Source organism: Bufo bufo, chromosome 6, assembly GCF_905171765.1.
Source record: "Bufo bufo chromosome 6, aBufBuf1.1, whole genome shotgun sequence".
NCBI lineage: Eukaryota > Metazoa > Chordata > Amphibia > Anura > Bufonidae > Bufo > Bufo bufo.
The window spans coordinates 283,258,244-283,402,422 of NC_053394.1; the positions used below are offsets into that span (position 1 = coordinate 283,258,244).

At 44.8% G+C, this 144,179-nt stretch overlaps 1 protein-coding gene across 1 annotated transcript; it reads left to right on the forward strand.

The window, feature by feature from the left end:
- The first annotated feature begins 38,701 nt into the window (after nucleotides 1-38,701).
- Nucleotides 38,702-107,811, forward strand: MARCHF10 (membrane associated ring-CH-type finger 10). Its single transcript, XM_040436512.1, has 11 exons — nucleotides 38,702-38,729; nucleotides 44,647-44,752; nucleotides 52,875-53,027; nucleotides 58,039-58,198; nucleotides 61,220-61,369; nucleotides 66,441-67,455; nucleotides 68,542-68,711; nucleotides 71,073-71,182; nucleotides 82,694-82,801; nucleotides 107,531-107,573; nucleotides 107,664-107,811. The coding sequence occupies exons 2-11, from the start codon at nucleotides 44,666-44,668 to the stop codon at nucleotides 107,690-107,692; spliced, it is 2,025 nt and encodes a 674-aa protein (XP_040292446.1). The 5' UTR covers nucleotides 38,702-38,729; nucleotides 44,647-44,665; the 3' UTR covers nucleotides 107,693-107,811.
- The last annotated feature ends 36,368 nt before the right edge of the window (nucleotides 107,812-144,179 follow it).

The following is a 144,179-nucleotide window of genomic DNA, read 5'->3' on the forward strand; positions in this document are numbered from 1 at the left end:
TAATGGAGGGCCTCATTCACATTGTGGTACAATTGTTCAGGTAGTGGGACTCCTACACTCATAAAGCCTATGCACTTTATTACACATAAAGGAGGGCATCATACACCCTTGAAAAATTATGATTGATGGCCTGCTGGTGACCCTCAAAAACATTAGGAGCAAGGGCCTGCTGGTGACCCTCTAAAACATTACAGGCGAGGGCCTGCTGCTGAGCTGACCATCTAAAACATTAGGGGTGAGGATCTGCTGCAGAGCTGACTCTCTAAAACATTATGGGCGAGTGCCTGCTGCTTAGCTAACCATTGAAAAAATTAAGAGCAAGGGCCTGCTGGTGAACTGACCCTGTAAAACTTTATGGGTGAGGTCCAGCTGGTGAGCTGACCCTCAAAAACATTATATGCGAGGGCCTGCAGGTGAGCTGACCCTCTAAAAGATTATAGGTGAGGGCCTGCAGGTAAGCTGACCCTCTAAAAGATTGTAGATGAGGGCCTGCTGGTGAGCTGACCCTCTAAAACATTATATGCGAGGGCCTGCAGGTGAGCTGACCCTCTACAACATTAGGAGCAGGGGCAGGCTAATAATCATGTTGATATGATGGAAGAGGAGGAGGACAAGAAAAGGAAGATTGAACCATATACCCTTTTTTCTGGTGGGAGGAGTGCATGGGAATACAGTGTATTCAGTACATTATAAAAAAAACACATTTAAAGTGCCTTTATGTTCAGCCACTTTCCTCTGATGGAGTAGAGAAGTCAGGAGCAATCCAGGCCTTGTTCATTTTTATAAGAGTCAACCTGTCAGTATTTTCGGTTGACGGGCGGATGCGCTTATTAGTTATAATGCCCCCAGCAGCACTAAATACCCACTCTGACAAAATGCTGGTGGCAGTGCAGGCCAGCATCTCCAAGGCGTAGAGCGCCAGTTCGTGCCACGTGTCCAGCTTGGACACCCAGTAATTGTAAGGCACAGAGGGATCATTGAGGACGCTGACACTGCTATGTACTTCTTCACCATCTTCCAAAATGTTTCCCTCCTTGTGGCACTAGGCGCATCAGGGTGAAACTGTCCCAGGCTTTGGAGAGTGTTGCCCTGCCTCTGTTGGAACTGCTGTGTGTTCCTCTCGTCTCCCCTCCTCGGTTGCCCAAGGAACTATGTACTCTGCCGCCAGCATTGTCAGCTGGAAATATTTGGAGCAATTTTTCCACAAGGACCTTTTGGTATTGCACCATTTTGCTCGTCCTCTCCACCACAGAAATGAGAGATGAGAAGTTCTCTTTGTAGCGGGGGTCAAGAAGGGTGAACAACCAGTAATCGGTGTTGTCCAAAATGCGTAAAACGCATTGGTCACGGGAAAGGCAGCCTAACATAAAGTCAGCCATGTGTGCCAGAGTCCCAACAGGCAAGACTTCGCTGTCGGCATCAGGAGGATGACTCTCAATCTCCTCATCCTCTTCCTCCTCTTCTGCCCATCCACGCTGAACAGATGGAATTAAACTTCCATGAGTACTACCCTCTGTAGCGGAGGCAACCATCTCCTGCTCCTCCTTCTCCTCCTCATCATCATCCAATTTGCGCTGAGAAGACGAACTGAGGGTGGTCTGGCTATCACCCTGCGTAATGTCTTCCCCCATTTCCACCTCCATATGCAAAGCCTTAATTATGAGCAGCGAGCGTAGACACAGAAGTGGGATGGTGATGCTGATAATAGCGTTATCGCCGCTCACCATCTGTGTTGATTCCTCAAAGTTTCTTCACAGAGGTCAGACATCCATGCCCACTCCTCGCTTGTGAAGAGCGGAAGCTGACTGGAAAGGTGACGACCATGTTGCAGATGGAATTCCACTACTGCCCTCTGCTGATCACAAAGCCTGGCCAACATGTGGAACGTGGAGTTCCAGCGCATGCTCACGTTGCACAACAGTCAGTGAGATAGCAATTGTAAGCGCTGCCGCAGCATTAACAGACCGGCGAAAGCTGTCGACTTGCGGAAATGGGCGCACACGCGGTGCACCTTCACTAGTAGCTCAGGCAAATTGGGGTAGGTTTTGAGAAACCGCTGAACCACTAAGTTGAAGACATGGGCTAGGCATGGGATGTGTGTGAATTTTCCAAGCTCCAAAGCCGCCACCAAGTTAAGGCCATTATCAGATACAACCATGCCTGGTTCTAGGTTGAGTGGCGAGAGCCACAGCTCAGTCTGATCTCTTATCCCCTGCCACAGCTCTGCGGTGGTGTGCTGTTTGTCACCTAAGCAGATCAGCTTAAGCATGGCCTGTTGACGCTTCCCCACTGCAGTGCTGCACTGCTTCCAGCTACCAACTGATGGCTGACTGGTGCTGCAAGAGAATAATTCTGAGGTGGTGAGATGGAAGTGGAGGAGGAGGCAGAGGAGGAGAAGTGGTGGATGGAGCCACTAACGTAGGTGGTGGCGGAAACCCTGATGGAAGTAGGGTCCGCAATCCTTGGCATGGGTAGCACCTGTGCCATCTCAGGGTACGACTCGCTCCCGGCCTCCACAATGTTCACCCAGTGTGCCGTTGTCCATGTGTCAGAGGTTAAGTGGACCTTCCCAGTAACTGCGTTGGTCAGGGCATGGGTGATGTTACGGCTGTAACATCAGGCTGCGGAAGGCCTCAGTGTCCACAAGCCTAAATGGCAACATTTCCAGGGCCAGTAATTTGGAAAGTTGCCCATTTAGTGCTATGGCCTGTGGGTCGGTGGCTGGGTATTTGCACTTGCATTCAAATGCCTGGGGTAAGGACATTTGTACGCTGCGCTGGGACACGGAAGTAGATGTGGTCGCTGATGGTGCCTGCAAAGGTCCAGGTGCAGGGCGTGAGGCATCTGGGCCTGCGCCTTCTACAGGGCATTGGCCAGCAAGTAACACAGGGGAAGAGGAGGCAGTGGTGTGACCTGCAGACACAGATTGTGGACCCAGGCGTTCGGCCCACCTATTACGGTGCTTTGATGCCATGTGACGGATCATGCTGGTGGTGGTGAGGTTGATAGTGTTCACGCCTGCTTATTTTTGTAAGGCACAGGTTGCAAATTACAATTCTTTTGTTGTCCGCACTTTCCTCAAAAAAGTGCCCGACTGCAGAACACGTACCCCTTGGCAAAGGAGATTTCTGCAAGGGTGTGCTTCAGGGAACAGTTGCGAGCCTGTTTGGTGTGGCCCGCCTTCTCCCTTTTGCCACCCCACTGCCTCTTCTAGCCTGTTGCGGTGCTGCGGATCCCTCGCCCTCTGTACTGCTGTCCTCACTCGGCTTGCCACCTTCCCAGGTTGGGTCAGTGACTTCATAGTCCACCACCTCCTCTTCCACTTCCTCACTCTGCTCATCCTCCTGACTTGTTGACCTAACAACAACCTCAGTTATTGACTACTGTGTCTCATCCTCATCATCAACCTCGAGACACTAATTGCCGTTGACTTATTGGTAACTATGTCTGATCATTATCATCCACCTCATGAAACACTAATCGCCGTTCCCCACAGTCATCTTCTTGTGACTGTGGATGCTCAAAAGTTTGGGAATCAGGGCACAAGATCTCATGTCCCTCTTCAAGCGGACTTGTGGAGAGGCCCAAATGAAGGAATGGGGCTGAAAAGAGCTCCTCGGAATATCAGAGTGTGGGATCCCTTGTTTGGCAGACTCTCCATGGTGGGAGGAAGGAGGATCAGGGTGAGGATTGTGTTGACCAGACTCTTGGCTACGGAGACTGAACTTGGTGGAAGACATGGTGGTGCTTAACCGACTGGAAGCATTATCTGCTGCAATCCAACCGACCACCTGGTCGCACTGGTCTGACTTCAAGAGCGTTGTCCTGTGCCGCCCTGCAAACTGGGACATGAAGCTAGGTATCGTGGATGATTGTTTTTCTTGTGGTCTGGCAGCAGGCCCAGTTTCAACGCGCCCAGGGCCACAGCCTCTGCGTGTACCATCAGCATCACTGCCACTTCCCTGTCCCTTACTGCTCGCCTTCTTCATATTAAATGTTATATATGCTTGAAAGTATGTCACACGAACAGTAGCGTAGGATTTGTAAGTGTATGCGCAAAAACATTAAAAAAAGGTATTTGGGATGTGGAAACATCACATAGGAGATGTACCCCAGGTAATGTCACGGTCCACAGCGGACGCAGTCTATGGAAAAAGTACACTGGATGTCACTGATATTTTTTGGATGTGCACACGTTACACAGGAGATGTAGCACAGATAATGTCGCTGTCTGCAGTGGCCTAACTATTGCACGCTATTTAGCGCAGGATGCGCTCAAAATAGATATTGCTGCCACACACAACAGTCCTTTTAGAAATTTAGTGCAGGTTGCGGTAAAAAATATATATTGCTGCTGCCACACACAACAATAGTCCTTAAAAGGACTTTTGGGTCTCTGACAAGTTTTTCTAATGAAAAAAAAGAAAATTTCACTCTCTACTCTATCTTTCCCTTCTTCAGCACAGCTCTCCCTGACTAACACTGAGCCGAACACGTGTCATCGGGTGCTATATAGCAAAAAAAAATATAAAAAGTCCCGATAAATATGACAATATAATCGCAGCGGTTCCCAATTGTGACGTGGGTACAGATCACAGTTCAGACCATGCGTTTTTGAGGAACCGCCCATTCCCTATCCGGAAGGTTGCACCTCTTCAATCTTGAGGCATCCAAGATTTCTGACACAGGCAAATAAATCAGGTCCCCACTGCCAACACTCTAAGGCACCTGTGGGATATCAGAAAGTTTGCATATAGTGAAGCACTGCAGATCACCAAACAATTCCTTGTGTGATTGTACTCACAAGTGCAGCTTGACATATACAGTGCTGCCCATAATTATTCATACCCCAGGCAAATTTTGACTTAAAGTTACTTTTATTCAAGCAGCAAGTAATTTTTTGACGGGAAATGACATAGGTGTCTCCCAAAAGATAATAAGACGATGTACAAGAGGCATTATTGTGGAAAAAAAAAACATTTCTCAGCTTTTAATTACATTTGAGCCAAAAATACAAGATGTTCCGCACTGTGGAAAATCTCAGAGGATGTGGTCGGAAGCCAAAAGTGACACCTGTGCTGGCCAGGAGGATAGTTAGAGAGGTGAAAAAGAATCCAAGGATCACTATCAAGGCCATCCTGGTGAATCTGGGCTCTGCTGGTGGCAATGTCTCAAGGCAGACAATCCAACGGACACTGCACAATGCAGACCAAGGAGGACTCCACTACTCCAGATAAGGCACACAAAAGCTCGCTTGGCCTTTGCAAAAGCTCATCTGGACAAAGAAGAAGACTTCTGTTCTTCTGTGTTATGGTCAGATGAAACAAAAATTGAATTGTTTGGTCACAATGAGGTTTCCTTCATTTGGCGTAAAAAAGGAGAAGCCTTCAACCCAAAGAACACCATCCCCACTGTCAAACATGGTGGTGGGAACCTAATGCTTTTGGGGTGTTTTTCAGCCAATGGACCAGGGAAGCTAATCACAGTTAACAGCACCATGAAAAAAGAGCACTACATGAGGCTTCTCAACGACAACATCCGGCAGTCTGCAGAGAAACTTGGCCTTGGGCACCAGTGGACATTTCAGCATGACAATGACCCAAAACACACAGCAAAAGTGGTGAAGAAATGGTTAAAAGACAATATTAAGGTTTTAGAGTGGCCCAGGCAGAGTCCAAACTTGAATCCAATTGAGAATCTGTGGAGGGAGCTAAAGCTCAGGGTGATGGCAAGAAGACCCTCCAACCTGAAAGATTTGGAGGCAATTGCTAAAGATGAATGGGCAAAAAGACCTGTGGAGACATGCAAAAAGCTGGTCTGCAATTATAAGAAGCGTTTGATTGCTGTAATAGCCAATAAAGGCTTTTCTATTGATTATTGAGAAGGGTATGAATAGTTTTGGACTGGACACTTTTTGCTCAAATGTAAATAAAAGCTGAGAATTTTTTCCCCCCACAATAATGCCTCTTGTACATAGTCTTATTATCTTTTGGGAGACACCTATGTCATTTCCCATAAAAAAATTACTTGCTGCTTGAATAAAAAGTAACTTTAAGTCAAAATTTGCCAGGGGTATGAATAATTATGGGCAGCACTGTAGGCATATAATATAGCTCCACGGCTCTCCTTTGTCCACGTCTCTTTACCACCACTAAAACAAGGATTACTCCAATAGTGAAGCACCACTAGCAAGTAGTTGTATAAAATATTTATTATACTCACAAGCATAAGATAAAACAAAGCAGTCAAGGCTGTCTTTTTCAAATTTGCCCGACCCGGATTCGCTCCACGCTTCGTCAGGGGCGTCACCATAATCTTACTTCCACATGTTATATACCCTCCCCCCCTCCCCCATATATGAATCATAAAATTATATACCATAAAATTCGTAAAACACTTATAACCAGTTAAAAACTTTTTCCATCAGCACCTATAGTCACATCCTTGGTATAATACACACCTCCCTATTTTGATTGGTCTAGATTGTCATACCTTCTTTCAATGACACACCTCCCTCACCTAATTGGTTAGCGGCGATCGATCTTTTACTTTTTAAAAATCGGGTACTTTATTCCACCAGGCATGATTTTAAATTCAATTCGACATTAAGTCCCTGTGGCTGGATAGTATCCAGCTCATAGATCCAGCTGACCTCCCGCCGATCTATCCTTTTAACTGCATCTCCTCCCCGCCATTCATTTTACACCACTTCTAATCAAGTGAATGCAAGCCCTTTAGGATTTTTTTGGTGGATTTTTTTTTAAAATGCATGGATACCCCATGAGTCTCCAGTCCCTTTTTGATATTATAAATATGTTCCTGTATCCAAATCTTTAGTTTTCTCATTGTGCGACCTACATACTGGAGACCACAAGGGCACTCCAGCATGTATACGACTCCTACACTGTCACACGTAATTTTCCCTTTGACTCTATATAGCACCCGATGACACGTTCCGGCCAGCCAATCACTGTAATGTCAGTAACCAACATGGCTACGGCATTACAGTGAAGGGCAGTACTTACCTGCACGTTTATTGGCTGCGTAGCAGCCAACAAACATGTGGGGAGTAGACTCGAGCATTGCGCTCGAGCACATGCAGTATTCGGCCTAATACCGCCATGTGCGAGCATCGAGATGCTCGAACCGAACTGGTGTTCGGCCGAGCATGCTCAGTCAACACTAATGGTCGGCATTCACAGTTGCAATACACTTCACTTTCAGTGGATTATGCCAGTTACTAGGAGGTCCAAAAATTTGGGTGAACCCAGGTTCTCATAAACACAAGCCCAGGTACTAGACACCCATTAAATGCCTAAAATGTGATGACCAAAATACTTCTTTAGTGGCGTAGCTATAGGGCAGGGGTACTCAACTGGCGGACCGCGGTCCAAATACGGACCGCGGCCGCCAGTTGTCCGGACCCCAGCCATCCTTCAGAGCGCTCCTCCAATCGATTCAGTTCAGTGATCCGATCCGTTTGAACCGGCTCGGCTCAGCTCAGTCACAGCACACAGCAATGCTGACAGAGAGGCTCACCTCACGCTGGCAGCAGGAGCCTGAGGGAGGGACTCGGGAGGAGCGTAATATGATCTTAGAGTGGAAGAGCTGCTTCTGCCAGCCCCACCCCTCCCCGCCCACCAACCAATCACCGACCAGAGCTGAGGGGGCGAGGCCAGCACAGCACACTAGCAGCTCTGACTCGAGTCCTCGGAGTAGTGCAGGGTCAGGGAGTCTAAATGAATGGAATGAGTCAAAAGAACCTAAAGATCCGACTCAGTCAGTGACTCATTCGATTCATTGAGTTAAAAGAGCCGAGAGTCAGACTGTAGAACAGGTTACACTGAGGCTGTCGGCTCTTGTTGCAGCAGTGATAAGATTAAGGGACAGGAGCAGAGAGATAAGAGAAGGGACAGATGACACAGTTCAGCACATAGTTTCCCCTGTGCATTCACATTTCACTTCACTTGGTTGGTAGTACTACTGTCAGTGTCAGACTGTTGTCACTGTGGGGAACAATGCACAACAGACAACAATTCACATTGCACACCACAGTGACAGCTTCCTCCTGTCCGCCTGTCCAACGTCAGCCTCAGCTTCCCTTTACTATAAAAAAATCACTCTTCCTGACTCACTCAATACTAATCAGAGACGAGTTCAACTTCAGAGAGCTGAAGAGCCGACTCACTGCAGTGTCACTGACTGAGTCAGCAGCTGCGCATGCGCACCGGCACCTAGAGTCTTCAGTTCACTTGCGAGTCAGCTCAGCAGTCTGACTCGCCAAGTGAACCGAAGATCCGATTCTGATCCGAATGAGCTGATTCAAATGAACCGATTCACCTAAAAGATCCGAACTTCCCATCACTATCTCCTGCACACTGTGCCGTGCAGGAGGAGGAGCTTACCGGCGCACTTCCTCCTGTCCCAGAGCGCAGTGAGACAGGCTGGCTCCCTCCACATATAGCGCTCCTCCTCCTGCACACTCTGGTACGTGCAAGAGGCGGAGCTTACCGGCGCACTTCCTCCTGCCCCAGGGGCGCAGTGAGAGACGGCTCCCTCCACATGCAGGCACCAGCGCTTTCTCCCTCAGTGCGCTCACAGGTCCCTCCTCCCCTGCAGCAGTGGCAGCACATAAGGGAGCTTCAAGCTCCAAAGGACACTTACGTGCTGCTGGAGAGGGGAGGGACATCACCACTGCCACCAATGAAATAAATGTCACATTTGGAAAGTAAGGGGTGCGTGGAGAGGGCTACAGAGAGGCGGGAACACGTCACTGACTCCAGTGTCATGTTCCCATCTCCCCTGGGCCATCTTCTTTAGGTAACCTGATTAAATAAAGTGATTAAGCCCCATCAAACCATGATAGTTTTGTTCCGCATCCAATTCCCATTATTGGGGCATTGGATAAGGACCCCTTAGTTTCAATGGAGCGGAAAAAGATGCAGACAGCACACAGTGTGCTGTCTGCATCTCTTGGGGCCCAATTGTAATTAGGGGGCCGCATCCAATCCCCCAATAATGGGAATTGGATGCGGAACAAAACTATCATATGTCTGTTCTGTGGCTTGGGTTGCCACCCGGCCAGTAGTTCACCAGCAAGGCTGGTATTTTAGTTCCCTTGCCGGTGCCAGAATTTTCCTGTAAGGACTGTTTAGGTACTTTCACACTTGCGGCAGGACGGATCCGACAGGCTGTTCACCCTGTCAGATCCGTCCTGCCGCTATTTCGCCGGACTGCCACTCCCCATTGACTATAGCGGGAGTGGAGCTACGGTGCAGCATGGCAGTGCACGGCGTGAGGCCGCCAGACGAAAAAGTCGGACATGTAGTACTTTTAGTCTGGCGGCCTCTCACCGTGCAGCGCCGTAGCTCTGCCCCCATCCCCATTATAGTCGATGGGCACAGAGCAGCGGCACGGCGAAGTAGTGGCAAGATGGATCTGACAGGGTGAGCAGCCTGTCGGATCCGTCCTTCTGCAAGTGTGAAAGTACCCTTACTAATGAGCGCTTCCATCATGGAACGCCCATTAGTACAGCATTTACCTCCACCGCAACTTGTGCTAGTAAAAAAATTAATAAAATTACGGTACCTCCACCTCCATTTGCTCACGCTGTGGAGAGCACTCCCTGCTGACTAGAAGCTCAAGACAGGACCTACAAGACGTCATCACGTTAGAGCACCGGTCCTGAGCTTGCAGTCAGCAGCGAATGTTCACCGCAGCCAGGTGAATGCAAATTTTATTTAATTTTTTTGCAAAAGCAGAGAAGGGGGGCACTAATGGGGGCATTACTCTTACTGGGGGCACTAATGGGGACATTATTCTTACTGGGGGCATTATTCTTACTAGGGCACTAATGTGGCCATTACTAATTCTGGGACTTACCCGGGGCGCTCCACTATAACGTCAGAGCGCCCCACGCGCATGGATCACATGATCGCATGGCATCTTTACTGTTGGCGTTCAGCTCGGACCTTCACCTGACTGCAGACCCAGGTATGTGGACCTTTAATAAAACTAGTTGAGTACCCCTGCTATAGGGGGTGCAGAGGTAGGCAAGGGGTTAGATCAAGAATTTGGCATAAGGGGGGGTGCAGTTTCACTTTTTGCCTCAGACAGCACGAAGGCTATGTGCTTCCCTGCCCCTGGCCACAAAGCACTGAGGAAAGGGGAGCCCAAGCTGAACTCTTGTACTATGGCCCATAGGCTTAGTTACGCCCCTGCCTGTGTTTCTACTTTTCCAAACAATCTGTGAAATGTTTGTGTAATGGTGCAGAACCCCAAACAACCAGACAGAGTTTAAACAATGGTGGATTTATTAAATGACGGCAGTACAGTCCAGACCAGTTTATGCAGGTAATCAATCTAAATAATAACTTGTGCAGGAAAACTCACAAGGGATAGCCAGACCAGGCCAAAGATCATATGCACAGAAATAGTCAGTGTAACGTAGGCCCTAGGGACGAGACATTTCCAGGGTCCGATCCGAGGTCCAACGCGAGACAAACTGTTCCGCATAAAAGTTTCCCACAAGCAGTCTCTAGAGATGGATTGAGGAAGTCAGAGGTCATGCACAGGTAGTCTGGAAGAATGTGAACAGCAACATACACCCGGGTTGTCAAAACAACAGTGGGCACTGACCAGCCAGGGGGATCACCTCTTAACCACTTAAGGACCACAGGTTTATACCCCCCTAAAGACCAGGCCCTTTTTTACAAATCGGCACTACACTACTTTCACCGTTTATTGCTCGGTCATGCAACTTACCACCCAAATGAATTTTACCTCCTTTTCTTCTCACTAATAGAGCTTTCATTTGGTGGTATTTCATTGCTGCTGACATTTTTACTTTTTTTGTTATTAATCGAAATTTAACGATTTTTTTGCAAAAAAATGACATTTTTCACTTTCAGTTGTAAAATTTTGCAAAAAAAACAAGATCCATATAGAAATTTTGCTCTAAATTTATAGTTCTACATGTCTTTGATAAAAAAAAAATGTTTAGGTAAAAAAAAAAAATGGTTTGGGTAAAAGTTATAGCGTTTACAAACTATGGTACAAAAATGTGAATTTCCGCTTTTTGAAGCAGCTCTGACTTTCTGAGCATCTGTCATGTTTCCTGAGGTTCTACAATGGCCAGACAGTACAAACACCCCACAAATGACCCCATTTCGGAAAGTACACACCCTAAGGTATTCGCTGATGGGCATAGTGAGTTCATAGAACTTTTTATTTTTTGTCACAAGTTAGCGGAAAATGATGATTTTTTTTTATTTTTATTTTTTTCTTACAAAGTCTCATATTCCACTAACTTGTGACAAAAAATAAAAACTTCTATGAACTCACTATGCCCATCACGAAATACCTTGGGGTCTCTTCTTTCCAAAATGGGGTCACTTGTGGGGTAGTTATACTGCCCTGGCATTCTAGCTGCCCGAATGTGTGGTAAGGAGTTTGAAATCAAATTCTGTAAAAAATGACCTGTGAAATCCGAAAGGTGCTCTTTGGAATATGGGCCCCTTTGCCCACCTAGGCTGCAAAAAAGTGTCACACATCTGGTATCTCTGTATTCAGGAGAAGTTGAGGAATGTGTTTTGTGGTGTCATTTTACATATACCCATGCTGGGTGAGATAAATATCTTGGTCAAATGCCAACTTTGTATAAAAAAATGGGAAAAGTTGTCTTTTGCCAAGATATTTCTCTCACCCAGCATGGGTATATGTAAAATGACACCCCAAAACACATTCCCCACCTTCTCCTGAGTACGGGGATACCAGATGTGTGACACTTTTTTGCAGCCTAGGTGGGCAAAGGGGCCCATATTCCAAAGAGCACCTTTCGGATTTCACAGGTCATTTTTTACAGAATTTGATTTCAAACTCCTTACCACACATTTGGGCCCCTAGAATGCCAGGGCAGTATAACTACCCCACAAGTGACCCCATTTTGGAAAGAAGAGACCCCAAGGTATTCGCTGATGGGCATAGTGAGTTCATGGAAGTTTTTATTTTTTGTCACAAGTTAGTGGAATATGACACTTTGTATGAAAAAAAAAAAAAAAAAAAATCAGCATTTTCCACTAACTTGTGACAAAAAATAAAAAATTCTAGGAACTCGCCATGCCCCTCACGGAATACCTTGGGGTGTCTTCTTTCCAAAATGGGGTCACTTGTGGGGTAGTTATACTGCCCTGGCATTTTCCAGGGGCCCTAATGTGTGGTAAGTAGGTAAATGACCTGTGAAATCCTAAAGGTGCTCTTTGGAATATGGGCCCCTTTGCCCACCTAGGCTGCAAAAAAGTGTCACACATGTGGTATCGCCGTATTCTGGAGAAGTTGGGGAATGTGTTTTGGGGTGTCATTTTACATATACCCTTGCTGGGTGAGAGAAATATCTTGGCAAAAGACAACTTTTCCCATTTTTTTATACAAAGTTGGCATTTGACCAAGATATTTCTCTCACCCAGCATGGGTATATGTAAAATGACACCCCAAAACACATTCCCCAACTTCTCCTGAGTACGGCGATACCAGATGTGTGACACTTTTTTGCAGCCTAGATGCGCAAAGGTGCCCAAATTCCTTTTAGGAGGGCATTTTTAGACATTTGGATACCAGACTTCTTCTCACGCTTTGGGGCCCCTAGAATGCCAGGGCAGTATAAATACCCCACATGTGACCCCATTTTGGAAAGAAGACACCCCAAGGTATTCAATGAGGGGCATGGCGAGTTCATAGAAATTTTTTTTTTTTGGCACAAGTTAGCGGAAATTGATATTTTTAATTTTTTTCTCACAAAGTCTCCCGTTCCGCTAACTTGGGACAAAAATTTCAATCTTTCATGGACTCAATATGCCCCTCACAGAATACCTGGGGGTGTCTTCTTTCCGAAATGGGGTCACATGTGGGGTATTTATACTGCCCTGGCATTCTAGGGGCCCTAAAGCGTGAGAAGAAGTCTGGAATATAAATGTCTAAAAAATTTTACGCATTTGGATTCCGTGAGGGGTATGGTGAGTTCATGTGAGATTTTATTTTTTGACACAAGTTAGTGGAATATGAGACTTTGTAAGAAAAAAATAATAATAATTCCGCTAACTTGGGCCAAAAAAATGTCTGAATGGAGCCTTACAGAGGGGTGATCAATGACAGGGGGGTGATCAATGACAGGGGGGTGATCAATGACAGGGGGGTGATCAGGGAGTCTATATGGGGTGATCACCACAGTCATTGATCATGCCCCTGTAAGGCTTCATTCAGACGTCCGGATGCGTTTTGCGGATCCGATCCATCTATCAGTGGATCCGTAAAAATCATGCGGACGTCTGAATGGAGCTTTACAGGGGGGTAATCAATGACAGGGGGGTAATCAATGACAGGGGGGTAATCAGGGAGTCTATATGGGGTGATCACCACAGTCATTGATCACGCCCCTGTAAGGCTTCATTCAGACGTCCGGATGCGTTTTGCGGATCCGATCCATCTATTAGTGGATCCGTAAAAATCATGCGGACGTCTGAATGGAGCTTTACAGGGGGGTAATCAATGACAGGGGGGTGATCAGGGAGTCTATATGGGGTGATCACCACAGTCATTGATCACGCCCCTGTAAGCCTTCATTCAGACGTCCGGATGCGTTTTGCGGATCCGATCCATCTATCAGTGCATCCGTAAAAATCATGCGGACATCTGAATGGAGCTTTACAGGGGGGTGATCAGGGAGTCTATATGGGGTGATCACCACAGTCATTGATCATGCCCCTGTAAGGCTTCATTCAGACGTCCGGATGCGTTTTGCGGATCCGATCCATCTATCAGTGCATCCGTAAAAATCATGCGGACGTCTGAATGGAGCTTTACAGGGGGGTAATCAATGACAGGGGGGTGATCAGGGAGTCTATATGGGGTGATCACCACAGTCATTGATCACGCCCCTGTAAGGCTTCATTCAGACGTCCGGATGCGTTTTGCGGATCCGATCCATCTATCAGTGGATCCGTAAAAATCATGCGGACGTCTGAATGGAGCTTTACAGGGGGGTAATCAATGACAGGGGGGTAATCAATGACAGGGGGGTGATCAGGGAGTCTATATGGGGTGATCACCACAGTCATTGATCATGCCCCTGTAAGGCTTCATTCAGACGTCCGGATGCGTTTTGCGGATCCGATCCATCTATCAGTGGATCCGTAAAAATCATGCGGACGTCTGAATGGAGCTTTACAGGGGGGTGATCAATGACAGGGGGGTGATCAATGACAGGGGGGTGATCAGGGAGTCTATATGGGGTGATCAGGGGCTAATAAGGGGTTAATAAGTGACGGGGGGGGGGGTGTAGTGTAGTGTAGTGGTGCTTGGTGCTACTTTACTGAGCTACCTGTGTCCTCTGGTGGTCGATCCAAACAAAGGGGGCCACCAGAGGACCAGGTAGCAGGTATATTAGACGCTGTTATCAAAACAGCGTCTAATATACCTGTTAGGGGTTAAAAAAAAAACATCTCCAGCCTGCCAGCGAACGATCGCCGCTGGCAGGCTGGAGATCAACTCTCTTACCTTCCGTTCCTGTGAGCGCGCGCGCCTGTGTGCGCGCGTTCACAGGAAATCTCGGCTCACGCGAGATGACGCCTATTGGCGTTAGCGTAGCCTGGGGGAGCCGCCGCAATGACGCCTTTCGGCGTTACAGTTGCGGGAAGTGGTTAAACACCTGCTAGCCAGTCACATAGTGCCATGTGTCTATTCCTCATAGGCCATATGATTATCCTAATCCATGACACTTGTTCGGCCTTGGCTGGTCATTAATCACTTAACCCATGCCTGCCCTCTAATCTACTAGAGTTTATGTACAGGTATATTCCCAGTCAGTGGCCGGCATAGCGAATAAGATGCGCGTCCGTTCGACCGAGTAACCCTTTGAAAACCTCCTCTCAAGCGTGCACACGGACACTCAAGCGACCCAGCATGGATACGCGATAGCGTCGGCAGGGGCACCGGAACCGCGTCCGCCCGCAAAGGAGTCAGAACCGAAGATTCCGCAGGCACATGCGTGACCTGTCCTGCTACTCTAATGGGGTCCCCTGCAGGCCGAGCCCCAGGAGAATTCCTGGGGGTCCCAGTGGACACTCGAAACAGAAGAGTGTCTTACATTACCCCCCTCTAGAAGGCAGCTCAGAAGACTCCAGGGAGCTGACTCGGCTGCCGATTTGAGCAGTGAAACATTTAAGGTGTTCACTCCTCGAATCGATGGAGGAAGAGCAACCTTGTAAGTCACCCGATTGATCTTCTGTGTCACCGGATATGAACCAATGAATCTATGCCCCAGTTTGGCAGATGGTTGGCACAAGGGAATGTTCTGGGTGGAGACCCACACTGGATCTCCTACCTTAAACTCTTGCTCCGCAGTGCGATGACGATCAGCAAATCTTTTCTGTTGCGCCACCGCACTACGAAGATTCCGCTGCGCCAACAACCAAATGGGTTGCCTATCCTTGAACCATTGGTCCGCCACCGGTGAGTCAGTGGAGGCCTCTACCAGAGAGGAGAGTCTTGGATTCCTGCCTCCCACGCACCTGAACGGAGACATCTTGGTAGAGGCATGTTCAGAGTTGTTTTAAGCCACCTCCGCAAAGGGGAGGTGAGCTGCCCATTCCTCCTGGCAGTCTTACATGGAACACTGGAGATATTGTTCTATAGTCTGGTTCGTTCTCTCTGTCTGCCCGTTTGTCTCTGGGTGAAAACCAGATGAAAATAACAGCCTAATCCCCAACCGAGAGCAGAAAACGCCAAAACCGGGAGATAAACTGGACTCCTCTATCTGAAACAATATCCTCCGGCGCCCCATGTAATCTGAAGACATGTTTGACAAACAGATCTGCCAGCTCTGCAGCCGATGGCAATCCGGGGAATGGTATAAAATAGGCCATCTTACTAAAACGGTCCACCACTACCCAAATTACCGTACAACCAGAAGACCTAAGCCAGGGGTCTGCAACCTTTAAGACATAAAGAGCCGCAAAACCATTGCGACATTTAAAACAAATATAACACTGCATATATTGTTTCTTACCTTAATGCTATATACAGGATCGTGCAGTCAGCTGTCAATCTGAAGAAAAAAAGGACTTTTTCACTTAACAATGTAAAATATATTTTTGCAAATTAATAGCTAATTAAAATATTTAATTTACCTTTACCAAACCCCCCCAATCATGTGCCAGTAATACCAGACCCCACAATCATGTGCCAGTAATACCAGACCCCCCTCCAATCATGTGCCAGTAATACCAGACCCTCCCCAATCATGTGCCAGTAGTAATACCAGACCCCCCCAATCATGTGCCAGTAGTAATACCAGACCCCCCCAATCATGTGCCAGTAGTAATACCAGACCCCCCCCAATCATGTGCCAGTAGTAATACCAGACCCCACCAATCATGTGCCAGTAGTAATACTAGACCCCCCAATCATGTGCCAGTAGTAATACCAGACCCCCCAATCATGTGCCAGTAGTAATACCAGACCCCCCCAATCATGTGCCAGTAGTAATACCAGACCCCCCCCCCCAATCATGTGCCAGTAATTCCAGGGCCCCCCCAAATTCCCCAATCATATGCCAGTATAATACCAGGGCCCCCCCATTATGTGCCAGACTGCCAGTTAAAAAATAAATAAAATTAACACTTATACTTACCTCTTTGGAGCGATGCGATGCAGGCCTCTTCCGGCCTGTGTCCCGACTCCAGCGTTGTACGGCTCAGGCGGCGCGATGACGTCATCGCGGCGCCTACGCCGGCCTCTGATAGGCTGCCGGCCTAGTAGTGCCGGCAGCCTATCAGAGGAACAGGAAAGGGACACACCTCCCTGCCCTGCTCCTCCGCACAGTCTTCTGTTTATATCGCTGTCCTGAGGACGGCGATACAAACAGATCACTATGGAGATGAGCGCTTCGCTTCCACAATGGAAGCGCTCATCTCAGTGCCTGCCCCGCCGCCGCCGCACACACACTGCCGCTGGCCTGGGGGGGATTTGATACCCCGCTTCCTACGCCCATGCCGGAGCTGCGGCAAAGGTTCAAAAGAGCCGCATGCGGCTCCGGAGCCGAGGGTTGCCGACACCTGACCTAGGCAGATCTGTTATGAAGTCCATGGACACATGGGTCCATGGGGCCGAAAAAATAGGCAGCTGAAGCAAAGTACCAGAGGGAGCGGACCAAGCCGGTTTATATCGAGCACAAATACTACATGCCTGAATGTAGGCTTTGATATAAAAAAACATCTTAGGGCACCAGACATGATGTTTACAAAGGGACATGGTCTTTTTTATCCCCAGATGCCCGGCCGACTTAGAATCGTGTAACTGTTGTATGACTCTGAGCCTGAAGTTTACAGGCACAAACAGCCGACCTTCAGGTTTGTTAGGAGGGCTCTCTGCCTGCAAAGGCAGAAAAAGAGAAGACAAATCCTCCATTATATCTGGGGTGCTCAAAGCGGCTACGAAGCACCTCACAGGAATAATAGGCTCGGGTTCAGAGTCACATACCAAAATGACCTCTGGGAAACAACGGGAGAGGGCATCTGCTTTGACATTTTTGGGTCCCGGTTTGTAAGTTAACTGGAAACTAAAACAAGTAAAAAATAATGCCCTACGAGCTTCACGAGAATTTAACCTCTTGGCACCTTCAATGTATTTGAGGTTTTTGTGGTCAGTGTAAACCGTAATGGGATGTTCCGCACCCTCTAGCCAATATCTCCACTCTTGAAAGGCCAACTTAACTCCCAGAAGCTCTCTATTGCCGATGTCATAATTGCATTCGGCTGGTGAGAGTTTCCGGGAGAAAAAGGCACAAGGATAAAGCCTCTCAGGATTTCCATAATACTTGGAGATAACTGCCCCCACACCAACCTCAGAGGCGTCAACCTCGAGGAAAAAAGGTCTAGAAGTGTCTTGATGAATGAGAATTGGAGCGGAGCAGAAGGCCTGCTTCAGCGTATCAAAGGCTTCCCCAGCCTCTCACGTCCACTTAGAGGGGTACACCCCCTTCGTAAAGTTCATGAGGGGCACTACCACCGCAGAAAAGTTCTTAATAAATTTGTGGTAGAAGTTGGCGAAACCTAAGAAACGCTGTAATCCCTTTAGGTCCTTAGGTGGAGGCCAATCCAGAACAGCTGAGAGCTTGGAAGGATCCATCGCCAAACCTCGTTCAGAGACAATATTCCCTAGGAAGGGCAATTCTCTCGCCTCAAACAGGCACTCCTCGAGTTTGCCGTATAGGCGATTCTCCCTCAGCTTCTGGAAAACCTGATACACATGATCCCGGTGAGTCTGCAGGTCCGATGAGTAGATTAGTATATCGTCTAAATAGACGACCACGAATCTACCCAAGAAATCTCGGAGGACATCATTAATGAACTCCTGGAAGACCGCAGGGGCATTACAGAGACCGAAAGGCATCACGAGATACTCGTAATGTCCTTCCATGGTGTTAAATGCGGTCTTCTATTCATCACCCTTACGAATGCGTACCAAATTATATGCACCCCGCAAATAGAGTTTGGTGAAGACTAGGGCCCCTGCCACCTGAGAGACTAAGTCTCCAATAAATGGAAGTGGGTACCGATTCTTCACCGTAATTCGATTGAGGCTGCGAAAATCGATACAGGGTCTCAATCCGCCGTCTTTCCTCCCCCACGAATAAAAATCCCGCTCATGCGGGAGAAGTAGACGGTCAAATAAAACCCTTATCGAGGTTCTCTTTTATATAATCCCGCTGGGCCTAAATCTCAGACCCAGTGAGATTTTACAGATGTCCTCTGGGTGGCATGGTACCTGGCAACAAATCAATAGGACAATCATATGGCCTATGAGGAGGTAACACATCAGCCCCCTGTGGGCTGAACACGTCCTGGAAGTGATGATAATGTTTAGGTAACACACTCAGAACTTCCGTGGATGCCAGTGGCAACTCCGAACAAATGCACCTAGTGAGGCAATCAGAACTCCACTGGCAAATTTGTCCGGAGCGCCAGTCCACTACTGGATTATGAAGTCTCAACCAGGGGAGACCCAAAATTACAGGAGTGGATGGCATGTCCAGGGTTAAAAGGTTTAAGACCTCCCGGTGACTAGTCCCCAATGTTACCTGCAACCCGGGTGTCATCCACAACGACCAGCCTTCTTGAAGTGGAAACCCATCCACAGCGATGATGGAAATGGCTGCGTCCAACTTAACGACTGGAATCTGTAACTCTCGAACCAGGGAAGAGTCGATAAAATTTCCGGCAGCTCCCGAGTCAAGTAAGGCAGAAAAATGATGGTCCTTCTCTTACCAATCAATAATAATGGGTATGAGAAGCCGACTTCTTTTAGATGGAGGTAGCAGAGCACCTAGTGGGTTCTCCTCGATTCCCACTAGGCTTTGTCGTTTCCCGGCAGAAGTAATGGGTATCCCTATAGCTGGTGACCAACTCCTCCACAATATAGTCAAAGACCCTCGTTTTGGTGACGAGCCCTCTCAGTAAGGGGTAAAACGAGAGGACCCCAGTTCCATGGGTTCCTCAGCCGGTTTACTGGGTTTTGGAGATGGACTGGATGAGGTTGGACGAGAAGCCCGCTCCAGATGACGCTCCCGAATTCGACGATCAGCGTCGATTGCCTGCTGGATTGCCACATCTAGTGATGGTAGAGATAATAACAAGTCTCTGACAGGGTCAGATAGTCCCAACCAGGACCGGAGCCGGAGAGAGGCATCCCCCCTAGTTGGTAAAAGTTGCCCAGCGACGGAACTCTGCAGCAAATTCCTCCGCTGGGCGTCGTCCTTGTTGGAGATGTTCCAGCTGGGTCTCAGCAGAACGAGAGCGGTCCGGATCATCATATCAGGGCCGGCCTTAGGTGTTCAGGCGCCCTGTGCGAGCTAACCTTGTGGCGCCCCCCCCCCCCCCCCCCCCCCCCTTACACCTGGTCGCATAAACACACACAAAGAGGAAATAAATCTTTGTAACAAATATACTACAGATAACACAGTGATAACTCTCTGAGTACAGTCTACAGATAATGTAGTACATGTCACCTGTAGTCCTATGTAACACCACAAATAACACTTAGCTCTCTGAATACAGATAACACAGACAGTGATGGCTCTCTGATTTCTGAAAATGTAGCAGTGTTACCTGCAATCCTATGTAAAACCACAGATAACACTAGTGTAGATCATGTGGCAGTGTTACCTGCAGTCCTATGTAAAACCACAGATAACACTAGTGCTGATAATGTGGTAGTGTTACCTGCAGTCCTATGTAAAACCACAGATAACACTAGTGTAGATCATGTGGTAGTGTTACCTGCAGTCCTATGTAAAACCACAGATAACACTAGTGTAGATCATGTGGTAGTGTTACCTTAGTCCTTAGTGTGCCTTCCTGTGTCTATCGCACGGACTCCCTGCTGGCGGTGCTGCCTCCTCTTCCTTCTTCCTCCGCACAGAACGTCCTGATGCAGCTGCGTCAAGACATAGGAACAGTGGGCATGGTGATGGTGACAGACAGGAAGAGACACACACACACATACATATGATAAATATGATCACATCACAGTTCCTACCTGTCTGCTTTGGTAAAGCTGGGCATAGCTGGGCTATGCCAGGCTTTAGCAGAGTGGGCACAGGACAGTGGACACAATATGTATGCAAGCACAGCTGAGCGAGTGCAGGGCAAAGGACCGCATACACATTACTCCTCCTGCCTGTCATACCCCCCCCCCCCCCCCACACCGGGCATTTTGGGGGGCATTAGGGGTTGGATGATGCGGATTGTGCACATAGCCACCAATCATATCCCCCCCCTTCCCTCCTAAAGGTAACTGATGTGCTGGGGGAGAGGAATATGATTGGTGGCTATGTGCACACTCAACATCAGCAGAAAGGAGTTAAAGTCCAACCCTTAATGGCCCCCAAAATCCGGGGGGGGGGGGGGGGGGGGGTTGATGTAGTAGCAAGAAAGCACACTGTCCCCCTGTCCTCTATGAGCCCCCCCCGAGTCCTCTCTGAGACCCCCCCCCTCACCCATTGCACACTTTTCCCACTCCAGCACCCTCCCCCCCAGTCACCATGGCATTGGTACATTTCTCCCTGTCCCCTCCAGATGGGCAGCATCAGCACATCTCTGCCCCCCCCCCCTAGTCACCATGGCATTGGTTACCAATGCCATGGTGACTGGGGGGGACGGGACAGAGATGTGCTGATGCTGCCCATCTGGGAGAAATGATTGGTACATTTCTCCCTGTCCCCTCCAGATGGGCAGCATCAGCACATCTCTGTCCCGTCCCCCCATCCCCCATGGCACACTGTTGGCACATTTCTCCCTGTCCCCTCCAGATGCTGCATCTCTGTCCCGTCCCCCCATCCCCCATGGCACTGTTGGCACACACATTTCTCATTTTCCAAATAAATACATACTTGTTCTTGTAGATAGACCATAGACGACTAGCTCTAGCCTCCTCTAGCTGTAGTGCTGCCACCGTCTGCCGCGTGGGCCTTGCTGTGTCTGCTGGGCGCGCTCCGTCTTCTCTCTGGGGGCGGAGCTCAGTGGCACTGGCAACGTCAAAAGGAAAGACGTGCCTGTGCAGTGCGGGCCGCGGCAGCTACGCTCCGTCTCCAGCAGCCACTGGTCTGCCGTCTGCTCTCTTAAAGAGACAGGCAGGTGCAGGCCAGCCAAGCAGCAGAGAGAGCGGAGCTCAGAGCGGCGGCGAGCCCCGCCCCCTCCTCACTCCTTCAGTCTGGACCGGAGCGCTACCTGTGTCACACTGTGACTGTGTAAGTCCGCCGCCCGCAGGCCCTGCAGAATAAAGATTTGCGTCACGGCAGGCTGTCGGCCGACCGGCGCCCCTGTTGCTATGGCGCCCTGTGCGGCCGCACAGCCCGCACACCCCAAAGGCCGGCCCTGCATCATATAATATACTCATGGCATGAAAGAAGGTCTCTACTGAGCCAAAAGCGGGATCTCCCACCGGGAGATTAAAGGCCCAACGATGCGGATCCTTCCTTAATAGGGACATAACAATGCCGATTTTCTGTTTGGTATTCCCTGAAGATGCAGGACGTAATTCAAAATATAAATAGCAGGAATCACGGAAGTTGAGAAACTTCTGCCTATTTCCCGAAAAAAACTCAGGTAGCGATATCTTGGGTTCCACTCAGGGTTCTGCTGGAGTCGGGCCTGGCAAACCCTGAACTCCCTGAAGGAGGAGTTTAAGCTCATCTCTGACTGTTGCCAATTGTGCATGGATCTTGATGATATTTACAGCAGAGATGTTCATCCTCTGTTGGACCAAGAGATTGGCTGCTGCGGTCAATTCCACTAATTGCAGCTGGATACGATCCATGATAACTGGAGGTTGGGGCCCACTGTAAGAAAGAAGACAAAAGAGAAGCCGGGCTGCGCGAACAAGTGGATTAAGGTGAGTTAAAAAAAAAAAAAAATTTTTTTTTTTTTTAACCCCTCCAGCCCTATTGTACTATGCATTCTGTATTAAGAATGCTATTATTTTCCCTTATAACCATGTTATAATGAAAAATAATAATGATCGGGTATCCTAGCAACCGTGCGTGAAAATCGCACCGCATCTGCACTTGCTTGCAGATGCTTGCGATTTTCACGTAGCCCCATTCACTTCAACGCATCACCGCTCATGTGCACAGCCCCATAGAAATGAATGGGTCCGGATTCAGTGCGGGTGCAATGCGTTCACTTCACGCATTGCACCCGTGCGGAAAACTCGCCCGTGTGAAAGGGCCTTAAAGTCTTTGAAAACCCTTTTAAAGAGCACCTGTCAGCATGATACTACTGATTAAAACTATACCTTGATGCAAAATATCTATTTTGCAGTGGAAAAATGATATTAACTCCTTCTACCCCGGGCCAGTTTTCGCCCTCCTGCCCAGGCCATTTTCTGCAAATCTGGCAAATTTGAGTCAATATATTTTACCTTTATTTATGAAAAAATCCCAAATTTATAAAAAATATATAAATTTGCAATTTTTAAAATTTTTAACTTCTCTGCTTTTAAAACAGAAAGTGATACCTCATAAAATATTTATTACTTAACATTCCCCATATTTCTACTTTATGATGGCATCATTTTGGAAATGTCAATTTATTTTTTTAGGACGTTAGAAGGCTTTCCAAGCTATTCTAAGTAAAATAATATTTAAGTATTTTAATTTTTTTAATTCCTGGAGGACCCCTTTAAGGACCAGTTCAGGTCTGAAGTTACTTTATGGGGCTTACATAGTGGAAACCCCCCATAAATGACCCCATTGTAGAAACTACACCCCTCAAGTTTCTCAGAACAAATTTTACAAACTTTGTTAACCCTTTAGATTTTCCACAAGAATTAAAGGAAAATAGAGATGAAATTTCTAAATTTCACTTTTTTGGCAGATTTTCCATTTTAATCCATTTTTTTCTTTAACACATCAAGGGTTAACAGCCAAACAAAACTCAATATTTATTATTATGATTCTGCAGTTTACAGAAACACCCCACATGTGGTCGTAAACTGATGTACGGGCACACAGCACGGCGCAGAAGAAAAGTTTTTAGAAGGCAGATTTTGCTGGACTGGTTTTTAGATGCCATGTCCCATTTAAAGCCTGATGCAGCCTTAGTCTGGTTTCACACAGGCGTTGCGGAAAAAGATGCGGGTGCGTTGCGGGAACATGCACGATTTTTCCACGCGAGTGCAAAACATTGTAATGCGTTTTGCACGCGCGTGAGAAAGATCGGCATGTTTGGTACCCAGACCCGAACCTGGACTTCTTCACAGAAGTTCGGGTTTGGGATCGGTGTTGTGTAGATTGTATTATTTTCCCTTATAACATGGTTATAAGGGAAAATAATAGCATTCTTAATACAGAATGCATAGTACAATAGGGCTGGAGGGGTTAAAAATAATAAAAAATAATTTAACTCACCTTAATCCACTTGTTTGCGCAGCCCGGATTCTCTTCTTTCTTCTTCTTTGCTGTGCAGTAGGAAAAGGACCTGTGGTGACGTCACTACGCTCATCACATGGTCCATCACATGATCTATCACCATGGTAAAAGATCATGTGATGGACCATGTGATGAGCGCAGTGGCGTCATCAAAGGTCCTATTCCTCAAAGAAGAAGACAGAAGAGAAGCCGGGCTGCGCGAACAAGTGGATTAAGGTGAGTAAAATTTTATTTTATTTTTTTTAACCCCTCCAGCCCTAATGTACTATGCATTCTGTATTAAGAATGCTATTATTTTATAACAGTGTTATAAGGGAAAATAATAATGATCGGGTCTCTATCCCATTCGTCTCCTAGCAACCGTGTGTGAAAATCGCACTGCATCCGCACTTGCTTGCGGATGCTTGCGATTTTTGCGCAGCCCCATTCATTTTTATGGGGCCTACGTTGCGTGAAAAACGCACAATATAGAATATGCTGCGATTTTCACTTAACATTTATCTGACAAGGTAGATCATTTGCTTTTTTTTTATAGAGAGGTTGTTACGGACGCAATGATATCAAATATGTCTACTTTGTTTGTTTGTTACAGTTTTACATAATAAAGTATTTTTGAAAAAAAAAATTATGTATTTGTGTCTCCATTTTCTGAACGCCATTTTTTTTTTCTTTCTGTCGATCGTCTTGTGCAGGAGCTCGTTTTTTGCAGGAAGAGTTTTTATTGGTACCATTTTTGGGTACATATGATTTTTTGATCTTTCATTATTACACTTTATGGAGCAAGGTGACAAAAAAATTTATTGTTTTTGCACAGTTTTTATTTATTTTTACTAGGGATTGACCGATTATCGGTTTTACCGGTATTATCGGCCGATATTCAGGATTTTCAAAGTTATCGGTATCGGCATCTATTTTGCTGATATGCCGATAACGAATCGGGAACAAGGATCGCACTACCAATGATGTTAACTCACTCATTCACTTAAATTCAACAGGAGGCAGGAGCTGGCTGCAGAATCATATAGCCGCACCCGACCTCTATGACAAGTAGCTGCGATCCGTGGCAGTTAACCCCTGCCGCACCTGAGGGTTTAACTGCCGCGGATCACAGCTACCACTCATAGAGGTCGGGTGCGGCTATATGAGTCTGCAGCCCGCACCCGCCTCCTGTATTTGAATTAATGGGCGAGTTATCTTCATTGGTGGCGCAGTGCGCCCTCCCAAACCCCAGTATTAAAAACATTGGTGGCGCAGTGCGTCCCCCCACCCAAGCCCCCCCAGTATTAATCATTGGTGGCAGTGGCCACAGGGTCCCCTCCTCCTCATTGGTGGTGCAGTGGCAGCTTCTGATCGGAGCCCCTGCAGTGTAAGCCTGGGGCTCCGATCGGTTACCATGGCAGCCAGGACGCTATTGAAGCCCTGGCTGCCATAGTCAGCTCCCTGCTGCCGTGTGCACTATGCACAGGGCAGCAGGGAGAGTGTGAAGTCCTATTCACCCTAATATAGATCTATTAGGGGGAATAGGTCAAGGGTTCTAGCCCCGAAGGGGGCTAAAAGTTAGTAAAAATAAAAAAAAGTAAAAAAAACCCACAAACATCAAAATATTAAGTATAAATGAAAAAGAAAGATTTACAACACAAAAAGCTACACATTAACAATAAACATGTTTATGTTCAGCAGATTTCTGTAGGAATTTTTAGTTTTTTTAAAAATGAAAATGCACAGAATATCGGTATAAATTATCGGCTATCGGCCTGAAAGTTCGCAGATTATCGGTATCGGTATAGGCTCTAAAAAATCTATATCGGTCGATCCCTAATTTTTCACCTGAGAGTGACATTTTTATAGAGCAGGTCGTTAGGGACGTGGCAATACCTAATATGTATACTTTTTCTTATTTATTTGTTTTACACAATAATAGCAATTTTGAAGCAAAAGAAATCATATTTTAGTGTCTCCATTGTCTGAGAGTCATAGTTTTTTTTATTTTTTGACCGATTGTCTTAGGTAGGATCTCATTTTTTGCGGGATGAGGTGACGGTTTGATTGATACTATTTTGGGGGGCATACGCCTTTTTGATCGCTTGGTGTAGCAATTTTTGTGGTGTAAGGTGACAAAAAATGGCTTTTTTTGGCACTGTTTTAATATTTTTTTTTTTTACGGTGTTCAGATGAGGGGTTGGGTCATGTGATATTTTTATAGAGCTGGTTGTTACGGACGCTGTGATAAATAAAAAAAAAAGTATACATATTAGTTATTTCACTTTAACACAATAATAGTATTTTTGAACCAAAAAAATTATATTTTAGTGTCTCCATGTTCTGAGACCTATAGTTTTTATTAATTTTTTGAGCGATTTTTTTATGTAGGGGCAAATTTTTTGCGGGATGAGGTGACAGTTTTATTGGTACCATTTTGTGGGGCATACGCCTTTTTGATCACTTGGTGTTGCACTTTTTGTGAAATAAGGTGACAAAAATGGCTATTTTTGACAGTTTTTTTATGGTGTTTATCAGACGTGGTGGACCATGTGATATATTTATAGAGCCGGTCGTTATGGATGCGGTGATAGCTAAAATGTGTGTTTTTCCCTCTTTTTTTAAATTTTTTTTATTATACAATCAGGGGAAAGGGGCGTTTTTTTCTCTTTTTACTTTAAACTTTATTTTTTTATTAACCACCTCAGCTCCCCTAGCTTAAACACCCTTAATGACCAGGCCACTTTTTACACTTCTGCACTAGACTACTTTCACCGTTTATTGCTCGGTCATGCAACTTACCACCCAAATGAATTTTACCTCCTTTTCTTCTCACTAATAGAGCTTTCATTTGGTGGTATTTCATTGCTGCTGACATTTTTACTTTTTTGTTATTAATCGAAATTTAACGAAATTTTTGCAAAAAAATGACATTTTTCACTTTCAGTTGTAAAATTTTTCAAAAAAAAACGACATCCATATATACATTTTTCTCTAAATTTATTGTTCTACATGTCATTGATAAAAAAAAAATGTTTGGGTAAAAAAAAATGGTTTGGGTAAAAGCTATAGCGTTTACAAACTATGGTACAAAAATGTGAATTTCCGCTTTTTGAAGCAGCTCTGACCTTCTGAGCACCTGTCATGTTTCCTGAGGTTCTACAATGCCCAGACAGTAGAAAAACCCCACAAATGACCCAATTTCGGAAAGTAGACACCCTAAGGTATTCGCTGATGGGCATAGTGAGTTCATAGAACTTTTTATTTTTTGTCACAAGTTAGCGGAAAATGATGATTTTTATTTTGTTTCTTACAAAGTCTCATATTCCACTAACTTATGACAAAAAATAAAAACTTCCATGAACTCACCATGCCCCTCACGGAATACCTTGGGGTGTCTTCTTTCCAAAATGGGGTCACTTGTGGGGTAGTTATACCGCCCTGGCAATTTAGGGGCCCTAATGTGTGGGAAGTAGTTTGAAATCAAAATGTGTAAAAAATAACCTGTGAAATCCTAAAGGTGCTCTTTGGAATGTGGGCCCTTTTGCCCACCTAGGCTGCAAAAAAGTGTCACACATCTGGTATCGCCGTACTCAGGAGAAGTTGGGCAATGTGTTTTGGGGTGTCATTTTACATATACCCATGCTGGGTGAGAGAAATATCTCGGTCAAATGCCAACTTTGTATAAAAAAAATGGGAAAAGTTGTCTTTTGCCGAGATATTTATCTCACCCAGCATGGGTATATGTAAAATGACACCCCAAAACACATTGCCCAACTTCTCCTGAGTACGGCGATACCAGATGTGTCACTTTTTTGCAGCCTAGGTGGGCAAAGGGGCCCACATTCCAAAGAGCACCTTTAGGATTTCACAGGTCATTTTTTACACATTTTGATTTCAAACTACTTCCCACACATTAGGGCCCCTAAATTGCCAGGGCAGTATAACTACCCCACAAGTGACCCCATTTTGGAAAGAAGACACCCCAAGGTATTTCGTGATAGGCATAGTGAGTTCATGGAAGTTTTTATTTTTGTCACAAGTTAGTGGAATATGAGACTTTGTAAGAAGAAAAAAATAAATAAAAAATCATCATATTCTGCTTACCTGTAACAAAAAATAAAAAATTCTAGGAACTCGCCATGCCCCTCACGAAATACCTTGGGGTGTCTTTTTTCCAAAATGGGGTCACTTGTGGGGTAGTTATACTGCCTTGGCAATTTAGGGGCCCTAATGTGTGGGAAGTAGTTTGAAATCAAAATGTGTAAAAAATGACCTGTGAAATCCTAAAGGTGCTCTTTGGAATGTGGGCCACTTTGCCCACCTAAGCTGCAAAAAAGTGTCACACATCTGGTATCACCGTACTCAGGAGAAGTTGGGCAATGTGTTTTGGGGTGTCATTTTACATATACCCATGCTGGGTGAGATAAATATCTCGGCAAAAGACAACTTTTCCCATTTTTTTATACAAAGTTGGCATTTGACCGAGATATTCATCTCACCCAACATGGATATATGTAAAATGACACCCCAAAACACATTCCCCAACTTCTCCTGAGTACGGCGATACCAGATGTGTGACACTTTTTTGCAGCCTAGATGCGCAAAGGGGCCCAAATTCCTTTTAGGAGGGCATTTTTAGACATTTGGATCCCAGACTTCTTCTCACGCTTTAGGACCCCTAAAATGCCAGGGCAGTATAAATACCCCACATGTGACCCCATTTTGGAAAGAAGACACCCCAAGGTATTCAAAGAGTGGCATGGCGAGTTCATAGAATCTTCTTTTTTTTTTGCCACAAGTTAGCGGAAATTGATTTTTTTTTTGTTTTTTCTCACAAAGTCTCCCTTTCCGCTAACTTGGGACAAAAATTTCCCGGGATTTTTTATATACTAAGTATTTGCCAAAGTATATGAACACCGCCGCCTCCTCAGCTCATATGCCTCGGCAAACGTATCTTTTACTGCAGAGGAGAAATCTCGTCTTGCAGCGCCGCATACACCGACTTTTGTGTAATCTGACAGCAGCGCAATGCTTCTGTCAGAATGCACATCAGTGCTGCAGCTAGTCGATCGGTTGGTCCACCTGGAAGGTAAAAAAAACAAAACAAAAAAGAAAAAACCAGGCCGCAACGCAATAAATTTATTAACTTTATAATAACATTTGAACGGAACATATAAACTTTATTTAACTTTTTGAACAGAACGTTAACTTTTTTGCTCACCGGTGTGTTTTTTTTTTTTTTTACCTTTATAGGACAAACCTCTCCTTCCTCATGGGACAATGTGCAAAGCGCAAATCGCCCAAACATGTGGCGAAGTACATTATGCACTTTATCCCAGGTGAAAGGAGAGGTTTGCAGCAGCTGTGAGTGAAAGGGCCCTAATAGCCCTGTGTGCCTGTCCTGTGAGATGCAATCCCTATGCTAAGTGTACCTGTGTGTGGTACTTCCGGAAAGCATAGGGCAGGGTGGTGAGGGCAGTCAGGACAGAAATAGTGGGTGTCACGCCTTATTCCACTCCTGCTACAGACACAACATCTTTTTCGGGGTGACGGTTGGGTTGAGGTACCAGCAACGACATTGGGGAAATGTCGCTCGTGTAGACGGCTCACTACACTGGTGGTTGGGGCCACGGAACCTCCTGGATACAGGAGGTTCGCGATGATCTCCTCCTGAAATTTGAGGAAGGATCCTGTTCTCCCAGCCTTACTCTAGAGAACAAAACTATTGTACATCGCCAATTGAATCAAATATACAGACACCTTCTTATACCAACGTCTGGTGCGTCGGGAAACTAAATAGGGAGCCAACATCTGGTCATTGAAGTCCACCCCTCCCATGAGCGCATTATAGTCGTGGACTGAGAGGGGCTTTTCAATGACACTGGTTGCCCGTTCAATTTGTATTGTCGTGTCTGCGTGAATGGAGGAGAGCATGTAAACGTCACGCTTGTCTCTCCATTTCACCGCGAGCAGTTCTTCGTTACACAAGGCAGCCCTCTCCCCCCTTGCAAGACGGGTGGTAACGAGCCGTTGGGGGAAGCCCCGGCGACTAGGTCGCACGGTGCCACAGCAGCCAATCTGTTCTAGGAACAAATGCCTGAAGAGGGGCACACTTGTGTAAAAATTGTCCACATAAAGATGGTACCCCTTGCCAAATAAGGGTGACACCAAGTCCCAGACTGTCTTCCCACTGCTCCCCAGGTAGTCAGGGCAACCGACCGGCTCCAGGGTCTGATCTTTACCCTCATAGATCCGAAATTTGTGGGTATAGCCTGTGGCCCTTTCACAGAGCTTATACAATTTGACCCCATACCGGGCGCGCTTGCTTGGGATGTATTGTTTGAAGCCAAGGCGCCCGGTAAAATGTATAAGGGACTCGTCTACGCAGATGTTTTGCTCAGGGGTATACAAATATGCAAATTTGTTGTTGAAGTGGTCTATGAGGGGCCGAATTTTGTGGAGCCGGTCAAAAGCTGGATGGCCTCTGGGACGGGAGGTGGTGTTGTCGCTAAAGTGCAGGAAACGCAGGATGGCCTCAAATCGTGCCCTGGACATAGCAGCAGAGAACATGGGCATGTGATGAATTGGGTTCGTGGACCAATATGACCGCAATTCATGCTTTTTGGTTAGACCCATGTTGAGGAGAAGGCCCAGAACATTTTTTAATTCGGAAACTTGGACTGGTTTCCACCGGAAAGGCTGGGCATAATAGCTTCCCGGGTTGGCGGCTATAAATTGAGTGGCATACCGATTTGTTTCTGCCACGACTAAGTCCAAGAGCTCCGCAGTCAAGAACAGCTCAAAAAATCCCAGTGCCGAACCGATCTGAGCTGTCTCAACCCGAACTCCAGACTGGGCGGTGAAAGGGGGAACTACAGGTGCGGCTGAAGTTGGGGACTGCCAATCAGGGTTTACCAGCACCTCAGGGACTCTAGGGGCTCTACGGGCCTGTCTGTGCGGTGGCTGCGACGGGGTAACTATTGCACGTGCCACCGTACCAGCTTCAACTGCCCTTCTGGTGCTCGCCACTTCACCATGTTGTACGGCAGTGCTGGTACTAGGTCCAGGGAGGGCTGCGCTGCTGGTGTATGCCTCACCACGTAATCCGACAGCGCCAGCCCCACTCTGCTGCCCTTGAAGCGGATCCTGCGCAACCTGTGGTCTAGCAACAAGGGGCCGGGTACGCCTGGTGCTATCAGGGACCTCAACCTCCTCGTCCGAACTTTGGGTCAGACTGCCACTGCTTTCTACAGGTTCATATTCTGACCCGCTAGATTCGTCAGATGAGGGTTCCCATTCCTCATCCGACTGGGTCAGAAGCCTGTAGGCCTCTTCAGAAGAATACCCCGTTTGACATTTGGACTACTAAATTTAGGGGTATTCCCTGAGACTACCCAAGAAAAAAAGCAAGCCTGTCTTACAAATGGGAGGCTAGCGAAGTACCGGAGGCCGCTGCGATTGATAAAAAAATATCAAAACTGATCGCCGCAGCGCTTGTAAAGTGATTGTGCAGTGATAAAAAAATAATAATTTTTTTGTCACTGCGGCGGGGCGGGCGTGGGTGAACGCACGTGTGGGCGACCGATCAGGCCTGATCGGGCAAAAACTGCGTTTTGGGTGGAGGGCGAACTAAGGTGACACTAATACTATTATAGATCTGACTGTGATCAGTTTTGATCACTTACTGATACTATAAAAGTACAAATCAGCGAATAAGTGACTGCGGTGCGGTGGGCTGGGTGCTAAACGATCTGGCTCTGCCTGCAGCTGCCGCCGCCTCCGGAACGCGATCCTGCGTTAGGCGGTCCGGAGGCGGTTAAAAACACTTTTTTTGCATTATTTTTAAACTTTATTCAACGTTTAAGGGGCTGATCCCCTCTGCAATGCATTACAATACATTTACGGGTCCCCGCCACAGCAGCGCGGGGACCTGATGGGCTGCCTCACCTGCCGCATGCACCTTCTATGCCGCTGTCAGCGCTGACAATAAAGCAGGGGCCAGGCTGTCAGGGACTGCCAGGGCCCAGCATTGATCGGGAGCGCACCGCTCTGGTGCCCGCCCGATCACCAAAACGTAATAGTACGTTAAAATGCAGCAAGTCACTTGCCACTATGACGTACTACTACGTCATATGTCCGGAAGGGGTTAAATAGTAAATATCTTGATATGTAAATTAGGGCTTTAGTACACTGAGGGGTGGGCTCTAGACCTTTGGTACACCTCAGCACCTCTATTTTCTATGCACCCTCCCCAGGCATCAGCGACCTCTCGCCTAGCTCTGTAGTAGTGTGCTGGTGCCACGCACAAAATTTCAGCAAAAGCAGATATACTATGCAGGGGCGTAGCTATAGGGGAAGCAGGGGAAGCGGCTGCTTTGAGGTCCGAACTCAGAAGTGACCTATCCAGGAGGAGGACTAAAAGATTTTATTGTCAGACCCCCACCAACAGTATTTTACAATGACATTATATACAGAGACAATGTAGGATGGAGCAACTGTCAGGCCTCGTCTGAGAGAATGATCTTGACTAGCCACAGGGGTGTGGGTTGTATGGGAGGAGGGGGTTGCGAAGAAGTTGCTGGGGGGGGGAGCAGTTAAAAAATTTGCTGTGGTACCCAGTCATTTCTAGTTATACCACTGGTACTATGCATGCACCAAAACTAAAACTGTGGTGCACAGGGCTTGGCGTGCTAATACAGGACCAGGTGAAAGGACAGTGATGCTTGGCACTGTCAATCAGTGATGGCCAGTTCGCAGTGTTCGCCCACGAACACATACAGGCTGCCATCTTAACTCACAAGTCCGGAGAGGCACAGGTAAGCCCTTATCTATGCCTGCGCCACGAGCAGGTCTGAAACAAATTCGGTCAACGGGAGCAGGCAGTTCCGAGAACAGCCGCCGGGGGCCTTCATCGGGCTGTTCTCGGAACTGCCTGCTCCCGGTGACCGCATTTGTTTCAGACCGGCTCACGGCGCAGGTAAGGGCTTACCTGTGCATCGCCGGACTTGTGAGTTAAGATGGCAGCCCGCATGTGTTCGTGGGCGAACACGGCAAACTGGCCATTACTGCTGTCAATCAAGGAGGGGCTTGGAAAATGGAGTAGCTGAGGTGCACCATGGGATTAGGGGCAGTGCACTGAAGCCCTATAGATAGAGGTATTGTTTTAATTATCAGGAAACAACCCTACCAGACAGTATGCCTAGTTTACTAGGGTTGATCCTGCTGGCAGGTCCTCTTTAAGTTAGGCCTCATGCACACGACCGTTGTTTTATTCCGTGTCCGTTGTTCCGTTTTTCGTGATTTTCTGCGGACCCATTCACTTTCAATGGGTCCGTTGAAAACTCTGCTAATGCACCGTTTGTCATCCGCGTCCGTGATCCGTGGTTCCAGTCCGTCAAAAAAATATAACCTGTCCTATTTTTTTCACGGAAAACGGTTCGCGGACCCATTCAAGTCAATGGGACCGTTAAAAAAACGCGGAGGCACACAAGATTGTCATCCGCGTCCGCGCATCCGTTTTTTTCCTATCATTTGCATGGCAAACTTGACTTAGACTTTTTTTTACTTTCCTTCATGGTCTGGTGATCCTCCAAAAATAAAGGAAGACACACGGAAACAAAATCGGAAACGGATCAGGGAACAACGGAACCCCATTTTGCGGAACGGAACACAACAACGGTCGTGTGCATGAGGCCTAAGGCAATTATTTTGTATGAAGCTATTTGGTAAGGCTGATCATGCTGGTTTAGTATGATCAGCATTCCCATATAGCTTGATAACGTAATACGGTATAGAATTGCAGTTACATGGTGCCAGAATGGTGGGATCCTGGACATTAGGGAAGGGTCCTCATGGGATTAAGGTCATCCCTAGGTGGTTTATGCTATCAGTTTTGGCGGGAATTTTTCCCGCCTTTTTTACTATTGCCGTGTCTGGGCAGATTGCCTGGGATGGCAACATGGTTTTGATTGGTCGCCACCATCTGGGTAGTTCTTCCCTGTGGTGGCAACCCTTATTTTATTGGCTGATATTTTAAGCCAATGGATATCTTTGTTTAGGTTGTTAAGACTCTGATTGGCTGGTCGGGTTGAGCAGGTGCGGATAAATATGTGGATGCAGGTGAAGCTGGGGTCCGTTACCTCATCTGTGAAGAAGGAAGCATCGCTGCCCCGCCCGCCCTTCCCGATAGGCTGTCGTTTTTTATTTTATTTTTATTTTATTTTATTTTTAAGCTGGGGTATGAGTTGTTTGATAAGCTGCAATTTTTGAGCTTGAGCTTGAGCTTATGGCTGAGCTCGTGCTTTTTTGTATATGAGGTCAAATGAATGTTTAAATTGAGTTGGTAATGTTAAATTATTAAGTTATAATGAGCTTGAGCTTATGGTTTTTTAGTTAAATTGAATTTTAATTGAGTTATTAATGTTAAATTATTAATTTAGTAAAAAAATATTTTCCAATCAAATTGACTGGCTTCAGTGTTTTTATTGATATAATTAGGAATATGTTAAGTGGGGGTATGACCTTTCATCCCATGAAAACGTCCTGTGTTTTTTCTCTTCGCACTAGGAATATCACATTATTTTTCAGACACTTGATATACGGTAATTAAACCTATAATAGCTGCTATACATGCATTAGTATTTCTCTGGTTATTTGCATGCACAAATAAGATATGTAATAGTGTAATGGAGCAGACACAGCCCTGGCTGTTCACTCTGTGACAGGCTGTTTGTGTGCACGGATCAGGCCAGGCCTCGTTGCTATAGAGACGATGGCTCCTTCCATGACTTCTAGCTCCCCCTACCATTGTCATGGAGACTCAGGGACGCTGTGTTTTCCTGCTGAACAAAACCTGTAGCACAGATTCATGCTGAAGAGCTGAGGGGCACACAGAGGCTACTGTAAGTGCCGGGCTGGCATATGGGTACAATGCATTGGTAATGTGGATTTTATGGTCAGGAGCTACTTACTACTTATCTAAGCATGGTGCAGTGTGTGTCTGTAATGTAGTAAAGCAATTTTATAGTAGTGTTTTATAAATCTAATCATCTGGGTTAGTAAAACTAATAGCGATGGCAATGTAGTACATGCTGGAATAGATTACTAGTTTCAATTAGGACACAAATAATGTATAATATGTATAAAGTCATGTGGATAACATGTAATAATATGAAGCGATCAATGTAGTCCATGAAAATGAATATAAAAGTGCACCAATTTATGGGAATACTGTACAGAATGATAGAAAATGATTAGGGTTCACATCACGTTTTATACCTCCTTTTGACGTATACATTACAAAAAAGATATGAAAACGCAGCACATTAGGTTCTTGTATCCTGCACAGTCCGGTAAAAAAAAAGTATACTTTTTTTTAATTTTTTTTTACAATGGAACTAAATGGTGAACGGATGCCACTGTATGGCATCAGTCTGAGGCAACCATTTAACGTATACGTTTTTTGTATACATTAAAGGATGAAAAAAAAACGTGATGTGAACCCAGCCTTCTGGAGTCCAGGCGGCACATAAAATGATAATGTCGATCATTTCTGCAATGTCTGATAAAAATATCATGGTTAATGAGAAATTATGTCACCGCTACAGGTTATTTTCCAATAGGTACAGGCTCTGTCCAGGTCTGACCTGTCCTACAAGCCCTCATTTTATAAAACAAAATCTGATCACCAGCTAGGATTTTTTTTTTTTTTCAGAGCTGCGACTAACAGGCCACAAGCTTTTAGGGCGCTGCCGCACTTTCGAGTTTTGTGATGCAGTTTCTGAAGCCAAAACCAGGAATGGATTAAAAAAAAAAAAAAAAAAAAGAGTCTCAGTATCTGTCCTTCATAATTTCTCTCCTTTTATGATCCTCCTTTTAAGATTTCAGCTTGAAAAACTGCCTCAAAAACCTTAAGGTGTGGCAGCACCTTAAGGGAAGGTTCACATGGAGTTTTTAGAGGACGTTTTGAGGCAGATTTTCCATCAGGATTTTGAGCCAAAACCAAAAAGTTCCTTCCGAATCCACTTCTGTCTTAGGGCTCATGCACATGAACGTATTTTCTTCCCGTGTACGTTCTGTTTTTTTGCGGACCTTATGCGGAACAATTCATTTCAATGGGTCCGCAAAAAAATGGAAGTTACTCCGTGTGCATTCCGTTTCGGCAAAAAAAAACATGTCCTATTATTGTCCGCATTACGGACAAGGATAGGACTGTTCTATTAGGGGCCAGCTGTTCCGTTCTGCAAAATATGGAATGCACACAACATCATCCGTATTTTTTTTGGATCCGGTCGTGTGAATGAGGCCTTAAGCTGAAAAATCTACAGGAAAATCTGCTTTAAAACCTTTTCCAAAAAACTCTGTATGAAACCTACCCTAAGGAAAGGTTCACGTGGATTTTTTTATTTTTTTTTAGGCAGATTTTCCTGCAGGTTTTGAGCCAAAGCCCAAAGTGGATCCAGCAGAAAGTAGAAGTATAAATCCTTCCTTTATATTTCCAGTTCCTTCCAAATCAATTTCTGGCTTAGGCCTCTTGCACACGAACGTTGTGCATCCGTTCCGTGCATTGGAGACCGCAATTTGCGGTCCCTAATGCACAGGCAACGACCGTGCGGCGACCGGGACGGATCGAGACCCATTCAACTTGAATGGGTCCGTGATCCGTCCGCACCGCAAAAAAATAGATCAAGTTCTATTTTTTTGCGGTGCGGAGGCATGGACAGATCCGATCCGTGCTTCCGTTCCACATCTCCGTGATTGCAGACCCAAGTAAATGGGTCCGCATCCGTGATGTGGAGTGCACACGGGCCAGTGCACGTGTATTGCGGACCCGTCGTATGTGAGCCGCAATACGGCCACAGGCACACAACGTTTGTGTGCAAGAGGCCTTAGGCTGAAAAACCTGCAGGAAAATCTGCCTCAAATTTACTGAGTATGTGTGAATCTACACTTAAAACCTGTTTAGGTGTTTTTTATGCCATTTTTTTAAAGAGGACCTTTCATCACAATAAAAAATCTAAACTAAGTATACAGACATGGAGAGCGGCGCCCAGGGATCTCCCTGCACTTACTATTATCCCTGGGCGCCGCTCCGTTCTCCCGGTATACCCTCCGGTATCTTCAGAGCCTGCTCTTGTTCTCCTGGGCCTCTCCTTCTCCCAGGCTGGAGTGCTGGCCAATCGCAGCGCTTAGCTCATAGCCAGAGAGAAGGAGACGCCCAGGAGAACAAGAGCAGGCTCCTCCCAGTTGAGCCGAAAATCTGAAGATACCGGAGCCTATACCGGGAGAACGGAGCGGCGCCCAGGGATAATAGTAAGTGCAGGGAGATCCCTGGGCGCCGCTCTCCATGTCTGTATACTTAGTTTACATTTTTTATTGTATCACAGCCAGCCATAGCTGCTGAGCTGGTGCCATGGCATAGCTTTAACTGTACAATGGCTGTCCATAAGTCCCTGGCACCAGTACCATAAATGAACACTGGTTGACAACAAGGGCTTAAAGGTATAGCAGGTTGACATATATAGCAATTATAGATGAAAATATCACCATAGGCTACTACTTTTGGAGGATTTTTTCTCTTGCTTTAGGACGATTTGGTTTCAGACTATTTCCTTCTTTAAAATTATAATCTGATCACGCTGTGCCCAGAATTGTCAGAAGTGTCCTTTTCACCTGTTAGGTTGGTATATGATGGCATACCTTTTCTCTGTATAGAAAAGTGTAGTTCACTGCACATTTCTATGCAGAGGCATTCCCCAAAAAGGGAATATCACGCAGTATACCTTTTTAAACATGGATGCCAATGGCAACATATGCGACTGTAAAAATATACACTGGTATACATTGCAGTCTACCATCAGTGGTATATATTTGGAAATTCTCCTGATGCATACTGTACATCTGACAGAAACCTTGAACAAATTATAGACGGATCCTGCCAAATATATGAAGAGACAGTATCGGAATCTTTTGTGAGCTACCATGGGACACCCTGCGCAGTACCTTCATCAAGGGATGAAGACAGAGACGGTGAAAACTATCAGGAGGAAACGGAGGGTCCATTTTATGTTTTACAGTTGTTAAGCCCAATGCATGTTGTAAGTAAGTAGGAACACTAAAATGTGTTGAATATTTTTTTTAAAAGGTACTGCGCAAGTTTTTTTTGTTCTTGATCTTCCAATGCAGATTAAGGCAGAACCAAAGACCAGAGACTGTATTGAACTTGAGTGAGTTTGCAAGAGCAGAGAAAGAAGTGGTGTAGTACTGCTAGTACTCGCCAAACAACTCCCATTGTGTGCGAGTGGAGGGACACAGAATAAAGATGACCACTTGCATAAAGTTCTAGAAACATACACTGCCTGCTATACTGAAGAAACATACCAGGGCAGTGGGGAAAACTTTTATGGCCCTGTAACTCTGTTATATAAGGAGCTCCGGGACATTGATTTGATGTGCAGTTATACTGTAGACAGAGCATTAAAGGGGTTTGCCACTGTATAACAATTTTCTCACTTTCCTATTTTATATTCTTATGATGTTACTTACAAGAGACTCTGCTTTGCTGTCTTCATGGGATGTCCCACCCCCTTGTTTCAGTACATTTTCTTTATTGACTGTGTGGCACTCCTGGAGGGAGGGCTAGGATAGTAATAGGAAACTGTCAAGAGGAAATCTTTTCTGCTGGAATGACTGCAACATATAAGCCTCATCACTGCGTCAGAGTGGAATCCTTAATTGAAGAGCAGCAAGGGGAAAATGGAAAACATAGGTGAGAATCACAGGGGGATACTCATCAGAATAGCCCATCGTAAGGTGGACATGTAATAAGGTGACCAACCCCATTAATGTGCATGTCAGGGAGAATCTTAATAAATTTGGTGCATTTTACTCCAGCGTCCTTTGGATTAAGACAGGTGTATGAAATGCTGGTCTTAGTAAATTCCCTCAAATGACTTTTTGGTTGGCAACTGTCTTATGTGTATGTCCAACTTATGTAACAAATTAAATTGTCAGGACACTGCAGTCTTAACAATATTCTTTTATGCCTAAGGATATCACACCATTATCAATTTTTTGAAAGGAAAAAATGAAAGTTCTTGTACGCAAAAGATTAACTAGTTGGTTACAAGCACCATAGTGGCTTAGTCTTTAGCACTGTTGCCTTGCAGCATATCCTGGCAGGGTTCACATCACATTTTGGGGGTCATTTATTATGAGCATCTATGCCAGTTTTTTGTGTAAAAAAGTTGCATAAACTTAGGCTTACACATCATTTTTACACCACCCTTGACACTGAGAAGTGGCAGGGGCAGTGTGGGGGTGTGCTGAGGGTGTGGCAGGGGCAGTGTGGGGGTGTGCCTAGGGTGTGGCAGGGGCAGGGCCATCAGGCCCAGTAAATTTATTTACATTTATGCCAGTAAACTGGCATAAATGAAGATTGAAATCTATTCCAGACAGGAGCTGGAGTAGATTTCAATCTAGGCGCACAGACTAGCGGAGGATGCACCTTATTTATGACTCTTTTTTTTTGAGATTATCATTCTACTTCTTCATTTGGGACAAGGTGGGAACGGATTCAATAAGTGGCCATGGGAATATGACCCTTGAACAAATCAAAGAAGATCTGGAATTGATAAGAACACACATACAGTACAGACCAAAAGTTTGGACACACCTTCTCATTCAAAGAGTTTTCTTTATTTTCATGACTATGAAAATTGTAGACTCACACTGAAGGCATCAAAACTATGAATTAACACATGTGGAATTATATACATAACAAACAAGTGTGAAACAACTGAAAATATGTCATATTCTAGGTTCTTCAAAGTAGCCACCTTTTGCTTTGATTACTGCTTTGCACACTCTTGGCATTCTCTTGATGAGCTTCAAGAGGTAGTCCCCTGAAATGGTCTTCACTTCACAGGTGTGCCCTGTAAGGTTTAATAAGTGGGATTTCTTGCCTTATAAATGGGTTTGGGACCATCAGTTGCGTTGAGGAGAAGTCAGGTGGATACACAGCTGATAGTCCTACTAAATAGACTGTTAGAATTTGTATTATGGCAAGAAAAAAGCAGCTAAGTAAAGAAAAACGAGTGGCCTTCATTGCTTTAAGAAATGAAGATCAGTCAGTCAGCCGAAAAATTGGGAAAACTTTGAAAGTAAGGGCTATTTGACCATAAAGGAGAGTGATGGGGTGCTGCGCCAGATGACCTGGCCTCCACAGTCACCGGACCTTAACCCAATCGAGATGGTTTGGGGTGAGCTGGACCGCAGAGTGAATGCAAAAGGGCCAACAAGTGCTAAGCATCTCTGGGAACTTCTCAAGACTGTTGGAAGACCATTTCAGGTGACTACCTCTTGAAGCTCATCAAGAGAATGCCAAGAGTTTGCAAAGCAGTAATCAAAGCAAAAGGTGGCTACTTTGAAGAACCTAGAATATGACATATTTTCAGTTGTTTCACACTTGTTTGTTATGTATATAATTCCACATGTGTTAATTCATAGTTTTGATGCCTTCATAGTCATGAAAATAAAGAAAACTCTTTGAATGAGAAGGTGTGTCCAAACTTTTGGTCTGTACTGTATATGTGGACGTATTGCATTATTGATTGCCCATATGGGATGGGTCTCTTCCCCTCTTTTCTTTGGAGGACTGTAGTTTTAACCTCTGACATAGAATTATTTAGGGGGAGACATACCTATACATATTAGTAGGTCACCGTCATATAGACATGATGGATGGTGACTTGTGGGTCATTTATGACCTTTAGGGGGATGGGTCATTAGTGCCACAGGTGACTGCATGAGCAAATATTTGGTTGTGGTTCTGTCCTAGTCCCTATTAGGGACCGGCCATTACCCCGACTGTCTAAAGGGATGTCTGGACACATGCAGGATCACCTCTGGCACTCGTGTCCCACAATTGACACTATATGCACTGAGCTCACCTCTGGCACTGGTGTCCCACAATTGACACTGTATGCACTTTATATTATCATGCACTGAGTTCACCTGTTTGGGTCTGTGTGTGGACCCAGCATATCATGAATTATGTAATGCCTCTGAATATGGTATTACACTTTTAAATTTCGTTATATTTATTTTTATTTTTTATTTTTCTCTTGACTCACTATGAGTCGCACTATCACTATTGTATTTCAGGTGTAAAATTATGTAATATAATTGTACAACTAAATCATGTAATGCAAGTAATAGATAGGAGATTACAGGAGGCTCTACTGTCCACAGTTCACGGGTTGGTGCTCTCTCCAAATGGCAGTACCTATTGCCAGTTATATTTGTACTACAGAAAAATGTAAAAGAGAGGAGGGCACTCAAATGACTGGGTATATAAAATTCAAAACGGAAATTCAATGCACGTATAGGGTATATAGAAGCTCAATACGGAAGCTCAATATAAGTATAGTATAGAGGATTCATTATATAAAATATCTAATACTGGATCTGTTGATTCAGTAATATATGATACACATAGTAAGAGGAATTAATAGTAAAAATAGTTCAGGATGTATTGACCTGCTTATACAGGTGATCAGTCTGTATAGCGGTGTTCCTTGAATAAAATGGGATAAAATCATGTGCACAATAAAACCATTGATGATATAAATATTATCGCTTGAATCCTGGATAAATATTTATAGTTGTATGTACTATTGGACAGTCTTACCCCTTCCGTTGTGGGTCTCAAGGGACGGTTGCAGGGGTTCTACATACACAATGTCCCGATATGTGGGCAATAGTCCGGTCCTGGGTGGCGTTGGTGCGCACGTGGTGCTCCCTCGGCGTCTCTCTCTGCTGCGGCGTCCTGGGTTCCTGGTTCCGCTTCCTGTGTTCCACGAGGTGCAGGGGATGGCGTTTCACGTGATCGGAGGAGTGGCTTTGTTGCTCCGGTCAGCTGAGTGTTTGCGTCACTGCTTTGTAGCCTTATGGAAAGTCCTCAGTTACGGATCTTTCTCTGTGAGGTATCCTTGAGTGGTTCAATTATTGTGAACCCATATGGTAAGAGACAGTATATGGGTTCACAATAATTGAACCACTCAAGGATACCTCACAGAGAAAGATCCGTAACTGAGGACTTTCCATAAGGCTACAAAGCAGTGACGCAAACACTCAGCTGACCGGAGCAACAAAGCCACTCCTCCGATCAAGTGAAACGTCATCCCCTGCACCTCGTGGAACACAGGAAGCGGAACCAGGAACCCAGGACGCCGCAGCAGAGAGAGACGCCGAGGGAGCACCATGTGCGCACTAACGCCACCCAGGACTGGACTATTGCCCACATATCGAGACATTGTGTATGTAGAACCCCTGCAACCGTCCCGTGAGACCCACAACGGAAGGGGTAAGACTGTCCAATAGTACATACAACTATAAATATTTATCCAGGATTCAAGCGATAATATTTATATCATCAATGGTTTTATTGTGCACATGATTTTATCCCATTTTATTCAAGGAACACCGCTATACAGACTGATCACCTGTATAAGCAGGTCAATACATCCTGAACTATTTTTACTATTAATTCATCTTACTATGTGTATCATATATTACTGAATCAACAGATCCAGTATTAGATATTTTATATAATAAATCCTCTATACTATACTTATATTGAGCTTCCGTATTGAGCTTCTATATACCCTATACACTATACGTGCATTGAACTTCCGTATTGAAATCATGTAATGACTGTGTAATAATAAAAAAAATTAAATCCACTGGTGATGTTTTGATTAGATATAGTAATCATGTTGATATATGCACTTTTAGATAACTTTTCAGATGGATAAATTGCATAATAAGTGCTGTTATTGCTATTCCCTCATATACTGATAGGTATGGTAATTTGGATTCTAGTACTTTCCGGCTAGTTGGCCTTATTTACTATTGTTAATTGTGGGCCTGATATGGATTATTGTTATAGAGAGGCATTGATTATGCCGTATTAGTAACCCCCGAGATGTAGCTATAGCCGCTACGCCAATATGAGTCGTTCCTCCAATGGCCAGGAGCTTGCGGGTCACATGCGTTCCACTGGGTCGCGACTCCACGCATGTGCTGCCCGGCTCCATCTCGACGTGCTCCATGACGTCACCGCGCGCTGCGCATGCGCAGTGCGGTGGTGTGGACGCGCTGGGAGATAGCGCCGTGCATCATGGTGGTGTCGCGCCCGCTCGGTTGGACCACAGGTGTCCGAAATCCAGGTACTTTACCCACTAATGTTACTTGTGTATATATACCCTGCTCTCTCATATCTTTATACCTCCTGACGAAGCCGCTGAGGTGAAACGCGTGTCGAGGTATTGCGCTTAGGGCCATTATATCTCTTCTGGGCTTGATCATGTCTTCAGGTACGTCCCGGGTCAGGTGTGTCTATTAAGACACTGTTATATACAACATCCATATTAGGCCTACGCTATTGATCAGGCCGTATATTTACCATTTGTGTTGTGCTATAGACTAGGCTGTGGATATACTATTACCATACTTGTTATATACATGCTGTCTATGGTTACCAAGGATGTAGGCTGTGGACCTCACAAACATCCTGGGAGCACTCCCTGATATAATTATATCACGTTACATTACCTCTTACTGGGGTGCTGTATACTCTGTATTATCCTTGTAGTACATAAATTGGGAGTTTGTGAGACACAGCATTTGACCTAGTACCCGGTAAGTGCTTACTAGCCTTGTGGGGATACATGCCCTTCGCTTCTCTGTATACTTTTTTCCATTCTGCCTTTTTTTCTACATATTTTAATATATAATAAAGTTGATACGATTTTGGATATATTATCTCCACTGGCTCTTTCGTTAAGACATTATTTATGACTAAGTGCATCCTCCGGCAGCATGGGGATATCAAAGACAAGCGTAAAATTACCCCCTTTGTCTAAAGTGTCCATTAGCCAGCCAAATTTGCAGTTTTATCTAAAAAATGTCAAAAAAATTTTAATAGCTGTCAACGGTAGACATAGACAACTGCATATGACTATCAGTGAAACAATAGTGAAATGATGTGAATCTACCCTTAGAAAACAACATAGGCAGTACCTAGAAATATGGGGGAATTTTTCAAGCCCTGCACTCCAGAATTTTGTCTTAAAAAAAAAACACAAGTAGGGGCTTTAAGACTTTTTGAGGCTTTTTGAGCACTTAGATTTACAGCACCACCTACAGATTTGGAATCGAAATTTGATCAGAATTTCAGAGTAGATCACGTTTGTGAGCAATTTATGTAAGTCACAGGCATCTCTCAGGCATACTTTTACTGAAATAGGTGCAACCACATTGCACCGGCAATACATTTATTTTTACTGTGCACCATTTTCATAAATTTGACATGGGAGCACACAGCAACTCCAATCTAAAAAGTAACCTCCAATACACCTACAAATGATAACACCCCCTTCCCCACTGAGTTTGTAGGTCTGCATAGATTTTCTGCTATGCTCAAAAAACATATTGCATCCCAACATAGTAAACCTAGCAGGCTTTGGACTGGGCTCTATATGCAGCATATGATTGCAATATGCGTCCCTAATGCAGAAGATTTGACACTATTTTAGTACAATGAAAAATGTACAAAAGAAGAGATGGTCATGGTTCAAGTTCATAAGTGAGTGAAAACAGAATTTTTCATTTTGTACTGACAGGTGGAAATTACAACCAGTGATGGATAAGAACTGGGACAGACATAGATCCCTTGTCAATGGACATCATATGAAGGATGTGCAACAACAGATGGATTCAGAGTATAAGGTAAGGTCCTGTTTATGTATCACACCATATTCTCCCTAAGGCTACTTTCAGACTCGCGTTTGGTGCGAATCCGTCTTGTATCTGCAAAGACGGATCCGCACCAATAATGCAAACGCTTGTATCCGTTCATAACGGATCCGTTTGCATTATTCATTCAAAAAAATGTCTAAAACAAAACGGATCCGTCTTGACTTACATTGAAAGTCAATGGGGGACGGACCAGTTTTCAATTGCACCATATGCAGTAAGCCGGATTGGACTAATGCACACTGGCGTAACAATATGCACTGACTGGGACAGGTGTAAATGATAAGAGTTTTGTTCGTGACGCTAATTGCAGTGTGCGCAGGTTACAGTCTCAGGGCCCTTTAAGCTGTTGCAACTCACGTACCAGGTTAGGAATGCCAGAGTGGGGTAATGTCTCTGTGTAGTAGTAGGTATAGTGTCAACGGTGTCTCCTACCTGGGTACGGCTGGACTCCTGGATCCTGGCTCACTTGCAATAAATGAGTGTGTTGCTAGTAGGATTAATTGAGGAACTTGGTAGTAATGAATGAGATCCAGACTTGAAATATAATTCAACTTGTCTTTACTGGTTGCAGCAGTAATCCATATGAGATACAGCAATAGTCTTGGGTCCCAGCAGGTATTGGTAATGTATGGCAGGGATCAATATCTCTTCTGCTTCTATCATCTGCCTGCAGCTCTCTTGCAGGATTAGTCGTCTGCTTATGGCTCTGTAATATGTGGCAGGAATTTGTATCTTCTGCTCTGTCTATCTTCTGCTGTGTATGGGACTGACTAGCTGAGGAGGACTTTGGCTTCTCCTGGTCTCTGGATAGTACTCACTGTTAGCTCACAGGGGATGGCTCTTCATGGAGATCTGGAGGTGCTGCTTGCTTGTCAACCAGCTGAGGCTGACGGCTCAGACTGGGCAGGAAGATCTTTGGTCTCAGCCAAGACACAATCCTGGGTTGGGATCCCTAAAACTGGGAGCTCCTACCAGCACAGCCTTCCCCTAGCCGGGGTGGCTGGCACACTCACTTTAACTTCCTTCCCTCCCCATGAGGCAGGACATGGGCCAGCCCACTCTGCTCAAAGAGGGGGGAGCTAAACTGGAATAAACTATTCCAGTCTAGATATGCTAAACTGTTACTAAGGCCCTGCTGACACATTGCTGACACCTGCTGGTGTACATGGAAATTGCAGCAAGTACATGCAACAGGCTTAGAAAATGCACATTAGTGAGGAATATTATGTAAAATCACATTAGATGACAAGGCACATGTTACCAACAAATAGTAGCGGGGTAAAAGAGTTTAGTAACATAACTCTGGGATGTTACATTCCCCCTTACTTCGAGTTAAGCCGCCCTCGGCTTATGCTTAGGAGGGAGAGAAATCAGCTCTGGGGTACCCAATAAAGTACAAAGTGCTGCATGAATTACATATAAGACATACATAGACAAACATGAAACGGCTATCCCCAGGTTCCTGCCCGCTAGAGTAAGGTGTCCAACACACAGTTTCCTTCTCTTGGTATAACCAGTGAACCAAATACTGCACTAAGCAAACATTACTGACTGACTTTGAAATGTTCTGGCCACAAACACCAAAGAAAGCATGGGGGTGTCTTTACTCTATAGTCCCGCCATTGTGTAATGGAATGCCCACAAATGAAAGGGTGGCTTTATCCTGTATTCCCTTTCCTGCACCAAAGCCTGAGAAATTTGGCTTAAAGCACAATCACTATGGTGACTAAAGGGTAGCTAAATTGTGGCTCTAAGGTTTGAGGCACCATACCTTAGGCAAAGGCTCAGAAGGGGGGGGGGGTATTTATCGTCTCCATGCACTTCTGGCAAGGTCACAGGAGGAGGGTATGATAATCCCATGAAACTCCTGGAAATAAGACACCTCAGGATGCGAGCAATCCTGAACATTAAACGAACGGGAAGGAGTGGTCTATGACTTCTAACGATTCCCGAAGCAGCGGGGTTACCCGTGTAGTTACTAGACCTGCCTGGACTTACCACTTGGTCCTACCCTGGGTACCCGGGATATATAAATCCAGGTGTAGGCCATTAGTATTAAGTGTCCGTATAAAGGCCGTTTCGTATAAAGAGAGGAGAGAGCATGAGCTGTAAAATAAGGCATACTGAGTAAGTTGCTACATTTTTGGTTAAGTGCAATGTTAAGTGCAATTGTCACAAATAGTGCAGAAATTCACATTGCGGCACCTAGGAAAGAATACACACAATGGGCATGTTATCTTGAACATTACATAAAATGTAAACTGGTACAATTAGTGCAAAAATATTGAATAGGAAATCACAAAGAGCTCAAGTATACGTTTGAGTTATTTCTTTGGGTGCAAGCTTTTATGTTGCAGTAAACATTTTTATAATAAAAGTAGTGCAATTTTATTAATGCAATAGAACGCTCAAATAAAGCTTGAGTCCTTCTTGTTGAAGTAGAATCCTCTGGAAACAAGAAAAGTCAATTGTAATCCACAGGGATAAAATTTTATTGTAATCCAAACAAGGTAGTGGGTGATTTGCATAATGGGTAGTTTTCCTTACAGGAAAGTCTGGAAATCTTCCTCCTGGATCCCATGTGCTCTCAGCAGCTGAGCTGTAATTCCTGCAGAAGCTTCATCTGCAATCTGCTGGTGGCTTTCTGTGGCAGAACTTGGAATTGCAGGATCACCTTTCTCTGGAAAATCCTCTGTAAGCCTTGGCTTTTTCCTGGCAGGTGACAGGTTCTCAGGACAGCAATAAAGGATAGACCCTTGGTCTTTCATAGAAAGAAGCTCTGGATTCTGTGGTGGTTCCGGAGTACATGGAGCAGTATCAGTGGATTCCTCCTTATCCTCACACACATCAGGGCAGTGCTCCTGTTTGATGGGTTCAGACTGTACAGTAACAGTAGTAGTAATACGCCCAGAGATTTCTGTAGCGGCAGTGATAATAGCCACAGACTGGCTCTTCTCTGGCTCTGCTACTCCAGTAGTCAGGGGCAACTGTGGTAAAATCCGCCTGGCAGATGGCCTGCTGCTGCCTACAGGAGGGACTGGGAGCCTTTTTCGCTGTTGTTTCAGCGGTTGAAAGTCTCTAGGGGCAATGACAATGTCCACAGGGCAGTCCTTCTCTGACTCTATTATGGCAGTGGTTATAGGTATGATGTAGGTGGCTGCAGCTGCTGTGATAGAGCTCCACTGACCTCTTGTGGGATTTCCTGGTACTGCCTTGGTAGTGAGGCTGGTGATCTCTAGCGAGACCTCCAGGTAAAAGTGGCTTGGCCTGGGGCTCTCTCTTCTGGGCGGCGGAGTGGGAGCTCCGGCCGCCTTCGCCGCACCAGCATGTGTGCGTGGTGGAGCTGGCTTGGGTCTACCAGGGGTATCAGAGTCCACTGGGCATGATGCAGGGGCAACTTCGGACCAGGCCTGGGCCTCAGGGAGCGCATCTGCTCCTACCTGATGTTGCGGCCGGGTGGCCGGTTCCGATGCCTCCTGGTGGTGCTCCGCGAAAGGTGACGTCATCGTGGCTGTCTCCGAAGCTGTAGATGCCGTCGGCGATGCAGGTATGTTCGGGGCCTGGGCAGCTTGGCTGGCGGTGGTATCCGCGAGAGTATCCGCAGGAGCAGGCTTGACGCTGGCGGCCATCTTGGGGGACGTCTTGTCTGTGCGTTCGGCCATCGCGGAGGGATCTACAGCCTCCGGGGTCCGGACTGGAGATAAGACGTTCCATCTTTGTTTGAGCAGCGGCGGCCGTCTTGCCACCAGTTGAGGAACTCACAGCCTCCGGGGACACTCCTGGGGCCAGCTCTCTTCACAAGCTGGGAGACCCGGATTTCTGGTGGGTGAGCCTCGTACACTGGTTCTTCTGGTATCGCCATCTGGTCCCACTTTGGCTTTGGGGGCTGCACCATCTTCCTCGGGTCCTCTGTCACAATCAGTGCAGGACATGAGGGTGGAGCCCAAAGGGAAGAGTCTGCACTCCCTTGGCTTGCATTGCAAAGTTCTTGGTGGGCAGGCTTTCGATTTCCTGCTTCTAGGGGGGCGTAGTCATTATTTTTGCGCCATGATGGAAAAATGGCTGATTAACCCTTGCAGTGCTGACGCGCACAATGCAGCGTTTTCTGGTCCCGCAATGAAAGTAATAAAGTCCATTTTCAGGGTTTTTGCACAATTTGTAGATCTTGCGGTACTGTGAAACATGCAATTTGATCCAGTTAAGCACACTATTGGATCCGGTTCTGTTGTAGCACACAGCTCGATCCTGTTCCAGTGACACCAAAATATGCAGTAAACGGGATTGGACTAATGCACACTGGCACAACAATATGCACTGACTGGGACAGGTGTAAATGATAGTTAAGAGTTTTGTTTGTGACGCCATTTGCAGTGTGCGCAGGTTACAGTCTCAGGGCCCTTTAAGGTGTTGCAACTCACGTACCAGGTTAGGAATGCCAGAGTGGGGTAATGTCTCTGTGTAGTAGTAGGTATAGTGTCAACGGTGTCTCCTACCTGGGTACGGCTGGACTCCTGGATCCTGGCTCACTTGCAATAAATGAGTGTATTGCTAGTAGGAGTAATTGAGGAACTTGGTAGTAATGAATGAGATGGAGGTGCTGCTTGCTTGTCAACCAGCTGAGGCTGATGGCTCAGACTGGGCATGAAGATCTTTGGTCTCAGCCGAGACACGATCCTGGGCTGGGATCCCTAAAACTGGGAGCTCCTACCAGCACAGCCTTCCCCTAGCCAAGGTGGCTGGCACACTCACTTTAACTTCCTTCCCTCCCCATGAGGCAGGACATGGGCCAGCCCACTCTGCTCAAAGGGGGAAGCTAAACTGAAGGAAACTATTCCAGTCTAGATATGCTAAACTGTTACTAAGGCCCTGCTGACACATTGCTGCCACCTGCTGGTGTACATGGAAATTGCGGCAAATACATGTAACAGGCTTAGAAAATGCACATTAGTGAGGAGTATTATGTAAAATCACATTGGATGACAAGGCACATGTTACCAACAAATAGTAGCGGGGTAAAAGAGTTTAGTAACATAACTCTGGGATGTTACACATATTCTGTCAGTAAAAAACTGATCCATCCCCATTGACTTACATTGTAAGTCAGGACGGATCCATTTTACTCTGCATAGTCAGGCGGACACCAAAACGCTGCAAGCTGCCTAAAAACCGCAACGGAGACCAAACGCAGCCAAATTGATGCATTCTGAACGGATCCTTATACATTCAGAATGCATTGGGGCTGAACTGATCTGTTTTGAGCCTCTTGTGAGAGCCCTGAAACGGATCTCACAAGCGGACCGAGAAATGCCAGTGTAAAAGTAGCCTAAGAAGTAATGCATTTAGAGGGTAATAACTGTGATAAGGTATAGAATGTAATGGAACACACCATGGTCTGTAGGAGTCAATGAAGGAATAAGGTGCCAAAGCATAATTTAGTACCGTAATTTATGGATTCTTTCCATCTGATCCATAAAGACAGCGAAGGCCAATGCAACCCTACATAATGCAAATTAGGAGGTATTTGCTTATGCACTTAATGCTCCATTGTAAAATAACTACAGTAGGTGTAGCTTTTGCATTTTCCTGTATAATGGACTTCATTAACCGTGAGTCAGCTATAAATAAGGCCATAATTGCTTGGCAAAGATCTGTACTAGCACAAGCTGTCTGCTACCTTGGCACAGGCAAGTAAGACAGAAGATGTTAACTGGCTATGTCCTCTTATGAATGATGCATCTTTTACTGTCCTGTTAACTTAATGCTTAACAGATGATATGGGATTTGTTTCTGCGGATATAGGACAATCAACTGCTTGGGGAAACTTGGTAAAATAGCGAGGAATTAGGAGAAAATCTGTTATCAAAGTACACATCAAGTGGACTGGTGTTTGGGAATGTTGTTGTCCATCGTTTTCGATGAGGACCTTGATATCTGATTGATTTTCGGCCATTAGCGATGTATCCTTAGATGGCTAAAAAGGGCCTATGTTAGCATTAAATGTCTTGTTACATTCCTTTCTATTTGGGAATAATAGAAAGATGAATAACTAATCTAGGGTTTCAAATCTTGAGTGATTTGCGTGTTTTTTTCCCCACCCGTTACTGGCAGAGTTAGGGAAAGATGTAGGCTGGGGGAAAAAAACAGAGCTTCATAGCGTATACACTTTTTCTTATTACAGGCATACATTTTGATGCTGTGACAATTTTAAAGGGGCACTTGCATCAGAAAGGGGTATTTTTCTAAAACTCTGTTTCTTTTTCTGACACCAGTCTTGATCTCTTGTGCGCTGGCCTGAGACGCACCTTATTTATTAAAAGTAATGCCTATTAATAAATTAGGTGCATTTCTGGGCTTCTTTGTGCCAGAAACTCAAATCTGTGCCAGCTACAGACTGGCGTAGAGTTGAGCCATAATTTAAACTGGCGTAGATTTTCACATGTGCCATCATTTATAACTTTGTGGCACAGAAGCCTTCATAAATCTCCCCCAATATTCATGTTTTTTAACAGTTTATAGCTGTTTTTATTTTTTCTATTTGGCAATACTATGCCATTGAAAATTAGAGTGGTCTGAGATAATTAAAATTTTTGGACAAGCCCTAAACTTACTTGAAATAAAGAATATGTTATGCTCACCCCTTTTTCTAGCTGCATTCTCTGTGGTGCTGGTCAGATTCTCCTGCCGCTGTGTGTTTACAGACAACAGTAGTGAGGTGCCTGGATGTGGCAAACGACTGCTGCAGCCAATCACTATCATCAGCCGTCAACCACAGAGGACAGTGATTGGCTGCAGCAGTGATGTGCCTGATTCCAGCACATCACTTTGCATGTCATCATGACAGGATCCATGGTCTGAGCAAACTATTATGGAAGTGCATGTGGATCTTCTGTACCACTGTACAGATTTTACTTAAAGCTACTTCTAAGGGCACTCTCCAAGGCCCCCTATCTCCACCATTTAACCCATCATACAGTCATCTGGACTTCACTTCAGTGGAACCACCAGGCTGCTACCTCCTGGAGTAGTCTCTGTTTATTGACTGCTGAGCCACTGGAGTTGAGACACCTGTGTGGAGCCCTGAGATAAGGCAGCAAAGGGCCAAATCCAGATAACAGGCAGAAGTCAGCACACAAGTGATCAAACAGAACAATGGTTCACCTTTGCTTAGGCACCCTCCAACTGGGAATGGTGCCTTAAGGGAAATTTGTCATCAGAAGATTATCTATTGTTTAAATCACGTTTTTATATTTAACATATTTTTAAATAATTTTTAATGTTATTTTTAATTTTCCATGTCAATATCTATGCTTAAGCAAAAAAAACATAAAATCTACAATGAGAAAATTAAAAGAGATTAGAAAAAAGGATATCTGGTTTTAACATTTATAAGTGACACATTTTCTTACCCTGAGGTAGCCAACTATAGGCATGGGAAGATTAATCTTCTCATGCCTATGGTTGGGCACCTCAGGGTATTTAAGGCATCTTTCCCTTTAGGAGGGTGCCTAAGCAATAGCTTCTTTTTGTCAGTTCCTTGTGAAGGTACACAGGCATTGGCCTTTTAAGAGCAAGACGATGTGCTCCCTACTGTCAGTGAGACAGAGCAGGTTAGAAACAGGCCTCAGCGTGTGTGTAGTGGACAGAATAGTGCTGCTTCAGGAGCCTGATCCACTGGGAAGAAGTAGCAAAATACTGGTGAGTATGGACCACCGGACAGACACCACGGAAGAGCAGGTCAGTGTTCTGGTAGCTATACCCGATGGGAGGAGTGAGGCAGTGGACATGAACCACCAATTTAATAATGCCAATTTTTTTCCCTAAGAGGGAATGACCCTGGCTGCTCCCATAAACATTCAAGTACTGTAGTCAACAAATCCAACCAAAAGTGGTTGGAGCTGCTGAAATAAAGCTAATGTCTATGGGTGGCTTCATTCTTTACCCCAAATTTCTTTATAAACTATCAACCGGCAACATCAATTTCGTAAGAAGCCAATTAAACTTTATTTAATGTGTATTTAATCATTTAGTTGAAGTGATATGAGCATATCAGTAAATTTATTTACTGCAACGATGTCAGATATTTACATTGCAGGCCCACCTACGCCACCAGGAGCGGGTGAGAGAGAATACTGAGCGGCTAAGAGATAAACGAGCTGCCTCCCAACACACCCCAAATGTTCTCAACTTTTACTCCACAAGAAGTTACAGTAAGCCATGGCAGAACGGGATGACTACAAAAACAGAGGTAATGCCATGTAGTTTTCTATTAAAGGCAATGTGTCATCAGAAAATTACCTATAGTTTAAATTAAGGGAGTTATTTTTTAAGACAGGCATTTTTAGACGCCGGTCTTTATAACCCGTGTACTGATGATGGATCTGCCGAAGTTAAGAGGTACCGGCCTCTACATAACTTTGGCGTATCCACCGCTGGTCTAAATCTACGCCACCTTCTTTGCTGGCTTAAATTTAGACCATTTTCTATGCCTAAAAAAGGCGTAGACAATGATAAATGAGAAGACCTGCGGGCCCTTCCCCGCCCACGCCACTTCCCCTTTTTTAGACCTGCCGTGAGTGGGGAAAAGCCGCAGATTGCAGTGCCAGAAATACGCCAAAAATAGGCCATGTCCCTATTTATATTTAAAAAAGATCCTAACATCATGCAGTTTTTACACTGGCCATTAGACCTATAATATATCAAGACTTCCTTTTCTTGGAAAGCAGCCATGTGGGCCATGGACACAATAAACGGAAGCTGACCTCATAGACTTCTATGGGAGAGTTTTCTAGACATGCTGTATCACCTAGTGTGAATGTGTTATCTATACAAAGGTGGTATATGTTATTGTAATTATGCCTGTGATGATAATGAGATGACTACTGAAAAAGTTAGGCTTGTTTCACACTTGCATCTGCTGATCCGGCAGGCTGTTCCGGCGGGGAACAGCCTGCTGCATCTGGCATTGCTAGATGCTGCCAGAATGCTGTCCGACCCTATTAACTATAATGGAGTCTGGTGGTGATCTGGCCGCGATCTGGCAAATATGCTGAGAAATGTCAGGACAAATACCGCTGCGTGCAGCGCTTTTTGTCTGACTGATTCCCGCCATTTTATGCCAGGACAACCTGATTTTAGTGACATAGAAATTTTTCTTTAATTCACCCATACATTTTTTTAAAATTATGTTAGCATAAAAACATAACTTAAACAATAGATCATTTTTATTATGACACATTCATATTAAAGAACTGAACTGCAGTTACCTTTATATGAAAATGACTTGTAATCAGCCTCAGACTGGTCCACCAGGACATAAAGTCCAGACGTCCAGTAGTGGAAACCCCATATGAAAAAAGTGGGCAACTTGATTCAGGAGTTTATACCTATTTTAGGTTATTTTGCATTTATTATGTTAGTCATATTTAATGATGTTTCCTGTATTACCAGAAAATGAGCTATCAGTCATCTCCTGTGGGCACTTAAGGTACTTCAGTCTTCCCCACTGTGTAATTTAGTATATTCTTGATTTTGCTTTTTATATGTGAGGATAACAACCACTGTGCCAAATATAATAATTACAGATAAACTATTGACTTATAGATGAAGACAGTAGCACAAAAGAGGGAGGGAAAATAATCTACTGCTAATGGAAATGAAAAGGAGGAACTTTTATAAAAGAAAGTAGTGAAGGGCACATTTCTTCCAAAGAAGTCAATAAGAGGTTTTTATTTTAATTTTCTTTGTTCCAGAGGATTTTATCATTTTCCAAATGTGCTGATTCACCTCAGTTGAATCACTACATGTCACATCCAAATAGATAATTTGCAAAGGAAGAAAAACTTGTTTATACATTGTCTCATATGCTTGAACAAGAATTGCATTGAAGATGGCCAGTATGTATATAATATATGGTGGAACTGATCAAGGAGGTGGTCATTTGAAGAGGTTTCACAATATTTAGGACTAAGCTACATATGCAGTTTTTATGCGATAGGCAATAAATGTTAGATCATTGGGGGTTCCACTGCTGGGAAGCATCAATAGATAATGGGAAACCTTGTCCTTCCTCATATGGATGACAGCAGGGGGAAGGAATTGCATGGAGGGATGGCTGAGCATGTGCGCTGCATCAATCATACATGTTTAAAGGAGAGGGGGGAACTAACTCTCCATAGGGAGAGAGCACCTTAATCAGTGTGAGGAGACTTATAGGCCATACATGCTCCTCTGGAATTCTGGAGGGAAGCCAGTACTCTCTGCTCTGCACTGATGAGGGGCAATCACCCCGAAACAGTTGTCTGCAGATGAGGTGCTGGCTTATTTAATATCCAAGTCATTTCTCAAGGCATTAGAGGCAGAGCATTAGCATTGGGGGCATTAGAGGCAGAGCTTGTTAAGAGCGCATTTGCATCCCTTCCCTCCCAGAATTCCAGAGGAGCATGTATAGCCTATAAGTCTCCTCACACTGATTAAGGTGCTCTCTCCCTATGGAGAATTAGTTCCCCCCTTACCTGGACAAAGGCCTCTCACCCAGTTAAGCCAGTACTCTCTGCTCTGCACTGATGAGGGGCAATCACCCCGAAACAGCTGTCTGCAGATGAGGTGCTGGCTTATTTAATATCCAAGTCATGACTCAAGGCTTATTTTAAGAGCTGAACATTGACTTATAGGATAGGTGCCTTACATCTGGTGGCATTAGAGGCAGAGCTTGTTAAGAGCTCATTTGCATCCCTTCCCTCCCTGTTTAAAGGAGATTCGCACAACCTCACTTGTGATTGCTAGCAGTCAAAAATGTATTGCAGGGTAGAAAATAGAACTCTTTATTAGGCTCTAAAGAGATGCCTGTTTTTGTTTTCAAACACAGAAGCGCTGCCAGTGCATAGACGATCCGCACAGCACAAATCGTTCCCTGATGAGCCATTTAATCTAGGCGAAACGCGTTGGTTAGGTGTTTGTAGGTAGTAGAGATGAGAGGGACTACTAGACCAGGCCCGAGGTTACAGCGGCTGGGGGGGGTCGCTCTTTTCAGGGTGAGTTCTCCAACTACAGTCTGTCAGTCTTTCTCCGCTCTAGACTAGATGGTGAGGGTCAGTAAAACTTGGCGGATTTGAGCAGAGACCAGAGGAGCACTCCAAGTAAACTATACCCTGCTAAGCTACCCCCACCGCAAACCAACTACAAGATAACAGGGCCAATTGCAAATGAGCCCCCCTCCAATAACAAAAGAAATTTGTACAGTAGTGCGTACAGAAGATTCCTATTAATACTGTCTCACTTATTTTAACAAGAGAAAAATAAAAGTTACATATTATTTTTCATTAAGGTAAACTCAGTTCAGTATAAATTTAAATAAAATTAACTTTTGTGACACAGTTGGAGTAAATTCTTTGTGATAAGAACTGCATGAGACTAAAATATATGTGAGTTTTATAGAAACCTGTCACAGACACGTTTGCCAGATTAACACATTTTTAAGAAATCAATAAGATATTTTATGAAGCATCAGATCGCCTGTTTAAATTCAGGATGGTGGACTCTATAGTTGGCACAGATATGACACAAAAGTTAACCGAAACTGCAAATTTTAATTTTTTACAACCTCCATGTATTTATGAGCCCAGTGCCCTCCCACCTAATGATGATTGATCACCGCTTATCCATCTGCTTATATGCATAGTGGCCGTCAATCATTGATGAAGGGGCTGGGAGAGTCTACTATGTTCCTTCTTAGCAGCTATTAGGGCAACATATTCTGATGACATAGTTTTTAATGATTACTGCATCTCCAAAGCTGTCCTGTTCCCCAGACCCTAAGGAAATGAAGAATCTATTGCTCAGTCCATCATAATGCAAGACAATTTTCTTTTAAAGGGGTTGTCCCATAAAAAGTATTCTACTTTTTTTCAAACCAACACCTGCATCGGAATACTGGATGTAATTAAAAATTTTGTGTAGCCACTGAGTTTTTCTGTAAAATGTATCTGTATAGCATCACCTGCTGTTTATTTTCCTTTTTTTTCTGTCCACCTGGGTCAGGTGGACGCACATGCTCAGCTCCATCCTACTACTTCAACCTGCCGATCTGCTGTTAGATGTTATGACATTTACAGGGAGAGCTGCAGCAAAAAAGAATGTGCCCTCTCAGAAAGGACATGTCCTCTGAACTGCCACTTGAAATAATTCTAGCAGAACACTTGGAGCAATTAATGGAGAGACCTCTGTATCCATGTGACGTTCAGGGATGGTTCTAGCTTTGTTAGAAAGAGATTGTCTTGTACGATACTGTTTCTGATTTTCATTTTTTACAGTAATCTTGGGATAACCCAGGGGTTTTCTGATAAAAATACCTTTTTAACAAGTTCTTGTAGCATGGCCCCTGAAACAGAAGTTTCATACATATCTGCTCCATGCCACTCTGGTCCTCTGTGCTGCCTCGTCTCTGTACAACTTCTGGCCCCTGCAGAGCCAATCACTGGCTTCAGTGGTGATTTGCTGCTTGTGGCTACATCACTGCTCAAGCCACTGCTCATTGGCTGGACCCGTGTATGTGACCATGCCTATAGGCAGCCAGATGTGAAAAGTATTGGGACTGGAAGATGAAGAGAGTAGAGGCAGCATGGACCACCGGAGTGGCATGGAGCAGGTAAGTATGAATCTTCTGTTTCAGGGGCCATACTGTAGAAACTTGTTAAAAACATTTGTATCCGAAAATTCCTTTAAAAAAAGAGGGCTGGCAAAAACTAATTTACTGACACAGATGATCTATTCAATGTATAGGAATTAGAAATTGAAAATTTGACCTGAATTCTGTAAAAATTGAAGGTGAATCTGAACCAAAATTTTTGCTGATTTCAGTTTGGGCAAATTTTGGAGATGGGGGAGAGGGTAAGATATAAAAATTTGTAACATAAAAAAAAAAAAATCAGAAACAAGAGCGAAAAAAAAAGTCCTAAGGGACCTCAGAGTGTCATACACAAATCTTCAAGCGAATTGGAGCACTTTCAATTTGAGTAGAAACTATTTTCAATCGAACCTGAATCGAAGTTTGAGCGATTCTCACATCTCTAATAGAAGGTGTCACACCAATGATTGCAGTGTGAACAAGTGTTCTTTAAATACCTAACTATACATGGTTACCTTCGAGTCTGCTGTGCTACAGTCATTACGTTCTACTGTCAGGCCAGCCGTGAAGAGACATTAATATCAGTTATTACTCAACTATTATTCATATTTTTTTTTCTTGTTATTCTGAAAAGATATCAGCAGTGTCAGGACTTGAGGAGAGACAAAACAGAGAACGACAGTATAAAAGCACAGTGTCCAAGCTTCCTGCTATAAAGAAGGACAAGTACATAATAAGTAAGAGGACAGTCTACAACCCTCAAACAGCGCATGAACCACACACAATGATGACAGGTAAATAGATATGTGGATCAATAGTAACTATGTTTTCACTAGTATATGTCAGGTTCATATTATCTTTCATTTGTTTATAAAACCAAAAAAACGGGACAGATCCCGGCAGACTGGAAAAAATTATTTCTCAATAGTCCTCAAATACTACTGTATTAGCCTGGGACTACATTACGACATGTTTTATAATTTAAAATTCAATACTGTTAGATTTTTGTATCACAGACCATAATGCAAGTTGTGTCCATCACTGCTTGCCTGCAATTTGGATTTTTTTTCTCTTAAACTAAAGCACAACCCAAAATATCGCACAGCGGCAAGTTGCAGACAAGCGACGCATATGTTTTTGGTTGCACAACTTTTCTAAGACTTGATGTTACACACATCACCATTTAGCCCTAGCTTTAGAAGGATTTTCTAGGATTTCAGTGGTTTTCAACAGATATGCTCATGTACCATACATTTTTACTTCCATCCTGTATGTGGCACTTCCTGTTTCTGCATCCAATCGAACCCATGATGCACTTCTCCTTTCTCTGCCCCAGCTCCAGCACCGCCCCTAACAACACCCAGCTAGTTTATAGCTCCTCCCACCCAGCTATTTACATAGACACTCCCCTATCACTGCCCCATCCCTGGACATAACATAACAGGAAATAAGAAAGAGCTGCATGGACATGATCATGTGACCACAGGCCAGAATGGAACATAGGATGAATAAAGGTAAAAAAAAAAAAGATTATTTTAAAGGATGTGGATGCTTGTCGGGACTGTGACAAAGGACAACCCCTTTACGAGGACTTACATATATACATATGATGCTTAGGTAGGTTGGCAAGACGTAAAGGATAGATGAAAGAGGGTATGACTTCAGGATCAGACCACAGGGTTTGGATGTAGTCTGTAACTATGGCGACATACACTCACCTAAAGAATTATTAGGAACACCATACTAATACGGTGTTGGACCCCCTTTTGACTTCAGAACTGCCTTAATTCTACGTGGCATTGATTCAACAAGGTGCTGATAGCATTCTTTAGAAATGTTGGCCCATATTGATAGGATAGCATCTTGCAGTTGAGGGAGATTTGAGGGATGCATATCCAGTGCACGAAGCTCCTGTTCCACCACATCCCAAAGATGCTCTATTGGGTTGAGATCTGGTGACTGTGGGGGCCATTATAGTACAGTGAACTCATTGTCATGTTCAAGAAACCAATTTGAAATGATTTGAGCTTTGTGACATGGTGCATTATCCTGCTGGAAGTAGCCATCAGAGGATGGATACATGTTCTCATTCTGTTTACGCCAAATTCGGACTCTACCATTTGAATGTCTCAACAGAAATTGAGACTCATCAGACCAGGCAACATTTTTCCAGTCTTCAACAGTCCAATTTTGGTGAGCTCGTTCAAATTGTAGCCTCTTTTTCCTATTTGTAGTGGAGATGAGCGGTACCCGGTGGGGTCTTCTGCTGTTGTAGCCCATCCACCTCAAGGTTGTGCGTGTTGTGGCTTCACAAATGCTTTGCTGCATACCTCGGTTGCAACGAGTGGTTATTTCAGTCAACGTTGCTCTTCTATCAGCTTGAATCAGTCGGCCCATTCTCCTCTGACCTCTAGCATCCACAAGGCATTTTTGCCCACAGGACTGCCGCATACTGGATGTTTTTCCCTTTTCACACCATTCTTTGTAAACCCTAGAAATGGTTGTGCGTGAAAATCCCAGTAACTGAGCAGATTGTGAAATACTCAGACCGGCCCGTCTAGCACCAACAACCATGCCACGCTCAAAATTGCTTAAATCACCTTTCTTTCCCATTCTGACATTCAGTTTGGAGTTCAGGAGATTGTCTTGACCAGGACCACACCCCTAAATGCATTGAAGCAACTGCCATGTGATTGGTTGACTAGATAATTGCATTAATGAGAAATAGAACAGGTGTTCCTAATAATTCTTTATGTGAGTGTAGGTCTGCATAGAAGCTATAGACCATGGGGAAGTGAAGAATTGCACAGTGCCCATTGAAATCAATGCACTTTATATTTAATGCACGGACAGTGGGGCAGATTTATAAAAAAATTTACAACTTTTATGACATAAAAAACTTGCAAGTTATAGTGCATGCCATATTGTGCTGTCATTTGATACTTGTTAAACTTCTCATTACTTTTCAAAAGTTAATGGAAGTGGCGCGGCTTAGTGGGAGGAACAGAGCCAGCCACTGCCTGGCAGATTTGCTTTAATTTACTTCAGAAACTCAAGTAAATTGTAGCTCATAGTTGGCGTGGATTTGATATTCTGGCACATAGACCGCCAGAAGATGTGCCAGATTTATTAGGAAATTTATTAAATTTGGCACATTTCAGTCCCACGGACTTTAGAACAAGACTGGCGTATGGAACGGTATAATAGAGTGATTTCAATGCGGGTTTCTATCCCTGACAATCTTCATAGGCTTTGATCACCAAAGGATCAAAGAATTGTTAGCAGGCTGCTCTATCTATATCTATGCTCTATCTTTCTTATAACAGAAGCCCGATGAACCATGGTCTGTCCAGCCATGTTGGTTTTAGTCATGTGCTGCATCTGTTACTTTGGTCATTTTTGTTGCGCTGCTTCTATAACATAGCAGGATGATGGGTATAGCAAGGCTGGTAAAATCAAGACGTGAAAAAGTTCTATAGTGCTAATTACATGACTGGATGCGTTAGGCTTGACCACTTCCATGAAGCACCAGTATGTTGACAAGGTTAAGAACTGTTAGGAAGTGAGGAATGTTATATATTAAATTAAGATTCCATGGTGATAAATGGTCATTAAAATGAATTTCATGTGTTTTCACTACAGAATGCCTTTAAATTAGCCTCTGGCAAGTGACACTTTAGTAATGTAAGTGAAAGAACATGTGTCACTGTTCTAATTTACGGGAGGTATAATGTGATTGGCCTAGGGATGTAACTATATAGTGACATATCAGCATCATTAGCATTGAAGTTTCTGTACAATTTTCAAATTGCTAGTGTCACAGCCTCGGATCACAGTGGAAAAGAAAAGATTACATGTCCACCAGATTTCTGCCAAGCCCAGTGTTACACGTATGGCTGGAGAAATGGCAGTGAGTAAAAATGCACTTAATTTGCAGTCAAAAGCTAAAATGCCCAAGAGGCCAGGTGAGTTTCTTACTGGTTAACTTGTCTACTTTATTATCTGCAACTTACATTCTTTTCTATATGTCCTGACATCTCATCAGTCTGCTTTCCTTTCAACATGCAGCCAAGAAGTGCTTTGATCCTACAGTTTTTAAAGATCTTTTACTTTCGTTGTTGTTTCTGTGTTTGGTTAGTTTGTGATTGTTTTAAATTGGATTTTTTTCCTGTATGGTTTTTAAAACAAAAAACAGACAAACGTATAGGAACATACCTCTTAATCATCAATTTCAAGTGTTTCATTCAGTTCCATTGCCACTAGTGTATAACATCCATCCCCTAGTCATGCAGTCTGCCTTTACAAACATTTTTTAAAGAATGGCTTATTCTAAAGAGCTCACTGAATTTGAAGGTGGTACTGTAATAGGATGTCACTACAACAAGTCAGTTTCATGAAATTTCTTCCCTCCTACATATTCCATCAACTGCAAGTGGTATTATTGCAAAGTGGAAGTGTTTACGAACCACAGCAACTTAGCCACGAAGTTGCAGACAATGTTCCTAAATTGATGAGGTGCGTAAAAGTCACCAATGCTCTGCTGACTTAATAAGGGTAGAGTTACAAACCTCCTCTGGCATTAAGATGTGCCAGGAGCGACTCTGGAGCAGTGGCAACGTGTTCTGTCAGGGGCGGACTGGGAACTTAAAGTGGCCCTGGAAAAAATACTAAAAGTTGCTCAGTTTTGTAGTCGGGTCCAAATTCATGGAAGGCAGTGGTAGCAATACCATATTGTGGCACATTATACCACCCCAACAGAGCCAAATACCAGTCCATCACAAAATACTGCCAGCAGCACAAAATACATCCCTAAAAACTTCTACTGGCCAGCTGTGAGGAGGGCCCTGGCGGCCCTCTGGGCATTGGCCCACTGGGAAAATTCCCTGTAAGGTCTATGGCCAATCCGTCCATGTGTTCTTTGGATTGAAAAATCATGCTTCTCTATCTGGCAGTCTGATGGACATGTAACTGTAAGGTTTGGTGGGTAAGAGATAATGCTGTGGTGTGTTTTTGAAGAGTTGAACTAGAGGCTTGCCATACACATTCAATAGCTGTCAGCCAAATTAAAGCCTATGGTTTCATAATTCTATGCCATAAAAGCTCCTGTAGGTGTAATTTGTAGGTGCCCCAATACTTTTATCCATATTGGGTATATTTAGTTAAAGCTCTGATACAAGACCTCTGAATATATATGTTTTCAGCTATTAAAGGCTAAGTACACCTTCGGGGACAATTTTTTCATGATTGCATTTTACTCATTTTGGGCTAAAAATCTTTTTAATTGGTTTGTAATAAAAAAAAATCAGCCGTTCTGTCATAAAGGGTTAACTGTTTGTCTAGCTGTGTGAATCCTACTTTTGCTTTCACTTTGTGCAGGTCATCTAATAAACCTGATTTTTAAATTACTAAAAGTTAATAAACACTTATTTAAGCCTCATTCCTATTAGTAAGATAGAACTGAGTTATAATGAGTGTTTATAAGTTCAGAGATAAGGAGCCATCAGCTCAGCTGACTGATGGGGAAATAGTAAAAGTAAAGAGCTTGGTACTAGAGAATCACAAGGCTGAACAGAGAAGGGAGCTCAAAATTTTTAATAAAGCAATTGAAAAAATTATTTTTTTGCTCAAAATGAGTACAATGCAATAATAAAAAATGACCCCCAAAGGTGTACATAGCCAAGTACTTAACCCTCCTCTTATGTTAGGGTCAGAACCGACCCGTTTTCAGGTTTTGAATGTCTATAAGTATCATATAAATTTGTTTATTGCATCAAGATTTTTTTACTTTGTCAGGAACCTCTATTTAAACAATGTAATAGAAAAATAATCCTTTTAACTAAATTATAAAATACTGTGGTGAAAATTAAGACATTTATGGTGTTAGGGTCAATTCTGACCCAGTTATAATATAGGATTATAGGACACTAATAAGTGCCAAAACTGAAATCCTAAACACTCTCTCTGCTTAGTAACACTGATAGCCAATCACCTCTCAGCCCTTTGAGCTGTAGTTAGGGAGGGGCCGATCTCTTTGCCTGCTTGTCTGCTTCTCTAAATAAAGTAAAGAAACATAGGACCAATACATTTCAGAGTTGCTGACTTGCAGAGTAATCATCTCCAATATGCAGCATGCAAGAGTGAGAAGATTTACAGGAAGCCAAATACTGGATTATATCTTGGATGAAAATGAGGCAGAGGACACAGAGCAGCATAGCGATATGGATGAGCAGGTTTCTGAGGCAGAAGATGAAGTAGAGTATCAACCAGAATACACAGACACATCTGATGAGTCTGATGAGGAGGCCACCAGTGCTGAACCTGCTGCTGTTCCTGCTGAAACATTCAAATTCAAAAGTGGTAAGATCTGTTGGAGTTCAGAACCTCCTGACTTACATTGCAGGGCAGCTGCTGCAGATGTAAACAAAATGACCCCTGGGATCACAAGGTTTGCTGTGACGAGAGTAAGTGACATCAAAACATGTTTTGAACTGTTCATTCCATTGTCACAAAAAAAAAGTGATCATTGCAATGACAAACCTTGAAGGAAAAAAAGTCCATGGCAACATGTGGAATGACATAAATGAGGAATGCCTAGATGCTTATATTGGTGTTCTTCTTCTTGCTGGAGTGTACAGATCCTATAATGAGGCCACTGATAGTCTCTGGGACAAGTCAAGAGGCAGATATGTCAAGATGGCCGATGGCTGTGTTTTCTAACATCCTAGATGTGTCTGCATACAATGCATTTGTGTTATGGACCCACATCCACCCAGGTTGGAACACAAAAAAAAATAACAAGTGGAGAATATTTCTCGAGGAGCTAGCTTGTCAAGGCACACATTGAGCAAAGGAAACGGGTGTCTCGAGATCCAATCGCTGCAGCCGTGATCAGACAGATGCAGAGTTCATCAAGCACACCATCCACACCATCAACAACACAAAGAGAATCAGTGCCAGCATCCTCATCATCATCTAGCCTTGCCTCAACATCAACCAGCACAGCCACAGCCACAACTCCAGTGATGCCATCTGATTCTAAAAGAAAGAGGTGTCAGGTCTGCCCCAACAATAAGGACAGAAAGACACACACATTATGCCTCCACTGTAAAAAATATATCTGCAAAGAACATGCTAAAAGTGTCAGCTTTTGCAACACATGCATCTAAAAACACCCACACAAACACATGCAAGTTCTTGCACAAAGATGCTTTGAAACTAGTACTTGATTTCTATTGGTTTGCCTTGCTTGATTGTGTGTTGTTTGTTTGACCTTGCAAGTCTACATTTTATATTATTACTTGCTTTTCATTGTTTATGAACGTTTTATGTAAAAAAAAAAAAAAAAGACTTTTGGCTATTTTCTTGAAGTAAATATATATGGGTCAAAATTGACCCTAACACCATCAATGTTATTATAGTTAATGTTATTAAAATTAAAATATAAATATAAAAAAAAAAATTAAGAGATGTGTTCAAATACTCCTCAGAAACATTCTGGTGACATAACAACCTTTTATTTACTTATAATATTCTATTGAGGTTTATTTTACCATTTTTTTAATTTGAAAATGAGAGGTATGCTATCAAAAGAAAGGTCTAAGGGGTCACACCAAAAATATTAAAACCAATCTTTTCAAGGATAAAGAAGCCTAACAAGGTATCCAAGAGGTAAGAAACAAATTGGATGATAAATAATTGTTCAGAGGGTATTTTATGGCTGATTTAAGACACGGGTCAAAACCGACCCGTTAACATCATGGATAGTAACAGAAAGCTAACATAAGAGGAGGGTTAAGATATCATTAGCTGTGGTAATATCTAACAACAGTTCACCTGAACTTTTTTTCCTTCAAAGGATTTCCACCCAAATCAATAAAAGTGTACATATGTTAGTAAAGCAGAAGTTAAACCAGCATGCTATCTCTCTGTTTTGTCACAGTGGCCATTTTACCAAGAAAAGTACAGACGTTTTTCTCAAACTGTCATTTTGTAATCATAGAATTTTTCACTGTTAGTTTCTGATTCTGATGTTTTGCATGCTTAAATAGTTGAAAATTGCTTATTATATCTTGCTATCTGCTGGCTAAAAGTCCTTTCATCTGTGCTGGTGAATGACAATATAGAAAGTCAATCGGCGCTCTTGTACTCTCATTTTCACTTGCCAATTATTGGGAGGTGTTTGAACGAATGATCATTCTTTCGATCATTTGTTCAACCCCCTACTCTCATAGAATTACATTGTTTGACGGCAAAAAAATCCCCTGTTTATACAAGTCCTGCCAACAAGCAATCATTTTTATGTCTACATAAAAGATGTAATCACTGAACATTTTCTCATTTGTCATTTGATTGCAAGGCATGTTTACACTGGCCAATGATCAGGAATACAAATTCATACAAAAATTCGTTCAGCTGATCATCAGCCCGTGTAAAATGCATTTAGGGGCACATTTATTAAGACCAGCGTTTTAGACGCCGGTCTTAATAAAGCCCTGCTCTGGCTGTGGATCCGCTGAAGGTATGTAGAGACGCCAGCCTCTACATAACTTTTGCAGATCCACTGCCGTTTCTAAATGCATGACAGCTTCCTGGCTGTCTTACATTTAGAAATTTTTCTATGCCTTAGACAGGCGTAGAAAATGGTAAATGAGATGGGCCTGCAAACCCATCCTTTTCCCCACCCACCCCACGCCCAGTTTTTTAGACCTGGCTTGAGCGGGGAAAAGTCGCAGATTGCTGTGCAAAGGACCTTTGCACCACCATCTGCACCAGAAATACACCTAATGTAGGCATATTTCTGTTTAATTAGGTAAACCTCTTAGTCTTTATTCATATAGGTAACATACTTATATACTGTATATGAAGTCTAGATGTAACACTTGGACACTCACTGAACTTATTTAGCAAATTATGCTGTTACAGCCATAAAATGCATAGCCAAACACACGTAGAATACACAGTCTGAATGAAGCCTTACTGTGAAGAATACATTTGTTCTTATTGGGTCAAATAATTTACTGTTTGTTTTATTTTTAGTTAAAAACCAGAAACAAATACTAAAGAAAAGAGAGTTCACAATTGTAGCCTTTAATGACTTAAATTCCACACAGAATGATTACCATGTGGATCACCATGGTCCACCAAGTTCTCTACTATTAAATTCACATGAATTAACAGAAGAACCTCAGACAAATACAAGACCATCAAGTTTTAGCTGGTCTCATTTACAGGAAACTGAAGATGAATTTAATGGCCAAACACAAAGAAACACAAATGAAGACGATGACACTTTTCATGAAGATGACCTGTCTTGTATTTCTGATATTACATTACCATTGCCAATACCTATAAGAGCACAAACACCTAATACGTCCCTGTACACTGTAGGCTCTAACTGTACAGACTCAGCTGATGAGGATACAGACTCAACTGAAGAGGACAGCAGTGATAATGAAGAACATTCAAGTACTCTCAGACAAGAAGATGAAGTCAGCACAGAGATTTCACATTCTACATTACATGGTTTGGATGTCAGCACAGCAAATAATTCTTATTTTGGAGGACCCAACCTAGGACCACTGCAAGCATCAAGACAGTTGCAAGGTATCAGTCCAACAGTGACAGCAGTATCAGACCAGTCCCCATCTGCTCCTCTAAATCTGAGGGATACAGTAGAGGTCCCAAGGAGTAATACATCAATAACACTGTCCCAGATTCATGAAGTTAGTCCAAATGCTAATATGCACAACCGTGAAAACCCTGAACTACCCCAAAACGTGTTTAGAGATTTAGGGGGCAGAGAGATGGATAGACAACTTAGCATGGAGTACTCTGCTAATTCCAGTATTCCTGCCCCTCCGAGACTTAGTATGACTGCTATAGCTCCCAACATTATACTTTTACGTGAAAACTTGGATTTGGTCTTTCACACTCTCTCAATGCAAAGACAATCTGAAAGAAGAAATCTAGAAAATATTGTACCCATATCACAAAATAAAGACTTCGAAAAGCCAAAAACAGACCCAGAGAAGCTGAAGAAGCTAAAGGAGAGGTAAGTAAATATGCAGTGGCCAAAACACTTGTGATGGTAACATTATTTTGTGTTAGGCCTCTTTCACATGTCCATGTCTGTGATGACATTCGTGAAGATGTCTATGAAGATTACATGTGTCCATTTTATGCCCTCCACTTCCACGGACGCTGCCAAGCTGAATGATAGTTTCCAGAGCATCGCCTACCAATGGTCCATAAAAACCACTTGCAGAACACAGATGGCATCTTTGCTGTGTCTGTGGATTTCACTGACCCATAGAATATAAAGTGTGTGAGGGATCCGTAATCATGGAATCACCATGGATCCATGGTCAATGGAAAACCACTGATGTGTGAATACACACATTAAAGTCAATGGGCATGTGTGCTCTCCTTGATTTACTGAAGTGCGAAAGAGGCCTTAGGCTAGGTTTTCCCATTGTGGGTGAGTTGTGGTAAAAACTGCGACAAAAACAACATTGTGTGCAATACAGTAAATGTCCACGTGTTTTTTTATACACGTGTAGGTGGTACCACTTTACAGGTTTCACATGTAATTACCACATTGCATAGCCACAGCAAATTAGGTAAAAATACATACATTTTTTATAATAGATCTTTTGTTAGTTTTTTTACTGCAACTTGTCCGCAATGTGATATTCTTACCAAAAGCCTGTTCCTTGCCCGTTGTTTCCAGCTTTGCAGCTCCAGTCCTACTCCTTGTGTTTGTGACATAATTGTAAAATGCACATGACCGCTGCATCCAGTCGCTGGTGTAAGTGGTCTCATGCCATATATCACTGAGGCCAGTGATTGGCTGTAGCAGTCATGTGCTCTTATAGCACTGTCACTGCTGCAGCCTTGTACACAAATACTTCAAGGAGAACCCAAGCTGCGGCCTTGGAAATCACAGGGGAGTAACAGGTGAGTATAGGCTCATTTGTTTTTTTTTAATGCCATTAAGAGGCTTTTGAGACGTTTTTAATTAACTGGGGCAACCCCAGTTAATTATCTGTAACTGAGAAACAATTTGTGCTGAGTAGACTTCAATACAGAACTACATGTAGATAATGTCAGATAACATGTTTCTTTTCACACTTTGTAGTATACTACAAGAAGACTCGGAAGAAGAAGAAGGGGATCTTTGCAGGATCTGTCTCATGGGAGGTGAAACCACAGAAAACCATCTGATTGCACCTTGTCAATGCTCTGGGAGTTTAAAGTGTGTTCACACTGAATGCATGAAGAAATGGCTTCTGGCTAAAATTAAATCAGGTGAGAAAATACAGCTACCACAGTGCATTCCTAAATAAAAGCCTTGCTAAAGGCTCGTGGGAAAAAAAAAAAGTATTATGGTTCCATACAAGCTCACCAGAGACAGAATACAGCACCTATGGAAGTCAGGCTATACTCTATCTTCCTAGCTGTGGGTGTACTGGCAGGTGTGAGCTGGGCCTAACCTGATATTGTGGGCCCTGAAGCAGCCACAATGGAGATAGTTCTGTCCCTGTTTATATGCTTCTTGATTTTTTTGCACAGAAAATTGAAAATTTGGCAAAAAAGGTATACTAGCTAAATGTCACTATTTTGGCATACGTTTCCATACGTGACCAATGAAAGTCCATGGGTACAGCAAAGCAAGTATATGGCAGACTTGTATTACAAACATGATGTGAGCATATGATCAGAGGATATGTCAGCTTTCCTGATGTCTCACCATAAATACCAATGCGGGAACATCTGTTCCTATAATTCTACTTTCTGATGTTCCTCCATTTTATTTTTCCAGTGTTGAGATCTGGTTTTGTCCCCATTCATTGTCAATGGGGATAAAACTGAACCGAACAGAATGGAATGCACCAGAATGCATTCCGTTTCATTTGGTTGCGTTCCCATACCGAACAGAAAACCGCTGGACAGAAAACCGGCATGACACACAATGCAAGTCAATGGTGCTGGATCCGTTTTCTCGTACACAATAGAGAATGGATCTGGCACCAAATGACTTACAATGGTTTTAAGCCTGGTCGCCTCTATTTGAGTGGTCCCTAACACTAGTTCCTACCTGTTTATGGGCCATGACAGCCACACAAAATCCAGGGAATGCAGGTCAGCGTGCACGCCAAGCACACTCTGCTTCTAACCCCGTCCGGCGCCATTACAGCTTTCATCGGATCCAGGGATGCAAGTACCAACATGCACGCTGAGCCCACCATATACTTCTCCTGGAGCCAAATGGCTACTGGTAGGTTCTATATAAGCAGACTCAGTTTTATACTGACTTTAAAACCAGCCTCCAGGACAGATTGACTGGTCAGGTGTGCAATGACTCTAAGGAGATCGCCACGCCTGCAATATATACTACAAAGAAAAAATGTGGGGAATTGGGTCAGCACAACCTGTATGTGGTGCACATCACTATGGCGAAATACATATACAAACGAAAAAAACAAATGTGATAGCACTCTACATCCAGGAGAAGTATATGGTGGGCTCAGCGTGCATGTTGGTACTTGCATCCCTGGATCCGATGAAAGCTGTAATGGCGCCGGACGGGGTTAGAAGCAGAGTGTGCTTGGCGTGCACGCTGACCTGCATTCCCTGGATTTTGTGTGGCTGTCATGGCCCATAAACAGGTAGGAACTAGTGTTAGGGACCACTCAAATAGAGGCGACCTTGACGTGGTGAGTGGCTTACTACGCTTTGGCCAAAATGTACACCAATGCCTCATCCAGCATGGAGGCAAATTGCTGGATGTAGAGTGCTATCACATCTGTATTTTTCGTTTGTATATGTATTTCGCCATAGTGATGTGCACCACATACAGGTTGTGCTGACCCAATTCCCCACGGTTTTAAGCCTGGATCTATCATTATTATATTAAAGATAATACATATCGATCTATTTATAACTGATGCAGATGGTTGTATTATCAGAAACAGAAGCGTTTTTGCTGATCCCTCCGGATCAGGCAAAAACACATATGTGAAAGTAGCCTTACTTTTCCTTGAAATGTATAAACTAGATGTTACCATTCCCTTGTCAATAGCGCATATCCCTCCCTGCTCTTATTGTAACTACTCAGTTGTGCACATGGCCAAAAATCTACCATCCTGTAGTGGCCAATGGCTGCATGACTTTGCAGGTAAAACTTTCGTAACAGCCCTCAAAATCATGTGGTCTTTGGCCACTACAGGTGTGGGGGGGTTTCAGCCGCACACAGCAGCCAGACCATATGTTTTACCCTGACCTTGTCCTATAAGTGCTGACAGTGTCAGACCGTGTAGGGGCACACGCTATTTAGGGAAAGTAAGTCTCAGCAGTCAATTATGGCCTAGGCTGGGAGACTTTTGTAGTGCTACTTATTGATTTTAACTATTGAGTGACAGCTGCAGTCCACAAGATTTCATACAGCCTAATGGATTCCTTCAGACAGCAGATGTGACTCCATAGTTCAAATCAATCAGCAGTGCTACAAAAAGTTGCAGTGTAGCCCTAGCCTTATTTCTCTATTTCCAAAGGGAATGGCAGAGGAATACCATAGTGTTCTAAGAGAGGATGCTTGAAAGTATTTAGTGGCTGACAGGTTCCTCTTTATTGGGCAAAAAACCCTTGACACACGCATGTCTATTTCAGGGGCAGAGCTGAACACAGTGAGAACATGCGAGATGTGCAAACAAAAGGTGGAGTGTGAAATTGAAGGATTCAACTTGAATGAGCATTACAGAAGACATCAGGAGACTCAGGTAAACTGGCAACATAAGCTGAGAGAGGGTGCCTGGGGGTCAAGGGTCCTGATGAAGTGCATACAAACCATTTCTAGAAAAGAAAAGCAATAATAGTAGATTTCTTCTGCAAAATATTAGGACATCTATAAAATGTCTAACAAATAGGAAACTGTGAATGCAGGGCTTCACACACTGTCCTGAGGTTTCTCATTAGTTTTGAAATAAGTTGAAACAAAAGTCCTACCTCCATATCTGTTTGCTTAAGAGGGCTTAGCAACATTTATTTATATACTGCACATCAGAACGTGGGCCCGCCCAAAGAGAGAATACAGGAAGGACACTTTGTTGGTACAGATGCACTTACTAATTTCTATTTTTTGGATTAAAATTAAAATAAAGTTTAAATAGGTTTGCGTTAATACATGCAAAGGTATTAAGGGAGTGATACCTTTATAGGCTAACCATAAAAAAAACATATTGCAAGCTTTCAGAGCACAAAGGCTCCTTCTTCAATCAAGATTACAAATGAAAGTTCAACTCCCAATCCCTAATCTACATGTCCGCTGACCATGTTCACTTGTGGCTTGGCCTTATCTTAATTATGAATCCCCCCCATGTACATGTTTTGCTGTAACATCCTCTAAGTGTTGTGCCTGTTTCTCAGTCTTCGATTTGTAATCTTGCCTGAAGAAGGAGCCTTTGCGTTCTGAAAGCTCGCAATGTATTTTTTTTCCGGTTAGCCTATAACAATATCACTCCCTTAATACTTTTGTATTTATTAACACAAATGTATTCAATGTCACATCGGTTTTCTTTTCTGGCTAACACGGTACTATGCAATTCTTGCCACACACCAAAGAAAAAGTTTGCATAATGGCTGTGCTTCATTGTAGAATCATAATGGTAAAGAAGTGGGTCTTTTTTGGGCTTCCTAATGTCTTCCTCAGCCATATTATTCACTCACAAGCAGTGGGCATCTCCCTTCTGTTGAATCTGCCAGTACTGTATGCAGTGACTTCACTTCCTTTACTTCCCACTATGTTTATTTTCTTCTAGGGTGCTCACAAAACTGATAAGGAGAGAGAGATTAGACTCAGACACACAGGAGCTTCTCTGCTCTTCAGAAGCAGTATATTTTCAAATGTTTTTATTTCAGGTTGACATAATAAAGGAGTACATACAGTGTGATGCGTTAAATTGTACTTTACAGTTTCATTTACAGCAAGTTTTTGGTACAAGTCCCGATATAACTAATCAGATTAGTGTATAGGAGCTAATTGTTTTGATTCCTGCTGTTGCTAACAGGCATAGTAGTTTCCTGCTATAAGGGGTACATCGTGTAGTAGTCGTGTCAATGTACCCAAAGATGGCCCACACAGGATCCAGAGGAGCTGCTGATGTCAAATGTGTAGTGGTGAATGTGTGTAATGACCGGCGTCACGCAAAGGGAGGGAAATGGGAAGGCCCTGTCGAACGGAGAGGGAAAGGTGGTGACCCCTGACTCACCTTGAGGCTGGCACCTGACTGCCCTGACGTCCCTAGACGGGTTCCTCACCCGTACGCCGATCACGTGCCTAAACCCTGGCTTTCCCTAAGATGAGCCCTATGTAGTGAACGGGGCGGTGGGATCACTAGTCCGCACCACTGACACTAAAAGGAAAACACCAAGGAGAGGACAGACAATACAGACAAACATATAATCCCAGGTGAATCATGGTTTGTAGAGTGAAACTAAATCGCACCTCCTCATTCCTATACTATTGACTACTGTATGTAATAAGCAGCATTTCTTATGATAAAACATGGCTATACAGCGGTTATATCAATCATTTGCTGTGCACTATTAAGAGGCAATTAGTATACAGTTTGATCAAAGCGCATAGGCCCACTTACCTCGACAAGGTTTCCTCTTGTTAAGTGGGAACCTACTCTAACCGTAGCGCAGTGCCGTGTGGCGACCACCGCGTCTCCACACTGCTCCAGCAGGCAATGGGATCCAACAGCCAACCAGCTACCCCGCTGTACAGCAGAGCCACCTAGGCCTCGGATCCCACAGCTCCACCAGCACTGCACAGAAACAGCGACGGCCGCCATCCAGCGCCGCATGTGAACTGGTGCTAAAGGATCACCTGTTCACAGCTTCTCAGGAACTCCAACTGAGATGTGGTAGGAATTAAAACCCTGTGCAGACTTCTGCTAATTTGGGTAAAGAGCACCTGTGCCACATGGGGAGGAGTGCTGACTTAGTATGGGGGAGAAAAGGACTATAGAGAAATTAAATCATGGTTTGTAGAGTGAAACTAAATCGCACCTCCTCATTCCTATACTATTGACTACTGTATGTAATAAGCAGCATTTCTTATGATAAAACATGGCTATACAGCGGTTATATCAATCATTTGCTGTGCACTATTAAGAGGCAATTAGTATACAGTTTGATCAAAGCGCATAGGCCCACTTACCGCGACAAGGTTTCCTCTTGTTAAGTGGGAACCTACTCTAACCGTAGCGCAGTGCCGTGTGGCGACCACCGTGTCTCCACACTGCTCCCAGGTGGGCGACAACAGCAGACCACAAAGGCCCAATAGGGATCCGGAGGGTAACGTTCTGGAACAACAACCAGGGAACACAGCTACACAGCTCCAGTGGGTCAGTATAGAAGTCCAGGCAGGAAGCCCTATATCTGGCAACCAGAGAAGTGGGAGAGGGGAATATAAGGAGGTTGGGAGTGCTGGACAAGAGATAGCTGAGGAGAAGGTGCTACGGATCCCTGAGTGAGCCAAAAAGGGTTGCAAGGCAAACCCAGAAAGCTACCATAAAGAAACGGCACTATTTTTATACATAGAGCGCGCAGCCACCCGCTGCGACTTCCTGACCCCGGGTATAACGGAGTCAGGCGTGGCTCTTGACACCCTCATGACAGTACCCCCCTCTCTACGAGGGGCCTCCGGACACTCAGGACTAGGTCTCTCAGGATGAGAGGCAAGAAAAGCCTGAACTAACCTGTCGGCGTTTAGCTCAGACGCTGGAACCCACATTCTTTCCTCGGGACCGTAACCCCTCCAATGCACCAGATATTGGAGAGCGGCGGACCCGACGAGAATCAACAATTTTGGATATTTGAAACTCTAGATTACCATCCACAACAACAGGAGGGGGTGGCAGCGGTGACGGTTCTAGAGGTGGAACATACTTCTTGAGTAACGACTTATGGAAGACGTTATGGATTTTAAAAGTCTGAGGTAGCTCCAGGCGAAAAGCCACGGGGTTAATGATGGCTACTATTTTGTAAGGGCCAATGAACCTAGGACCCAGTTTCCAAGAGGGAACCTTTAATTTAATATTCCTAGTAGACAACCACACATAGTCATTCACTCCTAGGTCCGGACCTGGCGACCGTCTCTTATCAGCCATGCATTTATATTTACCTCCCATATTTTTCAAGTTAGCTTGCACCTTCTGCCATACAGATGAAAGAGATGATGAAAACCGTTCCTCTTCAGGAACCCCAGAAGACCCCCCCTCTTTGAAAGTACAGAATTAGGGATGAAAACCATATGCACCAAGAAATGGTGACTTACCAGTGGATTCCTGACGGCGATTATTTATGGCAAACTCGGCTAACGGTAAATATGATGACCACACCTCCTGGTTCTCAGACACAAAACACCTTAGATATGTCTCAAGGTTTTGGTTGGTACGCTCAGTCTGTCCATTCGACTGAGGATGGAAAGCCGAGGAAAAGGACAAGTGTACCCCCAAACGGGAACAAAAAGCTTTCCAAAATTTAGAAATAAACTGGGTTCCCCGATCCGAAACAACATCGGAAGGGACCCCGTGAAGCTTCACGATTTCACTGATGAATACCTGAGCAAGAGTCTTAGCATTAGGTAGTGCGGGTAACGCAATGAAGTGTACCATTTTGCTAAACCTGTCCACTACTACCAAGATAACTGTTTTACCCGCAGACAAGGGTAAGTCAGTGATAAAATCCATTGACAGATGTGTCCATGGCCTATTGGGAATGACAAGTGGCAATAAAGACCCTGTATGAGAGACTTTCGCGCGCGCACAAGTAGAACAATAAGACACAAAATCCATTACATCCTGACGCAACCTTGGCCACCAAAAACGACGAGACAATAGCTCCAAGGTTGCTTTACTACCCGGGTGCCCAGCAAGTGCCGAATTATGATGTTCCTTTAATAATTAGAGACGCAGGTTTAACGGTACAAACAATTTCTCTGAGGGGCAAGAGACCGGGGCGTCCCCCTGGGCCTCTAACACCTTCCCCTCCAGAACAGAGTGTACCGCAGAGACAACCACTCCTCTTTGTAGAATGGGTACCGGATCACTCACATTACCCCCTCCAGGGAAACAACGAGATAATGCATCTGCCTTGGTATTTTTTGCCCCAGGACGATAGGTAATAACAAAGTTAAACCTGGTAAAAAATAGCGACCACCTAGCTTGTCTAGGGGTGAGACGCTTAGCTGATTCGAGGTACAGAAGGTTTTTGTGGTCCGTAATCACAGTGATGGGGTAGATTGCCCCCTCTAAAAAGGTACGCCATTCATCAAACGCTAGTTTAATAGCTAATAGTTCCCTATTGCCAATATCATAGTTCTTCTCTGCTGCAGATAGTTTTTTAGAAAAGAAAGCACAAGGACACAATTTGCCAGTAGACGGACCCTGAGACAGCACAGCCCCCACTCCCACCTGTGACGCATCTACTTCAACAATAAAAGGCTGGGAGACATCAGGTTGGATTAGTACAGGTGCCGAGGTAAACCTCTCTTTTAGAGAGGAAAAAGCAATTTTAGCGGCGTCAGACCATTTAGAAAAATCTGTCCCCTTCCTAGTCATGTCAGTAAGGGGTTTTACAATCACCGAATAATTTTTAATGAACTTTCTATAGAAATTTGCGAAGCCCAAGAACCGTTGCAGTGCTTTGAGGTTCTCAGGAAGATCCCAATCAAAAATTGCCTGGACCTTCCTAGGATCCATACGGAAACCTGAAGCAGATAATAAATAACCTAGGAACTGTATTTCCTGAACGGCGAAGACACACTTTTCAATTTTAGCATATAATTTATTCGTCCGTAGGACCTGCAGTACCTGTCTGACATGCACCTCATGTGTTTTCAGATCAGACGAATAAATTAAAATATCATCTAGGTATATCACCACAAACCTGCCGATAAGATGACTAAAAATGTCATTAACGAAATGTTGGAAGACAGCAGGAGCATTGGTCAGACCGAAAGGCATGACTAGATTTTCATAATGCCCCTCAGGGGTGTTAAAAGCTGTCCTCCACTCATCCCCTTCCTTTATACGAATCAGATTGTAGGCCCCCCTAAGATCAAGTTTGGAGAACCACCTAGCACCCGCAATATGATTAAACAGGTCAGGAATGAGAGGAAGAGGGTATGGGTCTCGGATGGTTATCCGGTTTAATTCGCGAAAATCTAGGCAAGGACGCAGGGCCCCATCTATCTTTTTAACGAAGAAAAACCCTGCAGCCACGGGTGAAGAAGAGGGTCTGATGTGTCCCTTAGCCAAGCTCTCAGAGATATAATCTTTCATGGCTTGTCTCTCCGGACCCGAAAGATTATATAACCTGGTCTTGGGTAATTTTGCACCGGGAATCAGGTTAACGGGGCAATCATAAGGACGGTGAGGTGGTAACTTCTGGCAACCCTTTTCAGAAAAAACGTCCTCAAAGTCCGAAACAAATGTAGGTAGGGTAGCTATGGAGGCGACTAAGCAATTGCTATTTAAGCAATTTTCTCTGCAATGCTCACTCCACTCCAATATCTCCCTGGCCTGCCAATCCACCACTGGATTGTGCGCTACCAACCAGGGAAGACCCAACACCACAGGAGCAGAATCAATAGCGAATATGGGAATAGGTCTCTGTAGCGTACAGAGAGACAAACCCATAGTGTGGGCAAAATGGGCATCTATCAAATTTACTCCTGCTCCACTGTCTAGAAAAAAAAGAAATAGTCTCTGTCTTAACACCAAAAACAACAACCGCTGGCAACACAAATTGCGATGTTCGTATGGAGGAAACGTATACCCCCCGGCTGACATCCTCCACACAGCCTGGGGTTAGTAGTTTTCCGACGGTCTTTTGTTTTTGAGAAAGGAAGGACAGACATTAATAAAATGACCCCTCTCCCCACAGAAAAAACAAACCCCACGCCTACGGCGAGCCTCAGGAGGATGGACCTGACGAGTAGTTCCTCCTAGCTGCATAGGCTCGTCTAAGTCCGTACAGACTAACTGCTGCTTGGGAGGGGTTACCAATTGCTCCGGATTTTTCAATCTGTCCCTAAGACGTCTATCTATTCTGATAGAAAGGGATATAACCGCATCAAGGGAAAAGGGAGTCTCATACAGCGCAAGCGCATCCTTAATCCTTTCGGATAACCCAGAGCAGAACTGACTCCTGAGAGCCGGGTCGTTCCACTGGGTATTCGTAGCCCACCTACGGAACTCTGAGCAATACTCCTCTACTGGCCGCTCTCCCTGTAGGAGTCTCCGTAATTTTGATTCAGTGCGACTCGGTCAGGGTCATCATATATGAGACCCAAGGCCCCATAAAATTAATCCACTGACCGGAGATCCTGGGAATCAGTGGGTAAAGAGAACGCCCAGGATTGCGGGTCCCCCTGAAGCAGGGAAATAACAACCCCCACCCACTGTTCTTCATTACCAGAGGAGTAAGGGCGCAGCTTAAAATATAATTTACAGGCCTCACGGAACGTCACAAATTTGTCCCTTCCCCCAGAAAATCTGTCAGGAAGAGCAACCTTGGGTTCCGCAACAACCTGGTTACCTGTAGCAACCGCTGGGCTTGCGGTCTGTTGCAATTGCTGCTGTTGGTGGAGGACCGACGCCTTCAATCCTGCCACCTCCAAAGACAGGCCTTGAAGTTGCTTTGACAAAGCAGCAATTGGATCCATACTGGATTCTAAGTAGGTAGAAAGAAAAAGTATTTTTTTTTTTTTTTTTTTTCTACCTACATAAAATAAGGGCCAGATATAATGTAATGACCGGCGTCACGCAAAGGGAGGGAAATGGGAAGGCCCTGTCCAAGGGAGAGGGAAAGGTGGTGACCCCTGACTCACCTTGAGGCTGGCACCTGACTGCCCTGACGTCCCTAGACGGGTTCCTCACCCGTACGCCGATCACGTGCCTAAACCCTGGCTTTCCCTAAGATGAGCCCTATGTAGTGAACGGGGCGGTGGGATCCCTAATCCGCACCACTGACACTAAAAGGAAAACACCAAGGAGAGGACAGACAATACACACAAACATATAATCCCAGGTGGGCGACAACAGCAGACCACAAAGGCCCAACAGGGATCCGGAGGGTAACGTTCTGGAACAACAACCAGGGAACACAGCTACACAGCTCCAGTGGGTCAGTATAGAAGTCCAGGCAGGAAGCTCTATATCTGGCAACCAGAGAAGTGGGAGAGGGGAATATAAGGAGGTTGGGAGTGCTGGACAAGAGACAGCTGAGGAGAAGGAGCTACGGATCCCTGAGTGAGCCAAAAAGGGTTGCAAGGCAAACCCAGAAAGCTACCATAAAGAAACAGCACTATTTTTATACATAGAGCGCGCAGCCACCCGCTGCGACTTCCTGACCCCGGGTATAACGGAGTCAGGCGTGGCTCTTGACACCCTCATGACAATGTGTGTATTTTATGCCAGAAAGATTGTATCACCGGGCACAGCCACAAACAATGAAATATGTCTGCTTCTGCCTCTTTACACCGGAAGCAGTTGTCAGATTCAAAGACGCCCATATGGTGGCCCCGAACTGGAGATATATGCCCGGTGATAAATCTGTAGGGTCATCTCCCTGTAGCGGCTAGATGGCAAATATCGAAGATTGCGTTCTAACGCCTGATATAGGGTGGACATCGTTAATTGTGGGATGTCTTTAAGCCATTTAGTTATTGCCCATTCGCCCTTATCATAGTCCAAAGGGGTGTGTAAGAACTTGTAGTAACTGGTGGTATGTCACCTTAGGGTAGGGGTATGTTTGAGAGAGGTCTGTGGGGCTTGACTCCATTCTCGAGGGGTTAAATTGGGTAATAGTTTCTGGAGGTAGCTGTTGGTTTGTAGATAGGGGAAGAAATTTAAACGAATATTAGGGTATTTAGACTTAAGATCTTCAAATGTCAGGGTCTTGTGTGTGGTGTGATCTACCAAGTGACTGATCAGAGTTAGTACTTTTTTATGCCAATCATAGAAATCCCAATGGGGTGACCATTCTTAGAAATGTGGGTGTGCCAGGAGGATGTAGGTTTTTGAGAAGCCTCATCTTTTGCCAGGCCCATCAGGTCGACATCAGCAGGATGTTCTCTCTGGCTCGCTCTGGGATCTCGCTGTGCGGGGCATGGAGTAAATTGGCCAGAGCCAGTCTGGGTATGAAGGCCTGTTCTTGACATCTGTTTGAGAACATGGATGTGTGGTGTATCCAGCCTATTCTCAAATCTGCGATGTTATATGCCCTGATGTTGGGAACGTTCAGCCCCCCATTCAACCTAGGTTGTTGTAAAATAATGTAAGGTATCCTGGGGCGACGACCATGCCAGATGAGTTTACGGTATAAGTAGTTAATTTTTTTCTCGTCTCTGGGGCTTAAGTATATTGGTAGGGAATGCAGTAGATATAGCAGGCGGGGAAATTACGCCATCTTAAGAAGGTATGCCCGTCCCATGTACGATAAAGGGAGAGGTTTCCAGCCTGCTAGCGTGTCCTCTAGTGTACGTATATAATGTGCAATGTTTGCATTATAGAGCTTACCAGGTGATCTGGTGATCTGTACCCCCAGGTATGATATAGAGTGGGAACGCCATTGAAAGGGGAAATGAGCAGTCCATCTCAGCCTTGTGAGGCCTTTGAGGAGCAGAGCTTCAGATTTATCCAGGTTAAGGGTGTTACCCAAAAGCTGTCCGATATCTATGAGGTCTTGTAATGTTTGTGGAAGTGTGGTTTCAGGATCTGTGACAATAAACAGTATATCGTTGGCAAATGAGACTACGGCGATTGGAGGACAGCTATCTTGCGGAGAGGTGTTAAGTGGTTGTAGATGATGTAAAAGGGGGTTTAAGGAGATTTTAAAAAGTAGAGGGGGAAAAGGGCAATCTTGCCTGGTGCCTCTAAAAATAGCTAAGTAGGGGGTGTTGTAACTATTTATCGTGAGTGTGGTGCGGACATCCAATTGGAGATGGCAAATAAAATCAGAGAATATAGGGCCAAACCGTCTGTGAGATAGTGCGGCGCTCAGAAAATGCCGTGACACCTTGTCGAACACCTTTTTGGCATCAAGACTTAGTAGTAGGGTGGAAGGGTCGTTATCCTGCGTCTCAAGGGTGGCAGCTATGGCTGCCCTGATATTTTTAATAGATTGTCTAGATCTAATGAATCCTCTTTGGGAGGGGTGTATGATTCCGGGGAGAATGTTTTGTAGTCTATTAGATAAAATTTTCACCAGGAATTTGTAATCGCTATTCAAAAGGGATATGGGTCTATAAGATTGTGGCAATGACACATCTTTGTTAGGTTTGGGAATTAGTATTGTCCTAGAATCGAGAAACCGGTCTACCATGGCATGTTGTGTGTATATGGTGTTGTATAGTTGAGTCAGTATAGGGATGATCTCAGAGCTGAGCATTTTATAATATTCGTTACACAGCCCGTCAGGACCTGGGGTCTTATTATTAGGTGAGGAGGAGATCACAGTTTGCACCTCAGTTTTGTGATAGCTGTGTCTAGGGCTGTCCTTTGGTCCTCAGTAAGAGTGGAAAGGTTAAGGCTACTTTCACACTTGCGTTTTGTGCGGATCCGTCATGGACGGATCCATTTCAGATAATACAACCGTCTGCATCCGTTCTGAACGGATCCGTTTGTATTATCTTTAACATAGCCACGACGGATAACAGTCAATGGAGGACGGATCCGTTTTCTATTGTGCCAGATTGTGTCAGTGAAAATGGATCTGTCCCCATTGACTTACATTGTGTGCCAGGACGAATCCGTTTGGCTCAGTTTGATCAGACGGACACCAAAACGCTGCAAGCACGGTTTCACAGGAGTGCGCCGTTAAGGCTACTTTCACACTAGCGTTCAGAGCGGGTCCGTCTGATGTTTCATCAGACGGACCCGCTCCTATAATGCAGACGTTTGCATCCGTTCAGAACGGATCCGTCTGCATTATAGTTTGAAAAAAAACCAAAGTCTGAAAGTAGCCTGAGCGGATCCGTCCAGACTTTACATTGAAAGTCAATGGGGGACGGATCCGCTTGAAGATTGAGCCATATGGTGTCATCTTCAAGCGGATCCGTCCCCATTGACTTCCATTGTAAGTCTGGACGGATCCGCTCGCCTCCGCACGGCCAGGCGGACACCCGAACGCTGCAAGCAGCGTTCAGGTGTCCGCTCACTGAGCGGAGCGGAGGCTGAACGCTGGCAGACTGATGCATTCTCAGTGGATCCGCCTCCACTGAGAATGCATTAGGGCCGGACGGATGCGTTCGGGGCCGCTTGTGAGCCCCTTCAAACGGAGCCCACAAGCGGAGCCCCGAACGCTAGTGTGAAAGTAGCCTAAAATGCAGTCATGCGTGATGTCCCGCCCCCGGGAGTCTGTATCCTCACTTTTTCCTCTCACCTCCAGGTCCTGTGGGTGGTGGGTCCAGTGGCTGCCTTCTTAAAGGTTCCGGCGTCCTCTGTAGTGCCTAGCTGCTCTACCTTGGCTGCTGGTGTGTGAGGTTTAGTTTCCTTTTTGTTTTGAGGGAACTGGCGGTTGGGCCCTTTGGCCGTCGCACTGCCTGTCCGGGTCTCCGCCTGCGCCAAAAATTTAGCCCGGGGATTTGGTACTCAGGAGGTCCCCAGCGACCAATCTAGCTGCGAGGAGGGAGATTGCGATCCCGTGTGTCTCCCGTTGCCGCAAATAGAGGCCGGGGCTTCAGGGCCTGGCCAGGCCGCAGATGTATCTCCTGTCCCACAGCGTTTGGGAGCCTCTGAGATGGCTTCCCCCGTAGGCCACAAAGCAGAGAGGCTTGTTGGTGGGGTTCTGTGTTCCCTCGTCGGCCTTTACAGGCTAGATGCCAAAGGATTAGATCCGGCCGGTGGGAGCTCCAGAGAATGGCGTCCTCGCTGTTGGCTGCTAGCCACGTTCCCCCAGAAGCAGTATAGAAGCAGTTCTTCTATCAGGCTCAGGAAGCCAGCTAGCTCCCACATGCCCCCATTTCTTGTGAACCGTCTTCTGTCTCTGTTACTAGAGATGAATCTAGCCTAACAGGTAGTGGACTACAAGTAGAAGTGTGACAACTAGTGGCCATGATTTCACACCTTTTTTGAGGTGGATGCAGGCAGATTTTTTTTTTTATTACGGTAAGTGAAATGTGCTAAATACACCATTCTCTATTAAATTAATTTATATGAAAGTACAGTGACTCTTTAAAGATGGCCAGACACAATCTAATTTTTTCTCCATGTATCCAGGCCACACTAAATCCCAGTCTGTATCTGGCGTTACTTCTTCAACTATATCAGCAAAGATATGAGGAACTGCTGCGACTGTCAAACACTCGAGACTCCAGAGTATCTGAGGTGAGTAAATCACTTGTGTAAGCACCAATAAAAAATTACAGGAAATTGACAGCAACAAATACACATCTAAGTCTTAGTCACTACTGTAATCTCATTATATTAATGGAATGTCACACAGGTGTGACAAATGCTAACAATGTTAACAAAAATCAGCAAGGCTATTTGATTCACAATACCCCTGTGCACACAGGTGTATCTTTTTTTTTTACTAGTTTAGGAACTGAGTTTTCACTATGATATACCATGAATGTATGATTTGTGAGGGTGTAAGCTCCTCTAGGAATAATTACTTTATGTCTAATTCCCACTGCCTGCCTTTGTAAACAGAAAATGAATACTTATCTGCTCCCTGCCACTCCACTCTTCCATGCTGCCTCTGCTGTGTTCATGTTCCGGTCCCCAAAGTATTTACATCTGGCTCTGCATGGGCGTAGTCACATGCTGCACTGCAGCCAATAACTGGCTTAAGGGGTGATGTGGCCACAAGCCAATTTACCTCGTTTTAGCAGTCATCACAGAGAGCTAAAACTCCTATATAGATAAACAATCCATCTTGCAGTGAAGGGAATATGCCAAAAATATACACAAAAATTAAAAAAATTAAAATATATAATAGAATCCAAATATAGAAAAAAAATATAAAAATCCCATACCAACCGAAACTGCTACCATAGTCACTCCGTTAACCCAAAAATATACTTATTATATACCAAAATGAAAAAATGAAAGACACAAAATATTGAACCTATTTGAATTATTTATTTTTGTACCAATTTGCATATTTAAAAAAAACAATGAGCAAGAGTTTGAAAAAAAAAAGTTTGTTTTTACACATTTCTTACTAAATAAAACTAGAAAGGAATGGAAAACCATGATACATAACTGTATTTTGATACCCTTACATATGAAAAAGTTAGAGCCTGTAAACTGTGACTGTCCACTAAATCACTAAAAATGTTTCTGGTTGTTAGGGGGTTAAATGAGAAACATTATATAATATTAGCGATATGTGGTGAGTGATTGGGAATTGTGTTTTATATTGCCAAATGGTTATATGGTGGCAATGGAAATGGCATCAGTGATTTACTACATAGATACATTAAAATAAGCAGTTTTCAAATACTATAAGACTACTTTCATAACTACTGTTTGAATTCAGTCAGGCTGTTTCACCAGAGAAGACTGTCCCATTCTTGGAAATGTGGGAGCAGGGCCGGCACCAGGTTCATGTGGGCCCTTGGGCGATAAAAGTCTCAGTGGGCCCCCTTACACAATGATAACTCTCTGAGTACAGATAATAAAGTAGATATCACCTGCAGTCCTATGTAACAACACAGATAACTGTCATGGTCTTACCTGCTTGCTGCTCTCCTTCGTTTGACATGTGCTGGCGGCCATCTTGGTTTTCTGGGTTTCTTGTAGCCTTCCACCCTGCGGCTCCTCCTTCCCCTGGGAGGAGCTGGATGCCTAGCTCATATATATAGGAGGTCTGTGGCTTCAGTTCCTTGCTTGGTCCTCTTGTGTTCACATGCTTCTAAGACTGCTGCTGCTTCTGGTTCCTGATCCTGGCTTCGTCTGACTACCCTGCTGGTTCCTGATCCTGGCTTCGTCTGACTACCCTGCTGGTTCCTGATCCTGGCTTCGTCTGACTACCCTGCTGGTTCCTGATCCTGGCTTCGTCTGACTACCCTTCTGGTTCCTGACCTCTGGCTTCGCAAAGACTCTGCTCGGTTTCACCATCCGTTTGGACTTTTGCTTTACAGCTTTATTTTCAATAAAGCCTTCTTATTTTCACTTATCTCTTGTTGTACGTCTGGTTCATGGTTCCGTGACAATAACGCAGTGATGGCTATCTGAGTACAGAAAATGTAGTAGTGTTACCTGCAGTCCTGTGTAAAACCACAGGTCTACTAGGTATAGCAGTGGTACTATACACACCAAAATTGGTGAATTTCACCCGAAAATGTAAATGACAATTTTTTATATTTTTTTTAACCTGTCTACTAGGTATAGCAGTGGTACTATACACCCAAAAATTGGTTAATTTAACCCGAAAAAGTAAATGAAAATTATTTTTTTGTTTAACCTGTCTACTAGATATAGCAGTGGTACTATACACCCAAAAATTTGTTAATTTCACCATAAAATGTAACTGACAATTTTTTTATTTATTTTTTACCGGTCTACTAGGTATAGCAGTGGTACTATACACACCAAAATTGGTGAATTTCACCCGAAAATGTAAATGCCAATTTATTTATTTTTTAACAGGCCTACTAGGTATAGCAGTGGTACTACACCCTGTACAGAATTATTAGGCAAATGAGTATTTTGACCACATCATCCTCTTTATGCATGTTGTCTTACTCCAAGCTGTATAGGCTCGAAAGCCTACTACCAATTAAGCATATTAGGTGATGTGCATCTCTGTAATGAGAAGGGGTGTGGTCTAATGACATCAACACCCTATATCAGGTGTGCATAATTATTAGGCAACTTCCTTTCCTTTGGCAAAATGGGTCAAAAGAAGGACTTGACAGGCTCAGAAAAGTCAAAAATAGTGAGATATCTTGCAGAGGGATGCAGCACTCTTAAAATTGCAAAGCTTCTGAAGCGTGATCATCGAACAATCAAGCGTTTCATTCAAAATAGTCAACAGGGTCGCAAGAAGCGTGTGGAAAAACCAAGGCGCAAAATAACTGCCCATGAACTGAGAAAAGTCAAGCGTGCAGCTGCCAAGATGCCACTTGCCACCAGTTTGGCCATATTTCAGAGCTGCAACATCACTGGAGTGCCCAAAAGCACAAGGTGTGCAATACTCAGAGACATGGCCAAGGTAAGAAAGGCTGAAAGACGACCACCACTGAACAAGACACACAAGTTGAAACGTCAAGACTGGGCCAAGAAATATCTCAAGACTGATTTTTCTAAGGTTTTATGGACTGATGAAATGAGAGTGAGTCTTGATGGGCCAGATGGATGGGCCCGTGGCTGGATTGGTAAAGGGCAGAGAGCTCCAGTCCGACTCAGACGCCAGCAAGGTGGAGGTGGAGTACTGGTTTGGGCTGGTATCATCAAACAGGGCCGCTGATAGAAATCATGGGGCCCCGTACAGCATACATGACGGGGCCCCCTTCAGCTCCACCCCCTGATCCCTCCTTCAGCCACACCCCTGGCCCCGCCCTTGGCCCCTCCCCAGACGCCGCCTTAAAACAACATGCAGATTTGTCTACAAGTGATATTTATGGCGCTGGGGGGTCGTCTGTGAATGGCGCTGTTATGGAGGGGATCTGTGAATGGCACTGTTATGGAGGGGATCTGTGAATGGCACTTTTATGGAGGGGATCTGTGGATGGCACTGTTATGGAGGGGATCTGTGGATGGCACTGTTATGGAGGGGATCTGTGGATGGCACTGTTATGGAGGGGATCTGTGGATGGCACTGTTATGGAGGGGATCTGTGGATGGCACTGTTATGGAGGGGATCTGTGGATGGCACTGTTATGGAGAGGATCTGTGGATGGCACTGTTATGGAGGGGATCTGTGGATGGCACTGTTATGGGGGGATCTGTGGATGGCACTGTTATGGGGGGATCTGTGGATGGCACTGTTATAGAGGGGGATCTGTGGATGACACATACCGTATATAGCATCTTATGCTATGTGTCATCCACAGATACCCCTCCATAACAGTGCCATTCACAGATACCCTCCATAACAGTGCCATCCACAGATCCCCCCCATAACAGTCATCCACAGATCCCCCCATAACAGTGTCATCCACAGATCCCCCCCCATAACAGTGTCATCCACAGATCCCCCTCCATAATGGTGCCATCCACAGATCCCCCCCATAAGTGTCATCCACAGACCCCCCGGCCCCCCCCCATAAGTGTCATCCACATGACAGACCCCCCCCCCCATAACAGTGCCATCCACGGATCCCCCGCCCTCCCTATAACAGTGCCGTCATGACGTCATCCATATAGATCCCCCCCGCCACTCACAGTAGTATACATTAATAAATCGGTGCAGCCGTGCAGGCTGCAGACAGTAACTTTAATTTTAGCACAGGCACAGCGCTCATCTCTTTACTAAAATACTACCTTACATTCAGCTCCTGCCTCCTCCCTCCACCCTCCAGCCTCCAGTAACAAGTGCGGGCGGCAGCGCTCACTCACTGACGTCACGCGCCTGCGCCGCCTAGTGGGAGGAGCAGGCGTGTGACGTCAGTGAGTGAGCGCCACCCCCACACTGCCTGCTGTTACTGGAGCCAGCCCACTGACAGCAAAAAAATTAAAATGGCTCGGGCCCGGTACAACTGGGCCAGCTGTACTGGCCTATCAGCGGCCCTGTCATCAAAGATGAGCTTGTGGGGCCTTTTCGGGTTGAGGATGGAGTCAAGCTCAACTCCCAGTCCTACTGCCAGTTTCTGGAAGACACCTTCTTCAAGCAGTGGTACAGGAAGTAGTCTGCATCCTTCAAGAAAAACATGATTTTCATGCAGGACAATGCTCCATCACACGCGTCCAAGTACTCCACAGCGTGGCTGGCAAGAAAGGGTATAAAAGAAGAAAATCTAATGACATGGCCTCCTTGTTCACCTGATCTGAACCCCATTGAGAACCTGTGGTCCATCATCAAATGTGAGATTTACAAGGAGGGAAAACTGTGCACCTCTCTGAACAGTGTCTGGGAGGCTGTGGTTGCTGCTGCACGCAATGTTTATGGTGAACAGATCAAAACACTGGCAGAATCCATGGATGGCAGGCTTTTAAGTGTCCTTGCAAAGAAAGGTGGCTATATTGGTCACTGATTTGTTTTTGTTTTGTTTTTGAATGTCAGAAATGTATATTTGTGAATGTTGAGATGTTATATTGGTTTCACTGGTAAAAATAAATCATTGAAATGGGTATATATTTGTTTTTTGTTAAGTTGCCTAATAATTATGCACAATAATAGTCACCTGCACACACAGATATCCCCCTAAAATAGCTAAAACTAAAAACAAACTAAAAACTACTTCCAAAAATATTCAGCTTTGATATTAATGAGTTTTTTGGGTTCATTGAGAACATGGTTGTTGTTCAATAATAAAATTAATCCTCAAAAATACAACTTGCCTAATAATTCTGCACTCCCTGTATACACCCAAAAATTGGTTAATTTCACCATAAAATGTAACTGACAATTTATTTTATTTTTTTACCGGTCTACTAGGTATAGCAGTGGTACTATACACACCAAAATTGGTGAATTTCACCCGAAAATGTAAATGACAAAGTAGTGGAATGATATAAAATAAAACACGTACAAAAAAAAAATTTGATTTATGAGGTGGAGTTCCATATGGAGTAGGAGTTTGAGGAGGCGGTGGACGTAGCGGAGTAGGTGGAAGCGGCGGTGGAGGAGGACGAGATAGCCAACACAGGTTTTTGGTTTTAATTTAATTTTGTAAAATAAGGTACACTCCAAAAGAGTGTGAAATATCCAAAATACAAACATGAGCAATTGCACTGTAGTATAACAATGGCTGCTTAGTGCCGGTATACATGTATATTCTGCACAAGGTACGGACAAGTCCTGAGGGATCCATGCCTGGTTCATTTTAATGAACGTGAGCTTGTCCACATTGGCTGTGGACAGGCGGCTGCACTTGTCTGGAATGACGCCCCCGGCGTGCTAAACACACGTTCAGATAATACACTGGCTGCAGGGCTGGCCAGCACCTCCAAGGCGTAAAGGGCAAGCTCAGGCCATGTTCCCAATTTGGAGACCAAGAAGTTGAAGGGGGCAAACCCGTCATTCAGTACGTGTAGGCGTGTGCACACATACTGCTCCACCATGTTGGTGAAATGCTGCCTCCTGCTAAGACGTTCCATATCAGCTGGTGGTGCTGGTTGTTGTGGCGTGCTGACAAAGCTTTTCCACATTTCGGCAATGCTAACCCTGACTTCTGAGGTTCTGGCGGTGCCCCAGCTGCGTTGGCGACCTCTTCCTCATCCTCTGCCTTCGCCTTGTGCTTCCACTGTGCCCCCGCTGTCAGGTGGGAATGCCACCAGCAGCGCGTCTACCAGTGTGCGCTTGTACTCGCGCATCTGACGATCACGCTCCAGTGACGGAATTAAAGACGGTACGTTGTCCTTGTAACGGGGATCCAGCAGCGTGGCCACCCAGTAATCAGCACAAGTTAGAATGTGGGCAACTTGGCGGTCGTTGCGGAGACACTGCAGCATGTAATCGCTCATGTGTGCCAGGCTGTCCAGAGGCAACGAAAAGCTGTCCTCTGTGGGAGGTGTATCGTCTGTGTCCTCTGTATCTCCCCATCCACGCACCAGTGATGGCCATGAGCTGGTCTGGGTGCCACCCTGCTGTGAACATGGTTCCTCCTCCTCCATCTCCTCCTACTCATCCTCCACCTCCTCATCCTCCAGAACTGTGCCCTGACTGGACAATTGTGTACCTTGGGTTTGTGGGCGCAGGAGTGTACCCTCGGAGCCACTTGGGAATGACTGGCCGGAAACCCTACGAAATGATTCCTCTTCCTCCTCCTCCTGTGCCGCATCCTCTTCCATCATCGCCAGGAGCGTTTTTTCAAGGAGGCATAGAAGTGGGATAGTAACGCTGAGAACGGCGTTATCGGCACTGGCCATATTGGTGGAGTACTCGAAACAGCGCAACAAGGAACACAGGTCTCACATGGAGGCCCAGTCATTGGTGGTGAAGTGGTGCTGTTCCGCCGAGCGACTCATCCGTGCGTGCTGCAGCTGAAACTCCACTATCTGGCCAGCATGTGCAAGGTGGAGTTCCACCTTGTGGGCACGTCGCATATGAGGCGGTGAGCGGGAAGGCCGAAGTTACGCTGCAGCGCTGACAGGCGAGCAGCAGCAGGGTGAGAACGCCAAAAGCGTGCATAGACGGCCCGCACTTTATGCAGCAGCTCTGACATGTTGGGGTAATTTTTAAGGAATCTCTGCACCACCAAATTCAGCACATGCGCCAGGCAAGGGATGTGCGTCAAACTGGCTAGTCCCAGAGCTGCTACAAGATTTCGCCCATTATTGCTAGTGATGAGCGGCAGGGGTCATATTCGAATTCGCAATATTTCGCGAATATTTTGTAGAATATTCGCGAATTCGAATATTTGTTATATTCTACGATTTTCTACTCGAAAAATCGGCAAGGTAATGATCGCGTAATATGCGAATTTCTAGTAATGCAAATTTTTATCGCAAATTTTTCCACTTACAACTATTAGACAAAGAAGATTATAGCACTATATTAGCCAAATTGCTCTATATTTGTTTTTTTTCCGAATATTCGCTATATTGCTATAACTTTGTTTATTCGAATATTCATAATATTCTAAAACAAGAATATACACTCACCTAAAGAATTATTAGGAACACCTGTTCTATTTCTCATGAATGCAATTATCTAGTCAACCAATCACATGGCAGTTGCTTCAATGCATTTAGGGGTGTGGTCCTGGTCAAGACAATCTCCTGAACGCCAAACTGAATGTCAGAATGGGAAAGAAAGGTGATTTAAGAAATTTTGAGCATGGCATGGTTGTTGGTGCCAGACGGGCCGGTCTGAGTATTTCACAATCTGTTCAGTTACTGGGATTTTCACGCACAACCATTTCTAGGGTTTACAAAGACTGGTGTGAAAAGGGAAAAACATCCAGTATGCGGCAATCCTGTGGGCAAAAATGCCGGAAATGCCTTGTGGATGCTAGAGGTCAGAGGAGAATGGGCTGAATGATTCAAGCTGATAGAAGAGCAACGTTGACTGAAATAACCACTCGTTACAACCGAGGTATGCAGCAAAGCATTTGTGAAGCCACAACACGCACAACCTTGAGGCGGATGGGCTACAACAGCAGAAGACCCCACCGGGTACCACTCATCTCCACTACAAATAGGAAAAAGAGGCTACAATTTGCACGAGCTCACCAAAATTGGACTGTTGAAGACTGGAAAAATGTTGCCTGGTCTGATGAGTCTCGATTTCTGTTGAGACATTCAAATGGTAGAGTCCGAATTTGGCGTAAACAGAATGAGAACATGTATCCATCCTCTGATGGCTACTTCCAGCAGGATAATGCACCATGTCACAATGCTCGAATAATTTCAAATTGGTTTCTTGAACATGACAATGAGTTCACTGTACTATAATGGCCCCCACAGTCACCAGATCTCAACCCAATAGAGCATCTTTGGGATGTGGTGGAACGGGAGCTTCGTGCCCTGGATGTGCATCCCTCAAATCTCCATCAACTGCAAGATGCTATCCTATCAATATGGGCCAACATTTCTAAAGAATGCTATCAGCACCTTGTTGAATCAATGCCACGTAGAATTAAGGCAGTTCTGAAGGCAAAAGGGGGTCCAACACCGTATTAGTATGGTGTTCCTAATAATTCTTTAGGTGAGTGTATAGCAATATAGCGAATATTCAAAAAAATAATAATATATAGCAATTTAGCTAATATAGTGCTATAATCTTCTTTGTCTAATACATCTGAAGTTCAGATTGGAAAAAAATTACAACTATAAAAAAAAAAAGATTATAGCACTATATTAGCTAAATTGCTCTACATTCGTTTTTTTCGAATATTCGCTATATTGCTATATATTCTTGTTTTAGAATATTACGAATATTCTAAAAAACAAAGTTATAGCAATATAGCGAATATTCTAAAAAAAATGAATATAGAGCAATTTAGCTAATATAGTGCTATAATCTTCTTTATCTAATAGTTCTAAGTTGAAAAAACACTACTCCTAAAGTCAAATATACTGCAGCCTTCTCATTGGCCCACAAGCTAGAAGCAGGGAGGGATCATGTGTACTGATTAAAAAAAAAATCGAATATTCGAAATTACGAATATATATCACTATATCCGAAATATTCGCAAATTTTCGAAGTACCTATATTCACGATAAAAATTTGAAATTCGAATATTCGTGATCAACACTAATTATCGCACATACCAGGCCGGGCTTGAGGCTAACTGGCACAAACCACTCATCGGTCTGTTGTTCAAGGCCCGTCCACAGCTCCCGCGCGGTGTGGGGTTTGTCCCCCAAACAGATAAGTTTTAAAACTGCCTGCTGTCGTTTACCCCTGTCTGTGCTCAAGTTGGTGGTGAAGGTGTTACGCTGACTGGATGAGGAGCTGGTAGAGGATGAGGAAGCAGAGTAGGAGGAGGAAGCAACAGGAGGCAAACTGAAGCGCCCTGCAATCCTCGGTGGTGGAAGGACATGCGCCAAACTGCTATCCGCCTCAGGCCCAGCCGCCACTGCATTTACCCAGTGTGCTGTTATGGAGATATAACGGCCCTGACCATGATTACTGGTCCACGTATCCGTAGTCAGGTGCACCTTGCCACAGATGGCGTTGCGCAGTGCACACCTGATTTTGTCCCCTACTTGGTTGTGAAGGGTAGGGATGGCTCGCCTTGAAAAGTAGTGGCGGCTGGGCACGACGTACTGTGGGACAGCCACCGCCATAAGGCCTTTAAAACTATCAGTTTCCACCAGACAGAATGACAGCATTTCAAAGGCCAGTAATTTAGAAATGCTGGCATTCAGGGCTAGGGATCGCGGGTGGGTAAGGGGGTACTTCCTCTTCCTCTCCAGCGTTTGGGATATGGAGATCTGAGCGCTTGCGTGGGACATTGTGGGGATGCTTGGTGACCCAGGTGTTGGTGTTGCTGGCAGATCCTCGGTTTGTGGGGTGCCAGGTGGCACTGTCACTCCAGAGGTGGATGAAGAGGCCGAGACTGCAGCAGAAGAGGAAGCAGGAAGAGCCAGAGACCTTTCTTCGATTTTAAGGTGTCTACTCCACTGCAGCTCGTGCTTTGCACTTAAAAGCTCTCATGCAGGTTGTGCTCAGGTTGAGAACGTTTATGCCTCGCTTCAGGCTCTGATTGCACAGCATGCAAACCACTTGTGTCTTGTCGTCAGCACATTGTCTGAAGAACTGCCACGCCAGGGAACTCCTTGGAGCTGGCTTTGGTGTGCTCGGTCTCTTGCTGCGGTGGGCAGTAGGAGGCGTACAGTCTAGAGGACGGCCACTCCGCTTTTGCACCCTGCTCCCTCTTCTGCTGTACTGGTGGCTCTGTGCGACCACCGCCTCTTCCCCTGAACTACATAGGTCACTCGCATGACCTTGATTCCATGTGGGGTCGAGGACCTCATCGTCCTCCACATCATCTTCCACCCAGTCTTCACCCCTGACTTACTTGTCGGTCTGCACACTTTCGAAAGCCCCAGCAGTTGGCACCTGTGTTTCGTCATCATCTGAGACGTGCTGCGATGGTCCTCCCATGTACTCATCTTGAAAAATAAGTGGTTGGGCATCGGTGCACTCAATCTCTTCCACTTCTGGGGCAGGGCTAGGTGGATGGCCCTGGGAAACCCTGCAAACAGAGTCATCAAAAAGCAGAAGAGACTGCTGCATGACTTGGGGCTCAGACTGCTTGGCTGATTTGCAACTGTGGTCTTTCAGCAGGAGACTGGGTGGGAGACAATGTGAAGGAACTGGATCCACTGTCAGCAACCCAATCTACTATCGCCTGTACTTGTTCAGGCCTCACCATTCATAGAGCAGCATTAGGCCCGACCAAATACCGCTGCAGGTTTTGTCGCCTACTCGCACCTAAGGAAGGGGTTTCACTTGTGCGTATAGCTGGCACAGATCGACCACGTCCTCTCCCTGCAACAGGAGCTCCACCAGCAGCACCACGACCTGGGCCACGTCCCTTATTTGACGCTCTCCTCATATTTTTCGAATTTAGGATCTTGCCCTTAATGGGTGTTTAATTAATAGTAGAATAGAACGACAGTATGTAAAGGGAGTATCTCACACGGCCTGAACCAGACTAGGTCTCAAATATTTCTTTGCCGAAAATGGCTGTATTTCAAATGGCTGTATTTCAAATCCCTGAATCAAACCCCTGTATGTAGAGGGAGTATCTCACACAGTCTGAACCACTGTAGGCCTGAAGTAAATATATATTTGCACAAAATGGCTGTATTTTCAATGGCTGTATTTCTAATGCCTGATTCAAACCCCTGTATGTAGGGGGGTATCTCACACGGTCTGAACCACGGTAGGCCTGAAGTAAATATTTCTTTGCCCAAAATGGCTGTATTTCAAATGGCTGTATTTTTCAAATGCCTGATTCAAACCCCTGTATGTAGAGGGGGTATCTAACACGGTCTGAACCACTGTAGGCCTGAAGTAAATATATCTTTGCACAAAATGGCTGTATTTCAAATCCTTGAATCAAACCCCTGTATGTAGAGGGAGTATCTCACACGGTCTGAACCACTGTAGGCCTGAAGTAAATATATCTTTGCCCAAAATGGCTGTATTTCAAATGCCTGATTCAAACCCCTGTATGTAGGGGGGTATCTCACACGGTCTGAACCACTGTAGGCCTGAAGTAAATATATCTTTGCACAAAATGGCTGTATTTTAAATAGCTGTATTTCAAATCCCTGAATAAAACCCCTGTATATAGAGGGAGTATCTCACACGGTCTGAACCACTGTAGGCCTGAAGTAAATATATCTTTGCACAAAATGGCTGTATTTCAAATCCCTGAATCAAACCCCTGTATGTAGAGGGAGTATCTCACATGATCTGAACAACTGTAGGACTGAAGTAAATATATCTTTGCCCAAAATGGCTGTATTTCAAATGCCTGATTCAAACCCCTGTATGTAAGGGCGTATCTCACACGGTCAGAACCAGTGTAGGCCTGAAGTAAATATATCTTTGCCCAAAATGGCTGTATTTCAAATGGCTTTATTTCAAATTCCTGATTCAAACCCCTATATGTAGAGGGGGTATCTCACAGGGCCTGAACCACTGTAGGCCTGAAGTAAATATATCTTTGCCCAAAATGGCTGTATTTTAAATGGCTGTATTTCAAATGCCTGATTCAAACCCCTGTATGTAGAGGGAGTATCTCACACAGTCTGAACCACTGTAGGCCTGAAGTAAATATATCTTTGCCCAAAATGGCTGTATTTCAAATGGCTGTATTTCTAATGCCTGATTCAAACCCCTGTATGTAGAGGGTGTATCTCACAGGGCCTGAACCAGTGTAGGGCTGAATTCAATATTGGTGCACCAAATGGCGGTATTTCAAATCTCTGAATGTAACCCAAATGTATTAAGGGTGTATCTCACAATGACATCTGCATCAAAGGCTGCCAACTTAATTTTTTGTGCCCAAACGAGTGTTTATTTAACAACTGAATTTAACAGCAGTATATAAGCATGTAAATTCACACGTGCTGATGCTGCAAGGCCTGAAAATAGTGTTTTTTGTCAAAAAAGTGTGTTTTTCAAACCCCAGAAAATGATGGGTGTATTTCTACCTTAAATTGCACACTGACTAATACAGATGTTGTAGATTGCCAAAAAAGTCTTTTTTTTGGTAACAGAATATGAAAGCTGTATATATTAAACTTGAATTTAAAAACATTCAGATCTGGAAAATACTGTTTTGAAAAAAAAGGTGTGTTTTTCAAACCCCAGAAAATGATGGGTGTATTTCTACCTTAAATTGCACACTGACTAATACAGATGTTGTAGATTGCCAAAAAAGTCTTTTTTTTGGTAACAGAATATGAAAGCTGTATATATTAAACTTGAATTTAAAAACATTCAGATCTGGAAAATACTGTTTTGAAAAAAAAAGGTGTGTTTTTCAAACCCCAGAAAATGATGGGTGTATTTCTACCTTAAATTGCACACTGAATAATCCAGATGTTGTAGTTTGCCCCAAAACAATGGTGATTTGTAATGTCCCAAAAGCTCAGATGCAGTGCTGGTGCACTGAGCATGCATAAAATGGCCGCCGCCACCCACCTAACTAACAGAATTATAAAAGTTTTTTTTTTTTGGTCAATGGCCTCAGGGCAGGGTAAAACAATAGTGTCCTGCACCCACACAACTATTTCTAGGTAGATCGCTGAGTTAGATTCTCTCCTATTCTCTCCCTGAAATCACAAGTCCAGCAGCATCCTCTCCCTACACTTGTAACAGCAGAGTGACGTGCAGCGCTACGTGACTCAAGCTTATATAGAGCCTGGGTCAAATGCTGCTCTGGCCAATCACATCCATGCCATTAGTAGGCATGGCTGTGATGGCCTCTTGGGGCAAGTAGTATGACGCTTGATGATTGGCTGCTGTGCAGCCTTTCAAAAAGCGCCAAGAAAGCGCCGAACACCGAACCCGAACTTTTGTGTTCGGGTTCGGGGTCCAAAAATCCTAAAGTTCGGTACAAACCCGAACTTTACAGTTCGGGTTCGCTCAACCATAATCACTTCCCCTTTAAAGTGGTGTCTATAAGATACAATGGGATGTTGTCCCAGGATCACTCATTCATATGCAAGCACTATTGTTTTATGTGCCAAATCTGGCCACCAGCACCATACATCCAGGATGTGACCTGAGATCTGTGAAGAAGTCCGGGTTTGGGTCTGGGTACCAACATTCAGTTTTTTATCACGCGCGTGCAAAACGCTTTGCACTCGCACGGAAAAAAACTGAACAACGCAATGCAATCACAGACAAAACTGACTGAAATTGCGTGCGCGTGTGTGTTGTGGTGAAGGGCGTGATTGCATGCTAGGGTGTAGGAAAGCGGGATCCAGGGGGCCCAAGTAAATTCTTGCCCAGGGTCCAATCAATATTAAAGATGGCCCTGCACACACGGACAGACAGACACACACACACACACAGGGGCACACACACACACACACAGCTAGGCCTCACCACATTCCAGCCTTGCTCTTCTCTGTACAGTAACACAGCTCTCTGCTCCTCCGGCTCCTCCCCTACTAGTCACATGGGCGGATGACATCAGGAAGGTCCTTTAGCCCGGTAGGAAACTCCATCTACCCTGTTCTGCATTGCTGGGGTAAGCTGCCCTAGAATTAAGAACAGGCAGTTTAACTACTTAAGGACCACAGGTTTATACCCCCCTAGTGACCAGGCCCTTTTTTTACAAATCGTCACTTCACAACTTTAACGGTTTATTGCTCGGTCATGCAACTTTGCACCCAAATGAATTTTACCTCCTTTTCTTCTCACAAATACAGCTTTCTTTTGGTGGTATTTGATTGCTGCTGATATTTTTCGTTTTTCTGATATTAATTAAAATAGACCGCAATTTTCTCAAAAAATGTGTATTTTTAACTTTTTCTGGTAAAATTGTTCAAATATAATTACATTTCTATACAAGTTTGTGTCAGAATTTATTGTGCTACATGTCTTTGATAAAAAAAGATCCAATAAGTGTATATTTATTGGTTTGCGCAAAAGTTATAGCGTTTACAAACTATGGTACAAAAATGTGAATTTCCGCATTTTGAAGCAGCTCTGACTTTCTGAGCACCTGTCATGTTTCTTGAGGTTCTACAATGGCCAGGATAGTATAAATACCCCCCAAATGACCCCATTTTAGAAAGAAGACACCCCAAATTATTTGCGGAGGGGCATGGAGAGTTCATGTATGATTTAATTTTTTTTCACAAGTTAGCAGAAAATGACACTTTCTGAGGAAAAAATAAATAAATCAAGTTTCCATTTCTGCTAACTTCTGGCAAAAAAAATAAAATCTCCCACGGACTCACTATGCCCCTCAGTGAATACCTTGGGGTGTCTACTTTCCGAAATGGGGTCATTTGTGGGGTGTGTCTACTGTTCTGGCGTTTTGGGGCGGGGCTAAATTGTGAGCAACCCTGTAAAGCCTAAAGGTACTCGTTGGACTTTCGGCCCCTTTACGCACCTAGGCTGCAAAAAAGTGTCACACATGTGGTATCGCGGTACTCAGAAGAAGTAGGGCAATGTGTTTTGGGGTGTATTTTTACATATACCCATGCTGGGTGAGAGAAATATCTCTGTAAATTGACAACTTTGTATAAAAAAAATGGAAAAAGTTGACATTTACAGAGATATTTCTCACACACAGTATGAGTATATGTAAAAATACACCCCAAAACACATTGCCCTACTTCTTCTGAGTACGGAGATACCACATGTGTGACACTTTTTTGCAGCCTAGGTGTGCAAAGGGGCCCAAATTCCAATGAGTACCTTTAGGATTTCACAGGGCATTTTTACGCATTTGAATTCCAAACTACTTCTCACGCTTTGGGGCCCCTAAAATACCAGGGCAGTATAATACCCCACAAGTGACCCCATTTTGGAAAGAAGACACCCCAAGGTATTCCGTGAGGGGCATGGCAAGTTCATAGAAGTTTTTTTTTTTGGCACAAGTTAGTGGAAAATGATATATTATTTTTTTTCTTACAAAGTCTTATATTCCACTAACTTGTGACAAAATATTTTTTTTTACATGAACTCGCCATGCCCCTCACGGAATACCTTGGGGTGTCTTCTTTCCAAAATGGGGTCATTTGTGAGGTATTTATACTGCCCTGGCATTTTAGGGGCCCTAAAGCGTGAGAAGAAGTCTGGAATCCAAATGTCTAAAAATGCCCTCCTAAAAGGTACTCATTGGAATTTGGGCCCCTTTGCGCATCTCGGCTGCAAAAAAGTGTCACACATGTGGTATCGCCGTACTCAGGAGAAGTAGGGCAATGTGTTTTGGGGTGTATTTTTACATATACCCATACTGTGTGTGAGAAATATCTGACAACTTTTTCCATTTCTTTATACAAAGTTGTCAATTTACAGAGATATTTCTCTCACACAGCATGGGTATATGTAAAAATATACCCATGCTGGGTGAGAGAAATATCTCTATGTAAATTGACAACTTTGTATAAAAAAAATGGAAAAAGTTGTCATTTACAGAGATATTTCTTACACACAGTATGGGTATATGTAAAAATACACCCCAAAACACATTGCCCTACTTCTCCTGAGTACGGCGATACCACATGTGTGACACTTTTTTGCAGCCAAGATGCGCAAAGGGGCCCAAATTCCAATGGGTACCTTTAGGATTTCACAGGGCATTTTTTCGCATTTGGATTCCGTGAGGGGTATGGTGAGTTCATGTAAGATTTTTTTTTTTGTCACAAGTTAGTGGAATATGAGACTTTGTAAGAAAAAACAAAAAAACTAAAACAAAAAAATTTCTGCTAACTTGTGCCAAAAAAAAAAATCTTCTATGAACTCGCCATGCCCCTCAAAAGTGATCTTTATAGCGCCGCAGCGATTTTACTGTGTTTTTGTAGTGATCAGAAAAAAAAAATTCTGCTGTCACTGCGGTGGGGCGGACTGAACGCAAGTGTGCGCACAAGATCAGGCCTGATCGGGCGAACACTGCGTTTTTTGTAGAGCCTATAGAACATGTCCTATTCTTGTCCGCAATTGCGGACAAGAAAAGGCATTTTCTATATAGTTCTGGCAATGTGCGGATCCGCAAAATGCGGAAAGCACATTGCCGGTGTCCGTGTTTTGCGGATCCGCAAAACACATACGGACGTCTGAATGGAGTTTTACAGGGGGGTGATCAATGACAGGGGGGTGATCAGGGAGTCTATATGGGGTGATCAGGGGTTAATAAGGGGTTAATGAGTGACAGGGGGGGGGTGTAGTGTAGTGTGGTGATTGGTGCTACTTACATAGCTGCCTGTGTCCTCTGGTGGTCAATCCAAGCAAAATGGACCACCAGAGGACCAGGTAGCAGGTATATCAGACGCTGTTAACAAAACAGCGTCTAATATACCTTTCTGGGGTTAAAAAAAAAAATCGCATCTACAGCCTGCCAGCGAATGATCGCTGCTGGCAGGCTGTAGATCAACTCGTTTACCTTGCGATCCTGTGAACGGCGCGCGCGAGATGACGCGTATATGCGCCCAGGAGGAATAACCCGGCCGCCCACAGGACGCATCCCTGCGTTAGGTGGTCGGGAGGTGGTTAATGAAGACCAGGACATAGCTGCAGGAGTGAGCAGGCACAGTGGGCCCCCCTAGGAGCAGTGGGCCCCGTCACTTGCCCGGGTGTGCTGGGTGCTGATGCCGGGCCTGTGTGGGAGTCCCTGTAGTCAGAGCCCATTGATCAATGTTTTATGATATGCCATAACACATACAATATTTTTCTCCCTATAAGACGCACCGGCCCTTAAGATGCAGGTTTTAAAGGAGGGCGATAAGAAAAAAAATATGAATGACCCCCAATCAGACTTCATATAAGAGCCCCAGTATAAATAAGACCCCTATTCAGACTTCAGATCAGCCCCCATGCCTCAGAGAGGCCCCCAGCCTCAGATCCGATTAAATAAAAAAATCCACTTACCTCTCTTTCTCTGGACCCTGCCTCTCCTCACCTCCAGTGCTCTTCTTTTTCCTCCGGTCGGCTGTGCTGTGAAATGATGCGCACAGCGTGAGGTCACAGAGCGTCCTCACGCTGTCCGCAGCCACAGCACAGCTGATGGCCGAGGACCAGAAAGTGGTGAGTACAGAGACCGGAGAGCGGGCTCCGGTACTAATGTTCGCCCCATAAGACGCAGTGATGTTTCCCCCCCACTTTGGGGGAAAAAGTGTGTCTTATGGGGCGAAAAAACCCGGTACTGGTAGAGAAATTCTAGTACATTGCATAAAAAGAACAATAGTTACCTACTCTGCAGATCCACATGTACAGTGAGTGATGGATTTAGCAATTCTGCAGAACATGTCTGTATCATGCTTTACTAGCTCCTACAGCACTCTATCTAGAAAATGCTATTTTCACACAGTTTACTTCATTTATTACAGTTTATTTGAGATATAAACGTACAGTTTACTACCAATTATAGCAGAATAATCATCCAGGTAACAGAAGTATAGCTTGAGATTTCCCACAAGAATGGTAATAACAATGTGAAAATAGACATTACACGCTAAGTTTTGATCATTCTGAACTACATAATCATATACTTCCTGAGTGCAGAAGACACTGTGGAAATGACGGGGTTCAATACCAAACATTAGAAAGCAAAATATTAAGAAGCATTAATTACTGTGTATCTGAGAGTTGATTGCACAGCAAAGTGAAATATTTAGAGCCTGGATTTAATGAGATGTCAGTTGTCATTTTGAGGTGGTTAATGACTTCATAAGGAGTGTGGTTCCTAAAAAGAAATGAGTTTAGGATCAGTATTCACCAATTTGGACCAAAATAATTAGTAAATAGTAACTGATTAAAATTAGAAAAAACAACCCCAAACTTCTCAGCCTTCTTTTAAGGTTCCTGATGTATGGTATTGGCCCAGGAACCAAACACCACAAACTAATTTGATCCATACTCTGGTGCCAATGATAATAAAATATTCCTGGAACCAGTTATACACTGTTACGGTAAACATTACTTTGCTGCAGATAGAACATGCAGTCATAAGGCAAGAGGTGAAGATTTAGCTTAAAGGAAAGGTATCACTAAAAATGTTATCTGCTACTTAAAATCAGAGCGTAACACACATCCTTTTTCCTCATCTGATTTTATATTTTTGTTTGTAGATTTTTTTAATTTTATTTCCTGAACATTATTATGGGGGCTGCCATCTTGCCTGAGCCGTTCTTAACCACCTCAGCCCCCAGTGCTTAAACACCCTGAAAGACCAGGCCACTTTTTACACTTCTGACCTACACTACTTTCACCGTTTATTGCTCGGTCATGCAACTTACCACCCAAATGAATTTTACCTCCTTTTCTTCTCACTAATAGAGCTTTCATTTGGTGGTATTTCATTGCTGCTGACATTTTTACTTTTTTTGTTATTAATCGAAATTTAACGATTTTTTTGCCAAAAAATGACATTTTTCACTTTGTTGTAAAATTTTGCAAAAAAAACGAGATCCATATATAAATTTTGCTCTAAATTTATTGTTCTACATGTCTTTGATAAAAAAAAAATGTTTGGGTAAAAAAAAAATGGTTTGGGTAAAAGTTATAGCGTTTACAAACTATGGTACAAAAATGTGAATTTCCGCTTTTTGAAGCAGCTCTGACTTTCTGAGCACCTGTCATGTTTCCTGAGGTTCTACAATGGCCAGACAGTACAAACACCCCACAAATGACCCCATTTCGGAAAGTACACACCCTAAGGTATTCGCTGATGGGCATAGTGAGTTCATAGAACTTTTTATTTTTTGTCACAAGTTAGCGGAAAATGATGATTTTTTTTTTTTCTTACAAAGTCTCATATTCCACTAACTTGTGACAAAAAATAAAAAGTTCTATGAACTCACTATGCCCATCACGAAATACCTTGGGGTCTCTTCTTTTCAAAATGGGGTCACTTGTGGGGTAGTTATACTGCCCTGGCATTCTAGGTGCCCAAATGTGTGGTAAGGAGTTTGAAATCAAATTCTGTAAAAAATGACCAGTGAAATCCGAAAGGTGCTCTTTGGAATATGGACCCCTTTGCCCACCTAGGCTGCAAAAAAGTGTCACACATCTGGTATCTCTGTATTCAGGAGAAGTTGAGGAATGTGTTTTGGGGTGTCTTTTTACATATACCCATGCTGGGTGAGATAAATATCTTGGTCAAATGCCAACTTTGTATAAAAAAATGGGAAAAGTTGTCTTTTGCCAAGATATTTCTCTCACCCAGCATGGGTATATGTAAAATGACATGCCAAAACACATTGCCCAACTTCTCCTGAGTACGGAGATACCAGATGTGTGACACTTTTTTGCAGCCTAGGTGGGCAAAGGGGCCCATATTCCAAAGAGCACCTTTCGGATTTCACTGGTCATTTTTTACAGAATTTGATTTCAAACTCCTTACCACACATTTGGGCCCCTAGAATGCCAGGGCAGTATAACTACCCCACAAGTGACCCCATTTTGGAAAGAAGAGACCCCAAGGTATTCGCTGATGGGCATAGTGAGTTCATGGAAGTTTTTATTTTTTGTCACAAGTTAGTGGAATATGAGACTTTGTATGAAAAAAAAAAAAAAATCATCATTTTCCACTAACTTGTGACAAAAAATAAAAAATTCTAGGAACTCGCCATGCCCCTCACGGAATACCTTGGGGTGTCTTCTTTCCAAAATGGGGTCACTTGTGGGGTAGTTATACTGCCCTGGCATTTTCCAGGGCCCCTAATGTGTGGTAAGTAGGTAAATGACCTGTGAAATCCTAAAGGTGCTCTTTGGAATGTGGGCCCCTTTGCCCACCTAGGCTGCAAAAAAGTGTCACACATCTGGTATCTCCGTATTCAGGAGACGTTGGGGAATGTGTTTTGGGGTGTCTTTTTACATATACCCATGCTGGGTGAAAGAAATATCTCGGCAAAAGACAACTTTTCCCATTTTTTTATACAAAGTTGGCATTTGACCAAGATATTTATCTCACCCAGCATGGGTATATGTAAAATGACACCCCAAAACACATTCCCCAACTTCTCCTGAGTACGGCGATACCACATGTGTGACACTTTTTTGCAGCCTAGATGCGCAAAGGGGCCCACATTCATTTTATGAGGGCATTTTTAGACATTTGGATCCCAGACTTCTTCTCACGCTTTAGGACCCCTAGAATGCCAGGGCAGTATAAATACCCCACATGTGACCCCATTTTGGAAAGAAGACACCCCAATGTATTCAATGAGGGGCATGGCGAGTTCATAGAATTTTATTTTTTTTGGCACAAGTTAGCAGAAATTGATATTTTATTTTATTTTCTCACAAAGTCTCCCTTTCCGCTAACTTGGGACAAAAATTTCAATCTTTCATGGACTCAATATGCCCCTCACAGAATACCTTGGGGTGTCTTCTTTCCGAAATGGGGTCACATGTGGGGTATTTATACTGCCCTGGCATTCTAGGGGCCCTAAAGCGTGAGAAGAAGTCTGGAATATAAATGTCTAAAAAATTTTACGCATTTGGATTCCATGAGGGGTATGGTGAGTTCATGTGAGATTTTATTTTTTGACACAAGTTAGTGGAATATGAGACTTTGTAAGAAAAAATAAAATAATTTCCGCTAACTTGGGCCAAAAAAATGTCTGAATGGAGCCTTACAGGGGGTGATCAATGACAGGGGGGTGATCAATGACAGGGGGGGTGATCAATGACAGGGGGGGTGATCAATGACAGGGGGGGTGATCAGAGAGTCAATATGGGGTGATCACCCCCCTGTCATTGATCACGCCCCTGTAAGGCTCCATTCAGATGTCCGTATGTGTTTTGCGGATCCGATCCATGTATCCGTGGATCCGTAAAAATCATACGGACATCTGAATGCAGCATGACAGGGGGGGGGGGGTGATCAATGACAGGGGGGTGATCAGGGAGTCTATATGGGGTGATCACCCCCCCTGGAAGGCTCCAGGGAGACGCCTGTATGTGTTTTGCGGATCCGATCCATCTATCAGTGGATCCGTAAAAATCATGCGGACATCTGAATGGAGCTTTACAGGGGGTTGATCAATGACAGGGGTGTAATCAATGACAGGGGGGTGATCAGGGAGTCTATATGGGGTGATAACCACAGTCATTGATCACGCCCCTGTAGGGCTTCATTCAGACGTCCGTATGCGTTTTGCGGATCCGATCCATTTATCAGTGGATCCGTAAAAATCACGCGGACATCTGAATGGAGCTTTACAGGGGGTTGATCAATGACAGGGGTGTAATCAATGACAGGGGGGTGATCAGGGAGTCTATATGGGGTGATAACCACAGTCATTGATCACACCCCTGTAAGGCTTCATTCAGACGTCCGTATGCGTTTTGCGGATCCGATCCATCTATCAGTGGATCCGTAAAAATCATGCGGACATCTGAATGGAGCTATACAGGGGGTTGATCAATGACAGGGGTGTAATCAATGACAGGGGGGTGATCAGGGAGTCTATATGGGGTGATAACCACAGTCATTGATCACGCCCCTGTAAGGCTTCATTCAGACGTCCGTATGCGTTTTGCGGATCCGATCCATCTATCAGTGGATCCGTAAAAATCATGCGGACATCTGAATGGAGCTTTACAGGGGGTTGATCAATGACAGGGGGGTAATCAATGACAGGGGGGTGATCAGGGAGTCTATATGGGGTGATCAGGGGTGATCAAGGGTGAATAAGGGGTTAATAAGTGACAGGGGGGGGGGTGTAGTGTAGTGGTGCTTGGTGCAACATATTTACTGAGCTACCTGTGTCCTCTGGTGGTCGATCCAAACAAAGGGGACCACCAGAGGACCAGGTAGCAGGTATATTAGACACTGTTATCAAAACAGCATCTAATATACCTGTTAGGGGTTAAAAAAAACACATCTCCAGCCTGCCAGCGAACGATCGCCGCTGGCAGGCTGGAGATCCACTATCTTACCTTCAGTTCCTGTGAACGCGCGCGCCTGTGTGCGCGCGTTCACAGGAAATCTCGCGTCTCGCGAGAGGACGCGCCGGCTCGTCCACCCAGAAGAGCAGGGCCACCGCAAAGACGCAATCCTGGGTACGGTGGTCCTGAGGAGGTTAACAGCATTTACAAAGCATTAAAAAAAATTGCTTTATGGCAGCCCCATGGTCCATAGACACAATGGTCAGGAGGGGACCCTAGTGACTTATATGGGAGAGTTTTCTAGGCATGCTCTGTGACCTGTGCAGAGGTCATTGTACAAGGGAAGAATAGATAAGCTTTCAGAATCTGCTTGTAAATGGTGGATCCTGTCTTATCTTCACACAGAGGTGATATTATTACAGGCAGGATTAAAACAAGTTAACTGCAGTAATCTGTACAAACTAAGAAGTGGCGCCAATTATTAGACATAGTGGCAAGTGCAAAAACTGCAGGGTTTTTCGTTTAAGTTTACATATAAAAAGTGATTAAAAATAACATCACCAAAATTATTTAAAAATATGTTAAACCTAAAAAAATGACTTAAACAGCAGGTCATTTTCTGATGGCACATTCCCTTTAAGTAACATTACAAGATGAGGAATGCGAATACTTTGGCAGATGCAACAACATCAAAATAGGAGACTGAAGTGTGAACACAGGAACAAACAGTAAGACAATCAGGCTGTCCAGGAACAAACATGGAAGGCGCAGCAGGGCCAAGTTTGTAACTATGGAGTACCAGTGTAGAGTTTGTAACTATAGAGTAGAAGACTCCAAAAGTAGAGCACAGCGGCTCAGAAAAACCAGAACAAAGAACATGGATGCCAGATGCCTGAGTGTAGACACAGGAGTGTAAAGAGCAGGATGTAGTCTAGTGGTACAAGAGAGCAGTTCAGGAACCAAAGGAGCACGGTGACAGATAGCGATTAGACAGGTAGTAGCAGTAAAACTGCAGTTTGTCACATGCACAGATGACAATTTCCAGTGGAACCTTGCAGTTTCTACTAGTAAGTGGACTGTAAGTGTAAAGAGCATCAAGATGTAATATACTGGGGTCCCAAATGGCAGGTCTTTCACTCTAGTGGACCCATATCTTCCACGGATAGATGTTTAATGGTTCAAAATTGCGCTTTTCACACTAAGGACCATGCATATGACTGTATGTATTTTATAGTCCGCAAAACGCGGATCTACAAAATACAGATGACATCTGTGTGATGTCCGTGTTGTATCCATTTTTATTTGCGGACTCATTGACTTCTGTGGGTCTGTGGTCTGCATTTAGTGGCCAAGTATAGGACATGTTCTATCTGTTTGCAAAAGATGAACGTGTCCTATTCTAAAAAGCGGACCATGGACTCAGACGTCAAAGGGTCCACAAAAAAAAAAAAAAAAGGATGCAACACAGACATCATCTGTCATGAACTTACCTGTCTGGGCTCCAGTGCTGCAGTTTCTGGCTGTGGCGCAGTTTCACTGGGTGAGATGCGTGGCCGTGCAATGTCCCAGTGACGTGCTGCCTGGCCGAGTCCCAAGCGTACCCCAGTGACACGGTCGCGTCCATAGCTGTGGAGCACAATGCTCTGTTTCTCCCCACAGCATACGTTGGGGGAGATTAGTAGGGGATTGGTTCTAGGCGTGTCTGGTACTTCTGCGGGCCGAGTGACAGCCCAGTCATCCTATGGATATGCAACTTGTGCTCTGGTCCTATAGAGCGCTGAGTCCATGGACCTATCAGGTTCTGATCCAGGGACCCAGCACTCTATTTAAATCCCCTGCTGGCAATACAACTTTGCCAGTGATAGTCATTGACTCCCTAGCTTTGCTCCTGGTTCCGTTTCTGTGTTCGTTTGGATTGCTTCTATTATTGACCTCAGCTTGCCTTTGACCACTCTCTGTCTCGTGTTTTGGTGCTGTGTTTCTAGTCTGGTTCTGACTTCGGCTTGGCTATTTGACTACCCCCTGTCTTGCTATTTGATACTGTATTGTCCGCTCTGTTCCGACCCATTTCTGTATGACTCTGTATTGTTCTGTCTCTGTGTGTGTCTGTCTTGCACTTCCACAGAGTAGGGAACGCCGACCAGTTGCAGACTTGCCACCTAGGGCTTGCAATGCAAGTAGGCAGGGAAAGCGGGCAGTGTTCCAGTTAGGGCTCACTGTCTGTGTATTCCTGCCTACTGTGGTTACATCATCCGTATTTTGTGAATCTGCGTTTTGTGGACCGCAAAATACTTACGGTCGTGCGCATGAAGTAAGGCAATGAGATCCCATATGAGTCAGTCATGCTAGTCAGAATAAAATCTATAATTGCTAACGGTCTGGAGCTACTAGCCCAAGACCAGAGCTTGTAAGCCACTGGTTGGGAAACAATATCATTCTGTTAATAAGCTCTATTTATTTTATAGCTTTCAAGAAGATTTTTACATCTGAGCTTAGGAACACGTGAACGTAAGTGAAGAAATTTAATTTCATTATCTTCTTTCTCGAGAAGACTACTTCTGTAAATTCAAAAATTTCTAAATAATTTTCTCTCTTCAGATTCAAGAGACAACGAACAGGATTCCTAAATTTAATTTTACGTGAACCAATGTCTATCTGTGTACGTATCTATCTACCTATAATTTTTGTGCACAGAGGCCTGAGCAAGATACTGCTTCATCCATCTGCATCCATTAACCTACACATGGGTCAATAGTCCAACATTTCAGAAGAGAACAGGTTGCTGTATATGTATATCAATATGTATGTATGTATATATATATATATATATATATATATTTACAGACAACACAACATGAATCATCTTTACTTCTGTCCTGGCAAATAAAATTAATTGAAATGCAAAATAAAAGTTAACAAACTATTTTTACAATGTAGTTGAAGAGATTTTTATATTGGAAGGGATAAAAATATTTTTAATGACTCACACAAAGTTAAAGGGGTTATCTAGGACTAAAAGAGTGGTCTAGACCTACCCGACCCAGAGTGGGGGGGATACTCACTTGGTCCCCACCACTGGATCTGTTCTGTTGGGCTCTCGGGCCAACAGTTCCACTCCCACATGCACCAAGGACAACATTCATCTATGGGACACACATGCAGCCAATCACAGGTCGTAACGGTGACCTGCTTCCTTTGCGTAAAGCGTGACGTCACATGTGACGCAGGAGGATAAGGTCACTACTGTGACCTGTGATTGGATTTGGCTGCAACGTTCACGTGTGCCCCAGTCGATGGATGTGGTCTTCGGCACACGTGGGAGCAGAATTGCTAGCCCGGGAGCCCAACAGACGTGATGCAGTAGCGGGATCAAGTCAGCATCACCCAAAACCTGAGTCGGGCAGGTCTGGGCCACTCGTTTAGTCTTGGATAACCTCTTTAAACAACTAATTTGGAGAAAATCACAAAGTGGCCCCCATATTGTTGCTGGGCCCACCGGGACATTTCCCTGTTAGGTCTGTGGCCACCCCGGTTTTTAGCCAATATGCCTTAGTAAGCTCTGAAAGTACTGTTTGCTTAAAGGGAATGTGTCATCAAAAAAAGACCAATTGTTTAAATCAAGTATATATTTTTCAGGATTTTTGTAGACTTTTCTTTAAAATCTTGCTAACCCACTGCATGTATGTTTGAAGTCTGTAACCATAAAATACTTAAATCTGAAGAGCTGTAGACTTAAAATACTAGTAATTTGTAAAATTTCTTTGTCAATTTAGATGCGTTTAAGGCTACTTTCAAACTTGCATTTTGGCTTTCTGTTTGTGAGATCCGTCATGGGATCAAGCGGTCCAAAATGGATCAGTTTTGCCCTAATGCATTCTGAATGGAAAAGGATCCTCTCAGAATGCATCAGTTTGCCTCTGCTCAGTCTCCATTCCGCTCTGGAGGCGGACACCAAAACGCTACTTGCAGCGTTTTGGTGTCCGCTTGACGATGCGGAGCCAAACGGATCAGTCCTGACACACAATGGAAGTCAATGGGGAACGATCCGTATGTAATGGCTCAGTTTAAAGCGGATCCGTCTCAAAACGTTTTGTTCACTGAGCATTCTCAAGAATTGTCCCCTCCCCAAGCAGCCATCTTTGATTTGGCCATCTTGGATAAGCAACTTTGGAAAGAAACTGGTAAGTATAGGAAGTTATAATGTCTATTTATCTATCTGTCTATCTATCTATCACGATCAGTGTGGGGGGAAAACTCCACACTAAACACAGGAGGGAAGGGGAACAGTATCTGGGCCTGGAAACTAGGGAAGGAAAAGATCACCTCCTAAACAACCCTAATCCGGGCCCTAAATACCTGACAATATGAATAGACCTTGAAGGTAGAAATATTCATATGCTGTATACCTAGGCCCTTATATCCCGATAAGACCCTGGAATGAGGTTAGGACCAGAGACAACCCATTCCTCCCCAGATGGACGAATGGAAGTCTCTGTCTCAGGCCCATATACAAACAGGGAATATAAAACACAAAACAATAAGAAAAGACAAGACTTATCTGAAAGTGGAAAACTGGCAACTCCAGAAGCACCACAGAGTACAACTGACCAACTAGTTAGAAGGCAGGAAGAAAATCTATAAACTGCACCTCCAAGAGTGAGAAGCGGCTACTTATAGGAAAAGTAAATTACCAACAAGCAACACCTGAAGCAAGGGGTGTGGCATTCACCAAAACACAGACACAATAAGATCCACAGTGAACTTGTCAATTTAACCCACGAGTTGCCAGTCTCTCCGATCTCCTGGTACCTGCCACAGGAACGTCCGTGACTCTATCTATCTATCTATCTATCTATCTATCTATCTATCTATCTATCTATCTATGGGGGAAGCTGATGGCACTGAAGGGGGGCTTATGGCACTGGGAGGCTTATGGCACTGAGGGGGGCTGCTGGAACTTTGGGGGGCTGCTGGCACTTGGGGGGGGGGGGGCTGATGGCACTGAGGGGGGCTGATGGCACTGAGGGGGGGCTGATGGCACTTGGGGGGGCTGATGGCACTTGGGGGGGCTGCTGGCACTTTGGGGAGGATGCTGGCACTGGGGGGCTGATCACACTTGGGTGGGGCTGATGGCACTTGGGGGGCTTATGACACTTGGGGGCTGATGGCACTGAGGGGGGGCTGATGGCAGTGAGAGGGGGCTGCTGGCACTTGAGGGGCTTATGGCACTTGGGGGGCTGATGGCACTGAGGAGGGGCTGTTGGCACTTGGGGGGATGCTGGCACTTGGGGGGCTTATGGCACTTGGGGGGCTTATGGCACTGAGGAGGGGCTGCTATAACTTAGGGGGGCTTATGGCACTGAGGGGGGGCTGCTGGCACTTGGGGGGATGCTGGCACTTGGGGGGCTGCTGGCACTTAGGGGGGCTTATGGCACTGAGGGGGGGCTGCTGGCACTTGGGGGGATGCTGGCACTTGGGGGGCTGCTGGCACTTGGGGGGTCTGCTGGCACTTGGGGGGGCTGCTGGCACTTGGGGGGGCTGCTGGCACTTTGGGGAGGCTGCTGGCACTGGGGGGCTGATGGCACTTGGGTGGGGCTGATGGCACTTGGGGGGGGCTTATGACACTTGGGGGCTGATGGCAGTGAGAGGGGGCTGCTGGCACTTGAGGGGCTTATGGCACTTGGGGGGCTGATGGCACTGAGGAGGGGCTGCTGGCACTTGGGGGGATGCTGGCACTTGGGGGGCTTATGGCACTTGGGGGGCTTATGGCACTGAGGAGGGGCTGCTGGCACTTAGGGGGGCTTATGGCACTTGGGGGGCTGATGGCACTGAGGGGGGCTGCTGGCACATGGGGGCAGCTGGCACATGGGGGGCTGCTGGCACTTGGGGGGCTGCTGGCACCTGTGGGGGCTGCTGGCACTTGGCTGGCTTATGGCACTTGGGGGGCTTATGGCACTTGGGGGGCTGATGGCACTGAGGGGAGGCTGATGGCACTGAGGGGGTGCTGCTGGCACTTGGGGGGCTTATGGCACTTGGGAGGCTGCTGGCACTTGGGAGGCTGCTGGCACTTGGGGGGCTTATGACACTTGGGGGCTGATGGCACTGAGGGGGGGCTGATGGCAGTGAGAGGGGGCTGCTGGCACTTGAGGGGCTTATGGCACTTGGGGGGCTGATGGCACTGAGGAGGGGCTGTTGGCACTTGGGGGGATGCTGGCACTTGGGGGGCTTATGGCACTTGGGGGGCTTATGGCACTGAGGAGGGGCTGCTGGCACTTAGGGGGGCTTATGGCACTGAGGGGGAGCTGCTGGCACTTGGGGGGATGCTGGCACTTGGGGGGCTGCTGGCACTTAGGGGGGCTTATGGCACTGAGGGGGGGCTGCTGGCACTTGGGGGGATGCTGGCACTTGGGGGGCTGCTGGCACTTGGGGGGGGCTGCTGGCACTTGGGGGGGCTGCTGGCACTTTGGGGAGGCTGCTGGCACTGGGGGGCTGATGGCACTTGGGTGGGGCTGATGGCACTTGGGGGGGGCTTATGACACTTGGGGGCTGATGACAGTGAGAGGGGGCTGCTGGCACTTGAGGGGCTTATGGCACTTGGGGGGCTGATGGCACTGAGGAGGGGCTGCTGGCACTTGGGGGGATGCTGGCACTTGGGGGGCTTATGGCATTTGGGGGGCTTATGGCACTGAGGAGGGGCTGCTGGCACTTAGGGGGGCTTATGGCACTTGGGGGGCTGATGGCACTGAGGGGGGCTGCTGGCACATGGGGGCAGCTGGCACATGGGGGGCTGCTGGCACTTGGGGGGCTGCTGGCACCTGTGGGGGCTGCTGGCACTTGGCGGGCTTATGGCACTTGGGGGGCTTATGGCACTTGGGGGGCTGATGGCACTGAGGGGAGGCTGATGGCACTGAGGGGGTGCTGCTGGCACTTGGGGGGCTTATGGCACTTGGGAGGCTGCTGGCACTTGGGAGGCTGCTGGCACTTGGGAGGCTGCTGGCACTTGGGGGGCTTATGGCACTGAGGAGGGGCTGCTGGCACTTGGGGGGGCTGCTGGCATGGGGAAGATTATGGCACTGTGGGAGGAGATTATGGCACTGTGGGGAGACTTATGGCCACCGTGCTGCTCATCAGCCGCCATATGCCTCTCTTCAGCCGCCGTGCCTCTCATCTGCCATGGTGCCTCACATCCACACCCCTTTTTTTTTTGTACTTCAAAACATGATCATTGGAATAATATATTTTTTTTATTTTTTTTTTAGCATTTTCAAAAAACCATAATTATAAGAAATGTCTGTGGTGGGCAAGCACCAGCTTATCTCCTCCAAAGTAAGTTCTTTAAATAAATATGTTATAAATGTGATATCGCTGTCAATGTCGCTGTAAACATGTTCATATAACGTTTTTAATCTGCATTTGGTCTTGTATTACAGAAGTCTTCACCATCAGAACAGAGAAGCCCACCCAGAAGGCGCCGTCGCATAAGGCAGCCGGTAAGTATAATAAGCAACGCTTGGAGTTTGGAATATTGTTTGATTCATTGCTAATCAGTATGTGTTTTTATTTTAGACGTCTTCTTCAACATCCTCCGGCTCACCTGCTGGGGCCGGCTCAACAGCTGGGGCCTCGGTGTCACCAAGGGGAGGTGCAGGGGCGGACACTGGCAGCAGAGGGCCCCTGTGCAGAGAATGTGCCTGGGCCCCCCAACCACACATATAGAAATAAACATAGGCCATAGGTAAAGATTAATACAATGAGGTGTGGCAGCAGAAGGGACCCCAATTTGTCATCTTCCCCTAATCCTACAGGGAGAGGAAGGGGTGATCAGTCGCATCAAAGATAGTGGAGACCCTTTAGATACTGTGGTGCGTATTAACGTCCTCTTAATGCTCCTACATAGTAATTTTTGCCCCTTTGTGCCAGCACACAGTAGTAATATCCACATTGTGCCCCCTCCACAGTAGCTATGGACTGTTATCAGGGCCGGCCTTTGGGGTGTGCGGGCTGTGCGGCCGCACAGGGCGCCATAGCAACAGGGGCGCTGGGCGGCCGACAGCTCGCAATGTAATATGCGGCAGGCAACGCTGCACTTGTGTTCTCCCTCGGGGCATCTCCCCCTCCCCTGTCTGACCTGATTCGTTCCTCCTCCCCTGTGTCTGACCTGCCTGCTGCCCCCGCCGCTGCCAATAAGAAGAGGGACAGAAGGAGGAGGGGAGGGGCTGTGGCCACTGCGCCACCAATGAAGATAACTGACCTGAAATACAAATACAGGAGGCGGGTGCTGGAATCAAATAGCCGGCACCCGACCTTTGTGACAGGGAGCTGCGATCAGCTGCAGTTGAGTTAACCCTTCAGGTGCGGTACCTGAGGGGTTAACTGCCACTGATCGCAGCTCCCTGTCACAAAGGTCGGTTGTCGGCTATTTGATTCCGGCACCCGCCTCCTGTATTTGTATAAGAAACGTTGGTGGCACACTGCGCCCCCCCCCCCCCCCTCAACACCCCAGTATAAGAAACATTGGTGGCTCAGTGGGAAATGCCAATGAGGGTTAAAAAATAATAAAAAAAATTAACTCACCTCCTCCAGTTGATCGCGTAGCTGCCTGTCTCCTGTTTCTTCAGGACCTGTGGTGACGTCACTGAGCTCATCACATGGTCCATTACCATGGTGATGGATCATGTGATGTTTAATGTGATGAGCACAGTGATGTCACCACAGGTCCTTTGACAGGTCCTGAAGAAAGAACAGGAGACGATCAATTGGAGGAGGCGAGTTAATTATTTTTTTATTTTTTAACCCTCATTGGCACTGCCCACTGCGCCACCAATGTTTATTATATTGGGGAGGGGGCGCACTGCGCCACCAATGTTTATTATACTGGGGTGTTGGGGGGGCGCACTGCACCACCAATGTTTATTATATTGGGGGGGCGCACTGCGCTCATGTTTATTATATTGGGGGGGTGCACTGCGCTACCAATGTTTATTATACTGCGGTGTTGGGGGGGCGCACTGCGCCACCAATGTTTATTATATTGGGGGGGCCAACTGCGCCACCAATGTTTATTATACTGGGGTGTTGGGGGGGCGCACTGCGCCACCAATGTTTATCATACTGGGGTGTTGGGGGGGCGCACTGCGCCACCAATGTTTATTATATTGGGGGGGCGCACTGCGCCACCTATGTTTATCATACTGGGGTGTTGGGAGGGGAGCACTGCGCCACCAATGTTTATTATATTGGGGGGGGCGCACTGCGCACAACGACGGGTTAGGGAAATTTCACAGCAGAGTACGCATGCGCTGGGAGCCTCGCGGGCGGTTAGGGTAGGGAAAAATTATGGGCCAGTGCACAGGTGCGGTGATCGGATAGATGTTCTCAGCTGGACACCGGCCGACACTGCGCATGCGCTGGGAGCCTCACCAGCGGTTAGGGTAGGGAAAAAGCACTGGCCCGTACGTAATTTTTCCCTTCCCTAACTGCTGGTGAGGCTCCCGGTGCATGCGCAGTGTCGGCCGGTGTCCAGCTGAGAACATCCATCCGATCACTGCGCCTGCGCACTGGCCCATAGTTTTTCCCTACCCTGACCGCCGGCGAGGCTCCTGGCGCATGCGCACTCTGCTGTGAAATTTCCCTAACCTGTCGTTGTGCGCCTGCGTGGCGCTGCACACCTCCTCACGTCATGTCCGATGCGACCGGAAGTGACGAAGGTAGGGAAATCTCACGAAGTAGGGAAGTATAACATTATACCGGCCTTTGGGGTGTGCGGGCTGGTAACTACTTGGTTGGATAGTCAGCCAGCCTATGCCATGATGCCAGCAACAAGCAGTGTTTTTTTTTTTTTTTGGGGGGGGGGGCGCCACAAGGTTAGCTCGCACAGGGCGCCTGAACACCTAAGGCCGGCCCTGACTGTTATACAGGAACACCAACCTGTTTCAAGAGCATTTATGCACCAGCTTTTAGCTGACGCACTAGACCCTCTCATGCAGGAGATTAAAGACTTCAAGCAGGACATTAAACAGCTGGGGTATAGAGTGGATGCACTGGAGAACTCCCAGGCGGCCATAGTGGAGTTTGAGACAGTGATTTCTCACAATATGGACTATACGCAAGCCCACCTGAACTACCTCTACAATCAGTTGGAGGATCAAGATAACCGAGGTAGGCGGAATAATTTAAGGCTGAAGGGGTTCCCAGAATCTATAACAGCGGACTCCATCTTACATGTGCTGCAGGACTTCTTTGCTGAACTGCTAGGCGCAGGCATGGCAGAGGAAATAAAGATGGAAATGGCGCACCGTGCCCTGAGGCCTCCGCCAAGCCCAACGGAACCACCGAGAGACATTATTTTGTAAGCTCACTAGCTTCCAAACTAAAGAAATGATACTCAAAGCCGCTAGGAAAGCGGCACCTTTAAAGTATTCAAACAAGATTATCTCAATCTATCAAGAAGAGAAGGGCGCTTAAACCACTATTAGATGTGCTACAAAGGCGTAAAATTACATACAAGTGGCTATTCCCCTTTGGCCTGCTTGTCAACACACCAGAGAGGAAAATGGTGGTGCGAGTGTATGCTGATCTTAAAAGACTCTACGACTTCCTTGAAGTGGCAGACCTGCAAATCCACGACTGGAACCAGGTACAAGAGCTAACACAGTTACCTGTTCTACCCATGATCTCAACCTGGACCCCAGCAGGATCAGGGAGACGCTTTAGGCAACATAGAAAATATGGGACACCCATCACCGGAAAAGTGCTACGGAAAAGGACTGAGATTCTCCTTGAACATTCAATCCATACCTACCTCAGAATCTAAAGGGATGGGTGAGATGCTATTTTATATGTTGGACTACCAGCAACAAACATTTCTTTCTTTTATTGTCAGATATTCTATTACTCTTCTCCTACTCATAACCATCCCTCTTTGTAGGATTTACGTTTGAGGTTTATCCATGTACTGAATCTGCCCGTTCATCCCAATATGATTCTCTTGATGGGAGTCTACGCCCGTAGCATAGTTATATGTATGAGACATGGTTGCAGCTCCAACTTAGAGCTGTGCTCAGTTTGTTTTTTGTTTACTGGCATACTTGTGATAAGAGACATACCCGCAAGCTCCCTAAGAGTATTTGTTTCACTTAAGTGCAATGGAAATGTGGTACCTGTCTGCGAAGTTGCTTTCAAGTTTTTCGTTTCACTCTAGTTTATGATGCGCCTGGGACATTGATTGGAGTTGGAGGGAGGTGGCAGTTGTATAGAGTTAAACTAATGTACCTTTATAACTCCTATTATATGCACTTACATAAGCTACTACTAGTTCCACAAAGCTTCACGTATGGCGTCTGGGGCATGAATGCACCGACTAAGAGGAGTCAGACCTGCAAGATGTTAAATAAGCAAAAGGTGGACTTCCTGATATTACAGGAAACACACTTCCAAACTAAGCATGTCCCGAGGTTGGGACACCTTATATACAGCCAATGGTACTGTAGAATATGCTCTGCTTTGCGGGTGCCTTAAATTACTGAAGAACAACTGTATCTTAACTCAGTGTTGGATTTATTTACAAATCGGCATATACCTACATTCTAAATACAATTAAGGGAATGGGAGGAGGGGATTGGAGGGGGTCAGGATCCTTGAGCTAGCTACACCATTCTCTCTCTCAGTCACACATGCCATGGGTTTTACTCTGTACTCAGAACACTCCTCTCCAGCAGGTCTCAGCAAATCACATTCTTGATTGTAGAGTCCAGAAAGACTTGTCTTGTCCCCAGGGGCGTAACTAGAAGTGACTGGGCCCCACAGCAAATATTTGTAAGGGCCCCTCCAGCGCGCTTCGCACCTCCCTCCTCCTGTGTAAACCCCACTCCTTTGGCACAGTGTAGCGGTATACTGTATATTGTGGGGCACAGTGTAGGCTATATGTGTATAACATAAACATATTTCATATGAAAACTTACAATTACTTGGCTTGGCCCTTGGGGATCTCGGACACCACTTCAACACTTTGGCCGGGAGCTCGGCGGAGCTGATGTTGTGTTTTATCCTAATGAGAAAGATTTCATAATAAGGATTTGGAGAAGGGGCAGAGGGAAAGCAGAGCAGGGAGAGGCTGGTGCTGTTACTAGGGGGTCATACCATGGGGGAGTAATAAAGTCCACCATAATGCCCCCCCAGTAGAAATAATTCTCCTTATAATGTGACAAAATACCCCCTTGTAATGCCCCCAGTTGAGCTAATGTCCCCATAGTGCCCCCATAATGTCCCAGTATAAAATACCCCTATATAGTGCCCCCAGTAAATTCCCCCATAGTGCTCCTCTCCCCCTTTCCTGCTAGTGCCCCCCATAATGTACCAGTATAAAATGCCCCATATATTGTGCCCCAGTAGATGCCCCTCAGTGTACGGCCTCTGATAGGCTGCCGGCCTAGTGTCCCCCATAATGCCCCCCAATAATGTGCCAGTAAGTGTCCCCATAGATGCCCCCCATCATGTGCCAGTATTAAGTGCCTCTCTCCTCCCCCCACATGTCCCAGTATCGTAGTACCATCTCCCCCCCCCCAATGTGCCAGTATCAAGTGCCTCTCTCCTTCCCACCCCCCATGTGCCAGTATAATAGTGCCAAACCCCCCCATGTGCCAGTATCAAGTGCCTCTCTCTTCCCCCCCATGTCCCAGTATCATAGTGCCACCCCCCCCCAATGTGCCAGTAGCAAGTGCCTCTCTCCCCACACCCACGTGCCAGTATCAAGTGCCAAACCCCCCCTCCCACGTGCCAGTATCAAGTGCCTCTCCCCCCCCCATGTCCCAGTATCATAGTACCACCCCCCCAAAAAAAAAGTGCCAGTATCAAGTGCCTCTCCCCCCCATGTGCCAGCATCAGGTGCCAACCCCTCTCCCCCCCATGTGCCAGTATCAGGTGCCAACTCCCCTCCTTCCCCCCATGTGCCAGTATCAGGTTCCAACCCCCCTCCCCCCATGTGCCAGTATCAAGTGCCTCCCGCTCCCCCCATGGCAGTAACAGTCGGGTATTAAAAAAATAAATAAACACTTCTACTTACCTCCATGTCAGCGATGCGATGCAGCCTCTTCCTGTGTCCCGCCCTGTATGTCCATATATGGAGTCAGTGCTTGTATTTCAGAATAGCTTCTGCTGGGATTCGAACCCACGACCTTCTGACTGAAAAAATATGAGACTTCTACTGTTATAGCTGGCTAAGTGTACTTCTATACACATGACAGCTGCCCCAACACACCCAGCAGTGCTATATCTCTATATGACAGCTGTCCCAGCACACTCAGCTCTGCTATATCTCTATATATGATAGCTGCCCAAGCACACCCAGCTGTGCTACATCTAATACACATGACAGCTGCACCAGCACACTCAGCTCTACTATATCTATATATATATATATGACAGCTGCCCCAGCACACCCAGCTCTGCTACATCTATATATCTCTAAGTATTGCTATACAGTAGATATATATATAGAGATATAGCAAAGCTGAGTGTGCTGGGGCAGCTGTCATGTGTATAGATGTAGCAGAGCTGGGTGTGTTTGGGCAGCTGTCATGTGTATAGATGTAGCAGAGCTGGGTTTGCTGGGGCAGCTGTCATATATAGAGATATAAATCACCAATTGGGTCAGAAAATTGCAACAATGACTGTTACTGGGATACTCAAAATATAGATTTCAACCACACTAAATGAGTAAATACACGTCCCATAATTAAAAAAATGTATAATCTTTATTCAACATGATCGTGGTATAAACATGATTCAACAAGTATTACACGTTACTTCTTAATAAAAATAAATAAGCATATGGTGGATATATCCAATAACAAAACCTATATTCAATATTAATATGACTTCTACAAGGAATGATAGATCAAATGGTGAACACCGTTACAGGAGAGGGGAGACACTAATGACCTGTTATACAAAAATAAATTCTAAACCAGTAACCTAAGACTAAGTGGGAATCATACCAGTAGGAGTCAGGATAGGTGTGTGTTATCTCCTCGACGTACGTTTCGCCGTTCTGCGTCCTCAGGAGGAGAATTTTTTTTGTATGTCACTCTGTTATCTGGTATACCTAGCAAGGAAAAGGGGAGCTACTGACTTAATGCTGAGCAATATATAGTGAGCGTTCAGCCCACATCAGGCTCAGAGTATAACAGGTCATTAGTGTCTCCCCTCTCCTGTAACGGTGTTCACCATTTGATCTATCATTCCTTGTAGAAGTCATATTAATATTGAATATAGGTTTTGTTATTGGATATATCCACCATATGCTTATTTATTTTTATTAAGATGTAACGTGTAATACTTGTTGAATCATGTTTATACCATGATCATGTTGAATAAAGATTATAATTTTTTAAATTTATGGGACGTGTATTTACTCATTTAGTGTGGTTGAAATATATAGAGATATAGTAGAGCTGAGTGTGCTGGTGCAGCTGTCATGTGTATTAGATGTAGCAGAGCTGCATATGATAGCTGGGGCAGCTATCATATATAGAGATATAGCAGTGCTGGGTGTGTTGGGGCAGCTGTCATGTGTATAGATGTACACTTAGCCAGCTACAACAGTAGAAGTCTCATATTTTTTTCAATCAGTTGCAATGCAGCCCTTATGGCTGTGTGGGTAAATGCTTTGCCTCTGATACATGAAGGTTGTGGGTTCGAATCCCAGACACTTCAGGAGACAGTAAGATTAAGATTACATTAGCGAGGGGGCCTGGTCCGCCACTGCTGCTGTGAAGGGGCCCTGAACAACAAGAATCGATCATATTTAACTAACTTGAAAATAAACTGTCACACACGGCGCCGGGCCCTGAAGCAGCCGCTTCCCCGGTAGTTACGCCACTGCTTGTCCTAGAGGTCACCAAGGTCACCATTGCTCCTACTTGTGAGCTACGTTAGTGCAGATAATTACACAGGTGTGGGCAGTAAATACCAGCAGAGGTCGGGCTTTCCCCAGGATGTGACAGTCCTGGCAGATCTTCCTTTCATCAATGTCCTGCCCCAAGAACCCTTTGATGGTCCTTATTTGCATATCAAGCAGACCCGGGCTCATTCAGTTCAAGATATCAAGGAACATCTTTGCATCAAAGCTGTATCATATATGTCAATTTTATCGGTTCCAACAGGTACCATAGCACATCCCCTGACTCTGCTTCAAAGGGTGTGAGCATTGCTTTCCACAGACGACTCACTTGGTCGCTGCACTCCATGCTTACGGACGACGAGGGCAGATACATGTTTATCAAAGGGACCCTGGGCTCTCAATTATACACCTTTGGATGTGTGTATGCACCTCACAGCTCAAGCTCCATGGCTTAAAAAAGCACTGGAAGATTTTAATAATTTACAGAGGGGTTGGCAGTTCTGGCAGGTGACTTGAATGTTGCACTGTTTCCTGAAATAGACACATCCAATTGTACATCCTCCCATCTGCAATACCTCCCATCTGCAATATGCACTATGGCACATTTGAAGTACTAAAGCAGGTTTAGTAGACAGTTGGAGAGCGCTTCACCCAGTGAAAAAGATTTTACATACTACTCTGCAGCCCACGTCACGTACCAAAGGCTAGACTACGTTCTGGTATCTACACCACTCCTCTCATGCTGCAAACAGGCCTCAATTAGATCAATCGGGCTATCTGATCACGCCCCTGTTTACTTACAGTTCACCCTTGCTAACTCCCCTAAGAGGGAGATGATTTGGAGACTGAACGAGATGCTGCTAAATAATCCTGACAATCTGAAACATATTGCGGGGAAAATTGAGGAGTATTTCACATTCAATGAGTCCCAAGACATTTCTCCAAGTGTGATCTGGGAAGCTCACAAGGCAGTGATGAGGGTCACTTTATTTCATTAGGTGCATATACCAAAAGAAAAAGAGAAGCGGAGGTCCAAAGTATACAAACACAAATCCAGTCACTAGAGTTGTTGCATAAAAGGAACTCCACGCCTGACACTACACCAGTTACCTCAGATCACAACTTAAAACTATACTCAACGAAAAAACAGCAAAACTATACCTTTCAGATAGATTTTGTTATTACGCACATGGGGACAAGGCGTCAAAATTCATGCTCTCCCAACTAAAAAAGAGAAAGGTCCACTCGTACATACATAGCATTCAATCGGCTGCAGCTCAGACACTCCAACAGACAGGTCAGATAGCCAAAAGATTCACAGAATATTACTCCAAACTTTATAATATTAGACCACACGTAGACAAGCGAGAGAAGACAAGGATCCTGGGAATGACAGACTGGCTCAAATCCCTCAATCTCCCTAAGCTTAACAAAAAACAAACAGATTCCTTAAGTGGACTATTCACACTTACAGAGCTTAAGTGGGCACCTAAAACCTCCCCATTACATAAAAGCCCGTGCCCAGACGGCCTCTCTATGAAATATTATGACTCCTTTCTGGACCTCTTGCTTCCCAGACTCCTTCTAGTATGTAATTCTACCTGGGAGGGGAAAACGCTACATCCTCACATGCTGACAGCTCAAATTCCTATCATACAAAAGAGGGTAAAGATACTACTTCCTGCTCAAGTTACAGGCCAATATCACTACTCAACAATGACCTAAAGTTGCTGGCAAAGATGCTGGCCCTGAGGCTACAACCCCTCCTCCCTAGGCTGATCCATGCAGAACAGGTAGGATTTATTAGCGGTCAGGAAGGGAGAATGAACACAAGTCGGATTATCAACCTGATCCATTACGCACATCGCACCTCCACACCCCTAGTTCTTCTCGGCACCGACGCCGAGAAGGCTTTTGATAGGGTCGATTGGGCGTACATGGCAAAAGCCGTGCTCCACTTTAATATCCCAGAAAATTTCATAAAGGTGGTATTGGCTATGTACGAACACCCGACTGCCCGGGTACTAGTAAACAGTACCCTGTCACCCTCTTTCAAAATAGGGAACGGAACCAGACAGGGGTGCCCATTGTCCCCACTCCTGTTTGTCCTCTCAATGGAGCCGTTGCTGCAGGCCTTTAGACTAGATAAAAGGATACAGGAGATAAAAATACAGGGGGAGGTTCACACGCAAGCCGCGTTCGCAGATGATCTCCTGCTGATAGTGTCAAACCCTACAGAGGCTTTCCCTGTGATCCATGCAATGATTGAACAATTTGGCACATATTCCAATTTTAAAGTGAACTTATAAAAATCGCAAGTCCTAAATATCACTTTAGACCCATTAACCCAGGTAGCACTAGAAAGAAGCTCTCCATTCAAATGGGCACCACATAGTATACCGTTCCTAGGCATAAACCTTACCCCAAATCCCCAAAACCTTTACCAGGAAAACTACAAAAACCTTCCCCAGACTGTTGACAATATCATTAAATCATGGGATGTCCCATTCACCTCCTGGTTTGGACGCAGATCACTACTTAAAACAATCATCCTCCTGAAAATTCTATACTATTTGCAGGTCCTACTCATACCCCTCCCGAGCACCTTTTTCACACAACTGAAAAGAATAATAGCCTAATTCCTCTGGGACAAGCACAGACCTAGACTCTCATACTCCCAAATAATTAAATCAACCAAAGAAGGGGGACTGGGGGTTCCTGACTTAGAGTTTTGGAGTGGATGCGAAATATCCCAGGGAGACTGGATATATCCCTTGAACAAGCCATGTCAAAATTACCCCTGCGCTCCCTAATTCTAGCTACGACAAACAAACAAGACATTCTCAAAAATTAGCTAAGCTCTGGCACACAAGTTTGGAAAAGTGTCTACTAACAAAACCCCTATCCCCATTACTCCAAGTTAGGGATGTGCTATGGGACTCCACTCCAGAGTTTAGGTCCACACTGACAGCGTCCTGTAAGGATAACGCAGGTGTAATATGGGACATACTAAGAAATGACCTTAGTACGGCAGACCCCAACATAGAAGATTTTCCACTTCAAAGCCTAACTACCATTCATAGGTCACATCTCCTCCATGCTCTTAGAAAGCTTCCGACACCTACTTTTAAAAAAAATCTCTAAAATATATACGGCCCTTCTCTCCAAGAGCAAGGCTGGGAAACCTATTTTTATTACAAACTGGGAAAAGGATTTGAAACGGCCTTTTTCAGAAGACGACAGTAGGTCTCTACTGACGCGTACTCCTAGAGTATCGAGGTGCGTGCTCTTGCAGGAAAACTACTACAAAATTCTTACAAGATGGTACTACACACCAGAGAAAATACATAAACTATTTCCAACAACTCCACCCATATGTTGGAGATGCCTCCAAGACACGGGTACATTTTTGCACATTTGGTGGTCGTGTCCTCTGATAGTCCCTTATTGGACACATGTATGTGAGACTCTGTCTAAACTCTGCAAAAATGGGGTAACCCAATCACCACAGTTCTGCCTTCTGGGGATTATCCCACTCACCACACACTCGAAACAGGAGGAACGCTTGTGCCAACACATGTTAGCGACAGCGCGAATACTAATTGCAGCGCACTGGAAAGAAACCGCTTCCCCAGATATCTCACACTGGCTCAACAGACCAGGTTTACCGTATAGAACAAATTGCCCACTGGGAGTCTAATTCAACACCTCAGTTTGAAGGTACATGGGGTGCCTGGAAAAAAATTAGGAACCTCACTTAATTACTTACTCTAACAGTGTATAAGTACTTACCTGACCTGAAGGTACTCAAGACATGAAAATTTGTTTCAAATAATAGCGTTTATTAAAAAATGCAACACTCTGTTATTCTGTCTGTTTAACATCTGACACAATATTCCATTGTACTGTACATCTCTGTATGATGATTCCAATGTATGCTTCTCGGTATTGTGTAATGACAATGCATAAGGTGTTGTGACTTTCGCTGCATCAATAAAATATCTTATGGTTTATTATTTTTTTTATTTTTTTTAGCAACCAACACCTAGAGCCGCCAGGCAGGATGCCCCAGTCTCCTCCAGAGTTCGTGGGAGAGCTCGTGGCGGTCGGCGACGTGTAAGTATTGAATAAGTACTTCTAATTTGCATTTGGTTTTTGGACTTTAACAAAATTTTCTTTTTCTTTTTCTTTCAGGGTTCCAGAGGCTCCGCCAGGGAAGATGAGGAGTTCGTTGTCCCTCACATTCGACAACTAACTCTTCATCCAAACTGACCGCCACCATGCTGGCCATCATCGCACCCAGCGGCTCTGGAGGGAGATCAGTGAGACATTGTTCACTAGCTGGGGGGATTTGACCGCAGCGGCTCAGAGGCAATGTGGTCAGTATAGCAATATGTATTTTTACAACATTCTTATTGTTGTAAACCTAACATCATGCTAATTAAAAAATTCACAGTAAAAAGAGTTGTCATTCGGTGGCGGTCTATCCGGGACCACTTCAAGAGGGACTACATCCGGGAGGTTCAGGCACCGAATGGATCTGGAGCAACCTTAAGGCCGCTTTATATGTATAGTGCGGCCTTGGGGTTCCTAAGAAGGACGCTGGTGCTAAGAAGGTAATTTTTATTATTTTTTTATCCTGGAAAAAGCGTTTGCTTTCCTCTCCCTCTGAGTGCAAGGGGCTGTCTGAGACAGAGGAGCGTTTGTCCCCTCTGTTTTGGGCAGCCACCTACGGTTGGAGGGACAACAGTTCTCTCCCTCTGAGTGCAAGGGGCTGTCTGAGACAGAGGAGCTTTTGGCCCCTCTGTTTCGGGCAGCCCCCTACGTTCGGAGGTAGCCATAGCATAGAACCTAGATGCTGTATTTGAAGGTCAATTATTTACTTATTTTTTTCCTACAGAACTGCCAGCCGCACTCGAGCGCCTGAACCACCTCTTGAGCCAGACCCAGAATCGACCGCCACCCCAAGCCCTCCTGTCCGTCATGCACCTGCTCGGGACAGTCCCGGTCCCCTACCGGGTCCCTCTGCTCAACAGTGGCTCTTAAGTTTCAGACCACATTTGAGAGCCCTGTTGAGCAGCCAGAGATCCAGTAGGAGCCATCACAGAGACTATGTGAACCTTGTAGAGGTCATGTCTGACGCTCTAGGGTTTTGAGGAAGAAATAAAGGTAGGAAGGGAGCACTTGATCCGCCGCTGGGAGGGGGCGGAGTCGCCGCGTCAACTCAACCCCAACTGCTATTATGTGCTAACATTTGTCCCTGTGATGGACCAAATGTCGCCCAAGCAGCTGCATGACTTCAAGGTAATGGTTGAGAAAGGGTCGTGGGAGATTTTGCACCTGCCCCCAGCCCAACCCTGCCTCCCATCCCACACCTAACCCTATCCCACACTTAACCCCATCCCACTTCCAGCAACTTTCCCCTTTCCAGCAACCTTCCCATTCCCGGCAACCTTCCTATTCCAGAACACCATCCCATTCCCGAACACCATCCCATTCCCACACCCTTGAGCATGTGTTCCCTTCTGCCTCTCTTTCTTACTCTCCTCCACACTATTTTCCTCCCACTTCTTTCCAAACTCCCTCCTCCACACATGATCGGGAGTACTCTAGTTCCTCTTTCCACACCCCACAAATCCGCCCTGCATCCTTTTCTGAGGCCCGTCATTTTTATACAGCCTACACGGAGGACAGGGGGGCTAGCATTGCCAGCCCAAGACAGGCCACACCGCGACGGTCCACCCCCCCCCCTCTAAGTTTCAGCAATTATAGTTTTGTTTGTTTTTTTGTTATTTATATATACATAGTTATTTTTTTATAGGAATAAAAATAAATTGTTTACTTGACTGTCTGTGTGCTTTTTGTCCAGTACAGGGGATCAGCAACCTTGGGCACTCCAGCTGCTGTGAAAGTAAAACTCCCATCGGATCACTACACTGCGTTTATTATAAACGCCCTTGGGTGTTTTAGTTTCAAAACGGCAGTAGTGCCAAAGGTGGCTGAACCCTGAACATGTCATGTTGCACGATCAATAATGGGCTATCTTTTAGCTCCTTATTGATCGTATTCCCTCCAATTATAAACGCCCTTGGGTGTTTTAGTTTCAAAACGGCAGTAGTGCCAAAGGTGGCTGAACCCTGAACATGTCATGTTGCACGATCAATAATGGGCTATCTTTTAGCTCCTTATTGATCGTATTCCCTCCAATTGGCACATGAACAAGCAAATGCTTGTTCATCGGTCAATCTTGTGCCCTTTCACATGAGCCCTTGTGGGAGTCACGGTCCATGTGAATCAGCATCATCACAAATTCATTAACTACAGAGCGCTAAATTTAAATTTCACTCTTTAGTTAATGATTTCCAGATGACTCTCTCACATAAGTAGCATGATTAGCACAAGGGACACGCAAGGGACATGCTGCTGTTAAAGGTGTTGTCCGGGTTTCAGAGCTGAAGCTAGACATCAGGGCCAGCTCCAGGTTCATTTGGGCCCTTGGGCGATAAAGTCTCAGTGGGCCCCCTTACATAGTGATAACTCTGATGGGCGCAAGCCTCCGCCTGGCAATGCAATGGAGACCCCAGTACGTTACCGAATCTCCATAAAATGCCTCTGTCTTGCGCGATTCCGATGAGCCCGGATAACCCCTGGCGCTGGTGAGCGCAATGCACAAGCACATCATCCCCTCCCTTGCTTTTCTATGGGTCCTCCAAAAATAGCTGTGCGCTGGATAGGGTGTTTCCATAGGTCCCATAAAAGTGAATGGGAGCACTGGACGGTCATGTGTGGTGCACTCCAATTCACTTCAATGGAGAAAGTGCTTGGTGGTGGCCGGACTGGACTCCTCCAGCACACTTAACTTGTGTGGCCATGTCACCGATATAGGTGCGAGTCCCAGCATTGGGACCAGCAGCTATAAGGAGGGAATATCCTAGTGCACCTAATGTCTCAGAGGAGACACCCCCTTTAATAACCATATGTGTGGCTACTACCCTTCACGTTTATTTCATAAAAGCTAATGCCACCCAGGAGGGTCTGGACCGTGTGCATGTGAAGTGTCCCACTCGTGTACGTGGGTACTGCAAAGTTGTTATATTATATGTTGTATCATGCTGTATTGCACTTTTGTATAAAGATCCCTGTTAACAGGCTGTTAGGTGCATTACACATATTCCACCACTAGATGGGGATAGCACCACAGTATATATACCTCAGTTCAGGCCTAGTTTTGGAGGAGGAGGAGTTGAAGGAGTGAGAGTGCAGATGGGGATAGCACCACAGTATATATACCTCAGTTCAGGCCTAGTTTTGGAGGAGGAGGAGGAGGAGTAGTTGAAGGAGTGAGAGTGCAGTAGCTAGCTGTGTTAGTGGAAGTCAGCTCAAGTGAGAAGGAGTGGATAAAGTTACAAAGGACAATAGCCATTTTACCAGGCTTTAAGGACCTTTGGATTCAAGGTGAAGGATTTATTAGCTTCCGGCAGCCTCACCATTAATAAGCTGGAAAAAGGACCAGATTCAGGACTAAATACCTGTGAATACACAACCTCCTACCATAGCCTGAGATATAGCCACATATACAGCCTGTTACCTGGATTTACAGTATTCAAGTTCCATATATATGAGAGACTGTTTATATCTGTTTACAGTAAAGTTGGATTCAAACCCTGCCTCATTCTTCCATCTCCATACTACCACCACTCTCATAATTTTGCACCACCAAGGTGCTGGCATCACGATACTACCTAATTCAGGGGCCCAGCCGCACAAGCACCCAGAAAATCCAATCAACCATCAAGGGCACCTCGATCACCACCTGGCCGGTATCCCCTGTAATAGAGCGTGCCCCGGAGAATTTGGTGCTGTTCTCCCCTTTACTGCAGCTCAGCCCAGGGAACTGTGAGTAAAGAACTAACTGTGATTATTCCTCGGTACACCGTCACCTCACAAGTTATCCCCCCTGTGGCCGGTGTGTTGCAAAAATTGGCGTCATGAATAGGATTTCGGAAAACAGTAATAAAACTGTGCGTCATAGTGGACTGCCTAATGTGAATGAGCCCCATTTGTTTGACAGTTTTATTGGGCCAAAGAACTGTTCAAAATACTTAAAAAGTGCCCAAATGTGCTATGCCAATAGTCTTCTTTAAAACTGCACCATAAAACTGGTGAAATCGCAGATTTCTGTGTCACTAAAGCTGCTTGCTGTGACTGAATTGACTTTTTCCTTGCACCCAAAATGGCCGCGTGAAGTATATTTCTAATTACTGCTGCGCCATCACTCTGCAAAATGCCCTGCTTGTCGGGGAAATTAAGTACCACCCTTATATGCAAAATAACTTGGACAGCACCTTACACCTCCATTGTAGTGATCCGGGAAGACCGACTCTGTATGCAAAACACTGCGCCGCCTCTCCTGTCTGTCAGATGCACTGGAGGGAGGAGCCGCACGCAAGAGGGGAGTGTGACGTGCGTACGCACACCTGAAAAAGACCCGAGACTTTGCGTGTAACCAAGCGGGAGTAAAGAAAAGGGAAGACGGATACCAGCCATCCTACATGGAATGAGCATATCATAGTGCTCCAACTCACCTGCAAACCTGAGGACCTACCAGGTACCTAAAGTAGTGCTATTAGGAGAGATTAACTCTAGTCGGGACTGTTTGGAATACAAGCTACCCTACCGAGCACCCTTTTCAGCCGGCACCGCGATTCTTAAAGGGCCATACACCCACAAAATAAAGGTGGCCCATAGCAACGCAACATAACATGTGTGTAAAGCCGTGTTTACCCTACATTCTATTGAGCACCTGCCTTTACTATGTCGGTACAGGAAGATAATGTTCAGCCTGACCTCAACAGGTCCCCCGCAGTGGCCTCAGCCGGTCCTAACGCATCACCAGCCGCTGCAGCACCAAGTATGATGCCTTTAACAATGCCTTACTACTTTGGGGCACCCTGGTTCCCATGATATTTTGGGGAAGCTCACACTTTAAGAGACTTTAAAGAAAAAATTCTTGCTGTATTCAGGTTGTACCCTGTGTCATCAAAATTCTTATTGCGCAATTGAAAGAAGCTGCCCTCAGAGAAGTGAAATCCTGGCCAAGCTCAGAGAGGAAAACGTTGGAGCAGATATTTGAACGACTCTACACAACCTTTGAACCCAAGACTGTGTCAGAGGTCAAGATGAGATTCTTTAGCATGAAACAGCAATCTGGTGAGTCACTAAGAGACTTTGCATTATCATTACAGGAAGCCCTCAGAGCTATTGTACAAGTAGATCCCCGTGAGGCAGAAAACCAACATAAGACACTTAACAATTAATTGAAGATGTTAGTACAGAAGCCTTAAAGAGTCAGTTAAGGATGTTAGCTGCTCAGCACCCAAGTTCTACTTTCCTAGACTTCAAAGAGTTAGCCATCAGTATTCTGGGAAGAAACCCACAATCAGAGCCTACTCGGCCTGCTGAAATATCTATGGATAAGCCAGTTGTATCTCCAAAATGTTGCCCTATAGTCAGTCAGGCAACCCAAGCTCCGGTTCCTGATAGAGTTGCTGCCTTGACAGAGCAAGTCAACTTCCTGACCAAAAGTCTGGAGAAAGTATGTCAAAAACTAGAACAGTGGGAAAACCCTTAGTGCTGGAGGATGAGACGCCATTACCAAGGAAGCATTTCCCTCCTGATTATAAAAAAACATATCCCAGAAGCTCTGGTGAACGCCCTCCTGACTGCTTCAATGCTCAGAAGCGATACACTTGCACATACTGTCACAAGCCAGGCCATACAGAAATGATGTCCTGGCAGTTAAAAGGGCGACCCTCGAGGCCAAGGACCGCCCCTCGGGAGGTAAACCAGTAGGTCCAGAATATCCCCGCTGGATGCTCAGATATGTAGGATACCGTCCAGAAGTGGTTCTCCGAATAAATGGGGTTCCCTTTGTTGCCTTATTGGACACCGGGTCTCAAGTCACAACTCAACGGACTGCATTTGAGAAATACTGGGACCAGAACCAGTTGACACAACCACCAGAATCCTGGCTGAGTCTTATAGCCAGCAATGGCAAACCCGAGCCAGTGCATGGTTACTGGGAGCCAACTCTCCTAGTGGAAGGAACTACACTACCCCAACAAGGTATCATTGTTGTGCAGGTCAGGGAAGACAACAACCCCCCGGTAGTCCTAGGAATGAACGTCCTTAGGAACTGTTATACTGAAATGCTTAAAGCTTTGCACAAATCTATGCCTACCGCCGCACCTGCCTCCAAAAAGATGATACAACAGACTATCTGTGTGTTAAGTGCACAACAGAAATTTGGCAACAAGAAAGGAGAGATTTGCTGTGCCCGCATCCGAGGTAACAAACCAGTAATCCTTAAACCAAATACTGAAACACTCCTGTGGTGCCAAGCTACTCTCGGAATCCAAGGTCAAGACTACCAGGCCCTGGTAGAACCCATCACCCTAGACGACCATCCTTTAGTCCGAGCTGCAAGAAGCCTAGTGACTGTATCTCAAGTTAAAGTGCCTATTCGTCTTCTGAATTTAAGTGATAACAGTACAACTGTGAACAAGCACTGCCCTGTGGCTCAATTGCTACAAGTCACCTTCCAATATGTTATCATTGTACCTGCAGCTATCACTGAACAGTTTGCTCAGAAGCTAAATCCACAAAACCTTACTTCAGATTCATTATGGTGGAAAGAACTCAACGTGGGAGATACTTCTACACCTGAGCAACTAATTGAAGGAGTCTTAAAAGTTGTGAAAGAGCATCATCATGCCTTCAGTAAACATCCTACAGATTATGGTCATCCTACAGATTATTAAGTCAGTGTTATCAAGTACACCATCTCTACCGGTTCACACCCCCAATCAATGAAAGGTAACGGCCTATACCACCGACAATGTATCAGTGAAACAGATGATCCAAAAGATGAAATATTCAAACATCATCAAAGACAGCCATAGTCCATGGACTGCACTTCTAGTCCTTGTCCGAAAGAAAGATAGTAACATTCGATTCTGCGTGGACTACAGGAAGATTAACCAAATCACCCACAAGGATGCCTATCCTTTAGAGTCGAAGAGTCCTTGAGCGCATTAGGATCCTCAGCTTACTTTTCTACCCTGGATTTAACCAGTGGGTACTGGCAGGTACCTATGGCTCGTGAAGATCGTGAGAAAACAGCATTTACTACCCCTATGGGCCTATTTGAATTTAACTACATGCCCTTTGGACTTTGCAATGCCCCTGGAACTTTCCAAAGACTAATAGAACAATATTTAGGCCACAAAAACTTTGAAACTGTCCTGCTATACCTGGATGATGTAATCATCTATTCAAAATCCTATTGCAGAAGTTTTACAAGTCCTCATCAAGCATGGACTTAAAACCATTCAAACAAAAACTTATCATAAACCTACTGACACTAATAGTTTTATACCCTTGAACAGCTGCCACCTACCAATCTGGCTAAATAATATTCCACGTAGCCAATACATACGTGCAAGGAGAAACTGCACCAATAAGAAGGATTATGAAGCTGAAGCACAAAAACTCAATGAAAAATTCCTGGATAAGGGCTGTGACATAAAAAGACTGACACCAATCGCAGACCAAATCAACAGCCTTGAACAATCTGCGCTATTACAGACAAAACAAGATGAGAAAATCAAACAATCAAATGACGCCAGATTGCAAACAATTGATATACAGTCTTGTGAAAAAATTAGGACACCCTTTGAAAGCATGTGGTTTTTTGTAACATTTTTAATAAATGGTTATTTCATCTCCGTTTCAACAATACAGAGAGATTAAAGTAATCCGACTAAACAAAGAAAACTGAAGAAAAGTCTTTTCAAGATCTTCTGTAAATGTCATTCTACAAAAATGCCTATTCTAACTGAGGAAAAAGATAGGACACCCTTGCCCCTAATAGCGAGTGTTACCTCCTTTGGCTGAAATAACTGCAGTGAGACGGTTCTTGTAGCCATCTACCAGTCTTCGACATCGGTCTGAGGAAATTTTACCCCACTCCTCAATGCAGAACTTTTTCAGCTGTGAGATGTTTGAGGGGTTTCTTGCACGTACAGCCCTTTTCAAGTCACCCCACAGCATCTCAATGGGATTCAAATCTGGACTTTGACTTGGCCATTCCAGGACTCTCCATTTCTTCTTTTTCAGCCAATCTTTGGTTGATTTACTAGTATGTTTTGGGTCATTGTCATGTTGCATGGTCCAGTTCCGCTTCAGCTTTAATTTTCTAACTGATGGTCTCACATGTTCTTCAAGCACCTTCTGATACACAGTAGAATTCATCGTGGATTCTATGATGGTGAGCTGACCAGGTCCTGCTGCAGCAAAGCAGCCCCAAACCATGACACTTCCACCTCCATGCTTCACAGTTGGTATGAGGTTCTTTTCTTGGAATGCTGTGTTTGGTTTACGCCAAACATGTCCTCTGCTGTTGTGTCCAAATAATTCAATTTTGGACTCATCTGTCCAAAGAACATTATTCCAGAAGTCCTGGTCTTTGTCAACTTTATCGCTGGCAAATGTCAGTCTGGCCTCGATGTTTCTCTTGGAAAGCAAAGGTTTCCTCCTTGCACACCTCCCATGCAAGTTAAACTTGTACAGTCTCTTTCTGATTGTAGAGGCATGTACTTCTACATCAACAGTAGCCAGAGCCTGCTGTAGTTCTCGAGATGACACTTTAGGGTTTTTGGATACCTCTTTTAGCATCTTGCGGTCTGCTCTTGGGGTGAACTTGCTGGGGCGACCAGTCCTGGGCATGTTGGCAGTTGTTTTGAAAGCCCTCCACTTGTAGACTATCTTCCGGACAGTGGAATGGCTGATTTCAAAATCTTTTGAGATCTTTTTAAATCCCTTCCCAGACTCATAGGCTGCTACAATCTTTTTTCTGAAGTCCTCTGACAGCTCTTTTGCTCTCACCATGGTGCTCACTCTTACTTCAACAGTCAGGAGCACACCAAACTAAATGTCTGAGGTTTAAATAGGGCAAGCCTCATTCAACATGCAGAGTAACGATCTACTAATTATGTGCACCTGGTGTGATATACCTGTGTGAGATCTGAGCCAATTTAAGAGGGAATACATGTGAGGGTGTCCTATCTTTTTCCTCAGTTAGAATAGGCATTTTTGTAGAATGACATTTACAGAAGATCTTGAAAAGACTTTTCTTCAGTTTTCTTTGTTTAGTTGGATTACTTTAATCTCTCTGTATTGTTGAAACGGAGATGAAATAACCATTTATTAAAAATGTTACAAAAAACCACATGCTTTCAAAGGGTGTCCTAATTTTTTCACATGACTGTACCTATCATTAGTAGATACAGCGAAGGCACGTCTCTTTTCAAAAAAATTATAAGACGGCACTGGGAAATACTAAAACAGGATAAACAAATCGGCGAAATGATGACAGCACACCCTAAATTTATATTTAAAAAGGCCCCTAACCTCTCTAACTTGGTTGCACCCTCCACTATAACCAAGAAACCATCTACAAATAAATGCACTATGAAGAAGGGCTTCTATCCATGTAAATTATGTACGAACTGTAAATTGACAAACAAATTCACAAAAGAAACAATACTGGAAATAAAGGAAAAAGACTCTGTTTTCAAACTTAATCACTATATGACTTGCAATACCGCAGGAGTCATATATTACATAAGATGCCCCTGCCAGAAAATATATGTTGGGAGAACAAAAAGACAACTGAAAATCAGGATTAGAGAACATGTGAAAAATATACACAAAAAATTTGAGGGACATCCATTATCCCGTCATTATGCCCAAAATCATGCGGGTAACTTTATGGGATCTACTTTTGGAGGGATTGAAAAGGTACCCATCAATAAGAGAGGTGGCAACTACATAAAGGAAATGTCGAAAAAAGAAAGCAAATGGATTTTTAAACTAAACAGCCTGGCCCCACACGGCTTGAACCAAGAAATTGAACTATTTGCGTTTGACTAAGATACGTGACTGACCTATAAACCATACGGGATTAAACACTCCTTGTCAAAACAAACCAGTGGTTGTCATGGGAACGAATGCCTATTTATTTTCAGGACTGACAAATCTTACCATCCCTGATGAAGGAGCCCGACTGGCTCAGAAACGCGTCGGATTGTTTTTGTCCCCTGAAGGCATCCATACGCATTGCGGTGACGTCACACGCCGAAGTTCCCGGACTTCAAACTGGTGGTTCCCTCGCACGAGTGATTTTCTGCCGGCCGGAGCACCACTCATGCTAAGAGGTTGAGCCTGAAGCTATCCTAAAATCTGCTTCCCTGACCTGACAAGGAGAATACTCCACGGATACATCGTCCTCTCAAAGAAGGTATTCAGAGTACTCCTTCTCTTATATACATATCTATCCCTTTTAACCCTTGATCACTCCTCAATCAGCGCAGGTTCCTATTCTGATTCATACTGAAATCAGACATTTAATGGACTTAAAATCAAACCATCTAAGTGCTACCTACTAAAATCAGAAGTCAAGTACCTGGGACATGTTGTCGGTTCCGAAGGTGTCAAGCCAGACCTAGAAAAGATAGCTGCAGTCCGGAATTGGCCTACTCCTGCCACAGTAAAAGAGGTTAGAAGTTCTTAGTTTTGCAGGATACTACAGACGTTTCATCCCTCGCCGCCCATATTGCTGAACCGATACAAGAACTCCTGAGAGGACATCCTAAGAAGTACCAGAAATCCCATATACCGATTGAATAGAATGAAGAAAGAGATATCGCTTTCCAACTCCTGAAGAAGAAGTTGACAGAACCACCTATTTTAGGCTATCCAGATTATCAACAACCCTTCCATTTCTACACTGATGCCAGTAGGAAAGGCCTGGGAGCTGTCCTGTCTCAAGTACAAGAATGTAAAGAGAGGGTAATTGCTTATACTGTACTAGCAGATCTCTTAGAGGTGTCGAGAGAAATGACCAGAACTACAGTTCCTTCAAGTTGGAATTACTCGCACTTGTGTGGGCTGTCACTGAAAAATTTAAAGACTACCTCACAGTAACACCATTTGTGGCCTATACTGATATCAACCCACTGGCGCATCTCAACACAGCCAAGTTAGGAGCCTTAGAACAAAGATGGGCCTCACGTCTTGCCAACTACAATTTCATAGTGAAGTACAGGACAGGCAAGTCCAATAAAAATGTGGATGCTTTATCCCGCCTGCCTACCAGAGAGGATCCAACTGAACAGATGGACGTATGGGAAGAAGTATAGATGCCCCCCTTCTACCGACATTTTGCCGAACAAGATGTCATCACCATTAAAGGTAAAGAAGTCCTCCACTTCCAACAACAGACAGATCCAAAATCCCAAGTTGAGAAAGAAAATTGGATTAAGTTGCAATCAGAAAGCAGAGTCTTAGGTGTACTACAAGATTTCTTTACTAGTGGAAGAACGCAGGAAAGGATACGCAGGAGAAATGCAGACTCAGAGTTACTCAAGCTATGGAGACACCAAAAGCAAATCTTCCTGCAAAAAGGACTAATGTTAAAAAGAACCCTAGATCCAATCACCAATGATCGGCTGTATCAGATCCTAATACCACGCCGAGATGCCAGAATCATCCTTGAAATGTACCATGATAAATCAGGACACTTTGGTGTACAAAAAACTGAAGCTACTATGCGCAGAAGATTTTATTGGATTGGAATAAGAGGAGATATTGAAAATTGGTGTCGAGAATGCTCTACTTGTGCCATTGGAAGAAGCGAAAGACATGACCAAAGAGCACCATTGCATCCCATTGTATGCAAAACCCCTCTAGAAATAGAGGCCATTGATCATGTAAAGCTAGAACCAAGTCGCTCAGGATATACATACGCCATGACAATAATTGATCACTACTAGAGTTGAGCGGACACCTGGATGTTCGGGTTCGACGGGTTCGGCTGAACTTTGGAAAAAAGTTCGAGTTCGGGACCCGAACTTGACCCCGAACCCGAACCCCATTGAAGTCAATGGGGACCCGAACTTTTGAGCACTAAAATGGCTGTAAAAATGTCATGGAAAGGGCTAGAGGGCTGCAAATGTCGTCAAAATGTGGTTATCAGCATGACAAGTGTTCTTCAAACAAATGTGGATAGGGAAATGACTTTAAATAACATAAAATACGTAAAAATATAAATTAATAATCTTGATCTAGGAGGACCAGGTCTATATGGAGTAGGAGGTTGAGGAGGCGGTGGATGTGGCGGTGTAGGTGGAAGTGGCGGTGGAGGAGGAGGAGGTAGCTTACACTGCTTTTTGTTTTACATTTTTTTTTAAATGTTTTAAATTAGGGTACACCCCAAAACATTGGGAAATATAACCCGCCAGTCGTGCTAAACACACGTTCAGACAATACACCGGCTGCAGGGCAGGCCAGCACCTCCAAGGCGTAAAGGGCAAGCTCAGGCCATGTGCCCAATTTGGAGACCCAGAAGTTGCAGGGGCTGACCCCTGTCAGTTAGTTCGTGTAGGCGTGTGCATACTTACTGCCCCACCATGTCGCACGTCCCCGTGATGTTCACGATCCAATTTGATATCTGCTCTATCAACTTTCGATGTTCTTTTATGCGCCTACCATGGTGATTACGGGTGGCGGGGAATCAGGGTTCCAGGCCGGAGAGGGAGCGTGAGAAAAAGAGACCAAATTTAAGGGAGATAAATGTATTAAAAAAAATTGGGATCGAGAAGAAATGTGGGAAAGGCTATTGAGGTGCAAATGTGGGACAAATTACAGAAGCCCAAATGTGGGCCAAAAGAGTCAAGCGGAATTGTGGGAAAAGCTATTGAGGTGCAAATGTTGGCCAAAAGAGTATAGCGGAAATGTGGGACAAAGTATTGAAGCTTAAATGTGGTACAACTTGTTTAAGTTTAAGCATTAAATCAAAGGAGGTAGCGCACATCAATTAAAGAAGCATTTCAGAAATTTTATTCCTGGTCACCTATGCAGAGCAGGGGTTTATTCACGTCTAAAATTGTATAATGTCAACCCAAGAATGTAACAGAAAAATTACAGAAATTAATTAACCTGTCTACTTGGTAGAGCAGGGGTCTATGACCGAAAACAATTGTTTATTGTCACCCGAAAATGTAAAATAAAAATTATAGAAATTTTTTAAGTTGTCAACTAAGTAGAGGAGGGGTATATTACACCCAAAAATTGGTGAATTTGACCATAAAATGTAACTGAAAAATGTTCTTTTTTTTTTTACCGGTCTAATAGGTATAGCAGTGGTACATCACACCAAAAAATTGCTGAATTTCACCAGAAAATGTAACTGACAAATTAATTTTTTTTGTTAACCGGCCTACTAGGTATAGCAGTGGTATTATACACCCAAAAATTGGTGAATTTCACCATAAAATGTAACAGACAAATTGTTTTATTGTTTAACCTGTCTACTAGGTTTAGCAGTGGTACTATACACCCAAAAATTGGTTAATTTCACCAGAAAATGTTAATGACAATTTTTATTTTTTTTAACCGGCCTACTAGGTATAGCAGTGGTACTATACACCCAAAAATTGGTTAATTTCACCAGAAAATGTTAATGACAATTTATTTTTATTTTTTTAACCGGCCTACTAGGTATAGCAGTGGTACTATACACCCAAAAATTGGTTAATTTCACCAGAAAATGTTAATGACAATTTATTTTTATTTTTTTTAACCGGCCTACTAGGTATAGCAGTGGTACTATACACCCAAAAATTGGTTAATTTCACCAGAAAATGTTAATGACAATTTTTTTTTTTTTTACCGACATACTAGGTATAGCAGTGGTACTATACACCCAAAAATTGGTGAATTTGACCCGAAAATGTTAATGACAATTTATTTTTATTTTTTTAAACGGCCTACTAGGTATAGCAGTGGTACTATACACCCAAAAATTGGTTCATTTCACCAGAAAATGTTAATGAAAAATTATTATTATTTAATCGGCCTACTAGGTTCAGCAGTGGTACTTGTCACCGCCAGTTCTGTGAGAGGGTCTGACAAAAGTTCTTCTCTACCTCTTGTATGACGTTCTTTGTTTTGGTTTCACTTTGTCATCTCCTTTCCATCTGCCAGGTGTCACTTATTTAGACTAATCGTCTTCCTTTATATTCCTTCCCATACTGCCTCACCTTGCGGTTTATACTACTTCCTGGATGAAGTGTTCACTGCTGGAGGCTGCTGCTGCTGTTTGCTCAGATAAGTCTTTTCCTTTATTGTTTTTCCTTGCTGGCTTGATTCTAGGTGACCCTGACTCCGTCCGTATTAAGTGCAGGGAGCCGGTGGTCGTGTCCCCTCACTATTATAGGGTTTTCAGGTGTCACACAGTCTTAGGTCCGTGGGCATGCAATCGTCTAATATTGAGACCCTTGCATGTGCATAGCAGTCAGGGAGAGCTCTTAGGGTTTTAAAGGGCTCACCTATATGCTCCTTAGTTTGGGATCAAGCCAGTCGGTCATTTATTTATAAGTTCCAGCTATCTGCAACTTCATCCGTGACATTAACCGCAAAAAAATGTCTTAAGCATGCATCCAGTTTCAGCCTTGATTGACCGCATGCAAGGTCTTTCACTGGAGGTAGCAGATCTCCGTAAAACTGTGTCTCAGTTTCAGTTGACCGGTTCTGCTGGCGTTCATGGAGTTTGTTCTGAGCCTAAGATCTCGCTTGGGCCTTTTCACTGCCGGTGGGGGCACGGCCCCTCCGATTAGTGGATGAATTTTTTGTAGCCCTGGGGCAGATATATGATGACCCGGATTGTATTGCTCTGGCTGAATCTAAACTGCGTCTTTTATGCCAGGGTAAACAGTTGCAGTAAGCCGGATTGGGATTATGCACACTGACGCTATAATATGCAATGACTGGGTCAGGTGTAAATGATAGTTAATAGTTTTTGTTCGTGACGCCAATTGCAGCGTGCGCAGGGTACAGTCTCAGGGCCCTTTAAGGTGTTGCAACTCACATACCAGGTTAGGAAAGCCAGAGTGGTGTAATGTGTCTGTGTGGCAGTGGCAATAGTGTCAATGGTGTCTCCTACCTTGGTACGGCTGGACTTCTGGATCCTGGCTCACTTGCAATAAATGAGTGTGTTGCTAGTAGGAGTAATTGAGGAACTTGGAAGTAATGAATGATATTGAGACTTAGAATATAATTTAAACTGGTCTTTACTGGATGCAGCATTAATCCACACGAGATACAGCAATAGTCCTTGGTCCCAGCAGGTATTGGCAATGTGTGGCAGAAATCTGTCTTCTGCTTCTATCATATGCCTAGAGAATATGGCAGGAATTACTATCTTCTGCTTTATCTTCTGCTGTGTATGGGACTGACTAGCTGAGGAGGAATTTGGCTTCTCCTGGTCTCTGGATGGTACTCACAGTTATGCTCACAGGGTATGGTTTTTCCTGGAGTTCTGGAGGTGGCTGCTTGCTTTCCACCAACTGAGGCTGAAGGGCTCAGACTGGGAATGATGATCTTTGGTCTCAGCCGAGACAAGATTCTGGGTTGGGATCCCTAGAACTGGGGGCTCCTACCAGCACAGCCTTCCCCTAGCCGGGGTGGCTGGCACACTAACTGTAACTTCATTCTCCACCCATGAGGCAGGATGTGGGAACATTCCACACCTCCTCAAAGAGGGGGGAGCTAAACTGGAATGAACTATTCCAGTCTAGAAATGCTAAACTGACACTAAGTTCTGCTGGTGTACATGAAAATTACAGCAAAATATATTTAACAAGGATTTGAATGCACATTAGTGAGGATGTGATGTTAAATTACATAGCATGACAATGCAGATACACTTAACAGGTTGTAGCGGGGTAAAAGAGTTTTGTAACATAACTCTGGGATGTTACACAGTCTGCAGAGATATATTGTTCTGAATTTCGGAGATGGGCAGCTGATACTGGTTGGAATGATGCTGCACTCTGAAGTCAATTTTGCCATGGTCTTTCGAAAAGATTGAAAGATGCATTTGCTTTTCATGAGAGACCAGCATCGTTAGAGTCTGCCATGTCTCTAGCTGTTCGTATTGACAGGCGATAGAGAGAGAGGAGACTACTCTTTCCTCTCATATTCACCCCAAGGACAGTGGGTCTGTCTCATTCAGTGCGCAGGGGTCTCAGGCTGTCTCAATCCCCTCTGAGGAGGAGGCCATGCAGCTGGGTTTGCTTGCCTCTGATAGTAGAGGATTCAGCTCTCAGAGGAGGGTTTGTTTCTGTTGTGGGGGTATAAATCATTTGGCTAATGTTTGCCTCTCTAGGAGATTCATGGAGTTTTCTGAGGGTAATAAAAAAACCTCTAAAAACTTTCCATTTGCTACTATTGGCAAGGTTGATGCGGAAATTGAAGGTTTGCCGTTTGCTTGTAGTTCCCGTTTTCTCCTACCTGCCAGCATGGCGCTAGACAGCAAGAACATTGTTTGTGAGATTTTTGTAGATAGTGGAGCAGCTGTCAATCTCATTGATAATCAATTTGCAACAATACATGGTTTCCAGGTGTGCACTTTGGAAAAGGACATACCCGTTTTTGCTATCGATTCCGCTCCACTTTCTCAAAGATCGTTAAAGGGCATAGTTCACAATATCCGTTTGACTGAGGGTGACGCTCATGTTGAGGATATGTCATGTTTCATCTTAAGCGGATTACCTACTCCTCTAGTGTTGGGGCTACCCTGGCTCACTAAACATAACCCCACCATTGATTGGCAAGCAAGGCAAATAAATGGTTGGAATGAGTTTTGCAGAGAGAATTGCCTCACGGCCTCTCTTTCAGAGGTTTCTACCAAGACTGTGCCATCTTTTCTCTCTGAATTTTCTGATGTGTTTTCCGAGAGTGGTGCCCAGGAGTTGCCCCCTCACCGGGAGTACGACTGCCCTATTAATCCCATCCCAGGCGCCAAGCTGCCAAAATCACGATTATACAATCTCTCCCAACCTGAAAGAGTCGCTATGCGTACTTATATCTCTGAGAGCCTGAGAAAGGGACACATCCGACCCTCGAAGTCACCTGTTTTTTTTTGTTAAGAAAAAAGATGCTTCTTTAAGACCTTGTCTGGATTTCAGGGAGCTTAACCGTATCACGATTCGTGACCCATATCCGCTTCCTCTGATCCCGGACCTGTTTAACCAGATTGTTGGGGCTAAAGTTTTTTCTAAGTTGATTTTAAGAGGGGCATATAACCTTGTCAGGGTCAGGGAAGGGGACGAATGGAAGACAGCCTTCAATACCCCTGAGGGTCATTTTAAGAATTTGGTTATGCCCTTCGGTTTGATGAATGCTCCGGCCGTCTTTCAACATTTTGTGAACAGCATTTTTTATCATTTAATGGGGAAATTTGTACTGGTGTATCTAGATGACATTTTGATTTTTTATCCTGATTTCAAAACTCATAGGGACCACCTACGTCAGGTCTTGCTCATTCTGCGGGAGAATAAATTGTACGCTAAACTGGAAAAATGTGTGTTTGCGGTTCCGGAGATTCAATTTCTTGGTTTTCCTCTCTCCGCTTCTGGTTTTCGGATGGACCCTGAGAAGGTCCGCGCTGTGCTTGATTTGGAGCTTCCTGAGAATCAGAAGGCGCCGATGCGGTTTTTAAATTTTGCCAATTATTACAGAAAGTTCATTTTGAATTATTCCTCTGTTGTTAAGCCACTCACTGATATGACTAAAAAGGGGGTGGATTTTTCCTCGTGGTCGGTAGATGCACGTATTAAAGAGTGTTTTGCTTCCGCTCCTATTTTGGTACAACCTGATGTCTCTCTACCTTTTATTGTTGAGGTGGATGCTTCTGAGGTAGGTGTGGGTGCGGTCTTATCTCAGGGTCCCTCTCCTGCCAAATGGCGACCATGTGTTTTTTTTCTCAAGGAAACTCTCCTCTGCAGAGAGAAATTGGTGGGAGATAGCTTTTGAGGAATGGCGCCATTGGTTAGAGGGAGCCAGACACCCTATTACTGTGTTTACCGACCATAAGAATCTGGCCTAATTGTAATCGGCCAAGCGTCTGAACCCGAGACAGACCAGATGGTCTTTGTTCTTTTCTAGATTTAATTTTGTTGTTACGTTCCGCCCTGGGGTTAAAAATGTGAAGGCGGATGCCCTGTCACGTTGTTTTCCGGGAGGAGCGAACTTTGAAGACCCGGGTACCATTTTGGCTGATGGGGTGGTCGTCTCTGCTCTTTGTCCTGATTTGGAGGCAGATGTTCAGGCAGCCCAGGCAGAGGCTCCTGATCTTTGTCCTCCTGGGAGGTTGTTTGTGCCTCTCGCTTTACGACACAAGGTTTTTAAGGAGCACCACGATACTGTCCTTGCTGGGCACCCGGGGAGTAGAGCCACAGTGGATCTCATTGCTCAGAGATTATGGTGGCCGGCTCTTCGTAAGACGATTGAGGGTTTTGTGGCAGCTTGCAAGACCTGCGCTCGTGCCAAGGTCCCTCATTCACGGCCATCGGGTTCTCTCCTCCCGTTACCCATTCCTTCCCGTCCTTGGACGCATCTGTCCATGGACTTTATTACGGACCTGCCTCGTTCCTCGGGGAAGACTGTGATTCTGGTGGTAGTGGATCATTTTAGCAAAATGGCACATTTCATTCCCTTTCCTGGGTTACCCAATGCTAAGACGCTTTGTTGATCACATTGTTAAATTGCATGGCATTCCTTCAGACATCGTTTCTGATAGGGGCACGCAATTTGTTTCCAGATTCTGGAAGGCCTTCTGCACTCGCTTGGGAGTTCGGTTGTCGTTCTCTTCTGCTTTTCACTCGCAGTCGAATGGTCAGACCGAACTCGTCAATCAGAATCTGGAGACATATCTGCGCTGTTTTGTGGTGGAGAATCAGGAGGATTGGTATTCTTTTTTGTCCCTTGCTGAGTTTGCTTTAAATAACCGTCGACAGGAGTCCTCTGATAAGTCACCATTTTTTGGTGCATATGGGTTTCATCCGCAGTTTGGGACATTCTCAGGAGAGGGGTCTTCTGGTTTACCTGATGAGGAGAGATTTTCCTCGTCTTTGTCATTTATTTGGCAAAAGATTCAGGGTAATCTGAAGAGGATGAGTGAGAGATATAAGCGTGTGGCGAATAAGAGACGTGTGCCTGGTCCGGACCTGAATGTGGGTGATCTGGTGTGGTTGTCTACAAAGAATATCAAACTGAAGGTTCCCTCCTGGAAGTTGGGTCCTAAGTTTATTGGGCCTTACAAGATCTTGTCCGTCATCAATCCCGTTACCTTCCGTCTTGATCTTCCTCAGACTTGGAAGATCCATAATGTATTTCACAGGTCCCTATTAAAACCTTATGTCCAACCCACTGTACCCTCCTATTTGCCTCCTCGTCCGATTATTGTTGATGGTAATCTTGAATTTCAGGTCTCTAGGATTGTGGATTCTCGCATTATATGCGGTTCTCTTCAGTACCTCGTTCATTGGGAGGGTTATGGTCCTGAGGAGAGGATGTGGGTCCCAGTGGTGGACATTAAGGCCACTCGTCTCATCAGGGCTTTCCATAGGTCTCATCCTGAGAAGGTGGGCTCTGAGTGTCCTGAGTCCACCCATAGAGGGAGGGGTACCGCCAGTTCTGTGAGAAGGTTTGACAGACGTTCTTCTCTACCTCTTGTATGACGTTCTTTGTTTTGGTTTCACTTTGTCATCTCCTTTCCATCTGCCAGGTGTCATTTATTTAGACTAATCGTCTTCCTTTATATTCCCTCCCATACTGCCTCACCTTGCGGTTTATACTACTTCCTGGATGAAGTGTTCACTGCTGGAGGCTGCTGCTGTTTGCTCAGATAAGTCTTTTCCTTTATTGTTTTTCCTTGCTGGCTTGATTCTAGGTGACCCTGACTTCGTCCGTATTAAGTGCAGGGAGCCAGTGGTCGTCTCCCCTCACTATTATAGGGTTTTCAGGTGTCACACAGTCTTAGGTACGTGGGCATGCAATCGTCTACCATTGAGACCCTTGCATTGAGTTTTTAGGGTTTTAACCCCTTAGTGACCAAGCCTGTTTGGGCCTTTATGACCAAGCGTTTTTCTTCCTTTTTTCATGGTCTCGTTCCAAGAGCTATAACTTTTGTATTTTTTCATCTATATAGCTTTATGAGGCTTGTGTTTTTTACGGGACAAGTTGTAGTTTTTAATGGCGCCATTTTGGGGTACACATAACTTTCTGATTAACTTTTATTAACTCTTTCTGGG

Bases quoted from the DNA above. Each gene is read 5' to 3' on its own strand.
- MARCHF10 (XM_040436512.1), top strand. From the start codon at position 44,666: ATGGATAAGAACTGGGACAGACATAGATCCCTTGTCAATGGACATCAT. The intron at 82,802-107,530 runs GTGAGTAAATCA...TTTATTTTATAG, and splicing joins GAGACTCCAGAGTATCTGAG to CTTTCAAGAAGATTTTTACA. The intron at 107,574-107,663 runs GTAAGTGAAGAA...TTCTCTCTTCAG, and splicing joins GAGCTTAGGAACACGTGAAC to ATTCAAGAGACAACGAACAG.